This window comes from Agelaius phoeniceus, chromosome 11, assembly GCF_051311805.1.
Source record: "Agelaius phoeniceus isolate bAgePho1 chromosome 11, bAgePho1.hap1, whole genome shotgun sequence".
Taxonomy (NCBI): Eukaryota; Metazoa; Chordata; class Aves; order Passeriformes; family Icteridae; genus Agelaius; species Agelaius phoeniceus.
The window spans coordinates 19,728,385-19,871,537 of record NC_135275.1 but is presented as its reverse complement, the minus strand read 5'-3'; the positions used below and the strand labels follow the sequence as shown (position 1 = coordinate 19,871,537).

The 143,153-nt window shown below is 44.7% G+C and overlaps 3 protein-coding genes across 5 annotated transcripts; 1 reads left to right on the top strand and 2 right to left on the bottom strand.

The window, feature by feature from the left end:
• Positions 1 to 12,644: 12,644 nt before the first annotated feature.
• PPP4R2 (protein phosphatase 4 regulatory subunit 2) lies at positions 12,645 to 39,998 on the bottom strand. 2 transcript variants are annotated; one of them, XM_054640388.2, is made up of 9 exons: positions 39,809 to 39,997; positions 39,028 to 39,109; positions 22,761 to 22,931; positions 18,202 to 18,295; positions 17,352 to 17,389; positions 16,957 to 17,031; positions 16,446 to 16,589; positions 15,922 to 16,190; positions 12,645 to 14,967 (listed from the first exon to the last, which is right to left on the bottom strand). In XM_054640388.2, exons 1-9 carry the CDS (start codon positions 39,840 to 39,842, stop codon positions 14,654 to 14,656), a joined length of 1,221 nt encoding a protein of 406 aa, XP_054496363.2. In that variant the 5' UTR covers positions 39,843 to 39,997; the 3' UTR covers positions 12,645 to 14,653. The 2 variants fall into 2 exon arrangements, with proteins under 2 accessions (XP_054496363.2, XP_054496365.2); XM_054640390.2 differs by lacking the exons at positions 17,352 to 17,389; positions 18,202 to 18,295 and having other exon boundaries at positions 39,809 to 39,998.
• Positions 39,999 to 43,688: 3,690 nt separating this feature from the next.
• Positions 43,689 to 64,923, bottom strand: GXYLT2 (glucoside xylosyltransferase 2). Its single transcript, XM_054640263.2, has 7 exons — positions 64,575 to 64,923; positions 58,455 to 58,644; positions 58,117 to 58,248; positions 52,206 to 52,457; positions 50,718 to 50,841; positions 47,636 to 47,808; positions 43,689 to 47,099 (listed from the first exon to the last, which is right to left on the bottom strand). Exons 1-7 carry the CDS (start codon positions 64,754 to 64,756, stop codon positions 46,917 to 46,919), a joined length of 1,236 nt encoding a protein of 411 aa, XP_054496238.1. The 5' UTR covers positions 64,757 to 64,923; the 3' UTR covers positions 43,689 to 46,916.
• Positions 64,924 to 68,118: 3,195 nt separating this feature from the next.
• SHQ1 (SHQ1, H/ACA ribonucleoprotein assembly factor) lies at positions 68,119 to 106,784 on the top strand. 2 transcript variants are annotated; one of them, XM_077184610.1, is made up of 12 exons: positions 68,119 to 68,187; positions 70,283 to 70,465; positions 70,908 to 70,972; positions 71,429 to 71,551; positions 72,329 to 72,477; positions 73,144 to 73,256; positions 75,129 to 75,256; positions 79,848 to 80,002; positions 81,268 to 81,321; positions 83,148 to 83,271; positions 85,920 to 86,040; positions 105,626 to 106,784. In XM_077184610.1, exons 2-12 carry the CDS (start codon positions 70,323 to 70,325, stop codon positions 106,272 to 106,274), a joined length of 1,824 nt encoding a protein of 607 aa, XP_077040725.1. In that variant the 5' UTR covers positions 68,119 to 68,187; positions 70,283 to 70,322; the 3' UTR covers positions 106,275 to 106,784. The 2 variants fall into 2 exon arrangements, with proteins under 2 accessions (XP_077040725.1, XP_077040726.1); XM_077184611.1 differs by lacking the exon at positions 68,119 to 68,187 and adding an exon at positions 69,305 to 69,323.
• Positions 106,785 to 143,153: the final 36,369 nt, after the last annotated feature.

The following is a 143,153-nucleotide window of genomic DNA, read 5'->3' as shown; positions in this document are numbered from 1 at the left end:
TTCCTATTTGAACACTGCATTTCCCAGTCATCACTTACCAAGAATTTAAAACAAAGGGAACACGCTCCACCAGAAAATTGCTTTAGCTTAATTTTCTGTCATTGCTCCTCTTCTTCCTCACAGTCTCTGCTTCAGATGAAAATTCTTCAGAGGTGGAGGTCATGACAGGGATGATAAAGATGCAGAAGGCAATGCCTTTATAAACATGAAATGACAGAGGCTTGACACAACGTGACACAAAGGCTTAATGCTGTTTTAAATAAAGGTTTCTTGTTTTCTAGGAAAACAGTATCAATCTAAAATCCAGAAGTAGAAAAAACTAGTGTAGCTTAACTCAGAGTCACAACTGGAATACAAAAACCTTTCTTTGAATTGAGAGTCACCACTAGGACTGCACTTCCCACAGAAGTTTCTGGAAGGATTAGGATCACCCTGACAGTTGCATGGGAAGAGGCAAAACGCTTCTGACAAGTTTCTTTGCTGGAACTTGATTCAGCAAAGCCTCTCAGCAGATGCTCCTGAGCTTTGCTGAGGCAGAGCCCAGAAGTGACACCCCAGTGACAGCTTCCCTGTGACTGCCCAGAGCCACCCCTGTGACCACAGTGGTCACCCTCTGTGGGGACCCTGCCAGCCTGGGGAGGGTTAGTAATATTTATATTAGTTAGTAATATATCTATCTATCTATCTATATGTATATATATTACTATATATATATATATTACTATATATATATTACTATATATATAGTAATATATATATACTATGTGTATAATATTAGTAATATATACTATATAATATAATATTACTATATTTTATAGTTTTATATTTTATATATATCTATATATAGTCAGTAATATTTATGTTATTTAGTAATATTTAAAGAAAGAGAAGGATACAGACAGAAGGCTTAACAAGAATGATAATGAAAAACTCATGACTGACTCCTCAGAGTCCAACACAGCTGATGGTGGTTGGTCATTAGGTAAAACCAATTCACATGGACCCAAACATGCACCTCTTGGTAAACACTCTCCAGGCCACATTCCAAAGCAGCCAAACACAGGAGAAGCAATCAGGTAATTTTTATTTACATTTTTCTCTGAGGCTTCTCAACTTCCCAGGAGAAGATCCTGGGCAAGGGGATTTTTCCAGGAAATATCATGGTGCCAATAGATCACTGTCTCATTTCCTCTTTATATCTCTTTATATACCACCCCTCTAGACTGTACTAATATTACTACATCTGCCTGGGGGTGCCCCTGTGGGGCTCTGTCCCTGCACAGGGCACAAGCTGTGCTTGGCACCAACCCTGGATTCAGACACCACGCTCTGAACCCACCCAGTGCTCCTGCTGAGCCAGGGTGATGGAGCTGCTGCTCAAAAAGCACCAAACATCTGCCTAAAGCCAGGCAGATTTCAGTCCTTCCTCGCTGGCATTTCAGTGTCACCATCCCTGAGGTGCTGCCCACTGTGTGGTGACAGAGCTGGGTGCTCTGACAGGCTGAAAGAGCCACTTGAGGGCTGTGCAGTGGCTGCAAGCTCCCTGTAACCCCCTCTGTGTTATCTGCTGCAAGGACAGGCTCAGAGGAGCTCATCTGGGGCAGCAGCAGCTCACAGGAACTCGAGGTGTGCCACACAGCTCAGATGAATCAGCCCCAGGATCTGAATTCTTCATTTCAAAAATCCCCTACTGAGACAAACACTGCCTGGGAACTCTGGGCTGCTCAAGCACGCAGAAAAATTCAAACTTTCCCCATCTCTCATGTTAGTCTAGATAGATTCAGTGTTTGTAGGTCACAGAAACTCTCAGTCTGCTTCCAAAAGAGGAAGAAAACAGGGCTGTTGGAAAGCCTGCTTTACACTCCTCAAAGCAAGACTTAAAAAACCTCTGTCTATGGATCAAAGTAGCTAACCATCAAATAACACATTGTACAGTCTAGAGGGGTGATATATAAAGAGATATAAAGAGGAAATAAGACAGTGATCTATTGGCACCATGATATTTCCTGGAAAAATCCCCTTGCCCAGGATCTTCTCCTGGGAAGTTGAGAAGCCTCAGAGAAAAATGTAAATAAAAATTACCTGATTGCTTCTCCTGTGTTTGGCTGCTTTGGAATGTGGCCTGGAGAGTGTTTACCAAGAGGTGCATGTTTGGTTCCATGTGAATTGGTTTTACCTAATGACCAACCACCATCAGCTGTGTTGGACTCTGAGGAGTCAGTCATGAGTTTTTCATTATCATTCTTGTTAAGCCTTCTGTCTGTATCCTTCTCTTTCTTTATGGTATAAATATTAGTAAATAACATAAATATTACTAACTAGATAGATAGATAGATATATTATATTATATAGTAATATTATATAGTATATATTACTAATATTATATAGATAGTATATATATAGTAATATATATAGATATATATATTACTAACTAATATAAATATTACTAACTATATTTATAACTAACATAAATATTACTAACACCATAAATCCAGAAGTTGAAGTCCAAGGGCCCACCAGGTCCAGCCTAATTCAATGTTTGGCTCTCCAAACACACCTAGACACACTCCCCCAGCAGATAATTAGTATAGATTTAGTATAGCATTCTTTAATATAATATCATAAAATAATAAATCAGCCTTCTGAGAACATGGAGTCAGATTCTCATCTCTCACCTCATCCTGGGGACCCAGCAAACCCAAAGCTGTTGCCAAAGACTGGCAAGGCAGCACCTTTAATTACTATATATATATACTATGTGTATAATTGTTGTTTAAGCCCTGGCTCAGTGGAATCCTGGCCCAGCCCTTACTGAGTGCCTGAAGCCCTGGGCACAGGCTGGAGCCTCATTCCCAACCCCTATCCCTTAATACCTGTCTGGATGCAGCCTCTCTTTGTGCCACCGTTTTAATTGAATACTAAAAAATAATAGTTCACCGAATGCAAGATTTACTGTTAGGCATAAAAATAAAACGACAATAAAGTCACACACATAAATTAAGCAAGAAGCCCTCTAATCTGGTCTCTACCACTGCTATATTTTCTCTCATGCTTCTGTCTCATTCCTCACTTTCTTTGAAGTACAATAAGTTACATTATTGGTAAATATTTATATTCAGTTCTGCAGTGTCAAGATACTGACAGTTAAGATAACTCTTCCAAAAAACGTTCCCATCTTCCTAAGAGAAGACAAATATTTATCATACATGTCTTTTTGAGAGCTTATGCCTTTTTGGGAATGAGTTTCAGGATTCTCTATATTCTTGTCTCAGCAACTTTTAGCTAAGGAAACTAGAACAAATTAGGACTCTGTAGCTACATACACTCTAGTTAAAATCAATAGCTTTAATTTTCACATTTAAACCTACAATTTTCATCTGACAGGCTCAGCAGGTTTTAATGCACACAACAATTTACTTTTACTGTTTTAATTGTTTTTAGTCAATCACTTTTATTGCTTCTCTGCATCTGACTAAACAAATTAATAGAGCTATGTTCATAAATGATTACCTTGTGAAATGGCTTGATAGATACATTTGCCAGGCTCACCTTCTATTACTGCCAACGTTAGTAATATTTATACCAAAATGTACATTTATCCAGGCTCTATAATTAGGAGAGCAACAACAGAAAAAAAGAAATCTATTTCCTGAGCACCACAGTATCAAATTTCATGTTTATAAGTCTTTCCCCAGGCCAAAAGAAAACCACCAAGCCCTGCCTGCATAGCTGGCTGGAAAAGCCCTTTCTGGATCACAAAGACTCCTGTCCTGCCATGGACCTGATTTTCTGGGAGAGGAAAACACAGAGACCATCCAATGTACTGGTCAGCATGGCACTGTTACATGGCATGGATCATTTCTGTGCTTTGTCCCTTAGCCAGGGGCAGTGGGGCTCCAGCCAAGGCTCCGTGCCCCCTCCCTGTCCCCACCCTGGCCAGGCACAGGAATATTAACCCAGACACACAGCCCAGCAGAGCTGTGCAAGCCCAGCCTGGAATATCTGCTGACTCACCAGTCAAAACCAAGATATTGCCCCAATTCTACTTTTGTGGATGCTGTAAAAGTTGTTTTTTACTGACTCTGAGCTACAAGGGCCTTCACCCAGGAGGCTCAAAACCCTGGACTCTGGATCTTTTTTTTTAAATTCCAATTTTATTTTATCTAATGAGGCAAAACACCATAAATCCAGAAGTTAAAGTCCAGGGGCCCATCAGATGCAGCCTAATTCAATGTTTGGCTCTCCAGACACACCTAGACACGCTCCCCCAGCAGATAATTAGTGCTTCACCCACAGCTAGCATATCAATTCTCCTACACCCATTTCATCAGCACTCCTGTGGTATCCTGTGGATTTTTGGAGAGCCTGCCCACCCCTCTCAGTGCTTCAGAAGCACCCTACCCTGTGGGTGAGTAAATTCCCCACCAAAGCTCTCCTTGCACCTCCACAGGGCTGCTCCTCCTTCCCCAGCAGCCAGCAGAGAACCAAACCCGCTGCTGCTTTTGTGCAAGAGCTGAAAACCATCCCATGTTGGGCAAAACTGCTGACATCAAACTAATTCCTCAGCTGATATTCCCACATAACATCCCTCACATTGGATTTAAGCCTCCAGTGAACCCTCAGAAGCTGCCTGGGTCTGAAGCTGTAGGAAGCTGATAAACTGCAGAGTGTGGTAGGAGGGATTTTCACTGTTCCTTTAGAAACCTGCACAATATCTCATTTGAAAGAGCCCTGGTCTCTGGCTGAGGCTGCTAGGTGCTTCATGAATATAAACTGAATATGTGAATTGTATTGCTCCTTAAGCCTACACTCAGCTGTAATAAGAAAAATCATGAAATGCTTGTGTGATAAAAATATATATATAAGCTGCAAAAGAACAAACCTGTTTATTTCCTGAGGTTTGTGGAAAGATATAATTAGGATTTGTTTTAGTAGTTCCATATTTCTTGAGTCAGTTCCCTGGTCTGGATACACATCATTTTTGTTTTAGGTTGCCTGGTATTAAGCAGACCCTTGATCCCCCAGCAGTTTTCACAAGCCCACGCCCTGCTCCCCTCCCTGCACTGAGGGAACACAGCTGCTCCCTAATCCTGTCTTTTTCTCATCAGGCAGGACAGCACTCTCCAAAATGCCAACCTGAGCACAACCACCTTGCTGGGATGACAGATCCCAGAGCATGTCCATTGCTCAGGACTCTTCAATAAAGAGCTATAAAGGCTGAAAAAAGGCTAAATCAACAAATCTTCTGTCCCAGGGTACCCAACTGCTGCTGCTCAGCACAGGGAGAGCAGAGAAAGGCAGAGGTGGAGCAGCCTCTCCACCCCCAGACAAATATTTCCATTTCCATCAAAGCCAGCCCTCTCCCATCACTGTATTCCAGCAGGGAGGATTCACAGAGCCACAGCCACAGCCAAGCCTGGGCACATCTGTATTCCCAGGGAAAACAGGATCTCAGCCCTGTGCCCTGAGTGGCAGCTCAGCTCACATGTCAGCTTGCCTTGAATGGTAACAAGCTCCAAAAAAAACCCCTTTTGTTAGTGCAGACCCACCCTGTGGGATGGGGGCCTCAGAACCCTCTGCAGAGGTGCCCAGGGGTGACCCTGGATTTCTTTGTGCCAGACTCACACACACAGTGCTGCTCTGACTCATGAGAGGGTTTCACAGAGCCCAGATACAGCAGATTTCACACTGCTGTCAGCCAATGACATCATTTCCTAAACCCTGCTAAAGAATCAGTTATGGAGTGTGATTTCAGGGCCAGATTCCAAGTGCAGGCAGGGTACCCTTGCTGCCCCCATGGATTGCAGCAGACACCCTGGTGGAGCTGACCACAGCAGCTGGAAGCTTCCAGGCACCACATTTTGCTATTTCCCTCTGCACACACCAGAGCTTGATGCTCTTTAATAACTCCTGGGCAAAGTCCTTTACAAATAAGTTCTGCTGAAATGCTGTTCAAGCTCACCTGTTCTGCCACAGTACCTGAAAACCCCAAAGAAGCTCAGACCTCATTGCATTAACCAAGTGTGCAGCACAAGCCTGTAGGTGCCACTCAATACAGCCCAAAGAAATACAACAAGCAGCAAGTGGGCAAATAGAAAGTTCATATAAAAATACAAAAGTTAATAAAATAAAAATATAAAAAATAAAAGTATAAAAAATAAAAGTATAAAAAATAAAAGTATAAAAATTTAATTATAAAATAAATAATTTAATTATAAAATTAATTTAATGGTTAATTAATTTAACCAAATAATTAATTAATTTAATTCTAAAAATTGAAAATATTTAAGTTCATATAAAAAAGTTCAATAAAAATTAGTTCACCTTAGGTCACATAAATCTGCCTCAGAATCAAGAAGGACACTGTCTTATTGTCAAGACCATCATTTCTTGCTCTTAAAATTAGGAAGAAAAGCACAAGGCATCAGCCTCCAGCATTATTATCAAGACTAATTAATTGTGTTTTCAGGAGGAGGAGCTGCCCTAAGGAACAGCCTGGCCCATGTGGTCACGTTGGAAATAGAAATCAACACTTAAACTTGCTGAAGTGTGTGAGGAGTTCACTGCCTGGCAGGAGCTTCCCTCCCATCTCATGTGCCCCAAATGCAAAAGGACTCAATGCCAAGTGCCCTGAGCACCCCACACAGCCACTGTGCCCACAGGGATGGGACAGGGTCTATTCCCAGCACATCCATGAATTCTTTGGCAGTGCCCTCTCCCCTGCCCTTCACTGAACTCGTGCACAGCACACAGTTCACTTTACAGCCTCCTTTACAGAGGAGATGGAGGAGTCACGTCCAGGCTGTAAATCATATCAGCCCAGTGCAATTAAACACACTGAAACTCTGAATCCAAAAAAAAGGCAGCCTTGGTGATGATACAATTGCCAGCTACATCTCCCAAACACTCTGTTGCTGCCCTTCAAACGTGCTTCCCATTTACAAGCTCACAGGAGCAGCTTTACTGCCAATTCCTCCACTGATGGCACATTTTATTGACAAAATACAGCTGAGCCACCTAAAGCAATTTCTGCTGCAGAATAACCTTTCACACAAGAAGTTAACCAGCTCCTCCATCCTTTTGCAGTAGATTTAGATTAGCAAAGCCCACACAGACACACTCAGATCCTTTGAACAGCCACCTGATGGCTAAGGACAGGGTAATGTTAAACACTATTTCATGCTTTGAGCTCTGGGAAGAAAAGCCTTCTGTACTCACAAGTAAAAGATCTGGATTCCCACTCTGCCACAGAATGTTCCCTCTCCCTCTACCTTTTCTCACCCACCTCCAGTTTCTCCTTTTCTCTGTTTTACCTTTCTCCTGCATTATAATTTTTTGTTACACTTCTACAAAGATTGTCTTAACTTAAACTTAAACAACGATGATTTAAAGAAAAAAAAAAAAAAAAAAAAAGCTGTCCAGTCTTCCCACAAGCTTAAAACACACCAGATGTGCACAAGCCTGTCCAGAGTGCAACCACTGGCTCTGGGGTGGTGCTTTTAACAAGCAGCCAGTCAAAGGGAGGCTGTGCAGCCACAGCTGACAAGTTCCCCATCACGTAAATACTTTCAAAGCATCAGACTCCAACATAAAATTATGCCTCTCTTTCAAATGCAGTTGTGTAAAACATTCCCTCTCCATGACTTATGGAAGAAATCACAAGCCTTGAAATGTGCCAAGATTTGGAACTCCAGTTAAAGAAACTTGCGAGGAAGAGAAAGTTTCAAAAGCCGCTTTTATAGTCAGGCTTAATTCTGCATTGTCAGGCTGAATTCTGCATTCCTGCCAAGCTTGTCTGCAAGTGGCTTTTCCTGATCAAAGATCCCAGGGCTGACCCCCATGGATACCCCCAGAGTTCCCCCAGCACAGCTGCTCTGAACATCTGCCCTGCCCTCCCCAGCTCAGCCTGGCCCAAAAACCCCGGGGAGTTATTTAGGGAAGGGGAGAGCCCCTGCAGAGGCACCCAGAGCACAGCAGCCTGCTGGAGGGAGGGGACTTTGCTGGCACCTCTGCCCCGTGCAAGATTCTCTCCAGGCAGAGATCCCTGCAGCAGGGGTGCAGCTGAGCTGTGTTTGCAGTTGAGCTGCAGCTCTCCAGGGAAACATCAGACACACACAAGTGAAAATTCCCCCTCCACCATGGCCACAGGCAGGGCCCTGCACTGCCAGATCCATAAAGTTCCTATATTGGAAGTTCCTGTTATTATTTTAAAATGCTGTAAGAATTTAAAACTACATAAAGGTGAAATTCCCACTGTAAACACTTCAAATGATTGGGAAGAAAACGTTTGTGTTTAGAAGCTGGTTATTTAGAGTAAGTCATCTCCAAAGGGTCCCACCTCTCCATAGTCACACACAGACACACAAGGCACCTCTCTGTGCCTCAGGCATGCTCCCTCACTGAGGAAAACCTGGTGAGGGTTGTGCAAGAGACCCCAGAGAGCTCTGCAGGAATGCCCTGATAAAGCCAAACCCCTGTGCTTGGAGAACAACCCCCTTCAGGGTCACACAGTCAAGACCTGTATTTCCTGTGGGGTGTTTTATGAACAGAGGGAGATCTGAGGAGGAGGCCTTGGTGCAGGGCACACAGCTCCTCCACAAGTCAAAGGGAATGCAGAAAGGAATAAATAATCAAAAGACCAGGAGTAGAAAGAAGCTAGTGAGACTCTGAGACACACAGATCTGTTCTGTGAGTCCAACAGCACCGGGAGTACGAGGCACTTCTTTTTCTGTGTAAAATGAATTTTGTTCTAAATTACACAATTACAGAGAGAGAAAGGCCTAATAATAATAGAATTATGTTTTTCCACATAACTTTATTCCTTGTACAAGAGAAGAGCCAAAGTTTGTAGGAATTACATATCTTCTAAACAGAGAGAGACACAGCTCTCCCAGGAAAATCCTGGGAAGCTGTGTAGAAGCTGTGAGAAAATTAGACTGAAGAATTTAAACAATTATTTCTTTTTCTGTAACTGTTGTTTATAGATATAGCTCTCTAGAGGGTGTTATTCATAGTTTACTAATAGTGTGAGATGTTTTTACTTTAATCAAGTATCACCTTAGCTAGTCACATTATAAAAAGACCTGCTACTTTATTAAACACTTTTACCTCCTGATCCACCTGAAGACTGGAGTCTTCTTTCTGTCCCTAACTCAACAGCATCAAAAGTTATCTCTTTGGCCCAGGAAAACAAAGAACAAAGCAAGTTTGGGCATCACCCTCTAGCCCAGTCACCTTGTCAAGGAAAACACGTGCCAACCTCCTGCTCCCCAAATTATTGGGGAATTTACATGAATCACCCCTGGAATAAATTGAGGAGTGCAGGAGTCACCGACCAGGGGCTGATTTATGGGGACTCCCCAGCTGCAGAACATCCAAAGGCAAGATCCTGGCGGTGGAAACTGCCTGAGAGAGGCCCCTGTGGCAGGGACTGTCACTCCTAGCCCAGATTCCCAGGGAGATAAGTGATGCCAAGTGCCGCGGGAGCGTCTGTCTCCCACATGAGAGTCATTCAGGGACGGAGAACAAAGCATCTCCTTAACATCCTTCCAAATCAGGGCAGGAGAAAAGCAAAAAAAAAAAAATATTTCTTGCACCTCCCATGTCTGAGGCTGCTGCTCCTGGAGCATCTCCGTGCCCGTTTTCCCTCGGTGTGATGTTTGTCTGTTCTAAAGCTCCATCTCCTGGAGCCACGGCAGTAACACAGGAGCGGCTCAGCTCCCACCGAAACCAGGGGGGAAGTTTGAGGGGAAAGTTTGCAAAGCTGGGAACTTTAAAGGGGCTAGATTTAAAATTATAAAGGAGGCCCTGGTTTCTGTAATGTGGAAGGTTGCCTGACCTTCCTGGGTTTGTTTTTGGGACAGGGATCTGTGGCAGCCCTGCTGTGGCAGCTCCTGTGATGTCCCAACACATCCCACGTTCCCGAGGCGGCCTCTGCCGGCCGCGCATCCCGTCCTGTCCCTGTCCCTGTCCCTGTCCCTGTCCCTGTCCCTGTCCCTGTCCCTGTCCCGATCCTTTCTCAGTCCCCGTCCCTGTCCCGGCCCTTCCTGCCCTTGGCACACGAAATGTTGAACCCAACAGAGCCCTGAGCTCCGGCAGCAGCGGGACTCGTCCATCACCGGGAAATGCCCCGCTCCATCACCGGGGAATGCCACTCTCCATCACCGGGGAATGCCCCGCTCCATCACCGGGAAATGCCCCGCTCCATCACCCTGGACTGCCACTCTCCATCACCAGGAAATGCCGCTCTCCATCACCAGGGGATGCTGCTCTCTATCACCAGGAAATGCCCCGCTCTATCCCCGGGGGATGCCGCTCTCCATCCCCAGGCAATGCCGCTCTCCATCCCATGGAATGCCACTCTTCATTCCCAGGCAATGCCACTCTCCATCCCCAGGCAATGCCGCTCTCCATCCCCAGGGAATGCCACTCTCCATCCCCAGGGAATGCCCCGCTCTCCATCACTGGGAATGCCGCTCTCCATCCCCAGGCAATGCTGCTCTCCATCACCTCTGTCCCGCAGTGTCTCGAGTTTCCCCTCGTGCTCTGTCCCGAGCCAGAGCAGCTCCCCAGCCCGGGTTTCCTGCCATGGGAACGAGCTTGCACAGGAGTTTTCTCACCTATCCAAGGAACCCTCGTCCTCCCGCTCTCTCATGGACGTGCTGAGCTGTGTGACCTCCCTGCCAGGACAGGCCAGGCCGTGCTGGGCTCGCTGTCCTCTCTGTGCTGTCCCAGCACATCCATCGTGCTGCTGGCCCACACAGCTCTGCTTTCTCTCCAACCCTTTTTACACCCTGTATTTTGCTTCCCACAGGATTACAGAACCACTTCAAGAAGTCCTTGAGGTGAATGAGGATGAAAAGTTGATTAACAAGAGTTTACAAGTTACACAACATGGGCCTCCCATTGCTAATGGAGGGATGCCAGTAATCTGTAACTCTTGTCTCGCTGAGACAGACAGAGATACAAATAACCTTTAAACTCTTCCTAGAAGTGCACTGTATGCATGAAAAATGTCAAAGGAATGCAGAAGGGTGTTCTGTACAGTTGCAGTCAATAAAAGGCATCCATTCTAGCAAAAAAATCTATTTATTTTTAATAAATCACTGTGTTGCCACTTAACTATTGCAACAGAAATCTCACAGAACCAGAAATCTCACAGAACCAAGACTCTATCAGGCTTTTGCCCGGGGTTGGTTATTTCCCCCTCACATACAATTAACAAAGAGGCTAAAAATAAAAGCTTGATTCTTTTGTACCAGACCCGGGATAGTCATGATGCAGCTTCTCAGTGAACTGCTTGACCAAAGGACAGCACACACACAAAACAACTCACAGCCTAAAGCAGATTATTTTAGCCCATTTCCTGCATCCCCCAGGCCAGGCATCAACTGAAACACAATTCCAATTTATTATTCCAGCTATGAGTATTTCCTGCTGAAATGTTTAAAAACAATACTTGGTGCTGCAGAGGTGCCCCAGCCTTGGAAACCTCCAGAACACAATTTTTGTATTAAAAAAAAAAAAAAGTTGACTTTGTGGGAGTCCACAGTAGATCCCAAAGGATTTTCCAAAGAAACCCCAGTCAGTCCTGGAGCTGGTCAGCAATGCAAAGAGCAGCAATAATCCCTTCCCAAAGCTTTGTGCTGGCAAGGAGCTGCAGGCAAGGACAGCCCCAGAGGTCCGTGGGCTGTGCTGTCCCCAGCTCCATTTGGGACACACCAGGATTCCAGGATTGGTTTGTCCTACAGCAAACCTCTCCCACTGGGAGCAATGCCCTTGCATGGTCTCTCAGCAGAAGTTGCTGCCCATAAATCAATCCTGAAATCCAAAAACTTCTGCTCCATTCACTCAACTCAAAGATTTTTTGAACATTTTAAATCTAAATCCAGTCTCTACAACCCCAAATCCATGCTGTATTAGAAAGCTCTCCCTAGGGCAAGCTTTCAAGTATTCCCTGAGGTTTAAAAATCAAGGCTGACAGAGAACCCTGGATACCATAAGGAAATAATTTTTTAACTTTTTTAAGTATCAAGAGCAGAACTAAGTGCTGACTTTGAGCTTGTACTCTGAAGAATAAATTCCACTTCACTTTCTATTCTGGTCCCACATAATTTTTATAGGAAAGCCACCCACAAACACTATCAACAAGCACATGGTGGTTTAACCTCACGTTTCCTTCAAGTGGAACACTCCATTTGGCTGTACACAAACACAGGATCAGAGAGTCACAGAATAATTTGGGTTGGGGAGGATCCTAAAGCCCATCCCACCCCTGCCAGGGCAGGGACACCGCCCACTGTCCCAGGCTGCTCCAGCCCCAGTGTCCAACCTGGCCCTGGACACTTCCAGGGACCCAGGGCAGCCTCAGAACCATCACTCAGGACTTTCTTCCCCCCACTCCCAGTTTGAAGCCATGTGCTCTGGGGTGTGTAATTAGGGAATTTAAATCAGATTTCATTAAATGTAGGGTGCACATTTAGGATTAAGATCTTTGCTGTGAGGTTGAAGCATTATTTCAATTTTTATTAGTCTTTAAAATAAGTTGCAGATACAGAAATGGATCCATACCTCCAAATCCCTCTGCAGGTCTCTGCAGGAGTGGCACTAAAGCTGCTCAAACAAACATCTGGAAAGGTCACAGGTGCTTAAAGAACAAGTTTATTGACAATATCGTCACAAATAAACAATCTAAAGAAAATTTCAGAAATCTCTAAACTTAGAAATTTAAAAATTTTCTCATTGGCAAAATATTAAAAAAAAAAAAAGAAGTGTAAGATGTCACTATATTCTTAAACTTTCCTAATTTCAATATATTGGTTCAGTCCTTTGATAACACACATCCAACCCTTCAGCACAATGAAAATGAGTCAAAGTACAATTTTCCTTCTGCAAGGGGATCTCGATCAAGATTTTTTTTTTTTTTTTGCAAGCGTCTCCCTGAATCCTGTCTGCTCACAACTTGATAGGTAACATCAGCAAGAAATTACTTTATAAATAGTCCAACTGAGCCAAATTAATTCCGGTATTAACCAAAAGCTAAATTTCCCCCAAACAATACAAAGCAGACCATGTAGTACAAGAAACTATCAGCATGCATTTTAGAGGTCATTTTTGTACTTCAGGTACATGAACTTAAAACCAAAGAGGGACAAGTGTGATAAAAATGTACTCAGATATTTCATAACATTAATATTTATTGCTTTATATGAATACTGTATTGAAAGCCCAAGCATTCAGTTTACACACAGAAATTATACAATTATATACCGTTTCACAATGGCAGTGAGCACTCATTACAATCTACAAAAAATCTACTTTACAGAAATTTAAAAATTCTAAATATCAAAAAGGTACAGTTGAAGAAACAGGTATAAATTTGGCAGCCAGTAATTGTGACTGGGAGGTTGCAGCTTGCATGTCTTTAAATATGGGAACTGGAAAATATTGAGTTTAAAGCAGTAGTTTGTGCTTTGAGCTGGTTTGAAAAAAATGTAACACTGGCTGTCAAAGTAGCATGTTCAAAAATATTTCGTTCACTTCCAAAATGTTATACAAATCGTGGTGATTCCTCTGCACCCCTAACCCTTGCAGCTCAGGGACATGACCAGGGTCACATCTCCATCCTTCCCATCCTGTGGTGTGATCAGCCCGATGCCACCTGCAAACCTTGGAGGAACTCTGAGACTTCTCTGCAATATTCACAAGCTCCAAGAAGCACTCAAAAAGGCAAATACCTGCTCATTTCTTCCAAGGTATTTTATTTTCAAACATTTCTTCTACAAAAGTTTAAGCTAATGTTTTGATTACAACGTTCTCAACATAAAGCACATTTTCTCATAAATAAATGAACTCCTTTCACTCAGGCACCTCAGAAGTATACAAAAATGTTGTCATTGGAACAGTTCTCTTGGAATGTGTTTACTCTGGTGTTTTCAACAATGTTAGTATTTTCAGGGTTTCATATGGGCCAGATTTCGTGTGTTTTGTTTTTCCAGAGGCAAAGCAAAGTGCCTTGAGAGGTGAACTCAGTCTTTTCCTATAGAAAAAGTATTTGCTGTATTTATCTTTTATAGAAACAGAAAAATATACCCTTTCCCCCTTAGAACACGAGGGTACACGGAGGTGTGCATGCTGTGTGGAGATGTGTGTGTGAAATGGAACACATTTGAAACACACAACAGAAGGTTCCTTGGTGTGTATTTAAATAAAAATCCGGAAACCAGCCTGAAACCCCGAATTTCACATGTCAAATGTTGAAACTGTAACCAAAATATGAAGTAACTGCTAGAGCTGTCAGAAAAAGACAAGACAAAAAGCTTTCTTGCTTACATACAACTAGGTGTGGTGATCTCCAAAAAAGTTGTCAAAATTATAATTACCTTCCAGTTTAAAAACTTTTATTCTAAATAAAAAAAACTATACACAAACCACTGATTTGACCAAACGAAAGTTCAGCGGTAAGCAGGACCTGAAGGAGCTGGTATTCACAGTTCTTATCATGTACAACTCTTTCAAGGTTCAATCCATGGAGAAGTTTATTTTACAACCTGCTTCTTTTTGTAAAACTAAAGGTCCACTTTATTACATAAAATTATTTATACAGTGTAAAACCGGAGCCTTATGGAAAATACTGCCTCTAAGTTTATTTAAATTAGTCTTGCTCCATAGGTTCATCTGCAGCTTCTGTGGCTTCGTCACTGTTCTCCATCGGGGTCTCTGAGGAGTTTTCTGGAGTTTCACTGGCATAGGAGCCCAGCTCTTCTGTGTCACTGCAGTCAGCTCCACTGGTGGCAGATGCACTGGGGTCACTGTCAGCTGAGTGTAAACCCTTCTCTGCCCGTGGCTGCTCAGACTCCTCCATGGGATTGCTCTCCTCAGAGCTCTCTTCAGCCACACTCGAGGAGTCACTGTCTTTGTCTTGATCTTTTCTGTCTGCACCAACGCTCCTGGGAGACATGAAGGACTCTAGGAACAAAAAGCACAGTGTTACCAAGGGATTTTCCAACATACCCTGATCATGCTGCTTTCCACTCCAAGCTATGCTGAGCAGAACTTCTGCAGCACAGCCAAGGACAGGAAAAACAGACAAACCCCAATTTTATTAGAAGAGATAAAGAGTCAGAGCCACTTTTGTCAGGATATCCAAACTATCCCAACACACAATTAAAAAAAAGTTATTTTACTTAACAGGTAGCTTCACTAAATTAAGTTTCACTGGATAAAGACAAAGTTTAAGAAGTAACTTTTTCTGGCTTCCCCACACCCTCCACTTGCTTTCAGAAGCAGTTTTTTGGAAATTATGAAGCCATGGCTATTTCAGGTGTAAAGCCATCATGATCTACAGGAACATTGTACAAATATATGAGCCACAAAAAATAATTTTGAAGAATATGTAAAAAAATAGATTAGTCTCTTAACTGCAATTATTTACTTTTTTTTAACTTATGTACAGAGCCTGCACTACAATGAGATAATTTTTACTGTTCTAATAGGATGTGGAGATATTGTTGCTCAGTCTCCTCTGAAAGGAGGAGTGAAAGAACATAGATTTGTATCTGTATTTAAATAAATTCCATCATTAATAAAGAGAGTCAAACAGAGCTGCGACCCATGCCTCTTCTGGAGAAAGGATGAGAACACCTGATAATAGCCTCACACAGGGATTCTTGAATTCATGGTGCACCCTGCTCTAATTCATGGCCTCAGAAGATTTTAAGTACCCCTGTATGTGTTTCAAATTGAGCGTAGGACCAAGGAAACAGAAATAACAGAATTGCTGGATTATGTAAAATTGAAGTACAAACAAGCAGCTCTTCTTTAAGCACAACTGGAGACCTTCAGCAATCCCACAACACTGGTCTCCAGCAAAGAAAATCCCAACTCCTTGGAAGAAAAAGAAGACAGTGAAATCTGAAATACCTTCCTCCTCTTCCTCTGTACAGTGCTGTCTGGCACAGGAAGCATCTTTTTCTTTATCCTGAGATGTAGAGGATGCTTCTGTCTCTTCCCCCATGCCTGAAGAGACTTCACTGGAGGCAGTTTGGTTTGGTGCATCTCTGGTTTCCCCTTCCTTGTCAAATTTAAGTCTTTTTACCTCATGTCCTTCTGCTTCTGCAGGATCATCCTCAGAGTGCTTATTTTTCACCGGGCTGCTCTGAGCACCTTCTGATTCAGACGCTGGTGATTCACTACAAGCAACAAAACCAAATGTAGCTTTTATTGAAGACAAACGTTCTGTATCTTGTCACACTTTAAGAAAAAAGTAGCAACTCCTTTGAATTAAGTGGTAACAATAGAATTTGCTCCACTTACTACATAACAAAACCTCAAAGTCATCACTCCTGATTTAAGACTCTATTATGAATCCCTTAGAGGGTCAGTCTTTTAAAACTATTTTTACAACATAAATAAAAAGCCTGAGCTTCAAACACCTCGTGACAAACCTGTGTTTCTTCTCCTCTGTTTGCTGCAAGCTGGGCTCTTTATGCTCTGTGCTGTCTGGCAAACCGTTGGTTGTCATGGGAGCTGACAAGGAAACCTTCGTCCGACTCACGGGTCTGGGGGTCCCAGGGCCATTTACATTCGATCTTTAAAAATAAAAATGAAAAGTTAATCCAGCCTTTCAGCCAAGTCATTGGTTCCTACTTGGCAGAAAGTAGTTATATCCTTCCTTTAAAAGATCAACAGAACTAAACAAATAGATGAAGGGCCTTGCTGGTTTATATTGAATAAAATGTTCCTCACCCGCAATGCGCAGATTTGATAAAAAAATTTAAATAACAAAAAAAATTTCTCAACAATGAGGTTAGAGAGATCAAATACAGACTACATGTGCTCATGCTTCCTCTACCCCCATTCCCCAGTATCCCATGTCACAGCTCATTTTTAAGGGTGCTTATTCCCAGAACTCCACTGCTTTGATGCAGTAGAATGAACCCCTGGAGCCAAACTCACCTGTCAGTGTAGCCTGGTGAATTCCCGGGGAACATAACACCGTTCATCCGATTTAAACTACTGGAATTATTTTTCCTAACAAACAAAACAACAAAAAAATATTATGAATAAAGGAACTTGAATCACTTCAAGCTTGTTTGCACAGAATGCCCCAATCCCAATCTTACAAAGTCCCCACTGTCAGTCCCCAGGGTTTTTTATTTATTCCCAAATTACTACATTTGCAGACATCATCCCTGCTGCTGACTGAACTGCTGATAGCAAAAGCTGAACTCTGCATATCTGGCTTTTAGATACAACTACTGACAGCAACAGAGACACATCAGGCACACACATGCATCCTGCCTGTTACCAACACAAGCTTGAAGTTTCATGGAAAAGAGGATTATACTCACTCTGAAGATGGATATACACAGCTGACAACCATGACATTCTGCAATATACAAACAACACATCAGGAGTTCAGAAATAGAAGCTTCAGCTCTTGACAACATCCCAGAACTTTTAAGAGTTACAGGATTTTGGTCCTATCTGTTAAAATACCTCTGCTCCCTCTTACAAGGTCAGGCCATAATTACACTAAAATTCAGGATTTTATTCAGTTTGTTACTGTCCAGCACACTAACCCTCAGGCCTGAGTGTCTGTAATTTCTAACTGAGGGATCTCTGGAGAACAAAGTATTCAGAAATACTGAAGCATCCTATTGTGGAACCACATTCTCAAAGTCTCTTCCTGGCTTCTGAAGGATCCCACGGTCTGATACAAGCTACAAATGCCAGCTGAGACACCTGTGTGCTCTTCTGAAGGCACACTCTGCTACAGCACAGGATTTAAACACTGAAACCAAAGACACTGGAGGGAAGGGGCCTCCATTCTTCACCTCTGGATCTACTCTGAAAGCAAATATGGGGGGAAATTCCTGATCAAAAGATTCAGGGTTTTTCATTGATTATTTCTAACTAGGAATCCAAACAAAAACTGCCACTCTCCACAAACTACAGGTGGAGTAGTGCATAGTGACTGGGAAACACAGCAGTTGCAGCCCTGAGATTAATTTTTGTCTGCAGTTCTTTTAAAAGTGCTTTTTGCTGCTGAAAGCTATGAAACAAAGTCAGACATTTAAGAGCAGCCATCAGGTGCACTCTGGCTCTGAGCCCCAAGGAAAGCAGCAGACCTTTGGGAGCAATTGGGAAGTTATTAAGTGGTGGCTGTGGAGCTGTGCTCTCTCTCAGAGAAATACATACCTTTTCCACACCTCTTAGAAATTTGTCTGTTCCTGTGTAATTCCTCCTAGGATCTGTCAGCAACTCACAGAGTCGCTGGATAGTGAAGGGGATGCTGCAATGAAATAGATTTGTAACAATTTAATTTAATTTTAGTAAGTACAACTGTTAGGAAGCAACAACATTATCACTTTCTCCCCCTTACTGAGAAGGTGGAACAAAACCAGGACTGAAATTTGTTACCATGAGCAATACTGAGTGGCACCTCAAGGCTTTATTTTCCACTATCTCATACAGAGCTGTTTCCTGTGCTCACCACCACAAAACCCAAGCAGAATCCTAAAAACATCATCCCACAACTCACAGGATTTGTTTAAACAATGAAAAGGAAATCAGATCATCAACAGTAAACTTTCTGACTGTACTATTCCAATAGACAGAACAGAAATTGTAAGGGATTCAAAACAAATTTGAGTCATACACACTAGAGCTAAAAAAGTCTCAACTTGTAGTTTATTGCAGGTTTAACAAAACACAGTTACAGAAAAAAGCAGTAAATGTTGGAATTAGTAGAACCATTATACTTCAGTTGTTACAAATAATCTATTTTGCTACAACTGGACAATGTACTCATCTATCAAGGAACAGATCAGGAAAAGTAAGTAGTAATAATAATAATAATAAATGATGTGCAAGCCCATAGGAACCACATAAAGACATTTTTGGTTTTGACAATTCTGCACTCAGTTTCATCCCTGGTGAAATGAGAAACTGACCTTTCAGATAAGCAACACTTTACAAACAATTCCCAGTTATCTGAGGTGTCACACACTTCCAATCCAAGTTCAGTGTCACATTTTAACAAATTCCAATCAAAAATATTTCAGTAAAATGATGAAGAACCATGTATTTTATAGTTAACTATTGGAAGTCAAAGCCATAAGCATCTTAAAAGTTATCTAAGAAGAGTATTTGGTACAATACAATATTTATGAACCATGTCATGGTTGGGAATACAATTGACACCAAATCCAGAGCAGCATCAATCTGACATGTATTGTGTATGTGTGTGTGTGTGTACATCCCTATATTGCGAATTTTTGTCCAAACTGCACATTTATTATTTTCTGAGGAAGTCAGTACATGGTATTTCCAGCCTGTGTCCTAAGCTAGCACAGCATGGATCTCCAGCTTGCTCATTAGCTAAAAAGCCACATTAGAGATGCCCAGATCTCCACCAGCTCAGTGCAGAGGTCAGCACAGCTCAATTCATCATCCCACATGACACTTCACTTTAACTAAAAGCCTGTAGTACTCAGAGAGTGACTAAGTATCAACAATTTAATTATGTTTTCCAGAACTGCCTGTACATTATGTTACTGAGGAAGTCCTAATCCTCAACAAACCAGAAAAACCACAGGAACAAGTGTTCCTTCTAATTCAGTTTATTACATGAGGACTCTTAAGCTTGGCAATAGTTCTGGCATTATTAATTTCCCTTCCCTTGCTCTTCATTGGTCAACCAGCAATGTTTGACATCCAAATTCTTCATAAAATCATCAAGCTTAGAAGAGACCTTAAAGATCAAGTCCATACTCACAATATTCAGATTCTGCACAGTGCCTTCTTTTAAGTCACAAAGAATTTACTCAATCTGTTCATCTTTCCATATAGATAAAATATTCAATTGATCTTACTATTTCTTGTGATGGCCATTTTGGTTTTGGGTTGGAAACGCGTAATTGAAAAGATTTTGCTATTTTTTAAATAGAATAGACAGTCCATTTAAAAATCCATTTATTCAACAGAAACAAAAACATACAGATTTTTTAATTATTCTCCACCAGCCAGATCTGTAAGACATCCTGGGGAATCAGTACCTGGCTAATTTGGGCTTAGCTGTACTTTTAACTGCTCCCCTGGAATGCTGTGACATGAAATGTTTTGGAACATCAATGCAGTGCTAATTCCCCAAGTACAACAGAAAATTCAAGAAATGTACAGCCTGCAACTAACTCCAGAAGGAAAAGCTGTAAAGCTGTGGTTTTGTTTTGTTTCAGATATAATAAGTTAAAAAGAAAAAGGAAAAGCCAACTCGTTTCCCTCCAAATTCTTCCCAGCAAAGTGAACTTCGCGCATTGAGCAGCAGATGGCAGCCGGTGTCACACAATCACCCCTCTGCACAGAACTCCTTCAACATCTACAAATGCTTTTGTGGACAAAAGCCAAAGTTAACTTCACCTCGGGAACTCTTTCTGGTGAAAAACTACTGTTTTAAAATAGTTCAACAAGGTGATTTTAAAACAGAGGCAATTTAAATTGGTGTAAATCTATAAAGGAACACCAATGTAAAGTTTGTGAGCAGTACAAGAACTGACTGTAAATACTCAGAAATTTAATTAGCTCAGCACATGAGCTGCATGAATAGTCCTGATCTGCCCCCTTAAGGTAACCACTTAAAATTCTATACCAACACACTCAAAACTGCACTTCCAGCACTACAGTCCAGAGTGAATAACAAACCAAAAATTCATTTGGACAGGACTGAAGAGGGATCTGGGAACATGACTTAAAACAGCTATATTAAATTGTAGCAAAAAAAAAAAAAAAAAAAACCAAAAATGAAATTTGGATTATGATTATTTTATTCATGCTCTGAAAGCTTCTCTGTCATCAGAGATCCCCAATAACTGAGAACTTGGAACTTCCTTGTTTCACTAACAAAGGATAAAAAAATGGCAGAAGTTCCTACTCCACAGCAATTGTAAGAGAATTAAAAAGAGAATCTGGCTGGGCAGACCTGTGCAGACACCATGTCAAATGAAATACAGACAGGTGAAAAGAGCCAGTTTGTGCTTTCTTTAAAAGGCACTTCAGCTAGAAAGACCCCAAAACAGGGCTCATTCTTAATGTGTTAAAAGTTTTTACAAATTTGCTACTTTGATGAACTCTTTCCCTCTCTCTTAAACAAACACAAATAAAAATATACCAATAATAAAGTCATATCAAATAGGTTCCTTGTCTGCCCTGGTACCCTGAAATGACACTCACAGCTCTAAAGCAGCCTGGATACACAAATCACACAACCCAAAACCTGCTGCTGCTGCTTTTTGGACAGATCTCCACATGGTTCAGCTTTTACAATCACATCCTCCCTGTGGGGGTTACAGGATTTACTCTGCAATCCCAGACCCTGAAACATCCCCAGGCATTATTTCCTTGAGGGTAACCAATGGATGCATTTGCTTCCTCAAAGCCTGGGAGTTTCAGTGCAAAGTAGGAGGAAGCTGAGCACCCTGAAGTGTTACAGCAAAGGATGAAAATAGCACAGCACAGCCTAAGCTCCAGACTCTCATCCAGAGGTTTGTTCAGTGCACTTGGGAACAACAGCAGATAACAGCAGCCCATTCATTAGCTGTCCCTGGGAGAACATTACCCATTTTGTGGGCAATGAAGCATGAACAAAAAGCTGGGGGAGGCGGGAGAGAGGCAGACTTGAGCATAAAGGATAGGTTTGTTTTTAAATTCCTGCAGTGAAGCAGCCCGGTATAAATATTGGGGAGCTGAGAACGAGCTGAATTTCACATGCTTAGGAGTCTCCTACATGAGAGCAATTGTGGGGGGAACAGGAGATCTGAATTAAGACTCCTAAAGTGCAAATAAATGAAGTAGCATGGAACAATGACAGTGTAAATGATAAATACAGCATCAAATACAATACTAGGGACATGTCAGTGGTACCTCTGAACCTGAAATTTCAGAGTATCAGGAAGGCAAGATTTAGAACATGCCCATTTATCAAGAAGCTGAGAAAAATGCTGAAAGACTCTTAACAAGCACTGAGCACCACAAGCAGGATGACTCAGCTGATGGCAAGTATGTAATCCAGTTTAACAACAAAAATACTAGGTAAGCTAGTAAAAAGGACACACCAAATAAGACAAAAACATCAGGAGCTTTATTTGAAAGGAAACAAAAACTTCCAAAATTAGGAAACCAGCAATGGGCACAGATACATTTCAATCTAGGACACTGTCATCAACAGATCAAACACCCCATGTCCTCCACCAGTATCACTTCAGCTAGAAATGTGAATCTGGCATAATTTAGTAATTCCAACCCAGGTACACCTTTGCCTCCTGGTCACACCCTGTTCCTCACAGCATGGTTTCTTCAAAAGCCAGTGAACTGCCACAAACAGTCAGGAAATGAACAGCAGAAGACCTCTTTCCATTTGGTATTTCAAAATGCACTAAAAGAAGTCTGACTTAACTGTCTATTTAATCTCTTAAATGCACACAGAATATGATACTTCTTTGAACTGCACTGTTTAAAAACTAAACACACACTGAAAAAACAGAGTGAATGTCAGCACAGCATGTCACACGTCACACTTTTCACTCAGTGACACAATAATCAAGTTCAGAAACTACTGTGATGTATTTCCAAGGTGTATATTTGCTTCTGCTCATCTATTCGAGGAAGCCAAGTGAACAGTCACAGAGACAGTACAAACTACTATGTTAAAAACAGGGGAAATATGTTTGCTATCCTGATTAGAGAAAATGAAGAATACATACCCATTAAATCCAGTAACAATTTTCAGGATTCTTTCTTTCATCTCTTCAAAGGGAATATATTCCACGTTTGGATTGGGGGGCCCTCTTGGTTCAGGAGCTGAGGTTCTGAAATCATCCATGACTTTCTCCAGTTTGAAAATAAAATAGCCTTTAAACTGAGACCACTGAACCCTGCATAAAACACAAGCATTGAGACACAGGCAGGTTAGTCCTAAAGCCAAAGAGCACCAGTGTGAGTTGATGTTTGCATAACAAGCTTCACCCTGGCATGCCAGCCCTGAGATAAACGAGGCAGGGAATGCAGCCCCGATTGAAAGCACGGGAACTATTTCAACAATTACACTGCAACAATGGAGCACAAATCAACTGCCACCAACAGCAGGGGAAGCCATTTCCTTAGAGAACCAATATCCCCTGACAAGGCAAACCTAAACCTGAAATATCACGTGTGTATACAATGTAAGGGAGCCTACAGTTTTCACTGAGCTCGTAAGAGGTGGAAGGGGAAACAAACAAGCAAACAAACCCAACCAACAAAAAACCACAAAAACCCACACCAAAAAAACCCACCACACCAAACCATGAAGTTTTTCAAGTTTGGAATCCATAGAGCAACTATACACAGCATTATCTGCTCCCCTCACTAAACCTTACCAAAGGCCTTTTGTAACTCCACACACCTTAAAAACATTTCATGGTACCTCTTTTTGTCAAAAAGGCAAATATTCCTGTATCACAGCTGGCACTTACTGACAAATAACTGAGCAAAACAACCTGGACTCCCAATATTCCCACAGCAGTAAGCCATTAAGATGGTTCCACATGACCTCCTGCCTTACAGCTTCAAGTTCCATCACTGATAAAATTCTAGATTTTGACATTTCCAAGCAAACAGGTCCCTCTCACTGGCTACAACAGACAAGTGCTGAGGCAGCCCCAGGAGCCATTCAGGGCCTCCCTGGGATGTGCCTGCCTGAGCAGCACGGGGAGCCACGTGAGAGCAGCAACTGATTGAGTTCAGGATCGATTTGTTTCTATTCCTGATGCAGGAGCTTGCACAGCTTCAGCACCGAGAAAAAGAAGGACCAGGGAATAACAAACCAACAATAAAGAAAGGGAGAAAATTACCTTTGACATATAAATGTAACACACACACTGTGCTAGGAGCAGGCTCACACCAAACAAGTGTAAAATGTGAGCCCCTGGGCAGCCCTTCAGCTCCTGCTCACAGCAATATTAACTATATAGAAAAGTACTTAGCCAAAGGCTCTATCTCTACAGCCCTGCCTGTTTGTGACCCCACAGAGCTGCTGCCCTCCTGTGGGCTGACCCAGCTCTCTGTGCTGTGAACCACGGTGGTGATGTTTGCATCTCCAGCACCACAACCACCAAATCCCAAGCCATGGGCCAAGGAAGCTCTATCAGCCTGCTTGCACCAGAAAAGCAGGGCCATGTCATCTTTGCCTTTATTTTCTCCTTTGTCTCCAAGAAATAATTATGAGATGAAAAGGGAGGAAATACAGCTCAGGTTTATCTTCAGAGATCCAAACACAAAGCCCCTGTCTTTCACCAGGAATGATAAATTTTGCAAGAATTCCAAAGAGGAAAGCAAACCTCTGTTTTCCTTCACAAGAGACCTTTAGGCACCTCACAGCAGGAGGGATCACAGGACTTAGTGAACAATAATAAAATTTAATAAATAAATAAACAGCAAGGTCCCAAAAGGGAATGGTGTGGATTAAAGAGCACTAATGAGTCTAGCTGGATTGCCTCCAATCAGCATCCTACATCTAAAGCAGAATACTGTCATGTTCCAATGTACACTACTGGGCATTACTACTGCAAATGTTAAATTAAAAACTGTACAATTCTGCAGTGTTAGCACCATGAAACCAAAGTGTTAGTAACAAATCACAGATTTAACACACAAACAAACCACAACCACAGTAAATAACCCCATGACAGTGTGGGATTACTCCCCACAGAGCATCCCAAGAGCTTTACTTGCCTCATGAAAGGGGATTCCACTATTATTCTAAACATTCTTTGACAACTCCATTTGGATATATTTCCACACTGTAAAACTTGATTTGTTCTTTGTTTTCATTGTTACTTATTTCTTGCTAAATAGTAATCCTTATCTTGTCACAGACTATTAACCCATCAGTGTTTGAAATAAATCAACAACATGAAGTTTAAAATTGCAATCTCCTGCCTGAAAGCAGCACCCACCTTAACAATGCTGAAAGTACAGAAAACAAAGATTGCAACAATGTGCCCATATCGAGATGTTGTGAAAACTATCACTGGGATTTTAAACTACAATTGTAATTAGCATTTCTCCCACTATAAAAAGGCTAAGAACTCACACCTGCAACACCCTGAACTAGTGACACAGACAGCATCTCTCAAGCTGCATTCAAAGCCCTTGCTAAAGGGCTGTTGGCCAGGTAACACAGGCCAGGTCACACAGAGGCAGCAGGGTTTGAGGATCACTCACAGGTGACCACAGTAGACCAGAGGGAGCAGCACAGCTCAAACCAACCCAACCATCTGCTGCTGGGAGCTGTGGCAGCCCAGCACAAGGGGCTCAGCACAGCCTTGCTGCCCATTCATGTTTCCCCAGCAGTTTTTCCCAGCACTGTTGGGCTCCCTGCTGCTCAGGCTGCAGTAGCAGCAGCAGGAGAGCTGAGCTGCTCAAAGGCCACTGTTCCACTCAGTGCAATCCCAGACAGAGCAGCCATTCAAACAATAAACACAGCTGTCTCCTGGGCATCTCCTGACAGCAGTGTTGTTAAATAATGAACTCATTTCTGACCAAAAGAACCAAAATGATTTCTGCAGGGACAGTAAGATTTCCTCAGTTCCCATTAGCTCAGTGGAAGTGATCAGAAGTGAGTGTCCAAGAGCCAGGTCACCTTTCCTGTTTTACCAGTCTATGAAAATGACACAATTGGCATCAGCTGAACTTTACAAACTCACGTGTCTCATCCATAGAGAAACCAGTTCCTTCCTAACAATGGCTCCAGCTTGCCAGTACCAAATTAAGATAAGAAGTCACATATCCTGCCAGCTATCAAAGCAATCTTTATCTACAACTCTAGAGTTTTGGTTTTTTTCCCCATTCATGGAAAGACTGGTTGCTTAGAAATACAGACAACACAAGAGACAAACAAGTGCCAAATATCTGTTTTCTAGGAAAAGAAAAATATTCCACATGTATCATAAGCTTCCTGAGAAAGATCCCTATTTTCTCTGCTTTGTTACACAATGTGAGAACCCAAAACCAAGAGAAAAGTTTGGTCAATACTTTCTATAGTTAGATCAAGAGCCAAATAGAAGCAAAAGAAATTTTTTCTACTCTCTTTATGTACAAGCTCTTTAAGTTTTATACACTGGAAAATAACTGATAAACAAGATAAATTCTGTAAGAAAAACAAATTGAAGAAATTCCATGGAAAAAATGCTGTTCATACTTTTTTCCAGAGCAGGCTTGTTTATAAATACTTGCTCTTCCCACTCAGCATTGCACATAATCAGCCTTTTCTTCCAAACCATGCTCTTCCTGTCCACTACACTAGCTTGGGAATTTGTATCAGCAACTTTGAGAGCTTTCAGAGGCACTCAAAGAAAAAAGTTACTGAGAATGCTGCATGATCTGAAACAACACCTTCAAAATAATACTTTAAAAAATTAGCTGATCCCAAAATGTTTTGGTTCAGTGTACTTTCCTTCTAGAGAATGATAGCTTTGTAGTTATATACATTTTCTGTACTTGAAGGCACCTTTCAGTACAATATCTGGGTCACCCTGTGTAGATGTACCTGTACAAAGAGCTCTCCTGGGCTAATGAGCCTGGAGTTCCACACATGCACCAAATAATTTAGGAAAAAATGTCAGCTTATCATGGGAGTCCTCTGCTTCCCTCCCAGCAGATCCTGCACCATCCTCCCCTTTATCAACCTAAATGATTTGCCCTGGCATGCAAAAAACCAAGAGGAAGAAGCTGATTTCAAGTAAAAAGCCCCTAACAAGAAAAGTAAGGCAAAGGCAAAGGAATGGCTGAAGAGGAACAATCAATCACAGCCCTGCAGAACTACAGCTTGTATCCATACAGACAGCACCCATTTCAAATTTTCCCAGGGCAGACACAGATGTTGGTAGTTTAAATCAAAAATTGAATTGTTTTTTAAAAAGCACCTTTAAAAGTCAAGCAACAAATGAGAGCATGGGAGCTCACACAGAGTCCAACAAATCCAGTCTTTCTAAACATTTTATACATGCTAATAATGTGCCTCAAGGTATGAGAAGATGTTTAACACCCTTATATTGCACCCCAGTGCAGCCCCTGGCCTTGCAATTTCACTGAACATTAGAAACACAAGGGAAAAATGGATGAAAGATTTCAGTGTTTGAAGACACTCAGCTGTGTTTTCCAAGCCAATGAGGAAAGCAGGCAGCACCTGACCAAACAGCCAATCCTACAAAGAACATCAGCAAGTTTTGAGGAGATTTACATATAATTAGAGAGACAAGGTGACAAAAGGCTAGGAAAGGGTGAGGGGAAGACATGAGACATGAAATGAGCCAGTAGGGATTAAATTAAATGACAGGCTAACCAAAAAAATTGCTAATAAAATTTTTTTTTTTCAAAAAAAATCCCACACATAACTAACAAAACCCCAGAATGCAATCAAAATTAGTAGATGAAGACAAGAAACAAACTCTGAGAGGAAAGCCACCAAGGAGGGATGGGGAACTCCACAGTCAGAACATGAAACAGTAACACCCTGAGTCACTGAGAGTTGATGAAGCAGCAAAAATATCTCCACTGCACGGGGAAGAATAAGAAAATACAACAAGAAAAAGAAGAGAGATTAATTTAGACCCAATCTAACATTGTCAGAGCAGGGTCATGGAAGAACACAACCCTAAATAGCTCTGTTCTCTAATAAAAGCAATCCATCTATTTCACACCTGTACTTGAATTACATGATTTGCTCTTGGAACTAATCCATTACTACAGATCAACAGAATTTGCCAAGCAACATCAACCAAGTTTAGAAATGCACAATTCTACTTGATGAACAGCATCCTCAGCAGGGAACAGGCCACCTCAGACAGAAAGCAGGGCAAAATCTGCTGCAATGCTTTGATTTCAAAGAATTAGGAGCAGAAAGTTGCTTGCAAGGAATGACTGTGTCTCTGCTAACATGATTTGCATAGGATTCATCCTTCCAAACATGCATATCCAAACAAAATTGCATTTTACATGGAAATAATCTAATCATATCATTCCCAGAGTGTAAAAGACATCCCCCCATTCCCTTATCTCCTGCTTATGCAAAATGCTTGTCCTGGAGAAGCTGTGAAAGCAGCTTTCTCTCTTACCACAATGGTTCCTGGGGAGGAGGAGAGCCAGCTCAGTACCTGCACTGTTGTGTGCCAGAGAATTAACTGGCATTTCCTTCTGACCACTGGACAAGTTTTTATACTTGATTCTTTGGCCACTTGTTACAGTCACTCTGGGAGATAAGGTGTCAATGAGAAGAGCAAAAGGCCTGAAATATTTAACAAAGTTGTCTGGGCAAGACCTGACAAAGATAAAAATACCTACTATTTTTAAGGGAAAACAATCTCTGTTGAACAAATGACATGGTTCCCTCTCACATATTTAGCACTGCAAGGTTTTGCTGTAAAATTGCATCCCTACAGCAGAACACGACTTGGACACGAGGTGGAGGCTGGGCTGCCAAGTCTCCAGGAGTGCAGAAGGCAACTCCACTGATTTACTCATCTCCCTTTAAAAACTGACATAAACCATCAGACATAGCCCTGGGGGATGCATATGGCTCATCCACTTTAGAGAAACTCTGCAGATTTTAAGGTTCAAACTCCAGTAAGACTTATTGAAGCAAAGCAGGACAAAACCTACAATTGACTGAAGAACTGGAGGAAGAATTCAGAATGCCTGAAACAAGGCTAACTCCAGAAATGAAAAGTACTGCAATTGTTCCATAAATCTTTCTGGAATTGCCTTACAGATTAGAGGTTTAATTAAGAAAAACATTATATTGAAGAGATGTTAAGCTTCCAGAGACCCAGCTATGTACTTAAAACATGAAGAGTCCCAGGAGTCCTGGTGGGATGTCTGTCTTCAGATTTCACAGTGTTTAAGTTCATTACAAAATTACTTGATTTAAATTTTAAGAGGATGCCATCTGTTTTGGAGAGATGCTGAATACCACACAGAACATAAAATGAAACCAAAGTGGATCTACTATTGATTCTGTTCATTGAACAGGCCATAAAAGAAATATCAGAACTTAGTAAAAGGAAATAGTTCCCTCTCCACACTTCTCCCACTATTGGCTCTCTGACAAGCAGAAACTTAAAAACAAACAAACAAACAAAAAAAACACCACAAAACAAAAATACCCCCACCAAATTAGTATATTTAGGATGCAAACATTTTATGTCCAGCTAAACTGATTTTAAGGCAATGTCCTCAGAACACACAAGGACAGAAGCAGAGGACAATCTCTGAGGGAGTCACATAACATGGAACAAGAGATGTCAGTCACTGCTATTACCTTTGCCCCCCCAGTTTTTGCTGACTTACATGACACTCCCAAAGAGACCTGAGAGTAGGATACAGGTGTTTGGAAGTGAAGTAACTTGCCAACTTTAGTAACTGTTTCTTTTCTTTTGTGCCTTGTTCTAGAGCTCATAGGAGATGAATACATACCCTAAGACAGTAATTTCCCCAGGCTGTCAAAGGCAAAATTAAAGTTTCATCCAAAACAAGTTAATTCCTTTGCTATTCCGGTCAATCAATGGGATCTCTAGAACTATTTGCAAAGTGAAAAGGCAGAGAAAATGAAGTGCACTCAGCAATCACACACCCAATTCAAACCCCTGGCAAGGCAGCAAACTCTGCAGCACACACGCTCTCGCACAGCCTGGATCCCGGGGCTGCCAGCAGGGAGCACAGAGCCCATGGCAGCACCGGGAGCCCCAGCGCGGCTCCCTTCCCCCGGGCTGTGCACAGAGCAAAGAGCAGCGCCGGGGAGGCAGCGCCGGGAGCCTGCCCGGGACAGCCCGGCCTGTCTGACCCCCTGTCCGTCCTGTCCTGTCCTGTCTGTCCCCCTGTCCATCCTGTCCTGTCCCCCTGTCCTGTCCCCAGCCCTCGGAGCAGCACCCAGGGATCCTCTCCACAGCCCAGGGAGCTACAGCTGCTCAGGGAACCCAGGGACTGCATGGATTCCACGCTCAGCTCCTCCCTCGGGTGTCTCTGTTCTACTCCCTCCACCTTTTCGTGGTTTTGTATCAATCCTGACCTTATCCAGCACACCCAAATTTGAGATCTATTCAGTGGCTGGAAACAAGGATACCTGGACAAACACAATTATACTGAAAGGGTGCACAAGTTAAAAATTTTAAGAACTGCCTGTAAAACACAATTCCCAGCATTTTCAGACCAGCAAATGAAAAAACCCAAACCTGTTGCCATTTCACATGTTAGCTTTCATACAGGAATTACTATTTCATTATTTAGGATATAAACAGATTGCTTTTTAAACAGGTGTGCTTTCAGTTTTTTTCAGAAAATATCACTGAACATTTCTGGGATAAAAAGCTGCAGCACTGAACTCCCAGTGACAGGGAGATAAAAACCCTGAGCCATGCTGAGGTTCCCACAAGGATCCCATTCCAGAGCAGAGCAGGAGGGTGCTGGCCCACCAGACACTCAACCCTGTCCTCTGTCTGCACCAAAAGGGGCAAGCCTGCTCTGCTGCTCCCACACGTTCCTGTGATCCCACACACAGGGAGGTGAGGCAGATCCCTGATCTAACCACAAAATTAATGCTGCAGATAAGGCTGAGGGAGGTGTGTGATGGGACTAGTAGGGAGCTAAGCCATTTCTTTAAGCAGCAGCACTCATTTATAAGGTAAAAGAACATACTTCACCTAATTCCACTCTTGTGTCAAATATTCTTTGTATTTTAAACCTATTTTTCCATTTGTTGTGCTTTAACAGTATTTTGATGCAATTCATTTTAGTGTAATGGTTTTGCACACTGCTGCTATTTTCACCATTCACACAGTGCAGACTAACAGGGGAAATTCCAAACAATGACAACAGATTCACACTGTAAAACCCCCTGTACAGCAATGGAGACTGGCTTCTGGCAGCAGACAAACACCTCAACCCAACACCAAATCAAAGCCTTAAACAAGTGCTAGACCCTCTGTGAGTGTTTCATTTCAAGTTGAGGTGCTGCAGGTAGGGGGATTTCCTGGAGCACTGTGTGTGCTGCAGAGAGCTCCTGCTGGGAAAGCACTGGCAAAGGCTCGTCCTGGGGGAGCGTCCTGTTCCCTTTCACCTGATAACTCATGTAAAATTAAACACTCACATTTTATCTTCAGCAGGCTTTTACCTCATGTTACCTTTCACTTTAATTAAAAATATATTGAAGAGTTCAAAGGAGGAAAAACTGGTATTTCCCACAAGCACAGGAGGTGTTTTTCCATTTTCACTGGCTGATTGTTGTCAGCCTAAATGCAGTCTTTGCTCTCCTTGGGAGCAGAGTGAGCTCATTCCAGAACCAGGGAAACTGTCAGACATTAGAACTACAACTAATTCAGTAGTGAGAGTGTTCACCTCTGCTGCTTGCAAATGACTACTGCTCTTGCCAGGAACAACAAAGATTAAGACTTAGTTATGGAAACAAGCAGCTGAAGAAGACATTAAAGCACTATCTATAATCATCAAGGGACTAATTCTAATCTCTGCTGATAAATATTCAGCTGACTCTAACAGAATATAGCTGTCCCACAGAACAGAAACAAAATTTCAGGCCAAAATTTTCTAAGAAGTACATTTGTGAATACAGTTATCTAAAACCAAACTCAAGTACCTTTCATTTTCTTTTCTTTTAAAGTCAAAAACTGACCACAGAACAAAAAAGTACAAGATTACAACATTCTTCATTCAAAAATGAACTTCCTTGTAGCAGAATAGAAAGCAATACAGGACACCAATGCTGCTTCAGGTATCACCAGTTTGCCCAAATAACCAAATCCCCACAAGAACTGCTGCAGCTCCTCTGGTCAGTGTGGCTGTCCCTGTTAGAGGAGCTGCAGGCCACACTGCCATAATATGATCAGATGTTTATTGTATCAAGCAATAAAACTGGGAGAGCAGATCAGGAAAATGCACCCTGTGCAGCTCCTCCTGATCTCTGCTGCACTGAGTCCCTGTGCTTGCACCTCATGCAGTGTCCCAGGAACCCACAGGCCTCACTCAGGTCTCACAGCAGTTCTGCTGGGATCAAGGAAATTGCACTTGGTGCTGATTCCTTCCAAAACCAGAAACAAAAGGCACCCAAGTGGATTCTCCACAAGGCAGCTCAGCTGACACATGCTAAGCTTGGGATGACAAGGTGTGCCCTACCTCACTGACCTAATCCACAGGCATTAGGTGTTTGTGCATCATCACACTCCCCTGCCACTTCCAAGCCAAGCATCACCAGGTACTGGCATCATGGAAATTTTGTCATTGTCTTCAAGTAGCTTTATTTCTAAAGCTGAGACCTGCCAGACGTGTATCAGCTTTGTGGAAAGGCAGCATCAGTCTGGTTTATCTATAAATTGATAATCCATCTTCCCCAACTGCTTTGTACCCCTCCTTCTGTGTGCACTATTGCCTTGTTCCTTCCCCCCAGGTGCCATCAGGCAAAAACCTTCCAAAAGCTTCAGACAGGAAGAGGGATCAGGGCTCACCAATTACAAAGTCAAAATGGAGAAACATCCCTGCCACTGAGAAGTGGTATATAGTGTGAACAGTATCCAAATGCCTGGGAAAGTCCTTCAGATGAAATACTAACAAGCACAGCCCCTACAGAACAGAGATTTGAGGCCCACTGGAAAATATCAGAGGCCACACTGAGGCAGCCACTACAGCGACATCACTGAAAAGTGAAGGTACAAACCAAGAGACACCCTGAGGGTGACAACAAATCCTATCAAGCAAGGCAGAGAAGTGAGCTTGAGGAGAAGGATGAGCACAGAATCCAAGTAAAAGGGATCATCAGAAACACATGCAACTGCATGAACTACCAGAGAATGCATGGTGGGGAAGTTTTCTGTACAAAGTGACACGGACTGGCTGCCAAAAAGATTATCAGGAAATGTGCTTACAAGAACTGTGTATAGCAACAGGGAAGGAAGCCACCCTAACACTGCAAATCTGAAAGTGCAAACAGCTCCATTTGTGATTAAAACAGTCCAATCACTCCAAAAACCTCAGTGCTGCAATCAGTTTGCTTTTTGCCTTTCCTTCCACGTGTGTTCCATAGAGAGACTAATGTTTATTAGGCTCAGTTCATCACACACCTTTTATAATGGCAGTTGAAGTCTGACCTTTACACTGTAAACTCCACTCCCAATAGATATGAAGTGGCAGCACTTAAAATAAAACACTACAACAGTGTGTGTTTCCCAAAGCAGCAAGTGATTTCATTGATATCACCACTGACTGCTCTCAAGTACTGCAGCCACACAATTCACACATACAGAAATTGCTGTTTATAATAGAGGTAAAAGAGTAAGGAAGCTGAATCAGTGTTGACAAAGGTCCATCAGCAGGCTTTTGACCAAATATTCCTCTCCTTTCGAGACACCAGTGGAATGGGATTAGTAGGGGGTAATTCCAGATGCTGAATGGAATGGAGTTAGTGAGGAATAATAGTGGACAACAATGCAAGGAAGTTTACTTACATCTCCTGCTTTACTGAGAGCATGGAAATGGAACAGGCTTACACTATCAAAGGCACACAGAAACTGCTTTCAGAAAAATATGATCGTGCTTATTACAACAGAAACATGAGAATTGTTTTATTTCATGTCTTAAAAAATCATAAGGAATTACATTCCCCAAATAGGCATTAAGATTTCCAGAAAGTTGTCTCCAAATCAGAAAAAAATGCTAGAACACACATATTGAGCAAGACAAATGCTTGCTGAATAAAAGCAGAGAACATAGTTAAAGGAAAAAAATAGATTTAAATTTAAGCATGTGAAATAAGCCAGAGAACATATGGCTAAAAAAACCTATACATTTGTAACAAGAGAAAGGATATTATACAAGCCTTCACAGTACATAGGTAAAACACTTAAGCTGAGATGCAAACTTCTTCTTGTAGGAATTCATGGCTACTGTATCTTCATTTAGCTCTCCCACAGCAAACAAACTATTTCACTGCTCTAATAAACTAACAGGAAAGTTAAACTGATTTGAAAAAGCTTAAAAGTGTAATAAGAAAAAAGTTCACTGCTACATAAAGTACACGAAACAGCATCAAAAGGTCAAAAGTATTTTTGCCATTATCTTTGGTGGAGCTGCAGTTATGTAACTTACATTTACAGTTATGTAATTTACCAAAGGCAAATCATCCCTGATCCACCTGACGGCTGCCGAGGAGGGAGGACCAGAGAACGCTGCAGTTCAACCTGAGCAGAGAGAGCTGCAGCCCCGGTGCAGGGCCCGCGGTGCCAAAGTCCAGCCACACCCAGTTCCACAGGCTCACAGCAGGGCACCCACCCCACCCCGTGCTGGCCCGGAGAGCCCAGCTCTGCCAGCCCCAGTGGGGAACACGGGCCCTGCTGCTGGGACCCAGCTGCTGAGAGCAGCAGGGAAGGGCTCCCTGCCACTGGGATCCAGCTGCTGAGAGCAGCAGGGAAGGGCTCCCTGCCACTGGGATCCAGCTGCTGAGAGCCACCAGGGAAGGGCTCCCTGCCACCAGGGAGATGGAAGCAGGTTCCTTCCTGAGAGCACTGGGCCCAGGATGCTCCAAGGGAAACACTCATCCCAGTGCACGTGGTTAAGCAGTAAAACGGAGCCAAACTGAGGGTATGGAATTGCCATCACTGGAGAGTTTTAGAAATGCTGCACAAAGCCTAATCAATTTTATTTAACTTTGGAATTAGCTCTCCTTGAGCACAGGATCTGCCTGGATCACGTGCACAAGTCACTTCCAACTAGTCTATGGTGACAGTACTGATGTCCAGATTTGCCCTATCACATGAATGAAACCTGACTCAAGAAACTCTGCAAAACCCACTTATGCTGGCCCTCCAGGAAACAAGCAAAGAAACAATTTCTGTTTTCAGGCCCAGATGAGGTTCAAACAAACATTTCAGAGCTTCCAAAAGAATTTCACTACAGGAAGAAATAAAACCAGCATGTATTTCAATGGCTGTTGAAGCTGCACTGAGGGGAAGAACCAGTGTAACTGCATCACGTCCTGGGCAGTGCTCTCTACTTAGGCCTAGAAGGATTTTACAATTAATCACTCCTGCCTACAAACTGCACTGCTCCAGATTTTGGTACTTCACTACTTTCTGGATTCCTTTACTGGCAGTAAGTTTCTGCATTATACTTTCCACTACAGTAAGCCATTAAAACTGCACTTTATAGGTTCCCTGCCCCAGGGCAAGAGTGGGGAAATGCATAAAAAACCAACATAAAATTTTTGATTGCTTTAGTTTTCAAAGTTTTATTTTCCACTTTAGAAAAATCTAGTTTTCCTTTCCAGTCCAACACATTAGATTTTCTTGGTGAAGCCCCTAAATAAATGGTTTTAAAACATTTTTGCTATTGAAGGGGCAGAGTGACTCTAAACCCAAAAGAATTTCCTAAGAGGTAAGAGAAAACATTTTAAATACAGGACACAAGATCACAATTCATCAATGATCTTCATAACTATCTTTAAGGATTCTTCAGAAACAAGAAAAAAATGTCACTGTTGCATTTTATTTCTAGTACTGCAATGCTCTGATTTCTATCCCATCCTTTAAAGCTCTTTCTACTTCAGAAAAAAATAGATAAGTGGATTTCTTACAAAAAAAAAAAAAGAACACAAAAACTCATCCTGTTTCTAGAGGTCTTTCAGGTACAGCTAAGTACTAGGAGGAACAAATTTCCTCCCTCTTCACTTTCCTCAGTGTTGCAAGTCACACTGATCTGTTACAAACTGGAGACAAGGAGGTTATAACAAACTTCCCTGACTGTACTTGGTCTCACAAAGGAAATTCCACATTAGTATCTCAGTAAAAAGTCAAGTTAATTGAGGAGTATGTTCCTCCTCTGAAAAGAAGAAAAAAATTCCTAAGATTCAAGACAACTTTAAAAAGGTTGAACAACAAACTTTATATTATACTTCACCTAAGGCTAAGTCTTACCATGGCAACTGTCAAGAAACAAAAATATTTCATAGTAGCCAAGCAGACTTTTGCTTCTGTCACCTCTAATAAAGGAAGTTTAGACTGGCTTCTGTAAATGTAGGCCATAATCTCACCAGCAATTATGTGAATGGTTAACTTTGCACAAGAGGAAAACTTCAAAAAGATGAAGTGAATGCCCATCATTGGATGATCAGGACTTTACTGCACAGCACTGATAACACACCTAAGCTTACAGTGATAACAGAACCAAAATTAGCAATGTTTTTGTTCCACACCTCCCTTGTAAGTGAAAAAGCCTCTAATTACAACACAGCACCAAGAGCCTTATCACAGGTGCAGTGGTGGCTCCACCACCTCTCACCCCTTGCTCCTCCCCTTCACCAGCAGCAGCTCCCAGGACAGAGCACGTGGGTCAATGAACTGAGCCCTGTCCTGAAGAGTCAGGGCTGGAGAAGTTCCTGCCCCAGGCTCCAGGGAGCTGCAGAGCAGCTCAACAGCCCCAGTGCAGCAGTGACCCACGGGCTGCACCAGGCAAGGCTGCTGCCATGGCAATCCCAGGGAGGGCTGAGCCTCACTCAACCTGCACCTACCTGTTCCCAGCTCCCTCAGATGAATAAGCACTTTGGAACAAGTGGGGGCAGGGAGGCACCCAGAGACCTGACCTGAGCCTGTGCCTTCCATCTGCTGGGTGAGCTGCCTGTGATCAAGCTTGAGGAAAACCTAAAACATCACTTTAATTTACTTCATTACTACCTTTTCAAAGTAATTTTACTGAGTCACCAAGATCTGCTGCAACCCTGTCTGGAAACATGTGGAGGATGAGAGCATTTCCCCCAGGATACAGACTGCAGTTTATCCTCTAAAAATCAGGATTCATGATGAAGTTAAAGAACTGACAGAACCCCCATGAAGACCATGGAACTCTGCTAGAACTAAAACTGAACACAAAAATATTTCACATTTCACTTGTCCTGATTTGCCTCAGTACTTTTTGTTTGTTACATTAGGAACAGGCTGTGACTGAGTGAGATCCATTGTTGTTCAATAATCAAGTCTGCAAACCACGGGTGTAATTACCCCTGACTAAACCATCCTCACTGCTTGTTTTTTTTAAGCTATCCATTGAACTTTGTAAAAATCCTAAGAAATGTCATGGCAAACTAGTATTTTATCTTCTCACTCCAAAGTATCTGCTGGTTTAGATTCATTCTATTACACAAAGTTATTTTTATAGAAGTGAAAATAAGGACTATCTAGTGCATTTTAAATTTGCATGTATTTGGTAGGTCTGCCTGTTCCAGAAGACTTGTACTTGTCAAGCTGTACCAGCTTAAAAGTACATTAAGTTCTTATAAGGCATGTTAGCAATCTTCATATGAGTGACTCCCAGGAGATTTTAATTTTTTTACTCATTTTTTCCCTGATATTTTCATACATAACACATCAGTGAACAAACAAACATGTCTGATGAACAAATACAGACTTTGCTAGATAATCTGAAGCAAATTTAGTATTATAAAACAATATTTCCATGCCTACCTCCAGATTCTATTAGGCACTTCTGATGTTCACATCCAACACCTTTTAAAAAACTATTTAATGCATCTGAAAGGTTTAAGAAGACTGAAAAGAGCTACAGACTTAAAAAAAAAAAAAAACAAGAAAACCAAAAGAAAACCCTGGAAACATAGAAGGCAGGATCAGTATATCAGAAGACTTAAACCTGAACCCCAGTTCAGGTTTAAGTTTGTACAAATAAAAGAAAAATAATAAAAATAAACCTAGATTTCCTAAATGAAAATAAAATCAGAGAGGAAATAATTTTCCCAAGAATTTGTCCCTATAGAATCACTTTTTAAAAATTAGTTTGGAATATGTGTGATAGTGGCAGAAACAATAAAAACAACCTGAAGAAATATCTCAGAATGGGAAAAAAATTTTAAACATATTTTAGTATGGGCTTACTGTGGTGTGGTTTTTCTGTACAATAAGCACTACACCAAAACAAGAAGCATTACAGCTGTGTATGTCTGCTGAGCATGAGCCTTCTATTCAAAGAGCAAAGTACATTTCAGAACTTGTTTTTCTTTCTAAACCATTAATCCAAGCAGCACTAGCAAGCTACCAAAAAAAAAAAAAGAGAAAAAAGAAAAAAGAAAACCACCAAAAGCTACAAAACCTCTTACAAGTTCGCGGGACTCTAGAAACTCAAACAAAGCCCCTGCGGTCACTGGCTGATCACAAAACACTCGCAAAAGCAAATCTCCCCTGCTGGAGCCGTAGTCTGGCACTAGGCCTCAAAAACAAGGAGACAGCCTGGGCGCCAGAAAGTGAGCCACGCTACGGCAGCGCAGCCGGGAAAGCCTTTCCCCTTCCTGCCAAATAGTGAGCCCAGGAAGTCACCAGAGCGATCCCTGGAAGGAGCGCGGCTCCCTCCGCTCCCGAGCGGGAGAGCGGCACGGGAGGGGCGGCACGAGGGAAACTGCGCCGAGCCCAACAACCACGGCAGCTCCGAGCGCACCCCGGCTGCAAAAGCACCTCCGGAGAGTCCCCCGGCAGCAGCAGCAGCGCCCAGGCACAATCACAGGATGGTTACAGAGCTCAGAAAGAAACAATGTGAGCGACTGATATCTTTATGTAAATAACACGATTAGATACTGCGAACACAGTTATACAACAGTGTAATAGCAGGCGTTGCGACAGCAGCTGAACTTGCCACTTACAAAACCTGAATCTCTGTTAAAAATCCAGGGAAAGCAACAGGTTTTTTATTGTGCTGAGCAGGATCAGTAAGACCTGACAGACACCCCAGAGCAAAGCCTATACGAGAAGCCTCGTTAGATCAAACTACCAGCAGACTAAATTAATCCACACAAAATTAAATGGAACTAAGGAAAGCTTATCCAGCTCACTGAAGCAACCTACAGGCAAAGAAAGAATCCTGGTAAAATCTCATTGACGTAAAATGCAAGAATTGTTTTAAGTCACAACTGAGGATCACCAAAACAGTCACACTTACATCGTCTCTCCAGTCTTAGCAACATGACAAAGAAATTGATCCAGTATTGGACACACTTCCTTCTTTCCTCTCTTCTCAAAATCTGTTGGCATGAGAGGGACACAAAAAGAATGGTAAAAGAAGACGGGACAGAACAAAAATTCACAATAAATAGCGATTTGCTTGAACTATCAGTACAGCTCCCACATAAACACTGTTGTGTTCTCACAATGCTCCGGCTGTTCCCATGAACTCCACCAGCTTCCCAGCCCTGGGAAACACTTATTATTTTTCCTGCGGAGAAACCGCACGCACCAGAGTGGCAAAAGTTGATTTGCAACTTCTTCTGAGCAGCTACGGCACAGAAAGAGACCGATTTCCTCAAGCTGAGCCCAGAACAGAGAAGGCTGGGAAGGGAGAAGGGGACAGGTCCGGGCTGGGCCAGGATGCGGGGGAAGGGGCCGGGATGCGGGGGAAGGGGGAGGAATGAGGGAGAAGGGGCGGCCAGAGCGGGGAGTCCAGGGCGGCAGCCGGGGAGCCCCGAGAGTCACCGATCCCCCTCACGCAGCCCCGAGGGTCGTTGGGTAGGGAGATCAGGGACTCTGCCCTCCGCTTCCCCCCAACGACCCCCGGGCTCTCCCCGCTCTGCGGGACCCCCCCAGCGAGCAGCCCCCTCCCCACAGAGCGGGGCCCCGTCGCCCTCAGCGAGGGGCGCTCCCCCCACAGCGTCTGAGGGACCTCAGTCTTCCCCTCCGCGCGGCGACACCGCTCCCCCAGCCCCCGCCGCCAGCCTCGCCGTCACCTTTCAGCGCCTCCTGCAGCCTCTCGACGTCCATGATCCGCCCGGGCGATTCCCCCGCGGCTCCGCGCGGCTCCCCCGCCCCAGTCCCGCGCAGACCGGGCCGCGCTCACTGCAAGACCCCGCGCTCAGCGACGCTCCAACATGGCGCCCGCGCCGTGCCCGTGCGCGGCCCCGCGGCCCCGCCCGCCGGGGGAGGAGCCACGGGGCGGAGCCAATGGGCGGTCCCGCGGCGGGGGCGGGGTTAACGGGGATCCCGCGGCAGGGGGCGGGGCCAGCGGCCGTGAGGGAGGGGTAGGGAAGGCGGCGGGAAAAGCGGCGGGAAAGGCTCGGCCGCAGCGCCCGCCCGGCCGAGCGAGCGGCGGGCACGGCTCCGAGCTGCGGGCACGGTCCGAGCGCGGCTCTTTCAGGGCTTCTTTTCCGGCCGCGGGTTATCGTCTTCCTCATGCCGGCCCCGCCGTGCGGATCCTCGGGGGAGAGAACGCGGAGCCGTTTCCCCTTCACACGCCGGCCCCTCAGAGTTCTTGCTCTTTCCTCCCCGCTCTCAGGCTGAGGGTGACCGCGCTACCCCCTGTTTGTGCAAGGACGTGCTTGTCTGTTTACTCTCAAGATCATCACAGAAGATCCCCAGTTGGAAGGAGTCCACCATCCAGTCCGTGCACACACACACACATCCCAACAATCCCCCCAGTGCATCCCTGGAGCAGTGTCCAAATGCTCCTGGAGCTCTGGCGGCCTTGGGGCCGGCACCATTCCCTGGGGAGCCTGGGCAGTGCCCCACCACTCTCTGGGGGGACGAATCTTTCCTTAATATCCTGCCCAAAGCTCCCCGACACTTCAGGCCATTCCCTCGAGTGCTGTCACCGGTCACGGGAGTGAAGACACAGATCAGTACCTGTCACCTCCACTTCCCCTCATGAGGATGCTGAAGATCCCAGTGAGGTCCCTCTCCCTCCCCTCAGACTCCTCCCGGTGCTCTCCTGCCCCTCCCAGCCTGGCACATTCCCCGTGCTCCTGGGACGATCCGATCCCCTCGCCCACCCTGTGCCAGCTCTGGGCTCTGAGGATGCGAAGGCCTGGCAGAGCTGTCACTCCTTCCTGGCCAAGCTCCCGACGTGAGGCAAGGAGCAGACAAGAGGCTCTAGCCCAGGCCCCTCCACTAACTGGGAAAGAGCTCAGTTCACCTTTTGCACCAGTTCAAACCACCTTTTCCTCCCATTTTCAAAGCTGAAACATTTAAACGTAATCCTAGGACACAAAAAGCTTGTAGGTAGTTTCATCATCAGTTTGTTGTGTGATCTCAGGCAAAGGGGTGAGGCAATCACACCTGAGCTTCTTCATTAATGAAACATAAATTATAATTACTCCTTGTAAGGTATTTGACACACCTTGTAATAAAAATGTACACAGAGAGGATGATTTCATTTTGTGTCAGTTCCCAGCCTGCTTGTATTCACTGAGACCCAACAGTAAGAAAAATCACCTAGTTGGGGAAGATGTGGTCATTTTAACATCTAAGTAAAGAACAATGAGAAACTGTTTAACAATCCAGTTTTTTTTTTTTCCTTCCACTAAACTTACACAAAGCCTTGTTAAGATTTACGTTTCAGATTTAAAAACGTACTTTTTGAGAGTTATAGGCTGTTCAACCCTTGGGCATGGATCAATAATTAAAATTATTTGTGGTGTAAGACCAGCAGCTACTTCTGCTCTCAGTAATGAAGCTTAGATTAGGTATCTAGAGAGCCCTGACCCAACTTGACTTAAAGCAGTTTCCCTTCACTGAAGCGTGACAGCAATTTGTAAGGTATTTCCACCCAGTTTCAACCAAAATTGATTGTTGTGCTTTGAAACAATCTGTAGCAATTCAATACAGCATTCAAGCAAGGGAGATGCAGCAGAATCCAGGGAGAACAATACGAAAATGACAACAATCTTATATTTCAAGACCCACTTAGGTCTTCAGAAAATATTGTACATCGATACACATCAAAGGATTTAAAAAAGGAGCATAGAGATTTTGTTTGGTTTGTTTAAATTTATAGCTGCAGAACCTGAGTATGGTACAATAACTTGACACTAAAAATCATGGATCTCTGGAAGGAAAGTTGTTTTTTTTTTCTTCAAAGTATATCACAGCCACCTTGAGACAAATTATGATTCTCCTCTGAGAAAATGACTAAAAATCTTTATTGTGCTTTTAAAAAATCTGGAAGACTTGGGAGTATCGAAAGATGAGAACAGCTCACACACAGTGCCCAAAAAAAAGAGGCTGAAAAGAGAAAAATTGTATTTGTGGGAGCTGTTTCTTTTGAAAGATTACCCACAGGAGATACAATAAAACCAAGGAATGTGACAAACATTCCAGGCTTTACCTGGCTCAGCCGCTGGCCCCAGCAAGTCCCCAGGGATTGTCTCCTATTAATCCAAGAGCCTGTGGCAAACTGGCCAGCAGTTTTCTTTCCAAGCTGTATTTCACATCTTCCTCCCAGTGCATCCCTGGGACAGGAGCTTCCTGACATCACTCCACAAACCCTGGGACCAGCCAGACTAAAACCAGCCCTGTTTGTCATCTGGAGCCTCAGGTGTGAGAACCAGGGTGCCCTTGGGAAGCCCTGGGCAGAATGGGAAGGAGATCTTTCCCTGAGGGTGTGAACCCTGAGAGGGCACCTGCTGTGCACAGTTCTAACCCTCACAGGAGGGAATTAACATTTGCAGGAGGCTTCAGGAAAAGATGCTTCTACAAGAACAGGTCTTTATAATAAAGAGCCATGTCATTTCTGTGTCCCAAAGCTATACATCCACACTTTTGGCCTATAGTGGAGTAACAGCAGCAATTAAGGGAGTTTACAGAAATGTGAAAGTCAAACCAAAATATTTTACCTCAAAAGAAAACATTAACAAAGCGCTTTGTTCATCTTCCATGCTGATTCTCAATTTGGTGTTTTGTCTCCATTTTCATTTCAAAGGAAGCGTTGACAGTTTGGTTTTTATTCTGATCCAGAATGAAAGCAAAATTTCCAAACATCACTCTTTCTTCTGAAGCTGAGATAACAATTCCTTATCTCGTGCCAGCAGGAGGTGCAGGCTGATCCCAGCACACACGAGCACTTGGCCCAGGAGCAGTGGGCAATGTGATCCTGGTGACTGCCCCATCCCATCCCATCCCATCCCATCCCATCCCATCCCATCCCATCCCATCCCATCCCATCCCATCCCATCCCACCTCTGGAGGGGTGCTCTCTCTATTTACTACCATCACGTTTTATTGTACCTGATGGAGAGGGGAAAAGGATTCTCTGAGAGTTGATCAAGTGTCAAGATTTATTTCTTTCTTTAGTTGTACTTTATTCCCAGCTAGGGAAATCCCTCCTCTCCCCACAGCAACACTGGCTGGAGGCAGGTCTGCAAGTGAAAGCCCTGGCTCACCGAGCAGTGTGACTGTGAGTGTGTGACACACCCCACACACCAGAGCCTTCCCAGAACCCACACAGGGCTGGGCTTTCACAGCTGGCCCACCCCTGCCCATCCATGTCAATGACAGTGTTATCCTTCATTTCAGAGAGCTGAGGCTGAGCCCAACATGGCACCCAGCTGGGAACAGTGTCAGCACCAGGATGTGGCTGGACAGACAGCCCTGAACAGCAGCTTCTGTCACACAGAGATGTCACAAGCAAGGACAGCACAGCAGTGACCACAAAATAACGTCCAAAAATGCATACAAGGAGGAGGGAGGGGAAATGATGCTAAATGACCTCCAGAGAGTGAAACATTATGGAGAACCAGTAAAGAGTACCAGATAAAACTCCAGTTTCCTTTGAGAGAAGGTTCTGATCTATGCTCACTGTAACACAGCTGGAGCTGCAGCATGACACACGAGCACTTTGGGGGAAGTTAAATGTATTTATCTCTTTATATCCAATATCAGACTCTTTCACTACAGTAAAACTATAAAAGAGGAACATTTATCTGTGTTCCCTGCTGTCAAACCCAGTATACACACACTAAAACATCACACCTACAAAACTCTATCCCAACCAGACCAGCACACAATCTTGCATTTAAAAGAAAACTAGCAAATTATAGAGCTTGCTTAAAATTTCATTTATTTGTATTGTAAGCCAAGGGATCATCCTCAACTCAGAAATGCACTGCTCAGCCTCCTTGGGAGTTGTAACAATCAGTGCACTTGTCAAAGAAAAATCCACAAGCAATTCAGTGACAGAGAAAAGGGACATTTTTTACACACAGGCTCGTGCCGTGCACACACACGCACTGAGCAGTTTCCAGTTTCCCTTGTAAGCAAAATGCTGGTGAGCTCTATCCATTATACCACTGGAAATAACTAAAACACAGGAGAGGAAGGGGAAATGAGGACATAAAGTCTTAGTAAGTATTTACACATCCCATTATTAAGATAAATGAAGGCTAATTAACATGGAATTAGCCACAAGTATGAAATACAAAATGAATTAAAACTGGTTTCTAAGTAAGATGAATATTACAATCAACTACTGTTAAAAATAAAATATAACAAGGTTTTGGAAGCTGTAGTGAAATATAAATTAATAATTCTAACAACAACAAAAACCAAAGTTACATAATTGTTTTAAAACACTTTGGAGAGCTCCAATTATTGCTTTTTTCCTCAGAAAAAGCCCAGCAGGGGGGAACCTCCCCCATTCTTCCTGCCAGCTGATATTACATTAACAAGAGTCTTCATGTTAAAGCAAGTACTTCATATATTTAATAGCTGTTGAGAACACAACTCAGTTCTTCCTAAACAAAATGCAGCACCTCCTGTGAACATAAAAAGCACTGCTTTAATCTCTTATCAGTTCATATGCAATAATGCCTTTGTTTTGTAATGAATTCCACTCCTTCATTTGAATATGCCTGTAGTTGCAGGGTTCTCTGTGCTGAATCACAGCTTACACAACCTCAGCCTCCCAAACTCCAGAGCCTCAGCACTGGGGCTGCAACTGTCTGGGCAGCAACACTGTGCTCTGCAGCTCTCTGTGCCTTGGAGACACCATGGAAATCAGGAACTCAGCCTGCCCAGCACGCAGCTCCACCAGCTCCTTAGACCTGTGTCAGCTTTACCCTGACACTTGAAAATAAAGACCAAAAGCAAGCTAATACTTTATACAAGCTCTCAGAATTGCTGGCCTAAAGGTTTACCTGTCATACATTATTTTAGACTTTTTACATCAGCAGCTTTACCTTCTTTTCTGTGCCTTCTGGTTCTGAAATCTTCAATGCTCATTTGAGTTACATTTCAAACTTCTCTCAGTAGGTCGAAGTGTACTCTTGCTTAAAAATTGGCAACTGAAATAGAAAATCCTAAGGCGAGTTGGAAAGGCATCTCTGCTCAAGTTTAAATGACTTTCTGGGTCCCAGGCTCTCAGTCACACAGTCGAGTTAGCTGCCTCTGTCCTTCACATGTCAATTTACACTCTGGTGGCAAACACTGTGAGATAAGGGCTGGAGTCAGAGCACATTGTTTAACCACACTGTGATTACGATTTTCAGCAGAAGTACAAGCAAGGTTTCTGTTCCTGTCACTCCTGTGAGGTGCTGCAGTTCTGCTGTCCCTTACTCCAAGGCCCTGTCCCAGTGCTCTCCTGCTCAGCTGCCTGCAGCCCTGCTCTCTGCCAGGCTGTGTCACACACACTCTCACACTGCAGGGCTTGGGAAAAGCTTGGGATTCCATCCCGTGCACAGGCTCTTATCTGGCAGCCTGGGGATGGCACCAAGGTCCTGTTTTCCCTCCTCTCAGCAACTGCCACACAAGGAGAGAGAAATGTTGAGACAAAAGGGAGACTCCTGGTGTTTTCATATGAAACCCTGACTGGATAGGGGAGAATGCCCAAAATTGCAATTCCTCAGAAATCCTGTTTTAACTTTGGGACCATATCCTTTCCCTCCCCACAGTCCCCAAGAATTTCTCTATAACAATGTATGATACATGTACAGGATATCCCATCTGTGCCAGTTTTCTTTTCATTAGGGGAAGGCTCCATTATCTCACCCAGCTCCTACTTTGCCTGTTAGATACAAAAATGAGCAGGTCCAAGTAATGGCTGATGTTTTCTGCTCAACAGACTTGAAAAGTAACATCATTTTCTCTGCTGCTTCCTTGAAGCACTCCTACACACACCCATGGGGCTTACACCTAGAAAATACCCTCTGGGAGTCTGCTCTTGGATCACTGCTCTTTAGGAGTGAGTCTGCTCTTGGATAGCTGCTCTGCAGGAGTGTCCTCACTTCCAGTTCCCCAGGGAATGGTCCCAAGCATCTTTCAGCTACTGCAATTTAAATAAGCTCTTTGTGCTTATCACAAGATGATGATCATACCTTGGAAATTTAAGCTAAATGAAGTATTTTAAATAAACATCAAAGCCATTTTGTATCCTCTTCCACTTTGAGGCTATTCATTTTGATCCCAGCATAAAGCTCTCAACTTCCCCATCCCTGGAAGTGTCCAGGCCAGGTTGGACAGGGCTGCAGTAACCTGGTCTAGTGGAAGGTGTCCCTGTCACCATGGCAGGGTGTGGAACAAGATATCCCTGATGGTCCCTTCCAGCCCAAACCACTCTAGAATTCTGTGGTGCTGTGATCCCAGAAATGGAACTTTCAGGCAGAAATACATTTCCATGCAGGAGAGGGGAGTCAGGGGCAGCACTGGCCATCCCCCAAGGCAGAGATGCAAAACTGTGTGGCAATGGAATACTGCCTTCACTGTGCAGGGAATAGCACTTAAAGAGGATGGATCAACAGTACCTGGGTTTGTACTCTTCACTGACAATAGTCTTGGACTGTGCCTCGTGCAATTCACATTGCCAAGCCAGAGAATACATTCTTAAACTGTAAGGGACTGGGGTGGCAGGCCACAACTGTATTCCACAAAGAAAGGATTCTCCTGCTGATCTCAGCAACAATCTCAGTAGGCTTCTAGGATTTCCTGCTTTTTGTAATTTCAAGGGTAATTAGAAAATTGGAAAAAGAAATATTTTAATTCTGAGTTTCAGTAAAAGAATTCATATTCTTCATTTATATCCTTCATGAAATGGAGTACAAGACTTATAACTTCTGTGTAAGAGAGCTACAGTTAGTATTTGTGGTTAGCCCCCAAGTACACAATGACACGATTTTCATACACCTTCTTCATTGTTTTCTCAATTTGCTTCAAAAATACTTGTGGAATTCTCCCACATAAAGTGTGCACTGTATCCAGAAACCTCGACTGCAGAGGGTAGTACAAGGACTGGAAGAGATTGTCTTCAAATGGAAACTAAGGAAAAGAAGCAAAAAAGAATTTTTAGTTTTCACCTGCTGAGTGTCACCAACCCCATCACTTCACATCCTGCCTGCCTGCTTGTGAGTGTGCACTGACAGAAATTTTATTCATGTAAGGATTCTGTAAGGAAACAGGAGTTTTGGGAAGCAGAGCTGTACACACACAACATCCCAGCCGTGCCTATGGACAAGCTTCTGCTCTCTATGTGCCTGGAGGCCTGAGGTGCTCAGGGAGAAAAAGCTTTCCCGGGAATTTATGGACCAGAGCTGCAGCCCCAGCATGAGAAACTCCACTCCAGCTTTTTCTATCTTCAGTACTACAGAAAAGCAACTGATCAGCCTTTCTGATTACTATAATACAACAAAGAAATGTTGAAACCACCTCAAATGCGTGAGAAGCCAAAACAACCACGTTCATTTGTGTCTGGTGGGTTTTACCCAAACACAACTACCCATCCTGATGGCTGGCAGAGCAATGTGAGTGAACCCACCCTGGGGCACAGGGAGTGGCTCTGAGGATGCAGCACTTACATCCCGGATCACCTCGTAGAGGGCCTTGAAGGTGGGCTGCTTGTCGTCGTGGTAGACGCCTCTGTTGCCGTGCAGGATGGAGACGCCCTCCTCCTCCGCCCCCCTGCAGTTGCTGCCGTACATGCAGTGGTCAGGCCGGTAGTTCCACTGGCAGGGGAACACGTACAGACACTCTGCCCACGCCAGCAGGGCACAGGGAAAGAGAGGAGACACGGCAGACGAGGGTTACAGCAAATTAAACCAGCCTGGCACCCATCATCGGGCAATGCTCGGTCACATCTTTTGCAAGTAGCCCCAACAGAGACACCTCCTTCCCTCATGGGGGACTCCACTCCCCAGCTGCTGGTCCTGAACTTGCTGTTTGCTGGGTCCCCAGGACGAGGGAGGAATTGAGAATCTGACTCCACATTCTTAGAAGGCTAATTTATTATTATATTATATTAAATTAATATTATATTATACTATATCATATTTATATTGTACTATATATAATATACTATATGTAATATACTATATATAATATCCTATATATAATATACTATATATAATGTAATGTAATATAATATAATATGTATTGTATATAAAATACATTATATATTATATATTATATTTCTATTATATTATATTTATACTTATATTTATATAATATTTATATTTATATTGGTATTGATATTTATATATATTTACATTATATTACATTATATTATACAAAAACTATCCTAAAGAATAGAGAAAGGATACATACAGAAGGTTACAAAGAATGATAATGAAAACTCATGACTGCTTCCAGAGTCCTGACACAGGTGGATGGTGATTGGTCATTAAGTCAAAACAATTCACATGAACTCAATGAAACAACCACCTGTTGGATAAACAATCTCCAGACCAAAGCAGCCAAACAGGAGAGGAAAATGAGATAATATTGTTTTCATTCTTCTCTGAGGCTTCTCAGCTTCCCAGGAGAAAAATCCTGGGCAAAGGGGATTTTTCAGAAAATATGACAGTGACACTGAACAGACAGGACAACACGAAATCTGGGACTGAACACAACCCAAGGGAGCCCTTCAGAAAGCTGAAGAACCAAACCGGAGAGCACACAGCAGGTGGCAGTGTCCAGCACCCCCTCCATAGCAAGGAGTCTCTGGAGTGACAGGAGCCACTGGGGAAGCACACACAGCAGTGGGGCCATTAAAAATCCAGACTCCTTCTGAAGCCAGCAAGGGAAAACTTAAAAGTATATCCAGGGTTTGCTGCTGAAGCTGTCCCAGAGGCCCTGACAATTTGTTACACAGCAGAGTATAAGGGCTGGTGTATTTTATCCACAGCCCTCCAAAGAATCATCATCCATTAATTTCACAGGTCTAGGTTATTTAGAGATGAGCCTAATTTCTCAAAAGAGCTCATAACTCCCTTTCTCCTGGTGATTTTTTTTAAACTCCACGCACACAGTGCTTGCAATCTGCTTGTCATAAATCACTCCAGTCCCTGCAACCTTTCTGCCTTGGCCCTGGGGAACAATGAATGATGGCTGGTGCCAGCAGGGCATGGCAGAAGCACTGAAGATTGAATTCTTCCCTTGGCCTTTCCCAGCTTCCCTGGAAGCCTGCAGCTGGTCTCGTGTGGTTCTTGAAAAGCAGAAGAAAAACTTTCTGACCTTTTCCTCCCTTAGGGCCTCTCCAGCAGAGTTCTCCAGAAAGGAAGAGCAGTCTTTGGAGATGGGCAAAGGAAGCAGCTCCTCAGGCCCAGGGAACAGAGCTCTCTGTGGTTTTAACTCTCACATCCATAAAAAGGCAACTGCAGCAGTCTTGGCCAATTCCCCTCCCCAGCCAGTCTCAACAACCCAGAGCTGAAAACCCCAGAAAGTCCAGTTTTCAGTGCTAATGGTACACAGTTCCTTCATTTTCTTTTCTTGAGCAGTCTGGTATGACACAATTCATAAAAAAATTCTTTACCAGTTCTGAGGAAAGGACAGACTGTGGTGCAGAAGAGTCTCCACATGTAGCTTTGATAGAGAACACTCAACACAATATTGAAGTTCTTTTTGCAGTCTTTGTTTTTTCCTGCACACTTCAGTGTCTGACTTCACAACTAATCCAGCTCCATACTTTTCGTTCTCCAGGAGACCATGCTCCCATAACATTTGTTTCTTTTTGGAAACTAATTCCCACTCTATTTTTCCCTAGGACTGGGGGTAATCTATGGGACATTGATGTTTGACATCTGTCTGCAGTAAACAGATGTTTGCCTTCTGCTTTGCTTCTCCTCACTCCAGCAGTTTGCCTGGATTTGGGTATATCCAATTACCTACCCTGTGACTCCTCAGAGAAAAAGAAATGGGAGCAGAATAAATAAAGATAATTCCAAACTTGGTTTATTCTTAAGATAAGTTAAGGTGACAAGGTCACATAGGAAACCAGGAGAAGCAGTAGGGATGGATACTCAGCATCCATTCAGAAGCACAGAATGAGGTTCTCAGCTTCTCTGGGAAGTGTGTGCTATGCTCCAGTGTTTAAATCCCTGCATTTCCCACCAGCAGGATATCCATGACATCATCTGGTGCCTGCTGAGGCCAGGTCACTCAGCTCAGAGGCTGGAAGCTGCTTTAGGTGAGATATTCCAATGGCTGTGTCCACCTTCTGTCTATATTAGCTTTGTTACTTATTTGCATAATTATCACAAGTCAGCTGAATTTCAGAAAAAGTGGGTTTAGCTTTGCAGAAAGTTTGGCACTTTCACATTCAGATAAATATCTGAAACAAAAACATTTTTCAAGCTACACCCTGGAGGACACACACAACATGAACTTCACCCCTTCACTTCATCATTAATTTTACACCTCATTATTTTCTCAAATCTCCAGAAAACTGATTTATATATTCAATAGAACCAAGTCCAAGCCCCATTACCTGCAGCAATGTCAGAAATATTTTCATAGGTTATAAATCCTCTGAGGATGCAGTTACACAGTAACTCCATACCAGAGTATTTATGCATATTCTAAATAACGAATAGCAGTTAAAAAAATCAAGCTCAAGATATTTCCCTGACACAGATAATGAAGACTCCAAGAATCATTCCTTACCTGGGTTAAAGTAAAAAATTATATTTAGCAGATCCTGGTCTCCCCATGTGATGTAATTTTTGTACTTTTGGTACAATGGATATAACATTTCCTCCCAAGTCAAGCCACCGGGTATCAAGCTGTTCTGCAGGGCAGGAGAACAGAAGCAAAGGGTTAAAATCATGATCAGTGCTGTGGTATCTGACCCAGAGTGGGCACACACAAATCTCTAAGCTTTGCTAAGTGATGTTGGACATCCAAAACTGAAAAACAGCCAGGAAATGTTGGACCTGGACAGGGCTGTAAGAGCAGAACTCACTGTGTTTATCTCAACAGGAAAACAAAGTCTCCTGGGCCCAGCTCTGATGTCAGCTCCTGCTATTCACAATCTTCCTATTCCAAGTAACAGGAGGGGAAAAAAGTGAAAAAGTGGAAAATGCAGGGACAAGGTGAAAACCAAGGTATAAAAGCAAGGAAAATGACACACTAAAGATCATCCTCCCTGGGAATTATGGTAGTAAGAGCAAAGCTTGGGGTTTTTTCCTCCAGCTGTTCCAGTAACAATGTGGGAAACCCCTGGCATTGTCTGAGGAACCCCTTGGGGTAAGCAAAGTTTTAGTGATTACAGAATATGTGCTCAACAACACAGATCTGTCATGAAAATGCTCCCTTCTCACTTACACCAGTTGACAGAGTCACTTACCTGCAGCAGGATGCAAAAGTCTATTCACAACAGATGCAGAAATCACCAATTTCTCTGGATATTCACATCAAGCTTTTCAATTTTAAAAACAATACAGCTACTGAAGATCTGTGAGTTTATTCTTTCATGTATCTTTTCAGGGAAATGTAAGAAGTTGGGGAAGCCATTTTTAACACTGCTACCAGACTGCTTCAGCTGCAAATTCTCACTGCTCCAGCCTTGAGGAAGTTTCATTTATTTTAATAATCATGTTCACAACAGCTTTTAGTATCCAATTATACATATTCCATATTTCTCTGATTCTTTGTATTACAAACATCATGCAATTTTACACTGAGCTTTCCAAGATGTGAAAACATATTGTATTTGCAGGGAATGCCCTGACCAAGGAGAGGAACGATGAGGAGGACTCCATTGATATCAGAAGGCTAATTAATGACTTTATTATACTATATTATTCTATATTATATTACATTACATCTAAACTGAATCTGCCAAGCACTCAACTCTGTACACCACTGCCCAACAACTTGTGACTGTCACCCGACAGTCCCAACACACACACAGGACAGGCCCAGGAAACAAAACACCATCGCTTTGGGTAACCAATCTCCACACTGCATTCTACTTTGGCACAACACAGCTGCAGCAAACGATGAGAATTGTTTTGACCACTCTCTGAGGTTCAGAGAACATGAATCCCAGAAATCCTCTTGGGCAGACTGCCTTGCTTTTCTCTGTGAGGAGAAAAGCGGTGAGGAAAGCACAGCAATCCCGAGTTTGTGCGAGAGCTGCGTGTCTCTCACCTTGAAGCGCGCGCTGCGGATGCGCGTCAGGTTCATCAGCATCACGCCGGAGTTGAGGCCGGTGCTGCCGTAGTAGGGGTGCCGGGCGAAGCGGCTGTACCAGCCAATCTTGGGCATCTCGTGCTCGGGGGCCATGGCAGCCAGCTGGGTGGAGTTGAACTCCCTCAGCAGGTGCCAGATGTCATCGATGGGCCTCAGGAACAGCACGTCAGTGTCCACGTAAAGCAGCGAATCCACATCCTTTAAAATCACCTTTGGGAAACAAACCACAGAGGCGGCAAACACAAAGGTTATTGGCAAAAGGGACTTTTCCTTTAAACTGATCGTTTGGAAGAGGTCATTGATTTATCAGCTAAATGTAACTACACAGAGGAACAACAGTTATCAGATTATTGGCTTATTGTTTGCTGTGGGTTTTTTTTTAACTGCACAATAAAGCAGCTACCAGAGCACTGAGGTTCTGAAGCAGCAATTCACTGAGCTCCCAAAAATACCTGCAAGGACTACTTAGTACCTGTTCAGAAATTACATGTAAATAAAATGTATTTACAGAGCTATTTTCAAGATCTCCAGTGGCAGAAAAGGTAAGCCAGGTAACCCAGGAGACCAGAATATTTAGATTTACCTTCATATATAATTAATATATACAACTGTTTCACATTAATTAAGACAACCCCATTGATCACCAACATATGTGCATCCCCCTGAAGAACAAAATTTGGTTGTTAAACAGAAATGTCACATTAAAATACACCAGGTCGTATTCTGAGCTCTGTTACCAGATTCTGTATGAGGAATAACCGCAGTAAAGTTGGTCAGGGCAGAAGGGTGTAACTGCAGATTAGAGCCAGGATGTTTCAGCAGTTCCTGCTGACCATGTTCCCCCTTGTGGCTGCCCAAATCCTTACACGCTCCTTCATTAATATCCATGGTGGGACAATGACCTGGGGCTTCAAGTCTTTCTAAAGTAATAAAGATCATTACCTACAGCTGACCACCAGTCCCAACTGCATTCTCATTGCTCTTCTTCATTATTTGCTAAAACCGTTCAAAATTTCCTTAAGTACTGAAATTTTCTTACTTTGGTCTAGCCAAAACCCCTATTTACTTCTCTCTCTTTCTATGAAAAGCAAACCCAAAAGGCTTTGGATTTTCACCATGTGGAACACAACAATCACTCTCTCATCCAACTGCAATGACATTAATGACAAACTCTCTTATTTATGCAGGTGAAAAGAAATTCTATCAAGGAAATTGGATTTTACATAAATTCTAATGTATTGTGACTGAGGATTACCTGTGAAATAAGAGTGAACAACATTAGGATTGATGGGTAAAAAAGTGGGTGAAAAATATCACCTCTAAGCATGCTCAACAGGAATCCACTAAGATGCCAAATGCCTGAGTAAAGACTTAAATGAGATTTTTCACCTGACTCAACACATTGGGATTCAGACTGACATTTAGTCAAGTTTAACAAATCCCTGACCTGTATTTCTGACAGGATAACTACATGTTCTTCCTACAGAACAGGGCAGGCAGGAGAAAGAACTGTCTCTGCATTTTAAACAAAAGTTAGGCTTACAACAAACTCTAAGTAAACACATTCAACACAGTCCAGATCTCTGCTGGATGGAAGATTATAGAAATACAGCATGTTCTCACAAAACCCTCACAAACCATCAAGCAGAGGTATCTGTAAGTAAGTGACAAAAATTGTACAGCAATACACTAAGAGCTCAGAGCAAATATTTGCAGATGTTAAGTATCCTCAAGTCCAGTATTAAAAAACCAAACCAATAAAAAAGACAGGTACTGTAAGAATAAATCAATAGAAGACAGTCTGCAAGGAAGAGAGGTTTTCAGTTTAGGGATATCCTGGGTATTGTGTATTAATTATTCTGCAGCACCTAGGAGCCCTGATTCATAGGGACCTGCTGTATCAAGTCACATCAAATGAAAATGCATTAAAAAAAGAAAAACCATCCCCAAATTTAGTCTGAGACAGGAGGTAACACTGGAAGACAAGCAGAGCAGACTTAGCCTGTGGATCCACAGCACATTGCAGACCATTTAAGATTTCTGTCTAAGGGGGCCTTGGTCAAAAGGCAAATTGAGGCATTTTCCAGCAGGACAAACTGACAACAGTTCAGGGGGAAGTTGAATAGGTACCTACAGACCCTCCTCATCCTTCCCAAGTATAAGTGACAGCCTGGCCATTGCTTCTTCCAGCAGAAAAACATTCTTTCAGCAGCTTTCAAGACACAAATAAATCTAAATCTGTGGAACTCCATGGACTGTTATAATTTTCCCAGAGATTCAAGAAGGTATTGGAGTTCTTTGTGCAGTGCCTACCAGCACCTGACCCCACCTTGCATTCCTCCTCTCAGGGTTCACCTGCTCTCCTTCCTGCTGGTTCAAAGATTCTTCCTCTCCTGTATCCAAGGTGTTGCCCTGCAATGACACCCAAGTGCCTAAAAAAAGAGCTGTGCTACCTCCTTTAAGCCCTTCCCACTTTCACATGTTGAGCGTGCAGACTCCTCTAAAAGCTGCAGATGTCAGTTTGAATTGCTCACATCTCTCCTGGCTGTGCCTTGGGCAGGGGGGATTTAATTTCACCCACTGCAGCTGTAGGAGTTCCCCACTGAGCAGGAACTTCAGTTCAGGTTAAAAGTGACACACAGGGACCTGGAACAGGAGCTTTGCCAGGCTGTGTCTGGAGGAGCTCATGGGGTTCACACAAACCATGCAGACACACCTGACAGCCTGGAATTTTGGAAAGGGATGGCCAGAAACACTGCTTGCTCTGCTTGTCTTCCCCTTGCTCTGCAGGCACTTAACATCTTAAAAGTGTGATTTTTCTTTTTTTTTTTCCAGCTATATAGAGTATTCTTAGTAAATCTGTCAAAAAGTTCTGCATAGAACTGGCTATATTTAGCCTGGCACTTCACTTAAATACTCAATTATCTGTAATTTGATTTCACAACTTCTGTCTCCATAGATTCTCCCTGTGTTAGCAAGGTTGGCAAAGAATAACACACTCCTGAGTAAACACACACTGGTGTACTGTGAAGCTGGGCTACCTAAGGGTTTGTGAGGGCTCATGTGGCAGCTTAGCACAGCTTTATCCAAAAGTAGGGACAAATCACTAAGCTTAATGCTAGAGTAACAGTGCCACAAAGTTGAGTTACTAAACCTCATTGTAGTAAGAGATTAACTCAAGTTACAGCAGAGACTTTTGTTTAGATAAGGCCCTGGCATCTATTCCCCCTGGGCTGGATACTTGAGCATCCCTCAAGAGGAAAGCTGTAACACAGGGATATTGCTAAGCTATCTTAAAAGCTCTTAAGTAGATTAAGTGTTTTGAGAAGGGCTCTAAACGTTCATCCAAAAATCATCCAAAAATCCCTTAGGCATTTCAGGATACTTTAGCTGATTGTTTTGGTAGCTCCAGAAGAGCAGCACAGAGACAGCTGCACCAGCCCTGAGGGACCAACATCCCTGGGAGCAGAGGATGTTCCTCACCTGTTGTCTGAACACCCGTGGCAGGAGTACAAACCAGTTCCCAGGGACTCCTAGTTTAATGCTGAAGTTTCACTCTGTGCTTACAAAAAGATCTACACATCTTCCTCCCTGTGTCCCTACAAATGCCCTGGGTGGTTTTGCTGCAGCAGAGTGCAGCAAGAGATTCTCTTGTGAGATTACACAGAGGCTCCATCAACGGCCCCTGCATCAAAGTGGCAAATGTGATCAGATGTCTCAGAATGCCTCTGACAAATGCAGGATGCTGTACAGTCTTCCTGAATATTTTAGCATCCTGGCTAGAGTCAACAAGCTGGGAATGTGCACTTCAACCTGTGCCCAGGACAGAACAGCTCAGTACTGCAAAGTGCAGGCTCACATCCCACAGCTCTGCTTCCACCGCGGGGTAAAAGCACTGAAAGGTTCTTACCCCATTTTCCCTGAACACATTCCTCAGACCCTCCTGTCCACTTTCACACGCCTGCTGGTGCTGCAGAGGAGATTTCTTTGGCAGGAAAGGCACTTGTGAATCAAAGACTCGCATTCCACTCGGGTTTAGCATTATCAGGAGCAAGACAATTTGCACAACTGAGAGCTAAGCAGCTGATAACTACTGCTCTCCTGGGCTCCTCCCGAAATCCAGGCACATTTCATGCTGCTGCAGGGAAAAGTGCTCAGTACAGAGAAGGATGAAAAAAACCCCCAAACTGATATTCTGCTGGCATTTATTAAAAATAAAAGTCAAACTAGTTCTCTAAACAGTGAACTAGTGAACACTTGGAATGCTCTGCTCCCACTGCGTGCTGACAGTTAAGTGGGATATCAGAACCGAGTTATCCAACATAGAAAACCAAAATAATGGCTGGAATTACCCAGAAACAGCCTAAGGTTGTGCCTGCCCGTGAACTCGAGCACCAAACCTTGAGGGTCCCCCAGGACATTTGCCACCTCAACTCTGATGACAGCTTGTTTATTTTACCCACATCAACTCCGTGTCAGCTGCAACCCCTCTTGCACAGCCCCTCCTACACAAAGCCATAAACCTCAGCCTGACCACACACAGCATTTTGCAACTGCCCCTAGAGAAGCAAACATCTACGGCTGCCCCCTCATTCTGCTAACACAACAAGCAACAGTCTAATATTCTTTAAAAGAAGTTACTGGAGAACTTCAGCAACGTGTGAGTGACAAAAAGGGATCAGTAAAAGCACTGCCCAGTATGAAGGAATCAGCATGAATGCATAACCCCTTTCTGTCATCAGAACAGTGGAGAGAAATGAAAATTAAGTCATTCCTATTATTAGTCCCCCAAAATGACAGAAGAACAGAGATTTCTGTTGATCCAGGACATCCTGACACTGTATGGAACAAGCTAACACTCAGGGACCATCTTCCAGGTGATACAAATATTTACTCAGGGGAGAGAGGATCCCTGCTGCAGTTGGAGTTACTTCCAGCCCATCTGGCCTTTGTGCTGTTGATAGTCCACCCCTAAATGGCAGATCAGCAGAACTGCTGACAGCACATATTTTCTCACATATGTATTCACAGGCTACATATCTGGACATGCAGCTGTCTCTGATTGCTTCCATCTGAGAGGGAAAAGATTTCTTTGTCCCCCCTCCACTTCTCCTGAGACAGCCATGAAGAAATCTGGATCATGTGAACAGCTTGTCACTTCACTGGAGTCACCCCAATCAACAGCAACCCACGAGGTATTTTTGATAGATGTTCTCAGTTCCACAGAAATTGCTTTATGCAAACGTTCTTTCAACTTCTGATATGCAAAACTGGTATCAACACTTCCCCTCTCTCCAAGTTTACAACACTGAGTATAATATAACTTTCCAGTGAACTTGAAGAGTCCAGGATAGACCAAGCTCTCACATGAAATCCAACTTCAAACACACTGGAATTACTACCTGAAGGGCAATTGTGACAGTCTTGGAAAAAAGAAGTAAAACTCAAGGAAAAGGGAATGCTGGGAGCATCAGTTTAAGGGCTAACATATGGAAAGGAAGATGGTGGGTAAAGAGGGCACATTGTAAAGAATGTTATTTACAAAAGCACACAGCATCTACCCCAAAATATCTGCCCTGACAGAGTTCTCACATTTTCTCTGGAGTCTGGAGAGTCTGCAGAGCCCAAGAGGTTCATGGAACCAGAGACAAATCAGAAACACACATCCTTTGTTAGCCAGGAAAAAGCCAGGCTGGATTTCTGTGTTGTTTTTTTTTTCTTTTTTACTGTGTCTTAAAGTTCAGACTAAAATTATCTTTCAGCAGATGTTTCAGCCTGAAAATGGTTTTAATATTATACCAGCAAAGCTTCCTTTCCATGGAATTAACCTTTTCCTGAAGCAACCTACTCAGAAATCCAGGTGCCTTACCGGAAGAAACAGGCGCTGGGCAGCACATGGTTTGAATAACTTCTTCCATTCCTGAGCATTTCCTACTGAGAAGGTTATTGGGTAAATGTTGGACTCAAACTTCTTTGTATATGAGGAAGGCCACTCCTTTAACTGAAAGACATGGTGGGAGGAAATCAGACACTACACCTTATTATAGAGCTTTTGTAAAAAAAACACATGCATAAGGAATTTGTAAGTGTGGACAGTAAGCAACGTGATCAGGTGCTACTTGCTGATGTTCATGTAATTTTCTCAGAGATGTAAAACTTATAGCTAATTATTTATTTATTTATTTACCAAATGACAAAGAAGCTCACCTTTGTCTCAAATTCAGGCTTAAGGGAATCCTCAGCAAAGATGTGGAAGCAGAGCCTCCTGCTGCTGAAGAGAACTGCTGATTTCAGCATGATCAGGGTCTCCTCCAGCCGGTCCCCACATGCCACCACTGCCAGATGCATGCACTGCAAGGATGGCGGCTCCTTTGGATGTTTCTGCTCTCCAGGCTTCCTGAAAATTCAGGGGTAGGCACACAAAAATTACTGAGGTAGACATGAAGAGAAGCCCTCATTAACAGACATCAGGGTTGGTTTTATTCTTCATCATTTTGCAAGGGATCAGGGGTTTTTTTTTGGTTACATATTTACAGAACAAGCAAATAGCATGGTAATTTCTGTCCATGGTACAGATCAACAGTGTTACAATAATAATGTAAAGAAAAAGGCTATTTTCTGTTATTCCTACATTTCTGGGTTTGCAAAAATCACTGCACTACAGACAGAGATGAAGCCAATTTCATAGCACCTTCACCTTGCTCTGTGCAAATGACAGCTCTTTCCCCAGCCCAGAGGCCACAAAGCCAGAACAGAGTTACAGCTACCCAGCCAACTTTCTAACACAATGCAGATCACACAACTGCATCCAGCAACTTCATTTCCAAGCCCATAATGGCTACATTGGAAGAAGACATCCATACTTTAAAAAAAAACCCACTGCATCCATATGTAAATTGTTCTAACAGTTAATTAATTTTCTATTAAAGATGCATGCCTTAATCCTGGCCTGAAGGCACTGGCAGAGTTTCAAAGGACTGCTCTCCATCTCACCCCATGGAATCCATGAGACTTTGCTAAAATAGAGATTTTTGAAAACAAATATAGTCACATATCCCAGATGAATCAGACTATATTCCAAGGGCCAAACTGTGGGATTTTCACTTAGCACCCACCTGTGTGGGCTTTAAATACATTTCATCCAGATATAGGGAACACAGGAAGAGGCACAATGAAGCTTTCTGCTAGCCAGAAAAACGTGAAGACCTTTTGAAAGCAGTCTCGGTTCTGTGATTAGTGTGGAGGTAAGAATTGCATCCTCCAGGAATGCCTGCACCATGGTGTCTCCACATTCCAACACAAATGGCACTCAGCCTCCATCACACAGGATGGAGCTGACCAAGCAACCAAATCCCAGGCACAGGAATCATTCCTGGAGAGTTCAAAAGGCAAATCATAGATCACTGCCTGCTCTGGACATACCTCTGAGCAGAGCACATCAATCCCAGCCCTGCTCAGAACACACAATTACACACACCCAATAATCACTGGAGTTAATGCTACAAACAGAAGTTCTAAATAAGGAGAAAAATGACAGTTTAAAGCTGTTATTATTTTTTCCAGACACTGAAGTGCTGCTCTGTGTAACAGCAGCATTCTACCCTTCAGAGTAACCCACCTCTGTGTAAAAGAACACCAGGCACTGACACTTCACTGACTGTACAAAGCAACACGTTTCATTAAGGGTTTAAAATCTTCTGCTTTAGTCCTAATTAACCCCCAATTTCATCAGTGTATAAATAATGGAATATTACCTCTATGTGAAGTGGTATTTACTTTCCAACCTATTAGTGTAAAAATTGCTGAATTATTGAAGTGAATAATTAGCTGCTCATACAGATCACCTTTTCCCCCTTCTCTCCATCTGTGAAATGTTTCCCCTTAATTGAGTCTCTAAATCAAGCCATGCACAGGCTGGGAGCTGCTTTGATGTAGTTTCTGGCAATGGAATTCACTGGGAGAGGGACTAAACCCTGCACTTTTATTGGAACATTTCAAAACCCCACACCAAAGCACTCGGCTTTCCTGGGCAGTTTTAGCCACAGTGAGCTCTGCAGCTGTTTTGCAGTGAACAATCCAGCATGTGCAGACAACACTTCCAAAGGACAGACTCAGCAGAAGCAATGCCTGGTGAAAGCAGAATGCCTGGAAAGCCCATGGGAGTAGGGATAACAACACATAGACATCCTGGAGGAGAAAGCTGAGCCTTGGAGGTGAGGAATTTCCAACATTGCAGGGGTTCAGGAGCCTGGAGCGGCCTGAACTGGAATAAACATCCCAGAAAAAGGAGCTATTTCAACTACATCAGTCATAGTCTGGGACACTGAGTGAGAAAAGTATCAATGAGGTACAGAAGAACTTTGGGACACAATATTTTGCATCTCCTTTTAAGTACATAAAGAAACTTAGAGAACAGAGGAAACAAAGGTGAGCTGCAATAGGAGACAGCTCCACAGCAGGATGCATTTGACTGCAATTTTAACTTAGGCTTTAAAAAATAACAATTATCCAGAAGCCTGAGAAGGGGTGGGTGTAGAAGAGGCAAAGTCAAACTGCCTGGAGGGCAAACAAGCAGATCATGGCAAAGAAGCTCCCAGCTCCCCTTCCCTGTTCATGCAGGCACCCCATACAGGGCAAGGAGAATGGAAAGGGCAGGAGGAACAGCTGGAGGGAAGGACATCCCTTAAAAATGTGCAGGACACAGCCAAGTTGTCCCACCTGTAAAATGGGAACTGCTGTTACAGCTCTAAAAACTTCCCACCTCAAGAGATTCCCAAGACATCAAAAAGCCCAAAGATCCACAGAGTAATGCAATTATCATTAGCCAATTCTTCCTAACATTTACATTCATTCCTTTATAGATCAACTTGTCTGTTAGGAACAGTCTCTAGATGGATTTTGTAACCTAAATTAAATGTCTAAGCACACTGAAAGCAATGCAGAGACCTGGCCCCTAAAGTTTAACGTGTTTGACAAGAACAAATACACAAACTAAGATTAAGCACTCCAGAAAACACCACAAAATACATCCCCATGCAGTGGCTGAAAATTGAACTCGATAAGGTGGAGCACAATAAAATGTTTACAGCAAAAACCTTCCAACAATACAGAACAACTCCCATCCAGTTGCTCACTCTTATTTACTGAATACAATTTCTGCAGAAAGGCACTGACACAGCAGGAGCAGCCTGGGTGCTCAAGCACAACAGCGTGCATTCCTAGGTCTTAAAGTTTAGATTACATGTAATTTTCTTATTAGTCACAGCCAAAGTGCCTCAAACATAATTAACCCAAAACCTGTCTAAATCAATCCAAATCCATTCAAAATAATGCATTCCCACCTCATTTCAGAGCCTGCTAATCTATTCAAGCCTTCAGATTTATTCCTGAAAGATAATGCATGCAGACACTTCCAAAATGCAATATAGATGTTGATGTTTGAAACCTTCTTCCCATTATGATCTCATTTACTTTTGCAGCACAAACAAGGGTAGATTTAGGCATTGTATCAAAACTGGTGATTCACTGAACAGGCTCCTTCCCTGACAGCCACCTCTGAGTCAACATCCCAACAACAGCTCCATGATGTGAAACACATTTTCTTGCACACTTTGAAATACAAACATTTTTAAATCAACCTTTCTCACTTCACAGCAGTTGCACAAAACCAACTGGAGCTGCTGTCAATCCAAAAGTGGTTAAAGTTTCAACCTTCTCCTACCACTCAGAGAAAGGGAAAAAGCCACTCAAAACCAGAATGGATGCTTCTCTCTCCTTTTATGAAGTGGGTTCTTTATGAAACAAGTATGAAATACTTGGGGTTTCAGCATGTTATTATCAAACTCAAGCCAAACTTGCATTTGTGTGCACACAGGCTGCACAGAAAGCAAAAGTATCTTGACAGGTTGCCATGCAAGGGATGTTTTGCATTGGAAAAGTTACTTTCAGGGAACCAAATGTGCTGGTGAAGGTTCACTTCCCCTGCCTTGCCACGCTGGTTTAAGAGAGAGCATGGTCACATCTGCACTTCAAATGTAAAACGATCCTCCTTCTTTTTAATACTTTGCACACATGGGTTTGGCATGTATTTAAAATTCTTTATATAAAAAAAGTCTTACTGAAAGCACAGAACTTGCTACTTCCAACAGGAACGAGCAGTAAAACCACCACAAAAAAATCAAGTTTTCAAAGCTAATCAGAAACTTACCTAGATTTGTCAAAATTATCTAATGACCAAAGCAGGACACACGAATGTCATTGCTAACATTTGTGAGGCACCAGCCAACTAATGACATGTGCCTACATTAAGCTTTATGTATAGCTTCTTTTGTTAAAAGAATTCTGCACTGCTTAAAACTTAAAACCTGATGTCTTCTGATATTATGGGACTACAGAAAGCAATATTACAAATCCCAGTCAAAATACAATTCATCTTCCCTGCACGGTGCTGATTCTCATGAAGCAAACACAAACCTAAGTTACACCCTTGTTTCTGAGCTGAGCCCAAATCCTGCATCCTCTGACAAACCACTTTGACAAAACTGAATTTAAATGTTTAACATTCAAGCTCTGTCAATCAACTCTGCAGTCTCATACAAGCATGTACACTGTGATCACCTCACAAGATCTTACAGTCCTGATCAGATTTGTTATTACCCTGAATGAATAGTTAGATAAAGTGGGATCTCTTGCATCAAATAAAAAAATAACGTTCCTTTGCTCAAAAGGAGGAATTAAAATTATAATCATGGCCTGTTTCTTACAATCCAAATTCAAACCCCCCACAGTGCTTTCAGTTTAGCTTGGATCAGGCTTTTTAAACCCAGCAGATCCCACCACCTGATGCCTTTCCAATAAGGTAAGCATCACCTCCACTTCAAACCACTTATGTCACACCCTCCCCACAAAAATTCTTTTTTTATGAATATACCTTCACCTGAATAAATTTTAGTAGTAACTAATATAACACAGAATCTTTCAGGAAATGGCTGAAGGGGAGCAACAGAATTGGGCTTCTCAGTTATACAAACTCCTGCTGGGGCCAATGGTGCAGGATGACACAGGAAAAAACAACCACCAAGCCCCACAAACAAAATTCTGAAGAAAATGCACACTTTGAATACTAAATTCCTCTTTTTTTTTTTTTTTTTTGCTGTTGTGTTGCAGACCTTCTAAAAAGGACTTGCAAAGTCAACAAATAATCAAAAAATTAGATAATGTCAAATTGTGAAACATGAAGATGCCACTGAAAAGTGCTTTGAAGTGGAATGGTTGTTTACACTCTCTGGCAGTTCCACACTTTCCCGGCTCCCTCCTTCAGTGTTCTTCTTGATTTCCATGATAATCACAGAGATATGCCTTCAAGAAAAATGACTTCAGGAGGTACAGTTGCTAGTGGAAATAATCCTGCTTTAATACCGGCATTTAAATTCTGTCCGTGGCCCACTCTCAGCCCCAGAAAACATCTCCTGCATTCAGTGGGGTAACAATGCTGGGAGAAACCAACCGCTTTAATAAGTTAAGGAGTAAGAGCTCAAGAAACGGGAATAGTCTTTCATTCAGAACATCTCTGTGAAATCATGAATCAGAGACACAAAGACATACCAAGTTAATTAGATATATGAGGTCACACTGACCATAATATAATTGGAATGCAAAGGGGAAAACAAGTCCTCCACCCACTGAAAGCTGCCCTTTCTCAACTAATTAGTTTTTTAAAAAATACCCTGCCTGTAAGGTGCTGGGACAGGAAACACACCACACCACGATTTAAAGCACCTTTAAAGTTCTGCTGAATTAATTTACATCTAAAAAACATTCAAAACAAAAAGCTCGATAGTTTCAAACCTGCCAGTGCCTCCGCATTCGGAACCCAGCGGCAGCACAGGGCGATGAGGAGCCGCATTCCCTTTTCCCTGGCAAAGCCGGGGAGCGCTCTCCGGAGGTGACAGCAGCCCCTCGGTGCCCACAGCAGCAGCACAGTGCCCACGTCAGCCTCCCAGGCAAGGCCAGGAGCGAGGGAAAAGCCGCTATTTCAGAACCTGCTCCCGGAGAGGAGGGAACCCCCCGCTCGGGCACGGGGAAAACCTTCCGTGGCACCTCTGGCAACTACGCTGCCAGGGGAAACGCGCAGGGAAAGTTTGTACTAGCGAACCTCAGCAGTTCGCAAAGGGTCTTTCAACGCCGATCGCTAGCGGGGGAAGAACATCTGGGAGAGAGAAGTGCCCGACGCACCGGCACCGAAGCGACGCCGCCGAGGAGACCCGCGGGTCCCGCGTGGGGCCGTGCCCGGGCACAGCGGCCGGGGCACGGAGCCGCCCCCATTACCTGGCGCTGGCGCTGCCGCCGCCCGCGGGGCTCCTCCTCGGGGGGCTCCGGCCGAGGCGCGGCGGGCGGCGGGCGGGCGCGGAGGGCGCGGGCGGCGGGGCCGCGCTGCCCGCCAGCAGATAGAGCAGCAGCAGCACGGCCAGGCACAGCAGGGCCGCCGCCACCTTGCAGGGCCGCCGCATGGCCGGGTCAGCACGGCCGCATGGCCGGGTACGCACCGCGCCACGGCCGGGCCAGCAGCACCGCACGGCCGCGTCCCGCCGGCCGCATCGCCACAGCCCGGCCCGAGCGGGGACGTGGCCGCACGGCCCGGCCCGAGCGGCGCGGGGCGGGACGGGGCGGAGCGGGGCGGGCCGCGCCTACCGTACTGCCTGGAGTAGCAGCCCGGCCCCGGAGCGCCCGGGCACGGCCGAACGCCGGGCCGTGCCACCCCTGGGTGGGTGCAACTAACGCGGCACGGACCGCGGGTACTCAGAGGGAGCTTTGCTTTCACGGGTGGGCAGTGCTGCGAGAGCGTGAATGGGATCAGGAGAAAGTGGGGAAGCTCCTCTCGACAGCGCCTTTCCTCCGCCGGTGCTAACGGGGAAACCGAGCCTCCCTCCGCCTTGCTGCCCCGGTTTATCGCTTGCAGGCAGCGCGCACTCCTCATTCCATCTGCACTGAGGACAGGCAAATGAGAAAGTGCAATGAATGCTTGCAGGAGGAACAAGGCGCTCACTCACTTGTCGGTGGCTTTGTCCCCGTGTGACCCATCCGAGCCAGTCTGCCGTGGGACATCAGCAGAAATCACAACACTGAATTTCGCAGAGGTAAATCCTGCTTGGGGTCATAATCTGATTTACGACCTTGAAATGTACAAAATAACAGAAATAGACCTTGAAATGTACAGAGTGACAGAAACATACATTGAAATGTACAGAATGACAGAAATACAAGGACTCTTGCTGCCCCGTGGAGCTGGAGTACAAGCTGTGCAAAGAATGGAGACACCAAAGGGGAGAGAAGGGAAAGTGGAGCCCTGCAAGTTTAGTACTGGAGGAGCTTTGCATCCCTCATGGAGCCACTGAAGGGACTCTGGCATTCACTTGGCAGTGGAACTGGGCAGCCTTTTACGCTGTCCCATTACAATGTAAATTACAGTCCATTTTACACTGCTCACACCACATGCCTTCGCCACTGGTGTCCCAAAATGTACTTTGCCTCAGCATCAGTCCAAAGGCAATGAACAACTACTCTTTCAAGAGTTTCATCCAACTCAGATTGTGGCCAGATATGAAAACGTAAATTACTTCATGCTAAGAGAAAATAGCAATACTAAATGAGAAACTACAGAAAAACCACAATGCATGAGCATATGCTCTTTCCCAAGAATATACAGACTATAATAAAACCCTACCAAACTTTATACTTAATGAAAAAGAGTACCAGTGGTTGAAATCCTTGAGCTGTTCAAATGTCTGATTTTTGTATCATCAATACAATCACTTTCTTCTCCAGATGTATCAATTAGGCCCTTTTAGTAATTTTGTTTCGGATTACCATTTCCAAGGTTGCCAGATTTACTCATTATTATTAGCAATGTAGAGCCAATTGTGCTTATCAATTGCAAAGCTTCATGTTTCTATTTCTCAAGCAAACAGCAAGTTGTCCTAATTACTTGCCCAAAACATTGTAGAAAATGCATTTTAATTCTTCTGTGCTCCATTAAATACATGCCAGCCAAATTCCCCTCATCAGAGATGCACTAATAGATGTATCTTTGTACATTTCCAAATAAAACTTTTTCATTGCAGCTCTAAAAAAAATTCAGTGTGTATTTTACAGAAGAAAGCAATTCTCATTGCTTAGAGATGCTACTTCATCCTTTATTTGGATGGAAGAGCAGAATGGCTGATGCACCACTTTCTTCACTAAAATCAATATATAAATAGTTCTGTTACAAGGAAAGTATTAGCACAAAAAAAAAAAAAAAGAACAGGCTAGGAGTTCTTAGGCTCTAAAAATATAATTCTGAGGCAGTCTTGGAAAGTGTCAGTGAGACAAGAATTAATTGTCAGATGAAACTTCTTTATCTTTCACAGGCTTGTCCTGCAAATTTGAATTTATCTAGAGAAGATGGTGCCTACTGGTTCATAATCCAGCTTCCTGTCCAATATACTTATTGCAGATTACTTTGTAAGGTCTAAAAGTTAATTAGTGCTGAATTTCTCTGGAAATGCATCAAAGTTTCTGAGGACATGACTGAGGCCTTGGTCCAAAACAAATCAGCATCTGAAATTAGATATCATTAACTTCTTAACATGAAAAAAAGCTTTTTATATGCCATACATCTTCAATTTCTGCACGTGAAAAACTGGGATACAAGGAAGTTTAGGCTAAATATTAAAACCATCCATCAATTTTAAACCAGTGGGGAGAACTATCTATTTTGAAGCAAATTACTTAATTTTTGTGCAGTATTTGAACTGCTGGTTCAGTTCAGTACATATTCAGTGGATTTCCAGTGTGCAGGATTGTTTGTCTACTTTTTTTTTTTTTTTTTGAAAGAAAAATTTATTAGGAGAGGTTACATAATTATGCTTTTTCCCTCCAGGAGAAATATTTGAATGCATTTCAGAGGGGGCAGTAAGACAGTCAGTAGCATTTTAAAATATAGAGAATTATCTGGAACCAGAATACCCTTCATGGTCCAAAGGCAGAAAAATTAGATGAATTCTACATTAGGTGGTACATTTAACAAATTACACCTTTAAAAAAAATTAAATAAATAAAATTTTAATAAATGTTACATTTAATTATTTTAAAAGTAATTATTATTACTTTTAATAAATTACTGCTATTGGATCTTCCTGTTCTCCTTCCTGCTGTATTTGTTTTGATCCATCAGGATCTGTCCCCTGTTCACCCTGTCAGTGTTTGCATTAATCCAGTAGCTCAGAGGAGCTTTATGTGTTTGGGAATTCCTCCTCTGACAGTGCTTGTGGGGTCACTCTTCTGTTTACTCATCTTGCACCTTATCTGCAGCAAAGGAGAGGACAGGGGAGTGTAAACATAACAGAAATAGCACAGGAATAGTGCTGGATTAACCAGTGGTGTCACAGAAAAGAAACAACCATCTCCCCAACACACTCGAGTTCCATTTCCACACTCGAGTTCAATTTCCACACTTCTTTAATGAAAAGCAGCTGCTGAAATAAAATATGCTCAGTCTGTGTACGATGTTTTATGCAATCGCAGGAAAGAATTCATTCTTTTCATTCGTCCAGACGACGGATTATGATTTTCACCCTAAACGACCTAGCTTTACACGGCCCACATCCGTACTGCCTGCTAAACACTCCCTTTCCAACAACTCCTGCAAACATCAGGAAACTCCACCAAATTTACGGGCAGCAAGAATTTGCAGCAGATCTTTGACTTTCTACACGTTTCCCTCAAAAGACCAGAGCTATAAACACCGAGGGGCAGAGCCCGCCGGGCGGGGTGGGAGGCGCTGAGGGGCAGCCATGAAGGGAGCGCCTGTAACGGGGCGGGCTCGCCCGTATGCGCATGCGCGGCTCTGCCCCGGTGCGGGCGGGCGCGGGAAGTGGCAGCCGGAGCGGCGTGGGGCTCAGTGAGTGACGCGGGCGGGCACGGCCGGGGCTCTTCCCGGCGCTATTCCCGGGATTTTCCCGCTGCTAGGCGCCTTCCCCGAGGGCTCTGTCCCCTTGCAGGGCCCGCTGCTGGGTGGCTGAGGGAGGGTACGGCCGCAGGTCGGCGCGTGGCCCGGTGTGATGGCACCGGCGGGAGGCTGTGTGCAGTTCTGGGCTCCTGAGTGCAGGAAGGAGAGGGAGCAAAGATGATGGGGGGTCTAGAGTATCTCTGATGGGGAGAGACTGCAGGAGCTGGGCCTGGTTAGGCTGGAGAAGGGAAAAATCAGATTAACGTACATAAATACCGCCAAGAGGTGTCAGAGCATGGGACCAGACTCTGTTCAGGGGTGCCCAGCGGTAGGACGGGGAGCAGCGCCCGTTAAATGAAACACAGAAAGTTTCTCCTCAACGTGAGGAAGGACTTTGGCATGGCGAGTGGCAGAGCGCTGAGCGGCTGCCCGGGAGTGTTGAGTCTCCCTCTCTGAGGCCATTCCAAGCCCACCGGGGTTCCTGTGTTACCGCTTCAGGTGACCCTGCCTTAGAGGGGTCCCCAGGCCCCCCCAAACCGAGCAATTCTGTGTTTTAATGCCGAGCCTCGCATGCTCCATCCCTGACCCTGCCCTGCTCCCTCTGCCTTGCCCTGGTGCACAGGAGAGGCTGGGAGATGTGATTATTTGGGATATCTGGCGTCTGAGTGTTGTGTCCCAGTGGTCCCTCAGCTGTGAGATATCAGAGGTTTGTGTAGGACTCCCCCAGGAGGGGTTTGGGGTGATTAATTTGAGCCAGGGATGCTCCAAGTGCAGCAGGAGCGCAGGGCAGGGAGAGCTGGGCCTGGTTTGGGGGCTGCTGTTTAATTACGGACCTCTGACTGGGGAAAATAAAAATGCACACTGGCAAGTCATCCCTGAGAGTCCAAATGAGCTCTTGGGGTTTTGGTGCCTCTTAGCTGTGCTTGTGGTGTTGAGAGAAGAAGAAAATCCACAGGAAGGTGTATCTGGTGTTCAGGTGTAGGTGTTCTACGAGCCAGGTGTTTCCTGTTTAGATACAATTCCTTAAAACACCTGGCAGCCTCAGCCTGGAATGGGTGGGAATGTTAACCCTGGAATCAGGTGATATGGTAAAATAGGAGCTTTTAATATTTTTATACATGCCAAATAAGGCTAATTACCCATATGAGAAAAAGGATGCTCTGTTAATTTAGCCTTGTTAATGGTTAATGATTTCTGGCTGTTCATAGAATTATCAGAATGGGATATGTTAGGTAAAGGTAACTGAAAGTGAGTGAAAAGTAGTTATTTCCCAAATAATAGTTCTGTTCTGGTTATATTTATTTAAATATTTAAAATAGTTTTGGTTTAAAAAGCTAATTTCCAAAACTGTGTGACCTTTTGTAAACACACCTTCCAAAACAAACAAACAAAAGATCCCTAAACAATCCATAACTGGGTTCTAAATTAAACATCAGATGAAAAGCTATTGAAAGGTCAGACAATTGTATATTAGGTAAATAGCACTATATAAATTCCTTTTCTTGTGCTAAATATGTACACATGCCAGGTGTATACATGCATATGGTTCTGAGGGATGTTACCTAAACTGCCCTTGAATCTGTTGCTCATATTCTGGCTAATATGTGTGGGAATACAAAACACAGCTCTATTTTTTGGAAGTATTACTTGTTTTTAGGATTTTTTTAATAGTGGTTTGTGTTCAGTTCACTAGAGAACTGTAAAGGTCTAAGATCTGCTATGTGTGAAATTATAAATAACAGTTAGGGAAAGCTGGCAAGTTTTAGAACTGAATTTTAATGTGGTTTTCCCGTGGCATGTAACAGGTGTTTTCCTGTACTGCAGCTCTACATTCATTTGTTCCATTAAGGTGCAGAGAGGTGGTTCCTTCATGTTTTTGATAACACTTTTATGCTGTTGTTGTTGTCATCAGTGTTTTCTTCTTGAGCACGTGGAGGATAATTAATGTGGCAATCTGAAAAGTTCTTACAGAATTTTGGAGATACATCACTTGCTCTCACAAATTGAAAGCTACAATAATCCTTTTCTTCTTTTCCTGTTTCTGCAGGGCCACACAAGCAGTGTTTGCTTTTCCTGCTGGATTCATCATGATAACTCCAGCTTTTGAACTGACCCAGGACCCGGATTTCCTTACAGTAAAAATCAGAGTGCCCTATGCCAGAGCTTCAGAGTTTGACATTTACTTTGAAGGGGAAGATTTCAAATTTTATGCTAAGCCATACTTTCTCAGGCAAGTAGTGGAAAAAGTTTTCAAAAATTGATCTTCATAGTAGGAAATGAACTTAATTTTGGTCCCTTCAGAATGTTCTTCATCTGCAGCTTTTGTTCTGTTGACTACAGACAGCTCAGTTCATGCAAAGATGTGGTTTTTTTGGATCTGGCCTCTTTGTTCCTAGGCATTAAATCATGTTAAAGGGAGTTGAAAGAAATTCTTTTCTAAATTTACTGTACAATGGCTTTTTAACTGTAGATGGCCAGACAGCTCTCTGGGTGTAAATTCTGTAGAGAGGAATCCAGGGGGATTGAACTGCATGGATTGCATTACTGTAAGGAGGAGTGTAGCTAAGTCCTTTGTGCTGCTTTTGGAATGTGCCTTACATTTTTATAGGCTGAGACATTAACTTGCAGAATTAGTCAGGCTTTCAGTGAGGCATCTCATTTTTTGCCTGCAGATTGACACTTCCTGGAAGAATTGTAGAGGATGGCAGAGAAAAAGCATCTTACAATACAGATGAAGGTATTGGTATCTATGTCAAAAAATGTTGCTATTTCCAGTAATTTATGCTGTAAAACAAAACAAACAAAAAAAAAGAGGTAAAGCAATAAATTTGTTGCTTGCAGAACCTTTATTACATGGCTTAAGACAATAATCAGGTTGGTGAATGTAGCTTCTGTGGATTGTTTGGTGTAAGGATTAAAAATTAAATAAAGCTTGCTTTCTTCTGTTGGTTTGTGTTTATACAATGTAAGTCAGGAGACTTCAAGTAGTTAAATATTCTCTTTCATGTTTTATCATTAAAATCCTGAATTGTTATGAAAAATAAGGCTAAAAACATGCACAGGGATCATTGAAAAATAAAATGTTACCTGCATGTGTCCTACTTCCTCTGAGCCTTTCTCACAGAGCAATAATGCATGTTTGCCTGTCTCAGCTATTTTAATGCAATAATTGTATTCCCACTTTTTTTTTAAGGTACTTTTACAATTCAGTTGCCCAAGGAGGTTCCTGGCCAATATTTTGAGGGGCTGGACATGCTGACATCGCTTTTAGCACCAAAGAAATCAAGATCAGCAAAACCTTTGGTAGAAGAGATGGGTATGACAAAATCAATCTAGTTTATACAAGATGATACATGTGTGTAATGAAACAGTTATTGATCTATAGAGGGATACATGTAGGAAAGTACAATATTTTCATTATTGACTAGTCCAAGGTATGAGAAAGGTGTGAATAAATAAAAGTATGGATAAGAGTAGAAATAAAAATGTTGCAGATCATACACATGTCAACTTTAGGGGTTTGGTTATGTTTAAATCTTTCCAAAATATGCTTAAAATGTTCTTTAAAAAATGCTGATGCTCTGTAGGGCTTTGTACCCCTCTAGTGGCTGTAGAACACACACACAGTTGAGTCTTCTGCTTTCTACAAACTACAGCTGGACTATTAGGTCAAGTGAGAAGCTAATTAAAACCACAGGTTCTGTTGCATGTCTTGCTTAACAGCAGTATTTAACAGACAAAAATGTTTGGCTGTCTCTGATTTTTCAATTCCTGCCTTAAATTATCGATAACATCACTTAGGTTCTGTCAGGGTTCTCTTAGCATCACATGCTGATCTGGTTGAATTCAGTGGAAGATTCAGTATTTCAGTCTGAGGGAGTGCATTTAAAATTTAGTGTTCCTGATGGTCATTTTTGAAAGTTGGGGAGTTTGAAGCAGGCTTTGTGGGTTACAGATTTGTATCACCCAGTGTTGAGTGAGATTTCTTAAAAGATGCAGTAAATTAAGAAAGGCAAACACCAGCAGCACAATAAACCTTTCAAGGAAATAGTATTTTCTATGTAATAATTTTCTTTTTCTGACCATGCTGTAGATACAGCTGCCTCTGCTGAGCTGTGTGAAGAGAATGAAGAAGAATTTGACTGGGAAATGGAACAGATTCCTTATGAAGAGAGCCCCCCACCCCTGCAGCACCCCTATGGATTTGGGAATTTGCGCTCAGGGGTGTTCCAGAGGCTGCAGGTGGGTGCATTTCATCTTCTCCTGTCCTAGAAGCTCTGGGTAACTGTGTAGGCTTCCTTGCTCACAAGACAACAGCTTCTGAAAAGTGCAACTCAGTTTTGTAACTCTCTGTATGAATTATAGTGTTCACAGGGCTTGGAGCAGGATTGCTGTTTATAAATAAAGTATTTATGTTCTGGTTGGACATGAATGCTGCTTTATTACCATGAAATTTGTGAAGAAATACGTTTTCCATCAGGAAATGGGATGGGAAATAACTACCTAATGATGTTTAAAAGGGCACTGCAATTGCCTATTAATGTACAGCCACTTCAGAGAGTGAGAGTGTTCTCAAAAGTCACAAATGGTGTGTGATTCTTGTCTTTGTTGGGGTTGTGTGCTTTTGTTTAACATTGCAAATTTGTCATAATGCAAAATAACCTCCCTGTCTTATGATAAAATGGCCTAAATAGACTTGATAATATCACGAGTTCTAAGGAGCTTCAAATAATTGCATTTCCTTGGAATTTTGACGTTTTATTTGCATAGTGGAGCCTGAATTTGGAGATTGAAGCTTTTCTAGGGATTTCAGTGCAATTCTGATAGGCATCCTACTCAAATTCCTCCTGAATCAATCTTGTGTGCCATACCAGAGGCTTGATTGTAGAATTTTGTTGCCATGTGCAGGATGAGCTCAGTGATGTTATTGACATTAAGGATCCAGACCAGACGCCTGCAGAGGAGCGGAGGAGGAGACGTTTGGCAGCTGAGGCTGCCAAGTTTGAGCCCGACCATTACCTGTGAGTACTGATTAGTCCTGATTAACTTCCCCTGGCCAGCTACCTCTGAAACACATTCCCTTCTCACAAATGATTGGGCCTAGGATCACTTCTGGAAAGAACAGCTTTCCTTTTGTCTCATCAGAGCAGGCCTTAGTGGGTATTTTGACACTGGCACAGAACATTGCTCATTTGTTTTGGGGTTACTTAATTGTTTAATTACTCTGTGTTTAAGGGGAGCTGCTGTCAGCTATTGCAGAACCTTGTTTCATAAACTTCATCTCTTCAGCAGCTGAGCAGCCACTCCCTGCTGGCATCTTGGGTTGACAAAATCAGAACTTTTTTTCACCTTGTGAAAGGATTAATAAGCCACACTTGTCTAAGAGGGGGAATTTGAGTTTTGAAGCTATAAAATTTTGTCTTTGCTACTTTTGTTTTTTTTCCTTTATTATGTGAAACTTGTTTTACAGCAGAATGAAGAAAATGTCCAAACCAAAACTTTGTTTCTTTTATGCTTCATTCCATGTAGTGAGGTGAAAATGATTTTTGTGCCTTTCAGGTTGAAATATTTCAGGCAACTTAGGTTCAGATACATAAAATAAATGAAAGCCATGAGATTTATTAATGTAATTGATTCCTGCAAGGTGGATCTGGTGGGAGAAGAGGGTAGTCCCCAGTGAGAATTAGTACTGTGGTGTGTTTTGTGGGGACAGGAAGGCTTAACCCATTTTGGATTATTTCAGAAGGTAACTTTGCAAACCTGGAATTTTTCCTCAGTTGGATATTTCAGAGGCATCCTCATGTCTTCCTGTAACTCACAAAAAGCAGAAGAGCTTTGTTGAACTACATTTCACTAGAACTGAAGTAGTTCCTAACCTCTAATGGGATGCTAATTGCAGTAATTTCAAGTTTCAATTTTAGACTCTGTGTTCTGGCCTGGTAGAGCTACACCATTTAGTTTAATGGCTGTGTCTTGGTTGTTTCAGAACAGATGATACCAGCCTTTCTTCAACAAAAGTTGTTTTCCTGAGGAGAACAGAAGCTCTGGTAGAAATGGGGGCAAAACAACTGTTCTGTTGGCCTTGAGGAAAGTGTACCCTGGCTGAAAAGTTGCATTGACATTGAAGGGAGGCAACAAAAAAATCTGTCAGTGTGAGAGGGAAGCAGATTGCATTCTGTGTTTAGGTTTTGTGTGGTGATGAAGAAGGTATTGAGAAATTTCCTGTGAGTTTTTTTTTTTTTTTTAATTCTCAGTATTTATACCATTGCTTGACTTGAAGAAAAAGCTCAGCTGGTAATAGGAGGCTTAGAACTTGAATCCTTTAGGATAAATCCTCCCAGAATTACTAGATTGAGATTTTTAGCACAGTGGCTTTGTGCTGAGATGGAGGTGATCTCTCTTCCAGAATTCATGTACAACTCTTCTTTTTCCACCTTGCTGCTGCATGTCCTTGTTCAAGTCCATCCCCATCCCTGCTTCACCTTTACCCTTCAGCTGCATGACTTCCTCCCAAAAAAATTCCCTGGCTCTTAAGTGGGAGAGCTGCTCAACAAAATGATTGTCTGAGAAGCCTTTGGAGTGTTTTCCTTCAGCTGCATTCAGAACAAATCAGGTTGGTTCAGCTTCATGTGATGCTGCAAGCTCATTAATCCCTGGGCTTCTGGGTGGCTCAGGAAAGGTGGAGGAGGTAAGGAAGGAATAGTGAAACATAGGAGAATATTGTGTTTTTTTAGATAATTATTATTTTCTGCTTTAAAGTCAAAGAACATATTTCTAACATGGAAAATAACCTGGGGCCAAGTGAGATGTATTCTATGGATGTGTTAATATCTACCCACATATAATATGAATTGAAATAAATAGCATATGAAAGTTCTTTTTATTTTCCCTAGAGCTGATTTTTTTGAAGATGAAGCTATTAAGCATCTTTTAAAGTACAAGCCCTGGTGGATTGATGCTCATAAAAAGATGACAGCCTTGCAGGGAGGAAGTCATCAGGAACATGACAGTCCTGCATTTGGTGAGAAAATATATATATATAAAAATATATATATATACACACATCTGTTGCTTGAATGATAATTGCTGTGATGCCATGTTATAGCTTATTGTTCTTAAAGTTAATTTATTGCTCTATTACATTTAATATTTATTACTTTATTGCATTACTTTATGTGTCTCAGAAACTTTTTTAGAAAGAAAACTCACTGTGTCCATTTGGAAACCTAAAGGGATGTTCCAGGGTGAGTAGGTGACCTTGTGGGAGCACTGCTAGCAGATAACTGAGGCTGCCTCCCTGCACACAGTGATTACAGAGAGCACTGCAAGTTATTATTGTGCATTTTCTCCTATTGTTCTTTGTTCATTTCCTATGTTGTATGAAAATCTGATATTCCTAAAGCAGATGATGATAATCCCTTCACCAGGGGTTCTCAGTGCACTGATAATACCTGCACTTCCCCATTTTCTCTGGGAGAAAAATAGAATTTGGATAGATGTTGTGTGTTTTACTGTGAATGTAATCTGATCTTCATTCCTGGTGTCTTTTCAGCCTCTGAAATTGTTAATTATGTCCATCATAAACACTTGATTTAAAAAGCAGTGGACAAAGGTACAAGAGGCTTGAGAATACAATAATGAGGGCTTCCTTTGTTTGTTTTTATCCATTCACTCCTTAGTAAATGAAACACTACTCCTGTTTGCTTGGCTTAAGGAATATAATTAAAATGAAGAACCACTGGATGATTTTATTGATAAGGAATGTTTCTCCTCCAAATTGAGGTACTGAGGAAAAACATATCTGTTGTTGGGTTTTAGGGTCAGAAACAAGGAAAACTCCTCAAAAGTCTGGCAAGCCTGCTAATGGAAATTACACAGAAAAAGGGACTTTTTAGAAAGGATCCAGAGAAGGGACTTTAGAAAGGATCCAGAGAAGGGACTTTAGAAAGGATCCAGAGAAGGGACTTTAGAAAGGATCCAGAGAAGGGACTTCATAAAGGATCATCTTTGCTCCAAACCATTTGTTATAACAGACACCTATTTCCTAAGATTGATCCAAAAAATCTCACCTTCATGGGGTTGAGTGGAGAGGCTCATGCTGTTTTGTGAATCTTGAGGAAATTTAAGTACCAAGAGGGGCAATCTGGAGTTTGGGTGATGTCAATGCCAACAAAGCCACCCTTTTCCTTGGAGAAACCTCAGTTTTGGTAACATTTGTGCTGTTTGGATAAGTGACTGAAATCAGTGGAGGCTCCTAGCCCTGAGTGAGCTGTGCTGAAGGAAACCACCATGAGAGGGAGTGCAGGTTCTACGTGAAGGTCTCCTGTCAGTGGGAATGCAGAAGGGCAGGGGGTGCTCCAGGCTGTTCCAGCTGGGATCTGGGCATCAGCAGGACGTGTCCCCTGGGGGTTTACATTGCTCTACCCAGCCAAGGGAATGGTGCACTTAATCAGCAATTCCTCTCTGTCCTGTGGGAAGGAAGGGTTTGGTTTTGAATGAAGACATGTGGCTCCTCAGGTTAAATGTAAAAGTGAGTTTATGGTGGGAAAGAAACATAAAAATTAGCAGATTCTTTAAAATTTTATTTTCTTTTTCAGAAACACTGAATAAAGAGAATTATTTTTTTTCTTCCTTTTCCTGGTTTACATTGATGTCTTTTCAGTTGTTATCTTTATTGGTTTCTTGGAACCAAAATCTTGATTACTTTTGTCTTTATAATGTCTTTGGCTGCAAGAAGTAATTAGAAGTACAGATGGCCTTTTTTATTTTTTGCATGACATTGCAATTAACTGAAGATTTTCTTTGGTTGATTACTGCTCTTATATTTATCCCTAGTTATTTTCTCTTTGTTTTTACATCATCAAGTTCTTCTAATGTCTCATTACCAAGTTTTTTTTCTCTTTTTGGTTCATCTCTTCTCATTAACATTTAAAGTTTTCATCTCTCTTCTGTCCTTACTTTGAATCTATTTTTATTTGACCTTTTTACTTTTTCTCCAGCTTGTGTGCATGGTTTGTGTATTTTGCCTTTTTAAAATTTTTCCTTATCCCAAGTGTCTTTTCTTTTTGTCCTTTTTGTACATCTTACTGTGCATTCTCTTGTTCACACTTAAAATGTCTCATTCAAGTCAAGTAATACTCCATAAAGCCTTATTAATTACACAGCCTTTCCCATGAGGGGATAACATTTTTGGAAAGCTTCCTTGCTGCTGCTGCTGAAGTTTACATTAGTGTCTTGCTTCTACAGATTCCAGATGAAAGGGTTTGTATTTTCTAACAGTCACATTCAGCTTGGTTAAGAGTTCATTTTTATTCTACTTCCGATTGCACTACTGTAAAAAACTCCTCTTTGGGCAACACAATAATCTTCAAAGGCTCAGGCTGACATATGTATTTAATCTAACATTTATATGCTCCAAGGATATCTTATTTTGTTCAGGGTAACCTCTCATGCTTACAGTGACTGTTCTCTTTTTTTATTTCTTTATAGAAAGAGAAGCAATTTCCTCTCAAAGTTCCACCTTTCAGTAAGGCTTGGCTCAAATATATGCCATTACTGGTGGATTCATAAGTTTAAGATGGATTACTTCTCTTTTTTTATCAAATTTCTGTCTACCTGCTTTGCTCAGTTTTCAGGCCTTTGCATCTTGTGTTCCTTCCTGGCTCTGCTGCAGAGCAGTTTTTGTTATTTGTGAGGAAATTCTGCTTTTTATTCACACAAGACTCCTAATGATTGGGTTCCACTGTAAAGTATCTCAGGTCTTAAAAGGCAAGATAAATATCAATAATTAACTTCATTCTGACTAACCTGCTCTCTTCTGCCTTCTCCTCCATCTGATGTTGCTGATTCCTTAACCTACAGGGGTAGAGGCACACATTTAAAAACCTTAAAATTGGAACATAATATTTCAAGTTTAAAGAAAAAAAAAAAGCTAAGGAAGGTTCAGTTCTGCTCAGTTCTTCCCCTTTGGGAGAGCTGTGGGATTCAAGACTTGGCTTGACAGGATCAGAAAGTGAGGCTGTGCTCTCCCCAGCAGATTATCAGAGGTGCTTGCTGAGCTGTACTTTGCTGACTGCCCACTGAGTCAGCTCTCTGTGTGGGTCCAGCACATTTTATCTAAGTGCCCCTAACACATTTAGAGCTGAAGTGTCATAGGAGTCTGGAGATACAGATCTCCCAGTGATTTAAGTGGTGTTATCACAGTGTAAAATAGCAGTAGGGCTGTAACAAAACACCCTCTGGCTGTCAGACCTCATCCTCCCCTCAGAGATTAAACTCTGCTTCACTGACACTGCTACTGGAGGACAATTTGAAGTATCTTCTTTTTTAACATGAGCAATGGCCAGCTTAAAACAAGTAAAAGAGGTGATTAAAATGTAAAGGTAATGTCTGCAGTCTCATCTGTCAGAAACTTTGGGAGATGAATGTCTGACTCCTTTAGATGTGGGTATATTAACACACATTTATATTCTGGCATGGTTTTGCCACTGGCAAATACACAAAACAATTTTAAATCAAAGTTACAGAAAAACTTGCCAATTTAGCTTACTTGATAAGTAGCAGCAAGTGCTGCTTTGCATCAGATTAATACTGATTGTGGTACAGATTGTTAGCTAAAACTTGGCAGTGTAAGTGTACAAAAGTGTACAGGCTTAGTACAGCAGAAATGTAATTACAATTTTAATTGTTCTGATAATTTCACACCATGTACTTGGAAGTACAGGGAAAACAAAGTAGGTGGTGGTTTGGACATGTTAATAATGAGTTTCAGGCTTGGATAATTAATTTTCAAAAACTTGAGGCAATTGATAGAATTTTTTTTTCCAGCATTGAAGTATTTTCTCAGAGAAAGATATTTTATTTAGAACACCTGGCACTTTGCAGCAACTTAAGGAGCATCTTGTAACATTTACCTTTGGGAATTGTCTAGTCTACATCTTGTAATAGACCTGGAATTTCTGTGTTTATGGTCCAGTTGTAGATGTTAGGATGCTTCAGAGTTTGAATTTTAAAGGAACAAAACTTTACTGCTATATTTCATTGGGGGTTTCTTTGGTATTTAAAAGTGAAGTGTGGTTCATGTTTACACTGAAGAATCAACTTATAAAGAAATTTACTGATAGAACAGAGATACATCATGTATAGTTGTGATTCAAGGGGTGATACTGACCTGCTTAGCATGAACAGAAAAAACAGAGTTAGAACTGCCATACTCTTTCTTAATTGCCACTTGCCTCTGGATTTTTGTCCCATACCATTGTGGGCTTAGGATCCTCATTTTACTTGGATCCTGATTGTGCATTTGTCCCTGTAAGATATCCAGGCATCCACAGAAACCCTTGGCACCTGGGGAGGGTCAAAATCATCAGTGTGTACATGCAGTGCTGTGCTGGAGCTTGACATGGAAATGAATATATCAGAGTTTAATAAAAATGAAAAAGGAAAGTAAGAGTGATTTAGGCTTTTTCTTGAGTGCTTTTTCTTGAGTGCTTGGTGCCTTGTGATTAGTTACACGCTCCTTTTTAAAGACACTATTGAGGTAGTATTCCCACCTCTTAAAGTGAATGTGCCAGCTTTAAATTCATAATCAATTATCCTTTTACTTTTTATAGTTGTCTTCTCTGAGGCAGAGAGAGAGCAGATGAGGAAGTTCACAAACAAATCTTTTCTTCTGGATAAAAGGAGCCGTCGCCACGTCTATCTGGGATTAATTGATATTCTTCTGGCATATTGCTACGAGATCCGTGTCAATGAAGGGGACAAGAATGTGAGTTAATAAAAGTAAAAAATATAACATGTTTTAGGAACTTAGTGCTGGACCCTCTACTGCCATTTAGGGAACTTACCTTTTAACATGAACTTATTCCCAGGCGTTAAACTTAGGTGATGAAGTTAAAATGTGAGATTTTATATCTCTAGATTTGGTGCACATGGGGATTAGTAGGATTTCTAAATACCTGTGTTCTTCTGCAATAGCATTGGAATGGGAGAGATGTGGAATAGCAGGGGATTTCAGACAATTCTGTGCAGTTCTGATTTCTGTATCTTGGTTTAGGCAAATTTAACAAGTAATTGTTCTTTTTTGTTCTGTGTGGATACCTTGCCCTCTTGGGATTGCTTCCCAGATACAACTCTGTGCCTCACATCTCCTGTGCTGATATGAACCAAGGAGATGTGTTTTCAATGCTTTTAACCAAAATATTGGCACATGTAATCAAAGCCATTCTGGCTTAATCAGACTCACACACAGGGCATGGACTGTAGCATGACAAGCAAAGTGTCCAGACCTGCTGATTCACCAGAATAATCTGGGATTGTGGTTGTGTTGCATGTTAGAGCTGCACAGAATTGCAAATCTGCCAGGACCACAGTTGTGCAATTCCTTATTGGTTTTGCAGTAACTGTATGATGTGTGTGGAAAACACACTGGGGTTTTTTCTCCTTTCCCCCCTGCCCTTTTTTTTCATTCCTATTTAATAGGAAAACCAAGACATTCAGGCCACACAAATCTTTACTAGAGCCAGGATTATAGATCAAGGCTTTCTGGCTTTTTGCCCCAGTCATCCCACTGGACCACACTTCCACTCAAATGCTATGAATCTGTCACATATTAAGAATAATGACATTTTACATGTACTGCTGGCTTCAGGACCCTCTCTGCAAGCCAAAAGTCTTGAGCTGTTTTCATGAAACAAGGCATTTGAGCTTGGCTTTTGTTGATTCAAGTCTCTGTTGCTTTGTGCAAAGGGACAGAATTCCACTAAAATACCATTTCTCTGTGTATTGCTGTTGTATTTTAAAGATTTTGTGCATAGGCTGGATCATCCTGCTATGGGAAGCAACTCAGTTATTTAACATCTGCATTGCAATATAATTTTTAATGCTGTCCTGTGGCCATTTCAATGCACATAATGTAATTACTGCTTCTTATTCACAAATGTTCTTAAATTGCTGCCAGAATGTTATCTTAAATAGTTTGCCAGCAGTGTTGCATTAGATAATACTTGTTTTACTGTCTTCTGTTAAAATCAGGTTGAATCATCTTGGAACATCAGGAAACTGAGTGCAGCATTGTGCTGGCTGGAGGTAAGGTAAAAGTAAAGTTTTGTGTTGTGTTTTTGCTGGGTTACTTGGGGTTTTTTTTGGTGTTTTGTGTTGTTTCTGTCCCAAGTTTGCTCCTTTAGGATTGAAGATTGATTAATTGTATATCCTGTTTTTAATGGTGCCAGAAATTGGGTTCTGGGCTCCAGAAGTTATTGGGCATGTATTGCTTTACCTGTCCCCTTCTTTTCAGCCTTCCTCTTGGAATAATAAAGGTTGGAAAAGACCTTATAAATCCCCAGGTCCAACCATTTCCAGCACAATCACCACACTCACCATTAAACCATGTCCAAGTGCCACTTCCCTGTTTGAGCTGTTGCACATCCTTTGGAACCAGCAGAGATGAGAGGAAAGCCTGAATTCCATCTCTCCCCATTCAGGTTATTCACTGAAAGCACCCAGGCCTGTGCAAAGAAATTGTTACAGAGCTGGGGGTGGAAAGGACTGGACCTGGCCTGAAACCCATGAATTCTTAAAATGCAGGAAGGTGGAAAGGCCTGTCCCAGCCCTGAGCTGAGTCTGCTGAGCCCAGTCTCACTTTGCAGGATCAAAACTGAAACTGCACAGGATTTCTGGGTCCAGTCCTTCAATCTCTTCCACTAGTGCTGAATGTTATATTCAGTTATAACTTGTCTTGTGACAGCAGGTTTTCTTTTGAGTTCTGCAGTAGCAGGTTACAAAGAGTGCAGTAAAAATGCCCTGTCTTAATTCACAATATTTTTTTTCCATATCCACATCCTAACATAGTGAAGGAGTTTTCTGCATGTGCTTGCCCTATGATAGAGCAGTTCTTGTGCAGCCAACAGTGTATTTCACACCTAGAAAACTCACAGTCCTGGCACCAAACTCTTAATAACTATCTCTGTTAGACCAACCATTAGGGCTGGGAGTTTTCATCATTCTGTACCAAAAAAAAGCCTCAGCTCTGGTTTGTTTGAGCTGCCTGCCATTTTCCTGGCCATGACATGAACACACCTTAGCCTCTAAATATTCAATCACAAACCATAAATGATTTAAATGCTTGCTGGTGATCCATTAAAATGAACAATGGGTTGAGGTAGTCACAGAATGCAAAGAAATGCTGGCTGTCAGCAAAGTGCTTTTATTAATTTTAATAGATTGAGAGTTCAAGATGAAATAGGTATTTTTTTTTTAATTCATTAATAAATGGAGCATTTTGTCTTGAAAAGTGAAAGCTGGAAGGGAAATCACTTTTAAGAAAGTCTTTAATAACTCCTTAATGCCTCTGGCCTGAGTAAATTAGGTGTTCCTCACTCATGAAGGAGGACAATGAACTGTTCTCCCCAGGCAGGTATATTTATCCCTGTCTTGAATATCTAGAATTTTCATGAAAAGCAGAGTTGTGTATCATTTTTCAAGATCTTACATGTACACATGTATTTGGTTAATATCATATGGATTTAATTTTCCTTTATTCTTAAAAGGCTTTTTATAGCTTCTCCTTAATATATGTAATAATGTGGGACAGATGTAATTTATTGCTTTAATCTAAAGGATGGCAAAGTCTTGACTGAGATGTTTTATTCCCATGTTCTCTGTTTTTTTTTAACCCCCAAACCACTAAAATGTACAGGACTTGTGTTATCTTGCCATGCAAACTCAGTGTGCAGTGTCTTGTTTCTATTTAACATGTACATTTCCATATCTATTCAAATACAGATTTTTAGAGTAGAGGCATAATAAATCAAAATGTGCTTTTTGGTTTTTTTCCTCTTCTGCTATGGCTTTTTTCTTTAAAGGAAAACAAACAAGCACACAGACTAATGGAGATTTTTCCCTGATGCACACAGAGTTTCTCCAGCATCCATGATGTCCTGGTATCTTTTGGAAGGAGAGTGCTGTGCTATCCCCTGTACAGGCATTTTGAGCTGGTGACACGTGCCTTCAGTGACACAGTCATGATTCTGCAGCTGGGTGAGTCTTTAGGGACTGGAAGTTCCACAAATCCATCTTTATACCTTGCCTTGTTCAAGTTACCTGCAGCTTCTCTATTTAGCATGAGTTACTTCTTTGAGAAAAGCATTTGATTTATTTTTTGGACAGAAGGATCACTGGATTATTTTAAATGCTTGTGAGTTGCAGGATTAAAAACCCACACAAATGGCAATATTAATCTTTGCTATTGCCAAAAACTGTTGCTGATTGAAAATCCCATTGACATTATAACAGTCAGGGAGTGAAGTTTTAAGGGGAAGATGGATGCTGTCCCTCCTCACTTATCTGCACTGCCTTATGTTGCTGTTCATAAGTGTGAAAAAGAAAATTCTGTGATGCAGTGCTGGCAGCCTTTTCCTGAGGAGGATGTAGTTTGTGTGAGGTAAGAAATTTGCTTTTATTTTAATGTCACAATGGAAAATGGTGTTGCAGTGAACATTCAGTGATCCAGTGAAATATTGCCTGACTGGGTAAGTTACTACCAGGATATTTTCAATTAAAAAGTTTGTAGATTTCTTTCCTTGTGTCTCAGAATACTGTTCCATTAAAAAGAGAGAAGAACAGCAAAGTTCAGTTTATCTTTAGATGAATGCTCCTCCTTGAAAATGTGGAAAAATACATAGAAGTCTGTGGGGAAAAAGAATGTAAAATAGAGATATATGACTTAAACTTTCCTTCCAAATACACGGGATGAAAGCTGGTAGAATTTCATGATGGTATAAAATCAGATTATCATATCAAATGGTACATACAGAGCTGGGGTCAAATTTTATCCTCATTTTGAAATAGTCTGTGGGAAGAGGCCTGGATTCTGAGTGTGTAAAATTCAGGTTTCAGGCTGTTCAGGCAGCTCTCTCAGCAAGGAGCTCCAGAAGGATCCAGTGATTGGCAGACACCTTCTCTGGCTTTCCTGTTACACACATTGGAAGCTTTTTTATTCTAAACACAACTAGTGGGGTTTTCTGGATAATAAGGAAGTAGCATCTGCACATAAAGAGCAGTTTATTTATTGATCACTATAATGCAGAGCTGTAACTATGCAAAAACTGTTAAATATCATGGGCCCGTGTTCTGAAAGCAGACATTTGATAGTTTGCCTGATGCAGGATTCCCTGTTTCAAGTCTGGCAAGATTTGCAGCCTCTCATTAGAGACCCATCAAGATACTGTAATCCAAAACTTTGAATTTATGAAGAAAGACATTTTTAGTTGGGAATGACTGTAACATTCACTGATGTACATTGTTACTTGGCAGATGAGTAACAGGAGTGGATGTTGGAAATGGTTTGGGCTGACAGCTTGACAGCTGGAACCTGAAAAAATCAGCAAAATTTTAATTCCACACATCATTTCTTTGTGAAAGAGCACACTTCTTTTTAGTCAAAATAGTGATGCTTGACAAGCATTGATGGGGATACAATTTAAAAGTTATTAGTTATATTTGGGGTTGTAGGTTTTCTTTGCTGACTTGGTTTCCAAAACCAGTGGGCTTTTTCTGTTCTGTTTGCCATGGCTTTTTGCTCTCTCCATTCCTCCTCCTTATTGCCATCTTCCTCCCCTTAAGCTTTCATTCTCTGGCTGTATCTTTTTTCAGCATGGAATTACTTACAAATAAGCAAACAAATTTTGTGCTTGAACAGCAGGGGGAGTTCTGATCTTTTTTGTTTCTTTTTTTTTTTTTTTCCCTCTCCTCTAAATCTGTAAAATGAAATTTCATCCCTGTTCAGGTTTCATAGCCTGGGAGGAGCCAGCCTCTTGGGAGAGGGTTATTAGATTCCATTTGCAGTGGTGGCTGTTTTCATTTGAATGTGGGTTTTTTTCCCCACCATTAAACGGTGAAAATAATTTTTTTAAGTGTTCCAGCACTTAACCCTTTAGCAACTGTCATCAGAAAACTAAGGGGGGAGATTCCAGCTAATTGGAATGCTGCATAGGAAGGAAAACTCAAACTGACAATGGGAGGTTTTCTAGTTGTGGACTGAGAATACAGTAAAAGATTAAAAATGTCTTTATTGACTGTGTGTCAAATAGCTCCTTTCCTGAACATGAAGTGAGCTTTTTCTTTCATTTTGCCAAACTATTCTGTGACTAGCAGAAGTAGGAGAAGTTCTCCCTAATTCCAGGCCCTGCTAGGTAATCCTTCCATTGCCTCTCCCAGTTCCACGTGCCTGGCCCTGCTGTGAGCTGTGTGTTCCCAGCACTGGTGTTTGTGCAGGCACAAAGGGAGAAATGCTCGTCTTGAGAGAGATGCTGGGCCATAACTTCTTGTTATTTGTGAGCTCCTTTTCAGCTTAGTTTGTTTCTTTTGAAGTACAGTGCCCTGCCTGTGTGTGCTGCAGTTTGGAGCTGGGGGAAGGGGCTGCTTCAGCTGTGGAGAATTACACGCATGGCTGGGCCTGCAGGCTCTGGTCCTGCAGAGATTCCTGCTGAATCCAGGGCTCCCCATCCCCAGGGATGTGGATGCTGGAGGACACAGTTACAGGGCTGCTGTTCCCAGCCTGGGAATCAAGCCCAGTTTCCAAGGAGGGCGTGGATACTGTGGTTATTAAACCCTCAGGTGGGAGAGGATAAAGATGATCTGTTATTGTGAATTTCTTGTGAATCACAAAACCAAAAATCTGTTTCCAGGGAAAGCTGCAGTGCTGAAGTGTCTGCTGGACATTCACAAGATTTTTATGGAGAGTGACCCTGCTTACATCCTTAATGATCTCTTCATTACAGACTATTGCATCTGGATCCAGAAAGTCAAGTAAGTTCTTTAGTAATTGCTGATGTGGGAAATGTTTTTAGCATACTTCATCTGTGAACAAATATCAGTAAAATAAATTCTGTCTCCTATATGTGGGAATATGATCAGTTTCTTCATTTAGTAGCTGTGTCTGTCCAGCAATTCTTGATACAGAAGCAAAGGCATTCAGTGCATTTTTTTTTTTTAATACAGGGATGCCATTGGAGAAGGGAGGGAGGAATTGGATTTTAAGTAAAAATGTGAATTTTCATTAATATATTAATAGGGGTTTTGGGGGAAAAAAACAGCTTGTGGGGATTTCTCATTCTATTGTGATCTTTCCTATGAAGATAAATGTTTATGTAGCACTTCTGTAACTTCAGGATAAAGGCTGGAAGGAGCTTCCAGTTCACAACTGACAGCACATGCAAAGCATTCCCAGCTGCATGGAGCATTGATTTATGGGCTGTAGCAGTTGCACCAATTGATTATTAACACCAGAAGAAGTGTCACAAATCCCCATGTGCTCTGTGCTCCTGCAGCTCTCCCTGGCACTGTGGGAAGCTTTGGCTTCCACTGCTTGAGAGGAAAGAAGGACTTTGCCACCTCCAGACAAAACCCCTGCACTTCTGTCTCACCTGTGTTCTTTTAATGGACTCAGCATGGCTTATTCCCAGAGTTTTGGCTAGTTTGCAGCCAGACTGGTTGGAATATCAGCATGTTTTAATGGCTTAAAACCAAAAGTACCAGTAGGAAAACAGTGGGAAGTGGATTAAATTATTAAAGCGACCTGCAGGTTCAAATCTTACTAAGCTTTATATTGTTCTTGTCAGATTTACTCTGTTTTTTTTGTATTATTTTTCCTTCCTTCTTATATCTTCACAGCCTTCTCTGAAAGCCACAAAAGGTGTGAGTTGGAATAGGCATGACTAATATACACACAAAAAAAAAAGTCATTGTCTATTTGTTAATACAGCAATGCAGACTCCTGAACCAGTGGCTAAAATAGTCTTTGTATTTACCAGGAGACTCTGGGGGATAAAACATCTGAAGTGCACAAGACAGTGAAGGGGATATAGAGAGAATTTGGTAATAATTGTGATCAGAAGGGGGAATGAGGCAGAATTGAGGCAGCCTGCACAGGCTGGTATGTTGAGGTGTGACCTTAGCAGTACTTCTTGGAGAATTAAAGACCATCAGTTCACAGCTGTTCATGACGGTTTTTAGATGTTGGTTCTTATTCTCTGTGTGCATTCAGTGACTCTGTTCCTATAGGTAACAATATATATAAAATATAAAATGCTTTAAAAAAATTACAGGAGTTTCCAAATATTTTGATTCTGCTGAATTCCTGAAACAGCCACTTCATTTTACACTGTCAAATTTGAAGAGGCCTTTGTCAACCACACCTGAAATGTGTGGGAAATTCACCAGGTACAGGGAAATTCAGGTTGAAGTTGAGTAGAAAAAGTGCAGTAAATAAAGGAGAAAGTTATTTCATGGATCTTTCACAGAGAAATGAGTCATTAGGCAGTAATATCTCTGCTGCCCATATCAATGAATATAATGACTAGCAAGTCAGTCATAAACCCAGTTTTCTTTAAATCCAGCCCAGGAAAATGCACAGTAGCTATAAGTGACTGATAGATTAACACATTTCCTCCCAGACTCTCACATTATGTCCCAGTTAAGCAGAACTGACAGCTGCTGGAAAGAGGGCAATTAAGCTATCTTATTGTCAGAGTGACATGGCACAATGGCTGTCTGTCATTAGGAGAGCAAGAGAGAGAGAGAGAGAGGAGCTGCAGAACCCAGTCCTATTTTTAGGCCTGAATCAGGACAGCATTTAAGCATATGCTGCAGTTATTGCTGTGCAGTTCAGCAGTGTTTGAAGTTCAGCAAGTGCACAGGGAATGGGAACACTTGGTTTTGTTCCTTTATGTTGAAGGGAGCAGCTCAGCTCACTTGTCACTCAGGACATACCTTGACAGGGAGGTGATTTGTCTGTTCAAGGCAAGGGGTCCCAGCTCCCCAAGGTGAGGCACCTGCAGAGCAGAGTGTGGGGCATCTTCCCTTTCAGGGATGAAGGTTGTGACATCCCTCTGGGAATTCCCTCTGAAGCACTGGCACAGGGTGCCCAGAGCAGCTGGGGCTGCCCCTGCATCCCTGGAAGTGCCCAAGGCCAGGTTGGATGGGGCTTGGAGCAGCCTGGGACAGTGGAAGGTGTCCCTGCCATGGCAGGGAGGTGGATTGAGGAGAGCTTTGAGCTTCTTTCCCACCCCAACCATTCTGTGGTTCTGTAATTGCTGTTGTGGTGGAAGAGTTTTGGGGGGGAGAAGGTGTTTATAGATGTTACTGTGGTCTTTCAGTGTTAAAGTTATTTCCACCTCCAGTCAGTCTGGATGCTTCCCCTGTTTTGCTTCTTAACTATTATTTGCTCCATCAGGCTTCATTAACTTCTTTTGTCTCCATTTCCTCCTGTCCTTTTGTGGCTGAGGATAATCTCAAAATCCATGGAGGGTTTTCCTTTTCTTCTCCTCTTCCCCTGTAAGCAACAAACTCCTGGTGGGGGGTCTCTGTTTACACAGCTAAAACAGACTGTAGGTTCATTTAGTGAAGAATCTGGGCACTTTAAAAGCAGCTGGAAACAAGCCCTTCAGCTCACCTGTGCTGGCACAGATCTCTGGGTTTAGGAAGAAAGTTTGGCACAGGCAAAGCCATAATGGATCTATCCAGTGAAAGACAGCACTCAGTCCCATTCCAGATGAAGAGAAACACCCCTGGTAGGTACTAGCTTTTAAATATGCCATGTGGAAACAAAATCCTTATAGCCAGCAGAGTGTCAATAGCTGATTACAAATTTGGTTTGAGATCATAGTTTGGCTGTGGGTAAATTACATGAATAAGTGAATGTGTCACTGGGCTGGCAAAAGGTGATTTATTTTAAACACAGTCTGTCTGGAATTGAAAATTATGAAGGTGCTGAATAAAACACACACAGGTGGCTAATAGTCAATTGGGGATGGGGAGTACAAGCTAGGTCTGGAATTCTAAGGATTTTTTTATGTGTTTTTTTTTTTTTCAGAAAAATTACTTTATTCAGGTGCCTGTTACTAAGAGAAAAGTAGATTCCAAACTGTCTTAGACAATGGAAGATAGCAGCAAGTGTAGCTAAAATGTCCTCTTTCTGCTTGCAGTTTTAAAGACAGTTTCACCTGCTTTCTAGGTTCTCAGTATTTCCCTCCAAGCTGCTTGTGGAGTGACTATTAATAATTCCATCCATTGTGTAAGGTGGCATGTAAATCCTTTTAAGTGTTGTTAGGTTTTGAAGAAAGGCAGCATGTTGCTCAGCCAAACTTATCAGAAAAGAGGGAAAAGTAAATGTTAACCTGGGTAACAAAAGCTTGACAAAGACCTATGAAGGCAGCTTGTGGTAAATCTCAGCAGGTGGTGTCAACATTTCTGTTGAAAAGCCAGATGCAGCCAGATGGAAAATTGCATCTTTAACCCCTGAGGTCATAATGACATGTCATCACTTCATTTGATCCCCCTGCTAAGTGAGCTTATCATCCACCCTGCTGTCACTTCTGTTATTGCTTTCATTTCCATAATAAAATTAAATTTAATTTGCCTGGTTTGCATGCTTTTGTTCTTCAGGTCCGAGCTTTTACAAGCCACTCTGATACATATGGCAGCCTCTCCAAGGTGAAATTAGAACTGAATTTTTGTTCTAAGTCTGAGGTTTTCTCCATCTTTCACACCTTCCTTGAAGCAGAAGGGGATGAAGGAGAGGGAAAAGGGTTTTTGGGGAAACCACTGGTTGGCTGATGGCTGCAATCTGGGCAGCTGGAACCAGGGCAATCCAGGTGTGCATTTAGTGCAGGAGAGCTTTTCCTCCCTCCTGTCAGGAGTCTGTGACCCCAGGAGCTGTGTCCTTTAGAGAAGCCAGAATAGTTTACCCACTGTCTCTTGCTGTGCTGAGGTTCCTTTGTGTGGCCTGATGTCTTTCTCCAGTGTTTTGTGTTCCCCTTTGTGCCAGGCTCTATTCACATGGGGTTTTTTGGCTGCTGTTGTACATATGTGCCTGCTGGCCATGACATGGGTGGGAGGCTGAACAGCTTCCTCCAGTCTTTGGCAGTACAGGCAGTTCTGCACCCCTGCTCAAGGGAACAGCTCCAGCCCATGGCAATTTAAAGGATTTTTACCTAATATTTGCATGCATATTTAGCTTTAAATTGTACCAGTTTAACATTTGTAAACGTGTATTATCTGTAGTCGTGAATTGGAGGTGAAGCTGTGAGTGTTCCTGGCAGTTTCCCAGGGTTTGGTGCTCTCAGTATAGAATCACAGAATGGTTTGGATTGGAAGGGACTGTGAGGATCATCCAGTTCCAACCCTTGGCCATGGGCAGGGAGACTTCCACCAGACCAGCTTACTCATCCAGCCTGCCTGTTGTACAGTGGTTTTTTTCTCATAGTTTTATAGGTATGACATGCACAGGAGAATGTTTGATCCCATGTATGTTTTTCTACTTTTTAACTTGGGATAAGATGATGAAGATCATTGTTTGTGTTGTATTTTGTAGTAGCTTCAACACGTGCAGTGAGGGAGAGCTGTGAGCTGAGGCAGCTGAGCTGTTAAATTGCCTTGCTGTGTTCTCTGGAGCTGTATCTGCAACTTGCTTTGTTTTATCCTTCACAAATACTTGCTCTGCACCCTCAGACAAATGTGATGGTGCTAATTTTGGTGACTGTAGGTGTAACATGCCAGTTTGAGCATGGACTCCTTGATTTAAAGCGAAAACCAGGATTCCTTGTGGCATTTCTACAGTCTCTGTAGAGGCTGCTGTCTTCATTGGTACCAACTAATTTAAAATCAGATATTCCTGAGTGTGTCATATTTGCTTCTCCTGGTTTGCAGGTGAGACAGCCCCTGAAAGGTGGGCTGGCCTCATAGGTCTGTTTTCCTTTTCATCTCCTCCTTACAATGGAAGCCTTGTCCTTGTTACACTGTAATTACCCAGTCTGAAGCCAGCAGGGAGTTGCTGCTTGATGTGTAGGATGTGAATTTCTCCTAAATAAATGTAGGATTAATTACATTCACAGCATGTCACCGAGGTGATGAGATCGACTGTGATTGTTCAGGCCCCCTTTGCTTTTCTTTTCCCCAGGTTTTCTGAATCTCTTGTTTAATCAATACAGTGTAATGCTGCCCTGATGCTGCAAAGGCATGAAGGAGTCCAGGACTTTGAGAGAGGGGAAAAAAAGATTTGTGAGATGCAGGATTTTTACTGCCTGTCTCACATCAGATCCTAAAGTGCACAAGGGAGTAAAGAACTCAACTTTAAGTGTTGTAGTTTCAGTCCATTGCATTGGCTTTACCTCAGGCTTTTGCTAGATTTGGGGAAATATTTTGTAACATATAAACATGTTGAAGCTTCTGCAGTCAAATATGATCTTTCAGTGAATGTAAATAGAATTTTAACATGCATTCCAATGGTGTGTTAAAATAATTTGTGAAATGGATCATTTATCTGCAAACTGAAGAAATTGGATTTGGTTATTATTTGCTAAAAGCTGGAAAACTTTGAAAAACGTTTCAAAGTGTGTAGAAAATATCTTGATTGTGCCACTTTTGCAGCTGTTTCTTCTTGGTATTTTTGTGTTCTTTAGTGTTTTGGGGTTTTGAAAAGCTCAAAACACTTGAAAAGACACTAGCCAGGCTTTTAAAAGTCTTTTCTTATCTGCTTTTTTCTGCTTGTACGGTTGATATTCATGGATTAATAGAATGGTTTGGGATGGAGGGGACCTTAAAGGTCATCCCATTCCACCCCTGCCATGGACAGGGACACCTTCCATTATCCCAGGCTGCTCCAAGCCCCAGTGTCCAACCTGGCCTTGGGCACTGCCAGGGATCCAGGGGCAGCCACAGCTGCTCTGGGCACCTGTGCCAGGGCCTTCCCACCCTCCCAGGGAGGAATTTCTTCCTAATATCCCATCTAAACCTGCCTGTACTCATGAAATTCTATTTCACCTTTATGGCACTTTCACATTCCTAGGAAGGATTTAACCTTTGAAACTCAGGACTACTAAATGAGGAGTGAATGGAGTTTTTCTGGAGGAGTGAAATAGTTTTTCACTCAGCACTTCTACTGTGAAAATACTGAGTTCAGATAGGAGAATTCAGGAACAAAACTGTCCTAAAAGGTTTTCAAATGGTGCACTGCTAATGTTAGTTTATTAAATATTTGATTTGTGCTGGGGGAAAGAGGGAATGTGTTAACACATAATAAGAATGAATTGGTGATTTAAAGCATTCTCAAATGTTAGAGGAATATGCTAATTTTCAGCTGTTAACCTCCTGGATCCAGCAGCCCTGATTCCAAAGAACAAAGGCATAAGCAGTAATATATTCTGGATGAAAATCCTGCCTCTTGGCTCTGTGGGATTAATGTGATTTGTACAGCACATTTAAAGCACTCCATGCAGTTGAGGCGTGAGGGAAAATGCCCCTGGTGGTGTTGAGTTACAGGCCATGGGCAGCTGTTCCTGCTCTGCCTGCCTTTGCCTTTGCCCTCACCTTCATTGCAGGGCAGCCTTGGCTTAGTGGAGGCTGCAGGAGTTTCAGGTTTGTTAAAAACTCCAGTTTGCAGAGTGTGTGGTGCAGAGAAAAGCCAAATGGCTTTCATGGAGCTGCTTTGAAAGCAGCTTTGCCATGAGCATGTGTTTTTAGCTTATGTTCTGCTGTGGCCTGTTGTGTTCACTTATCAGGTAGTGTAACAACCCCATCACAAAACCCCTTAACTTCATCTGGTTTCATCTCTTTTGTAGTGAGTTTTGACTGTAGCTTTTTAATGACAATGTCATTGTGGGATGTACTGAAGCCACATCATTCTCTTCCCCTACTCCCTGCAAACCAAATACCCTCTCCTATTTTGAAGATTTTCACCTTGAAGGCAGTTCTTTCCTTTGCTGTTCTGCTTTGGTAAGAGCCATGCAGGTACAAGGACAAGCCCAAAAGCTTGGTGCTGTTTGTGGTCACACCTGGAACAGGTGAGGCAGCTGGGGCTGCACCCTGCCTGCCCTGAGAGCACTTGCTGCAGGAGCTCAGGACTACAATCCCCAATTACTGGAGCTCAGGACAGCAATCCCCAATTATTGTAATTCCTTCTTAGCAGGTTTTACAAGCTGGCATTGCTGCTGCTGGCAGGCAGCTCAGTGTGCAGCACTGCTTGCAGCACTCGTGCTGTGCTGGGTTTGCTTCCCATTCACTTCCTTGGTGGCCTGGAGTGCTGAATTAACTCTGAGCTGTCCCAGCTGCTCTTACCAATAATGAGTGGCTGCTTCAGATGGTCTTTGAGATTAATTTAATGCATATTTAAAAATCTGTAAGAAAGCACATAATGCATCCTGTTAGAATTTTTTTTGTGGCATTAAATGTTATTTATTTAAAGGTGTAAAATGAATTGCACAGGCTGCCCCAAACAGGCCATAAGTGCTTATTTGAACAATGTGCATTTTAATAGAAGGGAGTCTAAAATGACACACTCAGTAAAAGCTTGCAGAGCACAGTTTTGGATTGGAGAATAAAAGACAGCTGAGGGCAGCAGCTTCAGAAAAATAGGTTGGGTCATGCTTGAGAACAGTTTGAACCTGAGCAGGTGAGAGAGGGTGAGTGCACTTCAGCTGAAGAAGCAGAGTAGTATCACTTAGGAGAAGGAAGTGGCATGACCTTAAAATGCATCATTTGTAAGACTGTGTTAAAACACTGATTCTAGTGCTTGTTCAAGAAGATGTTGAAAAATGGAGAGGATTAGGGGGAAAATACTTCATGAATGTAAATGTCTGAGTGACCTGGGTTACACCAAGACATCAAATAAACTCAGGAGTGCGTTGGTAAGAAAATTAAAGGTTGATTAGGACTTGTCTACAAGTATGCTGGGAGAGAGATTTCAGGTTTTAGCCATTGAGTTGTATTTAAAAAAGAAATTGCACAGTCTATTTGAACAGGAAAAATTCAGACAGCAATAAATTTTCACATTTTCCTAGTGAAAAGTAATTGAGTTGACTCATTCTTCCTGTGTTGTTGGGTAATTCTGTACAGTCTTACTTGTTTCTATCAAAATTGCACGGCTCAGATAAACACCTTTTGCTTCAAACCTGAGTTCTGGGTCTGATTCAGGAAGTATTGGAGATTCTGAGCAGTTTATTATGCTACTAAAACAAGAAATGCTATCATTTTCCTTAAAAGTTAGGTAGGACTTTACCAATTCATCAGAGAGTTGGTAGAACCCCCAAATTTATTTATTTTCATCCCAAGTCATCTGTTCTTACACCTTAGATCACAATTCTTGGATTTAAGAAGAGTAACTAATAATTTGCAGGCACATTCTGTGTGTCTCCTCTTTCAGTGCTTTGATGCATGTTTTTAATACAATTTCTGTTTTGCTGCCAGTGCCTCTCCTTAGGTCCTGCATCTTGTTTAAGGCCTGAGCTGTCACTTCAGGTGTCTGTAAAGCAGGAGGTGCACACAGAGCACTTGTAAATAACAATACTCAACTAACACAGTGCACTGACCTGAGAGCCTTAAGGCAAAACACTGCCCTGAGGGCTCAGAGAGGTGATAGACAGATGTGTATTATACCAGAAATTCCCTCTCATGTATGTTTTAGCAAGCCCTGTAAAACATGGATTTTTAACAAGGGATTTAATCTCTCCTTCCAGCTGCTAGCTGCAGTTTCCTTTGATGTTTTTGCTCTCCTGCCCTCTGTTGTTTTTTCCTATTTATTCCATCACTTTTCTATAGCTCAGCTTCCTTCAGGCTGTGTCTGAATGCACCTTGCTGTGGGCAGAGAAGGCAAAGAAGAAAGCCATTTTTTTCCCCCCTCAGGCTACTGCTTTGATTTTCCAAAGTTGTGGGGAGGCAGTTGCTGTGTGCCTGCAGAAGGGTCAGTGATCTGTGTCTGTTCAGGCAGCACAGCTCAGCTGAGTGCATTTCTGGTTTGGTGAGGGGAGGATGAGCTGGTGCAGTCGTTCCCTTCCTGAGCAGGTGGAATGTGCAGCCCTGCTCCAAGGGGGAAGCTGAGCTCTAGGCTGGGAACATCTTTCTGCTTTGTTTCCAACCTGCTCAGCAGCTAGCCTAATAATAGTCATTATTTCTATGAGGCATGATCATGGAGCAGTTTGGGTTGGGAGGCACCTTTAGAGGCACCCAGCCCAACCCTCCTGCAATGAGCTGGGACATCTTCAACTCTGTCTGGTTGCTCCAAGCCCTGCCCAACCTGACCCTGAATATTTCCAGGGATGGGGCAGCCACAGCTTCTCTGAGCAGCCTTTCCCAGTGTTTTATCACCCTCATTGTTAAAAACTGTTCTTATATCTAACCTGAGTGGACCCTGCTGCAGTTTCAGACCATCCCTTGTTCAGTGGTGCCCCAGAGCAGCTGGCAGCAGGTGCCTGAGCACCCAGGGGATGTGGAGGAGCTGGGAGCAGGCTGGGCACTCCAGCCCCTTGCAGAAATCTGGCTTCCTGCCAGCAGCTTGCAAGATGCTCTGGTTTGGTGTCCTTTCCTGTTCAGACTGGGTTGAGGATGGACTGAGGGGGCTGCAGGTGGAGTTTTCCCTTCAGGTGTTCTGAGTGTCAGTCACAGCGATGGAGCAGTGGAGGAGTTAAACTCTGATCAGCCCCACTGTGTTGTTTGGTGGATAAATTCCATTGTGGAGGGGTAGGATCATGCTGGAGTAATGTTTGTAATTGTGCCTTTAAACCTGTTCCCTGCCATTGTTGTTATTTTTGTAATACGGGACTTTGCTAGCGTTATCCTGAAAGTAAAATTCACATTTTCTGCCCTGCTGTGTGAGTACCTTTCATTCCCATACTGGAACACAAATTGTCTGATTTGCAGCATGAGAAGAGCTTTCTCCTAGGTCACCAGCAGTGATGGTGAAGACCAAATTCTAGGCAATGGCAGCAAAGAAACTTGAGGGAAATGGGGCTAATACAGAACAGTTCAGTGTTCCATTTCTGTAACACAGCCAATATTACTAGCATTTTATAAAATCTCTCTCTGCATCTGTTTTGTGGTGAGTTATCTATTCATCTTTCATTATTTGTGTTTATCATATATGACTATGGAAGCTGTGCCATTATTAGATGTTTGGACTGGCTGCAACTTACTGGAGCTGTTTTGGCAACAGAGCTCTGTTAAATTATTCTTAAAACATATAAATACTCTTCAGTTTCTTTTTATAGTGCAATATTAATTCCAAGTCTGTTTTCTCTTACGAATATTTTCATAATATCATCTACATAAGTAAGCTGTACTTGATTTCTTTTATAATCCATGATCTGTTTGGTTTCAACTTATCAAAAAGAGCAAGTAATGAAAGTAAGATGTTATATTGGAAAGCTTCATCTTTTTTTAAAATATTTATAAATGTGAAGTTCAGCTCATGCAGTATTTAGATTCATTATGAAAGAAGCACTGTGGAATTTCAGAATAAATAAGGGGGGAAAGTCACTTGAAACATTCAGACTTATTAACATAAAAGAAGTCACTTAAATTGAAACGCTGGTGCTGTTTTCTATTTGATTTATGGTTAACAAACTGTAGTACTTTAAGCTATGTAGATAGCAGTTCATGTTTACAAGACTGCCAGTTGGATTGCAGTGTAAGTACATCACTCTCTTGGTTTCAGAATCCATGTAATGCCCTTTGAAAGCCAGAATTCCAAGATTAAAGCATTTTATGTTCCCCTTAAGCCTGCTGGATTCTCCCCATCAGCCGCTGTTTATGGGGCAGGGCTGTGTTTTGTCACCTGCACAGAAGGGTGGTTTCTCATGCCCAGAGTCATCTCCTGGTGCTGCATTTCAGCTTTTCTGCTCCTGGTGCTGCATTTCAGCTTTTCTGCTCCTGGTGCTGCATTTCAGCTTTTCTGCTCCTGCATTTCAGCTTTTCTGCTCCTGGTGCTGCATTTCAGCTTTTCTCCTCCTCTCCAGTTGAAGTGGGGGCATGCTGCTCACAGGGAGATGCATTTTCCACACTTCTGAACCCAGCACTGATTTTTTCAGTGAGGTTTTCCTGTTTGCAGTGAAGATTTGCTGTGCAGGGAACTTTTCCTGTCTCTGCTTTATCAGGGATCTGTGAGGAAAGGAGGAGAAAAGACTTTATAAACTTCCCAACTCAATTCTTCTGCTCTAGTCCCTTTCCCACATCCTTTGACACCTCCACAGCTGGAATTAGCATGGATCAGTGGCTGGTGGGTGCCTGCCCTGGCCTCCTACAGTAGCTGTGTCCTGCCAGCCTTGTCCCAGGAGGCTCATTATTCATCCCTCTCCTTATTTTCATGAAATATGTAGGAATTCAAAGATCTTTAAATTCTAGTTGCTCTTAAATTTGATAAAGTTGCCTGCTGTTTCCAGGAGCTGTTAGAAAGGAAATTATTAACAGTCAGTATGGACATGGACAGTGTAACTGTGCAGAGCTAGGTTATTTAGGCTGAAAATCAGAGTCCATCATCTTGAGAGATAGAAAGCAAAAATTCCTGCCTGCAGTTGCATAAAAGATCTTGCACAGATTGAACACTTATTTTTTTTTGAGTACTGTCTTGAAGTTTAGAAATTAAGTAGTCTTTGATGTGCTGGGGAGGTGGTTTGTTTCTTTTCTATGAAAACAGTGATTAATCCAGGACTAATTCCTGTGAACAAATGTTGTGTTTTTGCTGTTATGTTTACACTCATCTGTCTTTTGTTGCAGATAAGGTAGAAGATTAGTTAAAGTTTAGGTCAATTTTTACCTAAGTTCTGAAGAAAATGATCCTGTTTTTCCTTTACTAACATTCTTCCATTATCTTCTGTACTCATTGATCAGAGCTAATGAGATTTTAATGGAGTTATTTATGGCTTCTCCCTCTTACTATAAAAGTGTATAATAAACTGAGCACATGAAACTGTTGGATGGTTCTGTTTGTTTTTATCTCTGTTAATTCTATGACCTCTTCTGGGATTCTTTCAGATCTCCTAAGGCAGGTAGGCTATGATGAGCTAACCAGCTAATAAAGGCTGGAAAGAAATTTAGATGTTACTTACTCATCTTCCAGATGATTATAAAATATTTTCTGTGTTCTTCTGGGTGAGGGCCTTTTGTTGCCATGTTCAGGTTCAGGTGCTGTGTGTATTTTTCAGTTCATGCCTTAAACTTCATGGTAGTATTGTGCTTTAAGTTTTAGCTTGAAAGGAATAGTTGTGTTCCCAGATCCAGATGAAGTAAAATCTGTGCACAGATTGCCCAGCCTTGTGGGGAATTGGGGTAAAACTCTGTAGTAGGATACTTCAGCAGTAAAAACTGTGTAAAGTTAGTTGTTGTCATGGTCTGTAATTCAGCAGTGTGCATGACAGGCAAAGTGGGTGGCACTATTAATACTTATCCAGATTATTTTCTGCTCTGAATTTCCTTCAGAACTTCCTTTGGAGTATTTTTGTTCCCTGCTCCTGAACTTGCTTTTTCAAAGCTAATTCACTATGATTGGAGGTCACTGACTAGTGTATAATTGAAGCACTCATTATAAATAACCTTGAAAGTGAAATAATAAATGGTGAAATATGTGAGATACTATAAAACACACTCTAAAAGTGTAATTGAGCCTTCGTCTCTTGTCTCTGGGCAGATTCTGAGGCTCAAGTTCTTTTGTAACCCATGACTTTTTAAAGAGTGGTTTGGGCAAATGGATGGTGCCTTTAGTGTGATGAGTTTCTTATTATTGCACCTAAATGTCCATTTATAAGGGTTCTTTTCCTGAACTAGAGGGGTTTTGTGATCTAACCCCATTGTTGGACCATTTATGCAATTTTGTGCCTGTTGACTGGAGCTGTTTCTGCATTAATGAATTCTGCTTTAGTATTCAGTGCCATCATCATTATTGCTCCTGTGTCTTACCAGTCAGGCCTGATCAAACCTAGACTCTTTCATGTCTTGAATATTTTATTAAAATCAAATTGTCTGTCAATTCTGTATCATAAGAATTCAATCTTTTTTTTTTCTTTCAAGCTGCCTGAAAGTGCACATCAGGTGTGGAGGATTGTTTCTCATTGTTATTTGCCTTGCTGAAGGATTTGTGCTACTTTTGGGCTAAACCCCTGAAGTTTGAGTTCTGTTACAGCCATTTTTGAATGTGCCTTCCCTCTGCTTTATCCTCCATCCCTGGCTCTCAGAGTATGCTGATCAGTGACCAGGGTGATCTCAGTTACCAGCTTCAAGCTTTCCCCAAAAATCACCAGTTTGGTTGCTCCAGTAGCTGTTTGAGACTAGATAGAAGCTGTATCTGAATTTTAGAGCAAAGAACAATTTCTTTTCTTCCTGATGGACTAGTTGGGTGCTTTGCCAGCTGTGTCATTCTTGTATGAGTTCACTTTCTTACCTTCTGCTGCTGTGTTTGGCTGTAAGTTGTTGTGCCTTCTGCTTTGAGAGAACTTGAGCTGTAGACTTACTGACATAGGGATATGAATGTACACCAGGATGCTGACAGAATTCCATGGGGAGCTCCTCTGGCATTATCTGGAGACTGGAACAATGTCTCTTCATACCCCTGATGTGTGAGCAGATCAGGCTTGGCTGGAAGACAGTGATGGATGGAATCCAGCAAGAGCCACTGTGAGCAGGGGGAAAATGAGACCATCTGAAGGGTGTGGAGAGCCTGTCCCTTTGCAGGTGCCCTTTTGTTCACTAGGGACAGACCCTGCAGAAACACCAGGCATGTCCTATTGCAGCCTGTCCTCAACCAGTCTTGGTGGCAAGGCAGAAAATTTCATTTTTCCATATAGTTTAACTGACATTTCAATGTCTCGCAGATAGTAAATTTACACACTCTCTGTATCTGAACTGCTCAGGCTCTGGGATAATATCTGGTGATGTCTGAGATAATATTAACTCTAGAATTGTCTTCATACTTGCAGTGCCTCTGGCTAAATGAATAATTGTGGGAAATTGTAAGCAGTGCTGCCAGGTATGTAATTTGGAACACATTTAAAGTGGGGATACTGGTCTGGTTGTATTGCTTGATATCTTATCTGTTTTATCAAAGAAAGAGGCTGTCTGTGAAACTTGCTCTGCTAAGTCTGAGTTTTGCCAGGCCTCGTGGAGAAAGGTGGTGTAAATATAGCCTGATGCTTTCTCTTTAAACTTGGTGACTCCTTGTGTGTTGCAGATATAAAATTAAGGCTCTTGTGATGCAGCAGACAGGAAACCTTTTGCTTAATGCAGCAGCTTTACCATGAGATGGATCCTGTGTGTCCAGAGCTCGTGCTGAGTGGAGAGAAGTTAAATAGCAGCCCTTGGAGTATGTGTCAGCCCTGCAGAGTGGCCCAGCAGGCTGCTGCTGCTGCTGTTTGCATGTTTGCATGTTTGCATGTTTGGATGTTTGGATGTTTGAATGCATCCCCAGGAGCTGCAGGGCCGCGCTCAGCCCCGCTCGCTCCGCAGGCACGTCCGTGCTTGACACGGCTCTGCTGCCTCTGAGACTTGTTTATCTTGCCTGCAAGGTTTAAAGATAATTAATGGAAGGGCTTCACACTCTAAAACAGGGCTTGGCAGCCCTGCCAGCATGGGGCACTGATTGCCACTGAACACTGAGTGGGCCCTGTCCACATGTGAGCAACATCACCTTTAGTTCATTCCAAGATCAGTTGGGTCCCATTCAAGCAGCAGCCTGGCCAGCAGAACTGCTGTCAGTGTTTGTGACACTGAGGCTCCCCTGCTTGGTCCCTTTCCTCCTGTGCCCTGGCAGCTCTGAGCTGCCACTTGGCCAGGATGAGCCAGGGGAGATACCAGGGAGGCTTTGCCGTGTCTTACACCTTGTTTACACTGAGTACTTCAGAACAGGGGATGTTTGTGTGCATCTGTGAATGCAAAGCCAAATTGATGAGCCAGTAGAAATAATCCTTCTATTGTTTACAAAAACAAAAGCAAGCTGGAGCTTGTGCCTGTGCAGGAAAAGTCACTTTCCATTCCACAGATTTTACTGACTGCAGCTTTGGGAGGCTGTGCTGCCAGTGTGTGAATCTTTCACAGAACCATGGAATGGTTTGGGTTGGAAGGGACCTTAAAGATCAGCCAGTTTCAACCAGGGACACCTCCCACTGTCCCAGGGTGCTCCAAGCCCTTTCCAGCCTGACCTTGGACATTTCCAGGGGTCCAGGGGCAGCCACAGCTGCTCTGGGCAGTGACATTCACTCCCATGTTTGCCAATAATCTGCAGAGTGTTTTAGATCTGTAATTCCCCTGCCATGATTGAGTGTGCAGTACCACCATCATTCAGAATGAGGAGCAGATTGCTGACTTTTATATTTTCAATTTCTCTTTGAGTTGTTTGGTCTTTTTTAACATAACTGCTAAAACAAGAGTTCTGCATGTAAGGGGGAAGTACCAGGCAGATGGGAAGGTCTGAGCTATTAACACTCTGTCTTTAAACCTTTTTCCTTACATAGTGCTGGCTGATGGACATAGTATACAGAAGCATAATTTTTTTTTCTTCATCACTGGGGGAAAAATGAGAGGATTTTGTGGCTGGATGTGCCCCACCCTCCAATTCCTGCATTTGTTTTTTACTGTCAGTGACTGGGTTGATTTTTGTCTTCCAGCTTATGTGAAATCTTCCTTGAAAACAATCAAATCCCTGGTGTCTGTCTGCAGTGAGACTTCTTCCTCACAGCTCTATGTTCTGCAGATAACAGCTATCTTGACTCTTCAGATCCTGTGCTCCCTGGAACAGAAAGCAGAACTGGAGCTTGTAGGAGTTTGGCTTTACCTGGAGTTGTGTCCTGCACCCTGCTTGTCCCTCGTGTCCCTGTCCTGCAGTCAGTGCCATCACCAGCTCTTCTCTTCATGCTGCCACAGGTGGCCTTTGCTGTAAACCTCTAATGATCTCCCTTGCCTGTTGCCATAATCCTCTTTTTATTTTTCTCAGAATTCCATCCATCTCCCTTTATTTGCTAAATCTCTTTTGATTCTTTGTTCTTTTCAGCCCAGTTTCACTCCTTTATAATCTAAGATCTGTAGAACAAGATTTTTTTCTTCTTCTAGCACCTGAAGAAACTCTCTTGTGCCTAGACAAGGATTACTGTAGTTCTGCCTTGGAATTTTAATTCCAGACTGCATGGACAAGCCCCGAGATGCTTCTCTTATCTCTTCCTCAAAGCTATGCATTAAACAAAACATGCATCTGATCAGTTTAACCTGTAATTAAACATTTTCCTTAAGCAACTGACATTGTGATAACTAATAATTATCATGTGTAGCACCTTTAAAACCTATTATGCATGTTTATGTAAGAACACTATTACCATAATAATAAGATATCATTACCACAAATGTGCATACTGAATGAGCATGTCTTAAAGTAATCATGGATTCCATTAATCATACTTGAAAAATTAAAGTATTTGCTGTCTAATCTCTCAAACACTACTCAAAAGGTTTTGGAAACAGCAGGGCCTGTTTACTGCAGGTCTCTCATACACAAGATCTCATTTCTGGTGTCTCATTTTTGTTTTCCTGAATTGTTGCTTATCTTTCACCTCGGGAAGCCATCAGCCCAGAGACTCATGGTCTCCCTTTGAAAGCATCTCCATGCTGATTTTTAGTCTGTTTGCCTCGTTTTTTGTCCAGGGAGTACTGTCACCTTTTCTTAAGGCTGATGTGAAATGTACTCCTGAAACTTGGTTCTCCTTCAAATTAGATAATTGCCTTAAAGGAGATGAACTGAGGGCTAATTGTAATTCTCTTAGTCCCTTGCACAGGGGCAGAAAAGAAACAACCTCATTCTTCAAGTGTTCTTTGCTGGTTTTTTTTGTTTTTTAAATACAAGATTGCAGAGTTGGGGAACAGAGTTTTTTTGGGTTTATGTATAAAATTGTTAAGGGGTGACAGTTTTGAGTTTGTCTCATATTTAAAAGTTGAGTTCTGTAGATTCTGATGGAGACTGGGTGAGAAGAGTGAAAGTTGGGAAGAAACATTTGAACTACTGAGCAAACTGAAATGGGACTTTTTGTAGTCAGAATATTTGGGCTTGGAAGGGACATTTAAAGGCCATTTAGTCCAACCCCCAGCAGTGAGCAGGGACAGCAAATACCTGATGTGGCCAAGAGTTAAAAAACCAACTTAATTGCTTTAGGGAGATCATTATTTTATCTGTCAGCAGGACCACTTTGAATTTAGTAGCAGAATGTGTGTAGAGTCAAACAAGTCCATCACTGTGTGTTTTCTTCCTTAACACTTGGCATTAGGTAACCTGGACACAGCAAAGTGTTTGTTAATGCCAAAAAAGCACATTATGTCATACAGCTCCTTAATACTTGGTGCAGTTCTGTGATATATTTCTGTATCTTAATATATAAACTGCATTATAAGAAAATAGTGAAGTAGGGGGAGAGGGTTTTAAGGACTGAGAGTCTGGAGCAAGGGAAATAGGCATGAAAAGTTAGAAAAAACAGGCAAAATAGGAAAAAGCAAAAAAAAAAAAACCCATATAGAATTACAGAATAGAATTATAGAATACACATATAGAAATTGACAGATACAGTGGAAGTGTTGGGAGAACCAGGACTTTGAAAATTGCTGTTCTGTCATAACGGCAGCAGTGAAATGGCCGAGACAGGCAGTGGGAACTGGGGGGAAGTTGCTGTGGCAGAGGGTGTGTGGTGAGTGAGTTGCTGATGGGGTCAGTGGGATGAAGTGGCACAAACCAGGGCTCTGTGGCAGGGCACACCCAGCCTTTGGAGCTCCTGTGCCTGAGGACAGGCAGCAAGAGGGGAGGAGAAGGAACTGAACCTTCATGGTCTGAGCGCTCTCGCAGGGGAAGGGCACGTGCACACACAGTTGGAAGGAAGGAAAGAGGCTGTTGGAAAAGCAAAGCAAAATGCTTTCTGAAAGGGATATAAACTCTTGTGACCTGGGGTGTAAATCAGCTTCTCCCCAGTGTGCTCAGCAGGCAGATTGCCCTGCAGCCACTTGTTCTGTTCCCACCTACCTGCAAGGCTCCATGAACCTCTCAATGCATCACTTGGCTTCTTTTCCTTTCTCTTTTCCGATGGAGCGGGGAGAGTGCTTGCTTTGTTCCCAATTAAGTTGGCAATTTCTCAAATCCCCCATAACTTTTCAAGAAAAATGCAAGTCCTTGACAAAAAAATGGAAATAAGTTGCTAGAAAGAAAAACATTATTCTAATAAGTTTTTAAAATTTGGTGCCCCTTTTTTTTATTAGAGGCTGGTAGGATTATGTTGCATTTAATTCTTAGCTTTAGACTTGAAAATTCTAGAAATAGAAAGTGTTTTCTGTTGCTTTACTTCTGGGAAAATTATTTCACAGTTTCCTGGTCAGTGGGTTGAACTAAGAAAGTCTAGTGTGTTTTATTCCAAGTTTTTAAAGCATTTAAATGTTGCCCTGTCTGTAAAATGTGTAAGAAGCTGCACTGAATTTCCCTTCCCCCACTTAAAAATGCAATTCCTTTAGGAGCAAAAAAAAAAAGTGGAAGCATCTATGTTATACTGAGTAATTATGCCCCCTGGGAAATAGAATATAAAGATCTTTAAAATCATTCAAGTGAGAGAACAAGCACTTTAACTTCTGCCTTGCAGGAGCTGTGTATTACATCCCCAGCTCCTTGCTCCAGTGTCAGTGTGTCGTGCCTTGCAGGTTCACAGCCCTGGCAGAGGAAATGAAACCCAGTCAGTTACTGCAGGATTTATAGCAGACCTGCTGCTGCAGGAAGTGGTGAAAAGCTGATTGATAGTCTGAGGCAAAACTCCACAACAAGAAACAGGATGTATGTTTGGGTTTTTATGCCCGTTTTCCCCTCTGCCCTCACCCCCCTCCATTTCGAGTCTCTGTTTATAAATCCATGGTGCCCTTTCCTGGTAAAGCATGTGCTGGCTTCCAGCACTGGAGGAAATGGATGGGGCTGCACCAGAGATTTGAAGCCAGTGTGGTGTGTCTGCTTTATTAGGGGCATCTATCTAAATGGTCCTGGTACTCCTGCTGAATGATATTTCAGCTGAATTCCAAGGGAAGGGTGAAGTACATCTGCAGCCAGAGTTATTGAACATCTCCTGTGATCGTGGGAGAGCAGGCTGGGTGGGAGAGGAGGAGCCTGGATCACTAATCAGAATGTTCTCCTGGTTCATATGCATTTCCCAGATATGTCTGGGAGGGTAGGAAACCAAAATGATTTTGCTGCACATAAACTTCATCCAGCCAGTCCTGTGCTGCAGAGTGGGCTGCTAAAGACAGCAAACCTGAAGAGGTTTGTTCTGGGATCTCTCCTCCCTCACTGTGCACAGCTGAAACATCCCACAGCAGGATCTTTCAGGAAGGTATCCTCAAAGCATTTCAGTGGGATATTGTCTAACCTTGTGGGAAAAGTTACCCAAATAATTGTAATTAGGAATCCTTCTGATTGTTTTTCCTTCTGTAACATCCACTCTTACAGTCAGGGTTGCAGAAGAAAGTTGTTTGCATACCAAGCAAATGGCAGAAATGTTTGAGATTGGTGTTCTCGTTATCAAATGGGAAAGTTCTGCTTGTCAGGTTCAATAACATATCTTGTTCTTTGTTAAAGGTCAAAAAAGTTGGCTGCACTTTGTGAGTCCTTGCAGAAAACCACGCTCAGCAAGTCCCACATGGGGCTGGAGCTGGAAGAGCTGGAAGCAGCAGCAGTGCTGGTACAGGAGGAAGAGAAGGCGTTAAAAGCTGCTGGCACAGTTTCCAAGCAACAGCTGCTTTGCTCCGAGTCGGAGACAAGTGACTCTGAAGAATCCAGCAGCACTTCATCATCTGAGACAGAAGGCTCTGATTCAGATGAGCAGGAGTCCTCGACCAGTGAAGATGGGGAAATAAATTCTTTGCAAGGCACGCTGCAGGAGGAGAGGACAGCTCCACTTATTGACTGTAATGGATTGAGGCAGGGCACAGACACTTGGGCGATGGAGGTCGGGGATGGGAAATCAAAGGTTTCCCTGCAATCTACCACTCCTTCTGGAAAACTGGTAGAAGAATTAGAAATGCAAATCCAGTCTGCAATGAGACTTTCAGAGCAGCCTGAAGGATTGGCTACTTCAGGCTGCATTTCACAGGAACAAGAAGAAAACCCTGTACCCGAGCCTGACAGATTTTTGGAAGATGCTGCTGGGAAGGGAAATTTCTTGGAGGTGTCTCCCAAGCCCAACCCATTGCTTTTTCTCTGCAGCACAAATGAAGATGAAGACTAAAGGACACTGCAGGAGCACAGTGTGACCCACGAGCTCACAGCTTGTTCTAGAATGAGCTGTCCCAAGGCTGTCCTGTGCTGCACAAAAATGTTTTTCTTTTTCTGTTGGAGGACAAGACTGCTTTGAAAAGACTTGATAGGACTGTGTGATACTCTCGCAGTTAATTTTTATTTTTGTCCAACAGTGTATACTTGATGGGAGAATGTATAATTTCAATAAACTTCTAGAAACTGTTTTCATTAAGCTTATTCAGTGATAGAATGATGTCCTAATCAAATACAACTGAAATGACTAATTTTAATTTTCTCTAGCTGTTGGGATTTACTTGAAAAATATCCTCATTATACTTGGATAAACTTGTTTATGACATTGTACCGTTATTTTGAAATGCTTCATACAAATAATGGTTATAAGTTTAAAAGTTTAAATAGTGATCGCAAATTATTTTGAAATATATAAATTCTGTATTTTTTGTACAAAATAAAGGAAATTTCTATGCCATCAGTACAAGACCCAGTGGTTGTGTCTTTTATGTGTACAAGATAAAGTTTATAGTTCTGCAGTTCTTCCTAAGTTCTTTCAGCAGTTTTGTAATGTGTTCATTTTTTGTGCTGTTTTTGAGCATTTTCTACATGTGGACACTTCTGTTGCTGTTTAAAGAAATCCCAGTTATTTAATGGTTTTCTGCAGATGCTCTCAGTTCCACCACAGCAGGGTTAACCAGAGTGAAGGAGCAACACCCTTTGTGGATCCTGGAGCAGGACTGAGCACACACCTGGCCTGGGTAGTCCTGCCTTTGTTAGTCTGGCCCACGTTTATCCTTTGGCCAGCTCATTTATTCTTTTTTTGCTTTTAAAATGTTCAAATAATCCAGTCAGGCTAATATAGTTTGTTAGCTAATTTATGTTAGTGGAATCAGGTGCCTGCTCCCAATCATCTCCTTTTTTGTCAGCCAATTTCTGCAGGAGATTTGGGAAGATGGAGCATGGACCACCAGGTGTGGCTCAGCAGGAGCACAGACCCAACAGGAGCATCTGATTCACTCCTCTGCGGAAGCAAGTTTTGATTACTTTTCAACCTTTTTTCTATTAAAGTGTACAAAAATCCCAAGCTAAAGGACTTATTCTTCACCAGTGCTGTTCCCTGCTGGAAATCAGCAGGTGAGCTCTGTTCCTGCACCAGCCCCTGCTCAGTGAGAGCTGCAGCCCTCACCTGCCAATATTTTTTATGTTCTTAAATACCTGCTGCTCTCTTAATCAGTCTCTGTGTTCTGTTCCCTGGGGGAGAAACCTTTCCCATCCTGTGTGGCAGGGAGCACTTATTCTTCTAAATGCCAGCAATAAAATCCACACCAGAGCTGCCAAAGTCCGAGAGAAGGAGGGAAATGCACTTCAGGAGAAAAGAGCAATGGTCCTGCTCTCCCCCAACTCCAGGGATTAACTCAGGAGCTTCTGCAGCTGCCCAGGGGCTGGAGAAACCTGTGTAAAACTCTGATTTCTGGTTGTGGAGTTGATAAGGGGTGTTGATTGTTGTGGTTTGACTGATGGCGATTTGATGTGACCTCTGTAGGGGTGGGGTGTGAAGCTTTTGCCTGTGGGGTGATCAGAATTTCACCTGAGGCTGAACTGCCCAGCACATGTGGAGGGTCAGGATGAGCAGTGCCTGTGAAAGGAAAGCTTTGCTTCTCCAGAAAGAATGCACAGAGACACTTCCAAGAGAAAAGTGGAGCTTTAATACTGTTTAGCCAAAATTGAGGCTTACTGAGTCTGTGAGGTATCAACACTTGGGAAAACCAAACCAAACCAAAACAAAAAAAGACAAAAAAAAACCAAACAAACAAAAAAAAAAAACCCAAACAAATCCACATACACACAAAAAGGAACTCCTAAGAAGTCACATTTATGTAGAAAGGAGGCCTTTGCATCCAGGAGTTGGCTGGAAGGGGATGGAGATGTCTGAGGGACAGTACTGTAAGGTGTTAAAAGCAACAAGTGAAATGCTGGAAACCATCAGAAGGAGCTAAACACAAGCGGGTTTTGATTTTTATTCCTTTTTCTCATGGGAACAGTGCCACATTTTCCTCTCTCTCCAAATCAAAAATTAGAGCTGAATTGATTAAATATCGTTTTTTTTTCCCCTGGCTTTCCTTGATTCCAAACAGATTTGTGAAAAGCTTGTAAGGGCTTTGCAGCACGTCAAAACAAGAAAGCATCGATTAGACTTGATTTAGTGCAATAAATGATAAATATGGCCAAGGCATTGATTCAGAGCCCTGAGTGAAGGGGCCGGGTGACTCTCCAGCAGTGCCACAGCTGAGCGTTGTCACAGCCCAGCCCATGGCTCAAGGCTGCAGAAAACAAACAGGGAAACACATGTCAGGCAGATAAATGGCTCTGCTGCTTACAGCTCTCCGTGGAGGCCATTTGTCTCCAAGATAAGGAAGAATGCACTCCAAAGCTGGGGGGAGATAAGCTGGGAGAAGAAAATGGATGTGGAGCCGCTGTGGTGGCACAGGGAGCACAGAGGGTCCCCAAGCCCTGCAGGGAGCTGGGTGAGCACCAGGGAAGCGTCCCATGGGAACCTGCAGACCCTTCCTAAGCATTTAGCAGTGGATGACATTTTTACCTTCACAGCAAACAAACAAATGTGTCTGTGGCAGTTGTGTGAGTCACCCAAGTGTTCCCTGAGCCTCTCGTGGATCTGTTCCTCCCCCTTTTCCTGGTACGTGGGCACATGTGAGGCATGATTTTGCATTGGCACAACAGCTCTGGGTTTGTAGTATTGTGGTGCCCATAAATCAGGCTATTTTTATATCCTCAGGTTGTGGAGAAGTAACAGTCCTGCTTTGACAAATGCTGAATTTGGTGACCTGACTGAGATCAGATCCAAAATGCACTTGGTAATGTTGGTTTGCATTTCTTTAAATGTTTTCTCATATCATAAGGCACCACACAGCAGCAACTGAGCGCAGTTGGTGGCACTGTGAGGATGCTTGGAGACAAAAACAAAATCTGTGTCCCTTAGGTGAGGACTAAGGCGTTGGCAGAGCTCCATGAAGGACAGCTCTGACCCAAGAGCAGCTCATTTCTGTGGGAGAAGTGACAAGCAGGGAAAAGGACAAAAAGTTTCAGGTCTAGAAAGCAGCAAGGTCTGATAATGTAACTCCCCAGTGATCCCAGGAGCTCTGTGCTCACTCCCTCTCTTTAATGCTGAGTGACTTAAATGGAATTCTTTTCCCCAGTCACAGAGGTACCAGGCCTAACTCAGGAAGGTCCAAACTCTGCAAGGGGAGCACAGAAATAGAGTAAAAAGGAATAAAACTCAAATCTGACAGTGGAGATTTCACGGTCTGCTACTGACTTGTGCAGAGCAAGGGTGAGAAGCTAAAATCTGCAATTTCTGATGTATTCTTAAAAACCTTTCTGTGTATCAGCATCCAAGTGACTCGAGGCCATTGGTGCTGTGGGAGCTGTGGTGCTCACCCACACCAGCTGCAGTCACTGCTCCTCCAAATCCCTGGAAATTTGACAAAGCAGACCAAAATCAGATCCTAGAAACCTCCTAAAATGTAATGTGTCTGAAGGCTTGGGCTGTGTTCCACTGTGTGTCAGCAGCTCCATAAAACACCTCTGAGCCCTCTGTCCAGGGCATCTGTGAGGCCTCAGCTCCACCTGAACAAGGCTTTGGTGGCTCTCTGGGACAGGTCCTTTTCTCAGGCAGGGGCACAGCTGATTTTATCCATAACCCAGGATAAAACCTGGCTGTGTGGAAGACCTGGAAACAGATTTCCTCCTGGCAGGAGGGTCACCTTCCTAGCAGAGCCCAGAAATGTAAAAGCCTCTCTCACTCATCACTGATTTGGCCTTGTACTCCTCTTCTCCATGTAGAGCCCCCTTCCTGAGTGTCACCCTGCTCTGCTGAGAGGCCCCATCTCTGCTCACAGGGTGCTCATCTGCAGCACACCCACTCTTTAACTCCACGTATTTTATTTAATATTATTTATTTTCTCATTCTGCCCCTGGGATGTGGTGGGAGCTCACCATGTCCTGCTTCCCACGGGGTGGGAGCTGCAAGAAGCAGAGCAGAGAAGCTGCTGAGCAGGGAGCCAGCACTGAGCTTAAACAAAGCTGGGGAGCCACAGGAGGAGAATTTCAGCAGCCCCTTCTCCAGTCAGGAGCCAGCTGTGTGTGCTCAGCTTCCCAGGGAGGGCAGGCACTGCTGCTGCTTGTTTGCATTTTGCATTTTGCAACCTCCAGTTTTGCTTTTGGTCTGGAGTCAGCGGTGGGGTGGATGGCTGCAAACATCCCTCTCTCTAATTACGGATGTGTGAGAGATTCGGGAGCGTAACTCATCAAATGGTAATGAGATGTTTAAAGCATAAATCAACAGAATATCAAGATGAGAGCGGGTTCCCCTCAGCTGTGCCCCAGACAAGGCAGGTAAGTGACCTGCTGGCTGCACCCTACCTGCCAGGGCTGTGATTACATTCCATCTCCTGCCCGCAATTTTTGGCAATTAGGCAGAAATGTCCCATTTCCTGCGGTAAATAAATAGGGATGCGTGTTTTGCCTTGATGTAACTCCACCTCCCCTAATATGCTGCATTGTCCATTGATTTGCCTAATTATGTGTATTACAGCGGCACGAGGCGCTGGGTAGCAGCAGGGGTCCGTGCTGGAGAGGAGGAGGAGGAGGAGGAGGAGGAGGGTGATTGCTCCATCTGTTCTGCGAGCTGAGCTGCCGGGAGAGGCTCGGGACTGGAGCGGGAAATGGAGGGAAGGAATTACCATTTAGTGCAGGTGCCTCTGGAAGGGGAATCCCACCGCCAGGTGCTGGCAGGCGGCTCTCCTGAGCTCCCCACGTGCTTAATTACCCTACAGCGAGTCTTCCCAGCTCGAATTAGAGCAGGCAACTGCTGCTGAAGCCTTGGAACAAAACGGGGAGTGCAGCAGGGCTTCATCCATCTCACTGCAGAGACCTGCGTTTCCCATCCAGCAGGATTCATGCCCCATTCGGCCGAATTTAAAAGCACTTACCTGGAGTGAGATGATTAATTTAAAAATCTGAATGCAGGAGTGCAGCAGACAAGGTCAAAGCATCCGAGCTGTGGATCTGGGCTCCAGCGGTGACATTACAAACCACAAGTGTGCTTCTCTGTGCCGTGGCTTTGGGAAGAAGTTGCTCAGGACTGTGGGAGCCAGTGCAGGGAGAACCAGGGGATGAGCTGTCAGTATTTGCTGTCCTGAGCAAGGAGCTTTTTTCCTCCGCAGCTGATTCTCCCTGCCACGCTCCTGGATGGCTGATGGATCAGGGGTGGCAGCAGGGGAATGTGCTGCTCGTTCTCCTGCTGCTGCTGCCAGCAGGTAACTCAGCAAATCAGCCTGTTAGTCCGACTGGAAAATATCTGAGGGGTAAAAACTGCCCAGAACCTGTCGTGTGCCATGTAACGAGCAGCACACGGGGGCTGTGACATCCTGGGAATAACACACCTGGAGGGGGAACGCTGTCAAAGTTAAAGTCGTGCTGTGTATCCTGCGGGGGTTTCAATTGCCTCAGCGCTTTTTTGTGGTTCCTGCACAGCGGGGCAGGGCTGTGAGGAGCTGCACAGAGCCTGTGCAGGCTTGGCTGTGTCCAGGTGATCCTGCAGCACCCCCAGTGTGGGAGGGTCCCAGCTGCATCCGCTCAGGCTGCATCAAAGGGTGTCACGGTCGGGAGCTGTGAAACTGAGCCGAGGTGCCTGGCAGTGCTCCAGTCCTTTATCCACGGTGTGAAGGATTAGACAAGGATTTGGCATGGGGCACCATGGAAAGCTGCCTTTTACCTTCAGATGTCCGACAGCAAACCCCGCTGGTCTTGGTGTGGAGGGAGGGGAGGCTCTCAGAGAGTAGGGGGAAGAGCTCTGCCTAAAAATTGGGCTAAATCTCTATTCCAAGTAGATCCTGGTGCTAATGTGATTATGCTCTGAAATCCTGAAGGTTTGAGCTATGAATAATTGCAGTGATACACCTTTCCTGAATATATTTATTACACAGCAGGTTTGGACAATGCTCTCAGGCGCAGGGTGGGACTCTTGAGGTGTCCAGTGCAGGGACAGGAGCTGAATTTGGATAATCTGTATGGGTCCCTTCCAACTCAGCACATTCCAGGATTCTGATGGCTGAAACAGCTCGTGGAGCCTTAATACCCTGCTCTTAATGACCTTAATGGAAAGTCCTAAATCACACTTTGAGATTATAACCTGCAGAGCTGTTGGGTGTCAGTGCAAAGCCAGCACAGGCAGGGAAGGGCGTATGTGTGTGTGTGTTAATCAATTTGCTTTTCAAAGTGGCTAAAAACAGAAGCCTGAGGAGTTCCCCCTGCGAGGTGCTTTCCCTGGATGCTGCTCCTTGTGCTAATGGTATCCTCTCACCAGAGAAAACATCCCACTCCAGAGCTGAAGTGGTTGGCAGGAGCTGTAATTAAGGTGTGAAGAGACTTTCCACACAAGAACCTGCCTTCCTGTGCTGAGCTCCTCCTTGAGAACAGAGACTCTTTGGCAATTGGCTTGGAAGCCTGTTTGTATTCCTGCTATTCCGTTTGGATTGCTAATCCTCCAATTTGCACCTTAACTCCCTTAAAATAAAACAAGGGCAGAAATGTTATCGCGCTGATTTGTAGTAATAAGCGTAAAAGAACAAAATATTTATAATATAAATATTTATAATACAAGTGTTTCTGGACCAAAATTTATCAAAACCTCATTCTCAAACTGCTATTAATATATTTTTTTAAATACTGCTAGTTGCTAGAACAGTATTTCTGAGGCTTAGAAATATGGTTTAGATATTTTCTCTTAAAGAAATTGCTGGCTTTATTAATTAAATAGAGCTTTATATGGAGAAAAGAGAAACTAAAGAAAATAATGATTATTAGCTCAGTAGGAGAAGTGATTCAATGTGAGGAAAGTCACAGACCAGTCCATTAAGAGAATCTGTTGGATTTTGGTGAGTCATGGGAAGATATTTTCATTGATAATGTGAAGTAGACCTTGGTGCACGTGTCTGTGGGAATGCATGAGGCTGTGTGCTGGGAATGCCCAGTCCTGAGCACGTGTCTGCTCAGGGATCCACATCCTCCTTCCCCATGGGCTCTGACCCAACCAGGCCCTGCAGAAAGGGCTGGAGCTGCAGTATCAGCTTTTCCTGGCTGCTAATGTTGCTTTCAAACGGTCCTGAGTTCCTTGAAACTGGCTGGGTATTTCCACTGGATCCCACCCCAGGCACAGTAGGGCTGAGGATGGGTAATTTTGACTCATTACTCTGTTTCTTGAGTGGCCATGGGTACCTCCCTTACACTCCTGGCACCCCACATCCCTTAAGATTCCAGCAGTAAATCTCCCTTGCCAGGCAGTGGTGCTGCCCAGCCACAAGCAGGAAAGAGCTGAAATCTGTGCTCATATTCCCTTTTACTCTCCCATTTACATTTTGCTGGCAGGTTACAGAGATTACAGGTTAATCAGTGCTGCAGAGAAACTGGGTGATCTGGTGTGCCTGGGCCTGAAGGCTGGAGCAGAGCAGTGCCAGCTCCAAGCTGGGATATCAGCATGATATGGGTGTTTTATAGATCAGGGCAGTGCCAGCTCCCAGCTGGGATATCAGCATGATATGGATGTTGGATAGATCAGGGCAGGGCCAGCTCCAAGCTGGGGTATCAGCACGGGATGGGTGTTTTATAGATCAGGGCAGTGCCAGCTCCAAGCTGGGATATCAGCATGGGATGGATGTTGGATAGATCAGGGCAGTGCCAGCTCCAAACTGGGATATCAGCACGAGATGGGTGTTGGATAGATCAGGGCAGGGCCAGCTCCAAGCTGGGATATCAGCACGGGATGGATGTTGGATAGATCAGGGCAGTGCCAGCTCCAAGCTGGGATATCAGCATGGGATGGATGTTGGATAGATCAGGGCAGTGCCAGCTCCAAGCTGGGGTATCAGCACAGTATGGGTGTTTTATAGGTCAGGGCAGGGCCAGCTCCAAGCTGGGATATCAGCACAGTATGGGTGTTTTATAGATCAGGGCAGGGCCAGCTCCAAGCTGGGATATCAGCACGGGATGGGTGTTTTATAGATCAGGGCAGGGCCAGCTCCAAGCTGGGATATCAGCACAGTATGGGTGTTTTATAGATCAGGGCAGTGCCAGCTCCAAGCTGGGATATCAGCACGGGATGGATGTTGGATAGATCAGGAGATCGGGCCGGAGGAGCGGCAGCGGTGGGGAAAGCGCAAACACCCGGAGACATCCCGGGCTGGGAATGTGGTTTGAGTGCTGAACTGCCCCTCGCATTACACACACAATTACAAGCTGTGTGGTGAGCAGATGGGAGCTCCAGGGAGGCTTTAAGCTGGCGGAACGCGTGTGAGGGAAGGCAGGAGGAGATATCCAAACCTCCCCTGGAGAGCGGGAGCCGCGGGCCCGGCTGGATCCGCTCCACGGGCCTGCTGGGCTGACTCCACTCTGGGGAGCTGCTGCTGCTGCTCTGCTGAGTTGAATCCATGCTAAAGATGCCACAAGAAGTGCCTGTGGAGGCTGGCTCTGTGCTCTGTGCTCAGCCACAGAGGGCCCACATGGGCCCACAGGCTGTGCTGGCCTTTCCTCAGCATTCCCTGAACTCCACGACTTCCAGGCTTTGATGAGACCTCGGGAAAGCCCCCTGCAAGGACAAGGACATCCTTTGCTTTTCAAACTCAGTTGTGGCTGCTGCTGCTCTGCCCCAAGCCTGACTTTGTGTCCTTCCAGCAGCCTGGCACAGCAGAGTCCATGGAGAAAGAGGCTGGGAGCGCGGCCAGAGGTGAGACCGCGGCTTTCCTGGCCTCTTCCCTCCCTGCTAAGTTTGCATCTTACTTTGGGGAATATAGACAGGAAAAAATGGACGTATCTGGCTTAAAAAATAAGCTGCTGAATTGCAATTTCCATCAGCTCCAAGAGGTGCCCAGCAGTGGCCTCTGCCCGCTGCGGGTGGGGTGGGAAATCAAAGCCTGGAGATTTCACAGGCGACAGAAGAGCTCCATGCAAAACTCACTGCACAACTCGAGGAAAAACGTCTGCAAGTCGCCAGCCTGAATTTTCACTCCACCCTAGTCCAAAACCAGCCCCAGGCAATTCTTTGCCGGCTGAGATTAATCCGTGGGCGTCTTTAATCTGAAATGCTAAATCGGAGCACAGTTTCAGTCTGTGCAAGCCCGCCCGCCTGCGCCGGGACTTCTGATTCTCTTTTTCCGTTACTTTTTCCCTATTGCTACAACAATTAATTAAGAATGGTTCTGCTGAACCCTGTTGATTCATTTGGCACTTGGAAGCTTAATGAGGTGTGAACCTGCAGACTGCGGCATCGGTGTAGCTGACACGGTAATTTATATCAATTGCTGTGATTAGTCCAGCTCCTCAATCACCGCGTTGTTTCTCCGAGCAATCTGTCACAGCCTGGACGGGGAGACCTCAGCGCTGGGTTTCTCTTACACTGCCAGCAATGTTCTTGAGGTGCTGCTAACAAGGAAAATACAACTCATGGGATGCTTTGAGAATAGCAAGACACGGGTTGCTTTGGTTGTGATGTGCTTTTCTCTCCTGAGGTGGCTGAGATGCAGCCCTGGTTTGCAGCTGTGGGGTTGGGGTGCAGGTACCTGCCCCAGCAGCGTTTTGGGAGGGTGTTCTTTCCAGGTCAAAAGGTCTTGTTGCTTCAGCCTGTCAGGAGCTGGCTGTGAAAATCACTCTGTGGGTTGTGGTGTTCGCTGTGCTGTGACGAGATTATTCATCAGTAACTTCAACTTCTGCAAACTCAGCCCAGGGCCGTTGGAGCCACCCCGGATCCCCTTGCCCATGACGTGGGGTTGAGTAGAGCCCAGCAAGGGCTGTGTGACCTCTCTGCAATCACACCCCAGTTATGTCCTTGGTGATGGCGCTGCGTCCCATTGACTTCCATATTCCAGCAAAAATCATGGAATGGGTTGGAAGGGATCCTGAAGACCATCCTGTTCTATCTCTGCTGCCATGGGCAGGGACACTTTCCATGTCCCAGGCTGCTCCAAACCCCATCCAACCTGACCCTGGACACTTCCAGGGGCTTCAGGGGCAGCCACAGCTTCTCTGGGCACCCTGAGCCTCCCCACCCTCACAGGGAAAAATTCCTTCTTAGTGTAAAATCTAAACCTTCCCTCCTTCAGGTTGTCACTACAATCCTTGTGAAAAGTCCCTCTCCAGCCTTTTGAGGCCCTACAATCACACAAATGCAACTGTTTTGAGTTTTGGGAACAGCTCAGTGTTGAGGCATAACAAGAAAGAGAAGGACGAGCTCCCTTTTGGCAGCCTGGGTTCAACAGAGCCACCACAACCTAAACCATCATCTCTGCTCTCCAAAAATACCTGCCCTGTGGGCTGAAGGTCCATTGCCTGCTGCTGCATCATCTCCAGGTGCTCTGTACACACTGCCTTGTTTGTTGGGTGAGGATGGTGCTTTGTGGGCCACCAGGGACCCCAGTGGCACATCCTGGCTGAGTGTTGGGTTTGTTGTGGCTGGAATGCTCCCAAGGTATTCAAAAGTCTTTTTCCCCAGCCCCGTGATCGAGAAAGAAGTCAAGATTCCTCAGCTCTGGTTTTCAAGGTTGTTTATTTTCCCTTATCTGTTCCATTCTTTCTCTGACCTGCTGAGATCTGTCCAGCAGGTCGGGTTGTGGCTCAGTCCCTGCCCTTGGGGTGCTGTTATCTTTTATACTAAGAACTATGTGTACTTTATTTACAATAATTTTCCAATACCCATCACCTGTGTTAGACAGTCTGTCTCTACTCTAAACCAGTCCAAAAGTGCCACCATCCCTGCAGAAGATGGAGGACAAGAAGAAGAAGGAGAAAAACAGGACATGCTCAGATTCCTCCATCTTGCCTCCTGAACCCCCATTCTAAATCCCCAAAATTTCTCCTTTTTCACCCTGTGACAAATTCACTACCATTTTACTCAAACTCTTGTGGCTTGTAACTCCTCACACAAAGTTGGTAATTGTCTCCATGGGCTAAAATGGAAGGCGCAGGTGTTACTGACTCTGTGCAAGGTCTCTGAGCCCCCTGCCAGGGTACCAAGTCCTGCAGGGCAGCCAGAGGAATGTCCTGGGCTCTGACAGTGGGGACAGGGCTGGGATGGCAGCAGTGCCTTGGTGGCAGCTCTGGAGGCAGAGGAGCGCGGAGCTCAGCGGGGCCCGAGCGGCACCGGGCAGGGGCTGTAAATCAGCCCTGCTGATGGGGAGGGCTTTAAATCAGCCTAATTGAGCTGCTGGGGTTGCACTGGAGCTGGTGCTACTTTTGTTTATTTTACGCCTCATTAATGGGAAAATAAACAACCACCCCCACCCCCCAACTGAAACCAGAAATGGGAGAAACGGAGCTACACCAAAATAAACCCGCTTTGAATTATTCCCTTCAGCTGGATGTCTAAACAGGAGAAATGGATACGTGAATAAATCTAAAAAGCTGAACAATAAAGGTAAAGATCTTTTTAATGTTCACAGAACCAGCAGGAAATCGTTAAGTTGATGTTTCTGGAAAAGAAAATTCAGCATATGCAATGTTAACGCTTTTAAACTGATCAGTGAGGCACAGGCACATCATTTCTGTACCACTGCAGATGTGTAAACTAATTTTAACACCCTTGCTATTTTCAGCACAGAGTCCTTAGAGTAAGTGAGCATTTGACCTGTAACCACTGAGAGTACTGTTCACTTTGGGGCCTGTGTGTAGAGAAATATAATTTATTTTAATGATATTTAAGCTAATGAGCTTGGCTAATAGATATTTTTTAAGCCCTTTATAGGGGTTCAGTCATGGGACAACACACCACTGGGCACAAATGCTCATTTACTCTGCAAAATGTCAGAGAATGGCCCAGCTATTAGTAAAGTGCATTCTGTTTGATTTTTAAGAATATATTTCCATAAATTACTGGCCCTAGAAATGAAATAAATCAGCCAGCTATTCAGTGAAATCTTAAATGTTAATTGAGAGTCGTGGGAGTGGCTGGAGCCAAAGGAGAGAAGGACGTGGGGGATCTCCCTGGGTGCTGGCTCAGAGGCTGCCTCACCCCCTGGCTTGACCAAAATCCCATGGATGTGCTTACCCCAGGTGTGGATTCATTTCTGCTGCTGCTGGAGATTCTGGCAAGAGACCTTCCCACGGCAGGGCCGTTGTCCTGCCACCTCTGCGCAGGTTGGGGCAGGCTGGGGCTGCTCTCCTGAGCAACCGGGACAGCCTGGAAGTGAAAAGTGAGTCCTGAGGGAGGAGGAGGATTGAGGAACTGTCTGGGGACCAGAAGGGTGATGGTCAAATGAGTCACCTGGTCCGGGTGCAGGCACTTGAGTTGCATCATGTGTCGGCTGCTGTGGGCTCAGCTTCTCCCCAACAGACCTGGTTGAATCTGGGGTGTCAGGATGGTTCCTTGCATGTTCCATTTTTATTTATTTTGCTCAGTGCCAGCTAACCAGTGTATCCCATTTAGGGAAGATGTTTCTTCCACTGGCACCAGCTGGAGCTGGTCACATTCTCAGCAACCCTAGAACCGGGCAGGGAAAATATATCTGTGATGTCATAGCATCAGGGAACACCAGAAGGCAACAGAACTTGCAAGGTCTCTTTTCCTGTTCTCAGGCAGGTTGATCTGTGTCAAAATCAATCCCTGAAGCTGCTTGTTTATTTAACCCCTTCCTGAACTTTGCCAGTACTGGAGGTCCCACAGTGTGTCCCTGCCAGCCCTGTCAGAGTTTTGGTTACAGCCTGTGGCGTGGATGTGTTCTTACACAAGTGCTTCATAACAAGGACAGCAGGTTTCTCTTCTCTCCTTATTAGCAGCAGTGATGTGAAGCTCCTTCATACCCCAGAACAGCAGCAGCAGAGGGAGGGGGCAATGGCAGCAATTAAATCTGTGTCAGTGCTTCCTGTGGGCAACCCTGAGGCTGCTCAGGACTCTGGATCTGAACCCCCCCCCATCTCCTTTCCTCTTCCTTCTGTCAGGTGAAGTGGTCTGGGGGTCTGTGCTGTGCATCCTCTCCCAGTCTTGCTCCAGGTTCCTCTCCTCTGGACAGGCTGATCCACAGGTAAAGCTGTGGCACCTCCACATGCCAGCAGCCCAGACCTGCGCTGAGCAGATGAAAGATTATAGTGATCAATTTGGTGAGAAGGGAGATTTTTCTCCATCTGTCCACCCTCAAGGCTCTATTTCCTCATAAACCATTCCCCGAGACATCAGGAAAATGGAAGCTGTTCAGAAATGGAGGAGATAGTTAACCCAAAATGAATGAATATCCCACAGGCTGGCTGCTCTCTGGAGCAGGAGGGGAGCAGCCAGCCCGGCTCTCCTGCACCATGCTGGCTTTTGTAAAGAGCAAAGTGCCTCAGATGCTGATGTTTTCACCCAGCATCTCTCCTCCCTGAGCTGCTCTGCTCAGCCAAGCACATCCAGACCCTCCTCCCTCTGCTCAAAGATGCCTCTGCCCCAAAGCAGGCAGGAGGAGGGCTGGATGAACCCCCAAACTGAGCTGCTATTGTACCCCAGCTGTGTGGGAAGAGCTCATCAGCAGAGCCCAGGGCTGACAGGCTGCTCCTGGCCAGCCTCAGTGATTTCCTCCTTGGAATACAAGCCTGTGGTTTGATTGGTTTGTATTTAAAGGGAACAGCAGAAGATGAAGACACTTCACAGGATCTGTGTTTGTGCAGCTTTCATGTCCCGTGATTCCAATGCTCCTGGCTTCCTTTGCACTCAGTGTGAAACCTTTTGGAAGCAGCAAGGTCAGCTCTGGAGGATGGGGCAGGTTTCCTGGTGGCACTTCAGGACACAGCAGGGCACCTGCCTCAGTTTCCCCCTTAGGGCAGGATGAACCAAAGGGATAAAATCCTTCTTGTTATCCAGGTGTGCCTCCCTCCCCACCCTGGTTCTTGCAATGAATTTAACTCTCTTCCTGCTCCATCACTTATTTTTTTTTCTTTTCCTTTCTGCTGCAATGGAGAACATTTGCAGTTACATCCCCACCAAGACTTCTTGTCAGCCAAAGATCTTCAGGGTATCCCCCAGCCAGAGCAGAAGAAAAGGGGTGAGCCACTGGGTTTGGAAACATCCTGCACAGAAAATGCTGTGGATGGATTTGCAGCTGAGCCTGCTGGAGGAGAAATCCAAGGGCTTTCTGTAGGTGCATGGGGTGGTTTTCCAGAGGGCCAGGCATGACCAGGGATCAGGAGTGGGAAGTGCTCCTTGGAGAAGGTGGGAGCTGCAGGGCAGACCTCAGCCTTGCTCTTAACCCTGTTCAGATTACAGATGCTCCAAAGCCCTGAGGAAATGATGGCACTACATTTTATTTCTGCCTAAAGCCAAGTTCCTGCCAGGAAAACTTCTCCCACGGATCCTGAACTGAGCCTGTGTGGGCAGCCCCCAGCAGCTGCTGCTGTCTCCCACCAAAGCCCAGTGGCAGCAAGTGCCAGAGCTGCATCCCAAAATAATTGGGGTCCTCTCGAGATGGAGAGCAGCGAGCTCAGCCTGGAGGAATGAAAACCACTGATCCCAAAAGGTACCCCTGGAGCTGTGGGTGATGCTGGGGGATGATGGCCCAAGGGAGGACCTCGTGGCAGCAACTCAGCCCACTGATGCTGCAGGAGAGAGCTCAGCTCTTCCCACAGCCACCATCCTCCTGCCATCCCTGTCCCCATGTCATCCCTGTGTCCCTGCCATCCCTGTCCCCATGTCATCCCTGTGTCCCTGCCATCCCTGTTTCCCTGCCATCCCTGTGTCCCTGCCATCCCTGTCCCCATGTCCCTGCCATCCCTCTGTCCCTGCCATCCCCGTGACCCTGCCATCCCTGTCCCCATGTCCCTGCCATCCCTGTGTCCCTGCCATCCCTGTCCCCATGTCCCTGCCACCCCTGTGTCCCTGCCAGCCCCGACCCTCAGCTCCCTCTGGGCTTTCAGATGCTTCCACAATGCCAGCCATGGTTGGGAGCAGCATGCTATTGTAAGCATGAATGCAGAATCAGTCCCTTTCCTACCAGCTGTCAAAAAGTATTATTTAATCTCAAATAGCTCTCAGTAGCTTTTTTTTGTTGTTGTTTCCTCTAGTTTGTTTTAAGAAGGTTGTTGAGTGTGAGAAAGCAGGAAGCAGTGTCAATAACACAGTGGGTTTTTTTTCTTTTCAGAGACACCCTTTGAACTCCCTTTACTCTGCCTCCCCTCCAGTTACATTTACACACCCTATAAATAACCTTCCAGGGCTTTGAAATGCTTTTATTAAAGCTGAGAGTGGAGATTTTTTTTCCAAATCCAGTGTTATTTGCTGCATTATCTGTAGACAACCTTCAGCATAATTACTATAAATGGCTTTAGGTTTTAACCCATCCCTGTGTGTGCTGAATGAGAAGGAAAACTGGGCAGAAAAGTGGCAGAAGCTTGGGAAGGAGATGATGGATGTGCAGGGACCCCATGGCCCCAGCTCTGTGGGGTCTGTGGGGTGAGCTGAGTCCAAGCCTGACCCAATTCACTGCCCATGGTCATCCTTGGGGACAGCTTGGACACTTGCAGGGTCCTACAGGAGCACTGGATGCCTGCTGGGGGGCACTGGGACCATGGTTGGGGATGAAGCTGTGGGTGCATGGGCAAGGTCTCCCCAAGTGCAGCCTGCCCTGCCCAAAACCCCTGCACATGTTCAGGTGTCACCTCTGCACCCAGGGAGGAACCTGGGCCACCACCCTCATGGTTGGGGTCAGTTCAGCACAGTCTGGTTCTCTGGGATGGATATTTCTGTTGCTTTAGCCTTTACCTGGGTAACTCCCAATTTTCACCGATTTAAGCCAGAAAATGATGTTTTTTCATAATAATTCTCTGCTGCCCTGCAGCTCTCTGTTCCTTGGCTCCCTATGCCAGCAGCATTGCAGATCTGGCAGTAAGGTTTTGGGATTTCTCTGCTGCTCTGGGTTTCCTTCCTTCCTTCCCACTGTCCTTTGTGGTGCAGCAAATTGAGGGGAACCACCTGTACAGCTTTTACTGACCCACATTTTGCTCTTCTCCCTTTCATTTTTTTTCTATTATCATCACAAGGCTGTGGCTTAGCGAGTGCTCAGATGAAGTTTTGCTGTCTCCTGGAGCCAGCCCCTGGAAAGCCACCAGGTCCCCTTGTGCAGCCCTCAGTGACAGCAGATGGAGCTTGCTGGAAACTTAACCAGGTGGAAGGGCGCTGCCCCCAGCCTTGCAGCCCCCAGGAGTGTTTATCTCTGCCTCTTACCTCACCAAATGATGAAAATCTCCTTCACCATCATCAATCTTCAATTTTCTGTGCCACCAGGCTGATGCAGGGAACTCCTGCAGCTCACCTGGGCTGGGGGTGGCTCTGCTCTGATAATGTCCCTTGCAGCCACCTGCCACAAGAGCTGGATCTAGATGGCCTTTAAGGCACTCACCAACCCAAACTATTCTCTAATTCTATGATTCTGTGCATTTGAAAGTCAGGAAATGACAAAACCAACCCACGATATTTTGAATTAATTGAAATATTTCTGTTTGTGAACACGTTTTTCTTGTTTTGTTAATAACTGCAGAGATACAGTTAAAAAAATAGCTCCTTAATGATATTAACTAGGAAGTTAAGCCTTTATCATAATATTATATAGAATAAAGTTTTGTGACTGGATTAAACAGTGTTTAATGCATTTATTCCTTCACAATGGATTTCACTGTTTGGAGGTGCACACTTTTGGTAAGGGGAATGAGAACCAAAAAAAAAAAAAAAGGGATTTTAGGAAAATAGTTATAACAGCCTTAAAACAAACCCACTAGTCCTGAAATATTTATAAATACATTGTTAGTATTATTGGGATGATCCATTTTGGAGGAACTGAAGGAAGGAGGAATTTTCCTGACCAGTGTGCTGGGAGCCTGGCAGGTGATTTTCTATTCTGGGTGCAGCTTTTGCAGGCGAGTGCGAGCGATGAAGGGCATTAGCTAAATAAGAGATGATTTAGTGGTGATGGCACTGCTGGTCCACAGATCCCACAGCTGCTAAATTTCAATATAAACTCCCTAACTCTGGAGGCAGAAAGAACTGAACACGCACAAGAGACTGTTTCTGAATATATTTTTCCCCCTCTCTCCAATAAAAGGCACAAATAATAGCGTATTTTTCAAAGTGCAAAGCACTTTACATTGCAAATACTTACATTGAATTTACATTTCATGGGTGAGTGGCCGTAGCTGCTGCTTGCCACATCCTTGCTGGTGACATGCAGCAGTTGTAGATGATCTAGTGCCCACTGGCTGAGTGTGCCTGGGTTGTCCAGGAGCAGAGGGGCTGAGGGCAGAGCACTCTGGAGCTCCAGAGCACCTCCTCAACCTTGTCTCCAAAGCCAGGAGGGAGAGAGTGGGAGCTCAGGGCAGCAGGTGCTGGGAGAAGGCTTGTGCAGCAAGGCACTGAATTCTGGGCAAAGCCAAGGGGAAATCCATTCTTCCAGTCCTGGGGGACATGATTCCTGTGCCCTTGAGGCCGGGGGGAGTGAGACCAATCCTTTGGGCAGGGCGGCAGCCAAGCCGTGCGCTCCCGCTCGGGAGGGCTGGCCGCGGATGCGCGGAGCTTCCCTGGAAAGGTCAGCACGCTCACCGTCCCTGTTTCCTGCAGAGGTGATGGATGAGCTGCAAACACTGTGCTGACAGTTTCTGTGGCCATGGAAAGCTCATTCTCTGCTGCTCCTCACTGGGAGGTGCAGGATGGCCGTGGGTCCCTCGATAGCGGCCATGCCCCTCCTGCCATGCGCCACCTTTCTGGTTTGTGTTGGCAGAGACAATTTTCATGGAATCACAGAATCGTTTAGGTTGGAAAAGACCTCCAAGACCATCAAGTCCAACTGTTAACCCAGCACTGCCAGTGCCACATCCATGTCTTTTAAATCCCTCCAGGGATGATGACTCCAGCACTGCCCTGAGCAGCCTGTTCCAGGGCTTGACAACCCTTCAAGTGAAGAACATTTTCCAAATAGCCAATCTCAGATAATTTCCTGTATAATATCCAATCTAAGATTGATTTTCACGCCCCCCTTTGAGGAGCTCCCTGTCGGAGCCACCCTGGCAGTTACAGGCTCCCTGATTATCCTGCCTGATCAGAAAAGGTTGCCCTCCCCTCCCTGGCCCTGCAGACAATTGCTGCTGTGCTTGAGGCCACTGACCAAAACCTGGGTGCTCCCTGGGGCTGGCTGGGTGGTAGGGATGGGTGTGCAAGCCCCTGGCTGTGGTCATGTCCCTTTGCAAAGTCCCTCTGCCACCAGCACCAGGTGTCAGGAGCCCAGCGCTCCTTCACTGCCGTAAGAAAATGTGAGGATTTTTTTTTCTCCTTTCTTTGTTTATCTACAATATCCTTGATGACTTCTCTGGTCAGTCCATACTGTGACCTTGTCACACAGTGCATTGTTTCATTTCTAGTCTCAAGGTTTAGTGTTTGTCATTCATCTGTGTTGGCTTTGGCACCTGTGAGCCTGGGGTCTGCCCCTGAGTCACTCCTCACCTGCAGGGATGATTCCTCATTAGTTTCTCTGCTGGCATTTACCATCCTGGCAGCCTCTAGAGCCTGCCTGGTGTGTGAGCCCAGGCTGAGTCACAGCTGGGTTTGCATCCATGGAAAATTAGTGGAGACCTGAGAAGGCACAGCGGGGTCTGATCCCATCTGCAGAGAGCACAGCAGGGCAGGGGTGCTGGCACAGGGAGCCCTGGTGGGAACCTGTCCATTCCAGGCCTGGAACAAGCATTTATTTCCTGTGGGATTTATCCTACTGTGGGTTTTGCCCACACTCACAGATTAAAACCCATGTGGGTTTGCCAGCCTGTGCTGCAGCCACGACTTTGCTGATGTGTAACTGTAGCTGCCTGTTGGGATTTGCTCCTCTGGATTTGTTTGCAGGCTCCTGGGAGAGATCTCCCGTTTGATGAATCTTTTTGTGCACACTGTGCTCCTGTTCCCTGGGAGCAGCAGCCCAGCAGCACTGTGTCACTGAGCCTCACACAGTGTCACAGCCTGTGCCACATCGTGGGGCCAGCTCCTGCTCACAGCATCATCATTTCCAGAACGGTGCCTCTGTAAAAAAATCCCAAGCAGTTCCTTAATAAACTAGTTCAGGGTATAAAGTATTTAACTGTTGTGTAATTTCCTGGCAAGCCAGCGGGTCCCCTCATAAATGCAGGAGCGTCGTGCTGGCTCCTGGCCAGGCTCAGGCATCCCTGGCCACCTGCCCTGTGCCAGCTCATAAAATCCTCCCATGCTGGCTCCCGTTCTTGTCCCATTCCCCACACCAGGTCCCTGTGGTGGCACTGCCAGCTAGGGGGGTTTCTGTGAGCCCCCCAAGTTGTACTTAAGGCTCATTGCCCTGTTCTCTGCAGGGAGGAGGCTGGACAGTGCCACCCAGCACCTGTGTGACAGAACCAGTTTTTCTCCTCCCGTTTGCATGCTTTCCCCAGGGGTCAGATGGTTTCTGGCGCCTGCAGCAAAGCCACAGGAAATATCACCGACTTCAGGAGTTTCTCTGGGTTTTAGCAGTTTCTCACCTTTCCAGGCAGGAGGAAAAGCGTGGAGAAGTGATTCATCCCACCCCTGAAAGCCAAGCCAAAACCCACCAGGGAGGCAGCCAAGCCTCGGGCAGCCAGTCAAACCTCCCCGTGCTCTGACCCAAGGTCGCGGCTGTGGGGCTTGACTCACATTCCTCACCCTTCAGGGTCTGATCCCAGGGGCCTTGTGCCTCACCACAGTGGCCCATCCCTTCTTTCTGTTTATTAATTCCCTGCAATAACCCCCAGCTCTGCCTTCCCCACAACCTTCTCCCTCCAGGCACAGCTCCTGGCTCGTGCTGCCGAGCGCCTGCCGCTCTGTTGGGGTGCTGTGCATCTCCTGGGGTGTTGGTGGCTCTGCTGAAGTGCTGGGGGGTTTTTTGGGGTGCTGGAGGGTCTGCTGTGGTGCTGGTGGTCTGCCAGGGTGCTGCAGCTGCCCATGCATGTGCTGTCCTGATGTGCTGGCCAGCTGAGGGAGGCGTGCAGGCTGCGTTTGAACCAGGAGGGAGGTGGGACCGGGATGCAGCTTCAAAGGCTCTGAACTGGTTGCCAAGAAGTTCAAAGTGGCAGATTTGGGGTCTGTTTCAAGTCCTGATACCTTATTTTCTGAGCTGCTGGGATGCTGTGCTGGGGTTTGGGAGGCTCTGGTGGCCTGGCTGGGTGTGTGGCTGGGAAACAGGTCCTGTGTGTGCTCAGACCCCTCCAGGCAGGGGATGATGCCTGACCTGGTGCTGCAGCCCCCAGCAAGCCTGGAGGAGAGAGGAGGAGAGACCAGATGCCTTTATGTGTGTACTGAATCCATCTGGCCACAGACAGACAGACAGACAGACATTCCACGTTGGGCTGTGTGGGCCTGGGTGGGTGGCAGGGGCTCTCCAAGGAGAGGGATGGGGAGAGGGGGACATGGAGCTGGGCTGCCTGGAAACACCTGGGCTGTAATGAGAGAAGATAATGATTCACCTGGCTGTGAGACTGGGCACACTGGGCACACTGGGCACACTGGGTTTCCTGTGACACCAGCACAGAGGACAATACCTGACCTGGGCTTCCTGCATGGCAGGCTTTGCTGAAATCTGCCTGGAATCAGTTAGGATTGTCCCAGATGATCTCTAGGGTCCCTTCTAACCCTTCTAATGATTCTTTGATTTTACATTTTGCATTTTTTATGCAAAAAATAAGATCCTTCTTTTATCCTTCAGATCCTGCACATCACTACAGAACCATCCCTTTGGGTGTGAGCAAAGGTTAAGTTCCCACAGCCGTGCGTGGGCCTCCCATGTTCAACCCCATGGAAACAAAGAGCGAAGGAGATCTGCTGGCACCCAGCCCTGTGCAAAGCTCACTGAGGCTGATGAGTTTTCCTGATAACTTTGAGGACTTTGGACTCTGCCCTTTGGCACTTGTGGCTGAGTGCCCTCAGAAGGGATTGATGCCCTATGGGTAAGAGAGGCAGCTCCTGGGAAGCCCCTTCCATTTTTCATCCACAGAGATTTTTTTGTATTAACAGATATGCTTTGGGTAGGGCAGATAAAACTCATGCAACATCATCATCCATATTTCTGAAGGAGAATCACTTACAGACTCTCTCTCTCACAGCATTTGGAGGGATGTGCTGGCCTGAATCTGCTTGAGGATGCAGTTGTGCTGGGGATGGTTTGGATCTGTTTGGGTCATTTGTGCCAAGCCAAAGAAGCAGCAAAATCATCATGCTCTAAATGCTCATTGGAAGGATTTTGTTCTCATGAGATTTCTGTTAATTGTCTTTGTAAGGGGTGGCATGTTTGAATTTGGCAATTCCTACACTAAATGCACAAGAGGGCAAAATTTACTGGCAGGTTTTCCTCTAGAAATGCTCCCAAACACCCACCTTGACCTATTCCTCATCAGTCCAGGTGTTCATGGTCACAGTTTACTCCTGTATGTGTAAGTTAGTGGGACTTACATTACAGTTTCCTCACAGGAAGACCTGAGCACCTTCTCAGTACTCTGCAGAACCACAGCTTCAGAGCACAGCTTACAGCCATGATACAAATTAGGATTTTATTCACTATTTTATACCAGCACTATCTGTACCTTGCTGCCTAATGTGGGGTTTTTCTCTCTTTCCAGGCCAATTTCAGACCAGTTGCTTTGTTTGCTTGTCCTGCATCTATTTCCTCCAGCTTCTGCCATGGAAGGTTTTGTTTGGAAGCACCATCCCACGAGGAAATCAATTGTGTTTTTGTTTGAAATTGCACACTTCTCCATATTTCCTTATCTTTAGCTAAGTGGCCATCACCTCCTAATTATAGTTTCCTCTTTTTTTAACTACTGTGCTCAATTTACAGCCTAATTACTCTTACCTTGTTTGTTTAATGAAGCTTATATAATGATTCCTGTGATCTTCATGAAACGTTACGCTGGGATTTTACTTTTCTCTTTATAAACTGCGATTTTATATTAATGTTTTTAACCTCAGGTTTCTAATCATAAAGTCATAAGGAGTTTAATTGATTTGAAACTAGCCATGCCCTGAAGTGTGTACATGTCAGATTGATTCAAATTGATCCAACGTGTTTAAATAAAACTTGTGCCAAAAGCCCGTTGCACCTTATGCTACCAGATATTTGCCCAAAGCCCTCTGGTTACTTAATTATGCTGCCATCCCAGTGTAATAAATTATTGATTAGGATGTGTTTTTATGTGTGTTTGTTGCAGTTTGGGGAGCCAGAGAAGTGCCTCAGTCCCACAAGTCAGCACGGGCACATCGTGTTGGAGGGAATGGTGCAAATCCACGTGGTGCTGGTACTGGAGGCTCTGACTGCTGCTCACTGCAGCAATTTGCAGGTGTCTGATCACAGCCTTGTGTCTTCTCACAGTTTGGGTCAGTCTGGAGGCTCTGGGAAGCTATTCCTGCAGTTTAAAGGAAGGAACAGAAGGCCAGAGGGAGAACACAAGGTGTGGACCCACGCTGACACAGCAGCAACATCTGATTTCAAACCCAGGGGTCTGCCTGGAAATCCTCAGTGTCTGATCTGCTGGGTCTGCTTTGCACATGGACCTGCACAATTTGTGGAGGTCTGACAGCCCCAAATGTTGCCAGCTCGCAAACACTCAGCTCTCTCGTGACAGACACAGAGGCTGCAGCCCCCAAGGCAGCCCTGCAAACTGTGGCCAGCTGCCTCCCACAGGATGCTAAATTTGGGACCTCTGGCTGAGGGATGCAGCAGCCATTCCTGCCTTTGAAAATACCCAATAAATACCAAACGTCACTGTTTCATGGTGAACACCTTGAAGTCACAAAAATGCCTTTTGGGAAGTAAGATTCCATTCAAGCAACCCAAGATGTAATCAGCAAAATCAAATGCTGCATTTTTACCTGAACCTGCCCAAGCAGTGCTCAGGTCATGTCACCATCACCAGGGTGACTTTCCAGGGCCCCCATCCCTCCCCTGGAATTGTCTACATGGCTAGAAAATCTGATGACTGATTGACAGGAGTACAAATTTGTGAAGTAAAATGAAGACAGTTCAATCTAGGAAGATGGCAACAGATTTTTGTCTTTAATTAGACCTCAGTATTACTATTGGATTTTTTATTTATTCTGAGGTTGGATTAGATTTTAATAAAATAACTATGTGTGTCAGTACAGATGAGCAGAGACAAAACTGCTGAGTGGCCTAAAACATGGCAAAATTGATTACAGTGACTGGTATACAGTCAGAAGTAATGAAGTCAGTTTTGGTTTTAACCATCTTGGATTATTTTATTAAAATTTATGCCAAGAAGCATTGGCTGAGCTATGATATATATTAATGCAGAGGGGCATAAATAAATAATTAAATAATTAAATAAATAAATAAAACCCCAAGAGGGGGATGTTGAGCCCCAGTAAATATTTCCTGGCACTCTGTCTCAGCCATGTCTCCTTCCCAGTCCCAGAGGTGAGAGATTGTGCCTGGGGTGAAGAGTTTGAGCTGGGTGAGGAGAATCCCACAGGAAAACTTCCTTGGAGTCCTGGCCTTTGCTGAGCTGCCACGGGCAGCAGAGCAGGGACAGACAGCAGGGGTGCAGTAAAATACAAAAATGCTGTTATATCAGTCAAGCACCTGATCTCCAGGTTTCGGGGTAGTTTTCCTGTGAGTTTCAAGTTTGTGCTCCAGACTCTGAGCTTCAGAGTGCTCTTTTCTATGTAGATGACACTAATTAACTAAATGAGCTCTGTTCCTCACAGACAGGGCTTGTGGATTCAAATAAACCAGAAACTCAGAGCTCAGAAAAATCATGTTTGCTTGCTTTTATTTAACTGTCCCTGCCCTTGAGACCACGGGTAAGGAAAGGCATTGTGCACACAGAACGTGCACTGGAGGTGGGACTGCATTGCTTGTGTGCTCCATGTGCCACAACAGACACCCACAAAAATCCTGGCTTAGGTTGTCATCTCTCCACAGGCCAAATAGGCACTGTGCCTTGATTCCAGGGGAGAATTCCCCATGGAGCCCTTGTGCTTGTGTTGCCCATGCTGGGGTAGCCCTCTGCACACAGTGTGTAAATCACACATCTCTACGCTGCCTCTCTGGTAAAATACTGGAGCTCTAGAAATAATGTGCATTGCTCTCATGAGAATATTTTTTATCAATTGGCCCATAAAATCCACCAAGGAATTATGTGAGTACCAATATATCTCTACCATCCTCCCACTGATGAGAGCGTTTATTTGGTATAGATGAAATTGAATTTTAATTTGTTCTCCTTCACGCGGGCAGTTTTCTTCCCTGGGTGTAAATACGGTGCTTAAACAAACCAATGAGTCTTCTGGGACATGGCTCATGTGCATCACTGCTCCTCCTGCCCTGGTGGCCCTGGCTGATGGCAAACCAGCTCTGTGTGAGCCTCCTGAGCAGCACAGTCCTCGTGGTGACCACTGCTGGACACAGTGGAAGGGACAGATTTCCCTGTGTGGCTGTGGCAGCCCTGAGTGCCCTCAGCACTGTCTGTGCCCAGAGTTACACACGCTGCAGGCAGTGCCTGTCTGTCCCTGTATGCACATCCTGGGATTTGCAGCAGGTTCTGGCACCTGGGGACATCTCTGTGCTGCCTTCATGGCTCTGACAGTCCCCAGGTGCTGGCAGTGACATCGCCCACGTGGGGCCTGGGCTGCTCTGACAGCCTGGATGGTCACCACTGTCCCCCAGATGGTCACCACTGTCCCCCAGATGGTCACCACTCTCCCCCAGCCCAGACGGTCACTGCTGTCCCCCCTCCACACCACCCACAGTGCCAGCCCTGCCAGCAGTTCTCAGGGCTGGAGCAAACCCTCTTTTCCACAGCAGCAGGGGAGGATCGTGGAATCACAGAATTGTTTAGGTTGGAGAAGCCCTCTGAGATTACCAAGTCCAGCTGTCACCTCAGCCCCACCATGTTCACCAATGTCCTCAAGTGCCATGTGCACACATCAATCTTTTGAACACTTCCAGAGGTGGTGAATCCACCCTTCTTCCCTGGGCAGCCTGTTCTAGTGCCTGACCATGCTGAAGAAATCATTTGGCCCATGTGGTTTTCTACATCTCATGGAGGGTCTGGGGCTGCCAGAGGTCTCGGGGGGAAACGTGTGTGGTGGAGCCAGATGTTTCCATGGTGTCCAGTGGTACAGCAGGTGCTGGGGGGCTGGTGGACATGGGATCCATGGGACCTGATGGGCAGCCAGGTTGAAGGCAAAAAGGGACAGTGGCACCCATGGAGGTGATGATGGTGGTCTGCAGAAAAACGGGTATTGCCCAGTCAGCAGGTCACCAGCTGCCTCTCAGACTCCAGCCTGGGGATCCAGCCTGAAAACCAGCTGATCCAAACACTGGGTTATCCTGGTGCACATATTTAAGCTGAACAGGGCATTCACAGCTGCCCTGTGAATTGAGCATTCCCTGCTTTCCCTGGCTGCAGGGAGAGCCCCCGGGTGATGGAGGCAGCCCCAGCCACGCTGCTCCGTGGCCCTGGCTGTGGCAGCTCCGTGGTGTGAGGGCTGGAAGGGGCCAGGCAGGGGTTAGGCCTGATGCAGGGCGAGGACAGGATGATTTATCCCGGGCCCTGCTGGCCAGGGGATGTCTTTATCTCTGCCGAGAGCCCCACAGCTGGCTGATAGAGCACAGCTCGCTCTCCTTGATAAGCATGTGGGCAGCATATATAATTCTTGCAGAGCTTTCCTGCTAACCTAAACAGAGATTCTGCAAACTTTATGTGCTCGGAAGATAAAAGGTAATGAGACTCCATACATTTCCTGGCTGAGCCCCTTTACCAACCTTTCAATTGCTTCCAAAATGCCCCGTCGTAACCTCTCCATTAGAAATAGATTGGCGGTCTTAATTCTCCTCTTATCACCGACAGCGCCCAGGGGAAAGAGTCATGTCCTTCCCCTGCTGCTCTCCGCGAGAGATTTGCCTCCCGATGCAGCTGCAGCCCCGAGCAGGTCCTGCGCTGGGGCTGTGCCACACAGATGGGGAGGCGGCAGGGAATTGTGGCACTCCATCTATCTGCACTGATGGAGAAGAATTAAAGGAGCAGGGGAGCATTGAAAACAGGCAATTGCATTCCTGAGGTCGGGCTATTACGTTTTATTTATCATTTAAAAGCACCGTGTCTGCTGCCCTTTGAAACCTGCTGAAATCCAGCCCTGCTGGTGCTGTCCTGGATTTGCAGAAAAGAGCAATTTCTGTTCCTCATTAAACAAAGATGCCATCCACTCCATCAGCTTTTGGGTTTGGTTCCAAGCAGCTCAAAGCTATTTTATGCTTCCTGATTTTTTTAAACCGTGGCTGATGCCCACTTTCCTTTGCTCCTGGCTCCCTGGCCAAGCCAGCAAGCAGAATCACATTGCTTTAGCCTGGTCCCATGCTGGCTCAGGAACCCAGGGGCACTTCCCAGCCCTGAAGCACTGACCCTGCTTCTAGCACTGAATTCTGTAATTCCTGTTCTGTTTCTGGAGGTAAACAAGCCAAGGTGAGGTAAAGAAGCTGGCACCTGTGCTTTGTGCCCTGTAATCTTTCTGGCTCAGCCCGTGGCTGATCCATGAGCTGGTCCTGGGATGCTCCCTGCCTGCTCTGTGCCACAGAGGCTCCAGCCCAAACTCCACACTGGGGCCACCTGTTGCTGTTCTAGGCTGGGATGTATTCCACATAAATCTGACATTGAAACCCCTCAGGACTCAAGAGAGGCTGATGCAAGGTGTGCTCCCTGTTTTCCAGGACTTTCAGGATGGGATGTGCTCTGCTGGGATGGGGAGGATGCAGAGAGCCCAGGGGATGTTTCCAGGCTGCTCTCTGCCATCTGATGGGCTGGGGCAGCCCCTTGGACAGGCACAAAATGAGGCTCCTGCAGGTTGGGATGGATTTACCAGGCTCTGCTGCTCAGTGGCCCCAGAGTATCTGCCCAAGGCCTGTCTGACTCTTGCTGGTTTCTGCCTGCTCAGGAGGCTGGCAATGGGAGCTGCTCCTCCCAAGGCATTGCAATGCAGCCAGCCAAGTGCCAGAGCATCACCAAATGACTATTGATTTTCTAGCAGGGTGTCTGAGCTGTAAGCAACAGAACTGCTCTTTAGCCTGGCTGCGTGTGGTGAAGAAGAGAAAATCAGCAAAGTGTCACTCACAGATCCAGTGTGCCTTGCTGACCCCACAAACCCCGGGTGCCAAAGAGGGTGTTACTCCCAGGGCAGCAGCAGGCTTTGGAGATGTTCTCTATCATGTGGATTGAACACTCTGAGGCTGTGCAGGCAAAGGAGGCACATGGTGTTTGCTTTTTTGGGGGGTTGTGCCCACGGGTGACAGTGTGGAAGTGGCTGGGGAACTCCAAAGGCTCCTGAGGCAGGAAGGATGCCACAGAATCACAGAATGGTTTGGGCTGGGAGGGAACACCTCATTCCAACCCCCTGCCACAAGTAGAGACACCTTTCACTGGACCAGGCTGCTCCCAGCCCTGTGCAGCCTGGCCTCAGCCACTCCCAGGGATGCCCAAGCCCTTGTCCCTGGGGTTTTGGTGGCTGTTGCTGCTCTGAGGTTTGTGCAGGGATGCCCAAGCCCTTGTCCCCGGGGTTTTGGTGGCTGTTGCTGCTCTGAGGTTTGTGCAGGGATGCCCAAGCCCTTGTCCCTGGGGTTTTGGTGGCTGTTGCTGCTCTGAGGTTTGTGCAGTGAGTTGCACTCTCTGAGGAGCAGCTGGGATTGTGTAAGTGCTGCCATCAGGACGGTGCCTGTTGCTATAACTACAGAGCTCAGGATCCTGCCTGGCCAGCAGCACTCCCAGTGTGGAGGGAGCAGGAGGGCTGGTTTGTGGTTTGATTCCACATTTATGGTATCAGTTATGGTGGAGCTGCGTCCTGAAATCAAATTCTAACAGATTTGCATCTGTGCTTCAGAGAGCCCAGGGGGAGATTGGATGCCCAGTGTCTGGGTGCTGGCTGGCACAGCTGGGGCTGTCCCACAGCCACTGTGTGACAGTGTTGGCAGCCCTGGCCCTGGCACAGTGCCTCCCTGAGCTGCAGGGCTGGCCAGCAGCAGGCAGGTTCATCCACCAGGAGAGTTGCCTGTCTTGGTCAGGGCACTGGAGTAATGCTCCTCCAGCACCTTGGAGCTGTTTGTGTTGCAGAGTGCTGCCTCAGTTTCCCTCCATCTCTCCAGTAATCTCACACCTACCCATGGTACAAACACAGCTCCTCTCCCCTTCTGTTAGGAAAATGTGGTTGGGCCACTCTGACCTGTGGGGACAGTCCTGTCCATGCTCCTCCATACCCACTGCCCCCAGCCATCCTGGAGAGCCCTGCCTGTCTCTGCCCTGGCTGCTCCTGCTCAGGAATGTCTGCAGTGGGTCAGAGTTCCATTCCCCTTGGGCTGGAGGGGTTTCCCTGAAAGCCACACTCCCACAATGGTCTGGTCACGGTGCTCTGGCCCAAACTGGTACCTTTAGTGTATCCTGCTCTGATCCCTCAATCCCAGGCAGCATCCAAGGGATGTTTTCCAGCAGAAGAAGCCTTGTGGCAGAAGGAAAAAGTCAGTTCTGCCTTGGCAAGTGCCCTATCAGGAGGGATGGCCAAAATCCACCACCATTTCTCCCACTCTTTCTTGAAGCTGCAGCATCTGGGACATGATGGAGGCAGCAGGCAGAGCCCCCCAGGGCTGCTGCACCCCAAAGTGCATCCCCTGCTTTATTCCCACCTGCCCCAGAGCAGTCAGTTGGCTGTGGGGGACGTCAGAGGGCATTAAGCCCTCTGCAGAACGTGGCCAGGCCGGGTCAGGGTGGTTTGGAGCAGGGTTTCTCTGCTCCCATCAGCTCCTCCTGTGCTGCAGCAGGTGAGGTGGTGGCTCTGCAGGGCCAGTGGTTTGCAGTGTGCTTCATTTGGGGCTCTGGGGTTTCTGGGATGAATAAAGCCTCCTAGCAGACCATCTCAAAGAGATGTGTGTGCATCCTCTGCTGCCTTGCAGTGAGGATCTCAGGCGGGTAATGACTTTGCTTGGCTAATTTAGCCCCTGCCCAGCTCTGACTAATTACAAGCCCTTTTAGCTTTATTCTTGTGTAACCCTTTAAGTGTTTCCTTTGGAAAAGGCGTTGCTTGTGCTAAATGCAGAGCCTGTGAGCTTCTCAGAGCCTTTTTTCCAGGATAGCATCAAATGCAGGCTGCCAAGAAACCAGGCTGCAACACGTGTGGAAGTGCTGCTGAGCCAGCTCGGGAGTGCCCGGGGCAGGGATGGGGCCAACAGCAGCCAGCAACTTAATTTTCCTCCTCTCCTTTATACAGAGGGAGGGAGAGAGGGAGGAGGAGGAAATATGTTGGACATCTTCTGACTGCACTTTGAACTGAGCAATAAAACTGTGCAGAGGGATTGATTTTTGGTGCCTCGAGGCACCTCTTGCAGGAGAGGTGTGGGATGTAAATTTTTCTGTTGGGTCAGGCTTTGCAGCCAGGCAAGGAGGGAGTGTGGGGCTGCTGCCCTGCTCCCACATCTGCAGGGTGATCCTGTGCCCAGGGCAGTTCTTTGTCAGGGGCTGGGTGGGGGAGCCAGCAGCAGCCTGAGAGGAGTCTTCTTCCCCCAGCTGTGCTCATGCAGGGCTGCTCCATGCGCAGAGGTGGGTGCTGCAGATGTGCACCCTGCCCTTGGCACTGTTTGAGGAGCTGGAGGTCATTTAGAGTCATTTTATAAATGAGATGGAGCAGGAAAGGGTCTCCCTGGAGGGAGCAGATCTGGGCTGTGGCTCCCTAAAAGCAGCAGAGCCTGGTGCTGCCCCTTGCCCAGCACCCTGGCACGGGCTGGGGCAGCTCATGCCCACATCTGTCCTGATTTGGCAGCCTGGGGAGGCAAAGGCTGGGCAGGGAGGGGAGCTGACAGTGCCCTCCTGCTGGGCACCTGCAGGCTGGGATCCAGGCATGGTACATGGGCAGTGATGGTGTTAAAATAGAAACAAATTGTGTGGCACAGGCAAAGGTGATTTATGGCAATAAGCAGCTAGCAGAGTTATGAGATGGCTCTGACAATGGCTCGGTGTAATAAGCTGTGAGGGGAACACGCTGGGGGGAACACGTGGCAGAGTTATGCAGGGATCAGCAACCCCTTCAAAATTCATTAACAGCAAAGATTCTGTCTTGATGTTTTAATTATCTGCTAGACACAATGCCCTGGACAACCAGTGGCTTATTGTCTCTCCTGGGCTCTAAAACAGGAATGATTCTCTCTCTCTCCCAGCTTAAGAAGGGATGGAGCAGTGCTGGAAAAAGGCAGCACGCAGGCTGGGGAGGTGGGGAAGGACCTGGGTGTGTTCCCAGCATCGCAGTGTAACTTCTCCTGCAGCCCCATGGAATATCTGGCACCCACCACACTTCCAGGACAGGGAGGTGTGTGTGGCGTGGCTGTGACACAGAGATGTGTTTGTGAATGTAAAAGAGTTATTTAGCAAACTGCCAGAGCTGGAGGCTAAGTGATGGTAAATGGAGCAGCTGTTGGCTTCTATTTTCCTCCAGCAGCTTATCAGAGATCATCTCTTCAATCAAAGGCACTTAAAAAATCTTTGACAATCAATTCATATTCTCCTCTGTGCCGGGGAGAGAAGAAATACTAATAAAAGACCTCCCATGATTGCCTCTGTAATTTCCTTTGTACAAGATAAGTTTAGGTCCCAGTTCATAAAGTACAACACGTAGGACATTAAGTTGTTGTTTTATTCAGAAAAATGCTGCCAGCCCCTAAAGAATTCAATTTTGTGATTCATAAAACCTTTATTCCACATCTCTATGTCACGCTCTTTGAATACATAATCCCAGACAGACTTGATTGGTAAAAAGATAGTCCTATTTTTAGCTTGGAAAAACATCTATACAACAGCAAGGAAAACTTTCCTAGCAGAGCAAGGAAAAATATAAAATCCTGAAACATTAGGTAACAGCAAAACACTCATTAAAACGGATGGCTTTATGGAAGCTACCTGGAGCCAGGGAAAAGCCCGTTCATAAATACCTGAATGGCTCTTTGTTGTGTCCTTATCCCTTGTTATCCATGTCCTTGAAGTGTCTCCTGCAGGAAACACGGTGCATGTTGGGATCCCGTGGAGATGTGCGAGGCTGGGGCTCCAGTGCCAGGGGAGGATCTGTCTGGGGCACAGGAGGGGAAGGGAGGAGCTGCTCTGCTGCTCTCCCGGGACAGCCGGGCAGCTTCTGCCCCAGGAGTACCAGGGCACCACCCGAGGGGCTTCAAGGTTAAGTTGTGACTCTGCTGCTTCGTTTGAACCTTGGCACCCCTGTGAAACAGGTTTGCAGACTCTGTGCTGCTCGGGGATCTCAGCTTTCCTCCCGAAGAATGAGCTGGGGTCTGTAGTTTTATTGCCTTTTCCTCTTGGTTAAGGTCTGCACAAGAGGCTGCCTGCCCCAGAGCGCTGGAATTGGGATGCTTGGGATGCTTCAGAAAGCAGCTCCACTCCACTGGAGAAACAAGCCTAATAGGAAAATGCAAATTCGCCAGAGAGCAGGTATCAAGTGGAGATATTCTCCCTGTCCAGGTGTTTGTGCTTAGAATACAGGCATTTGGATGTGCCAGCTTGGATTTTGCTCTTTCTCCTAATTGTAAGTAATGGGAAAGCAGATGTTTAGGGCAATACTCAACAAGGCACTGAGGTATCTAATGGCCACTGAAGGGTTTGTGAGCCCCAAGCACACATATTCAACTCCCTTCCTCCAAAACCTCAAATCCCAAAATGTTGGGGTTTTTTTTCACATGATGCTCTTTCATCAATTTGAGATCAAACTAATGAGCAGATGGCAAAACTGCACCTGCAACACCTCTGCCAAAGCCTCCCCTGGACCCAGCTCCTGAACCTCCCCAGCTCCTCCTGACAGATTTGGGGCTTTACTTTGTGATTTGAATTTTTTGACGGGACAGCTTTGGGCAGACAGGTACAAAGGCGCCCAGCACTCCCACCCCGACCAGAACCCCCCGTAAATCCCCAGGATCCCCCTTGTGCCCCTCTTTCTGCCAGCCCTGCTGGGAACAGAGCTGTTTGTGTCTCCTGATTGATGGCAGGCATAAAACGCTGCCGCTGAGAGGAGCGTGGTTTATTGCTCTGTAATTCATCCCCGGGGGGAGGCGGCTGCCCTGCGCCCCGGCCGTGCTACCCGGCTGTGCTGATGGATGGCTCCAAGGCCACCGCGGTCCCAGCTGTGCCCCGCGGTGGGACAGGGCTGGCAGAGGGGGGGACAAACCCCTGGCACTGCAGGGAGGGTTTGGTTCAGCTGCTGGAGCTCACTGCCAGGGGGTGTATATACGCATTTTTATAGATTTACGTATACACATGCATCTGAAGACCCTCTCCTCAGGTTGGGGGGGGTCAAAAATCTCCCAATTAGGTGGAAATTAGCCCCGGGCCATGCAGGGAGGAGCAGCCTGTGGGCACCCGCAGCTGTCTCAGGGCAACAGGTAGCAGAGGCAGCGTGGTGGAGGAGCATCCCATCGGCTCACGGCTGACCTTTATCTGCCCGAGGAAGGAGAGTGATAACTCACCGGCAGCGCTGCCACCTCCGGCTTAATTGGTCTCATCTCCCGAGTGAAGATAAAGGTCGCCTCAGAGCTGAGTTCAGCCAATATGTTCTCCATATGGACAAGAAATGTTGCTTTTGTGTTAGCCATGTGCTGAAGTAAGGCTTATTATTTTTTTTTTTTTCCACGGGGTTTAAAACTTCGATGTAGCTAAGCACCAGTCATTAAAAGTAGCTCCAGCTATGACAAGAACTTATGGTATTTATAGGCAGTTAGGAGAAATCGCTGCTTCCCATTTAATGCTGCAGTTCAGTAAATCACTTAAGTGCACGTTCAAATTGCAGCGTGTGGTGAATCCTCCCCACGCCGGGCATGGTTGCACCTTCCCGTGCTCTCCGAGGGACTTAAGTGTGCTCTTAAGGAGGGAAAAGCGATATTTATGGGCTTTACTCAGAGCTGGGCTGAATCGAGGCCGTTTGATTAGGAGAAAATGCAGCGATATTACATCAAAGCTGATGTTATTTACAAAGAGAGACAGTCCTGATGAGGAGACAATTGTGGGGAGTGATCAAAGAAGGTTTGAAAGCCACGGCGAAGGCATTGTTTGTGGCACATGGGAGAGGACTCCTCACCTCCTGCTTATCTGCTGCCGCTGCTCCCAAGCCAATATTGACACGGGCTCCCGGCTGAAGGGCACCGCGTGTTTAAGTAGGGCTATTTAACATAACAAACACGCTAATCATTGTATCAACACTCCTGCCTGGGAGATCTTGCATATCTGAGGAGGGCTGCAGCCCCCTGGGGCTGGCTGTGTCGCAGTGAAGGGGGTGGCAGGGGCAGCATCCTCTCCTGACCCGGCTCTCCATCCTCTGCCCCGCTTCTCCAGCGAGCCCTGGCTGAGCAGGGCAGGGGCATCGAGGGCAACAATGCAGGGTTTTGGATTCCTGATGCTGTCCCTGCCCGCCGAGGGGCATCGCTGCTCAGAGCTGGTGCCAGCAGAAGGGAAAGGAGGGTCCTGGGATGCTCAGAGCTGGTGCCAGCAGGAGGGACTTACAGAATCACAATCACAGAATTTCTAGGTTGGAAGAGACCTTTGAGATCATCGAGTCCACCCCATGTTCTAACACCTCAGCCAGATCATGGCACCAAGTGCCACATCCAGTCTCTTTTTAAACACATCGAGGGATGGTGACTCCACCACCTCCCTGGGTAGATGATTCCAGTATTTGACCACTCTTTCTGTGAAAAACTTCCTCCTTAATTCTAGCCTGTATCTCCCTTGGCACAGCTTGAGACTGTGTCCTCTTGTTCTGTCTGTTGTTGCCTGGAGAATTGGAGGGTCCTGGGATGCTCAGAGCTGGTGCCAGCAGGAGGGAAAGGAGGGTCCTGGGATGCTCAGAGCTGGTGCCAGCAGGGGGAAAGGAGGGTCCTGGGATGCTCCTGCCCCGTGCAAGCAGCTGTGGGACATCTCCCATACCCTGCTGCCGCTGGGCACAGCTGAAACCTGGGCTAAAAAGGTGAGGTCCGAATTCTACAGCCAGTTCTGGAGCCAGGAGGCAGGGACAGGGTGAGGCATGAGTTGACATGGAAACGGGGGTCCCTGGAGCCCAGCCTGGCAGGCACATTGCCCGGGGAGCCCCAGCTGCACGGGCCTGCAGGGACAGCAGGTGGGCAGGGCTGGGAGAAGGCAGGGAGGGTGGGAGAACCCAGACACCCTGTGCTGAGGAGTTCCCCTTCCATGTCCCAGGGTGTAGGTCTAGGGATGGCAAAGCATTTCTGAAGGCTGTGTTGAGAGCCTGCCTGCTCTGACTTTCTCAATCCTTTGCAGCAGGGTTCACCAAAAAAAAAGGAATATTTCCTTTTTTGGATTCCCCCCTGCCTTTTAAAGGATTTTCTCCTTTTTCTTGGAGTGCTGGCTTTCTTCGGAATATAAATGCCTGAATAATCTCAGCTGATCTTTCTTCACTCTCCTCTTGGGACTGAGGGGTGGAAGATAAAATTCCTCCTCCTCCTTCCTGAAGCCACAGTTTATCCAAAGAAATCCTGTTGCTCTCTGAAGAAATGCTGTCCAGGGGAGCTCAGCAGTGGTGCCCAGAGCAGTGCCAGCCTGGGGAGGTGGGAGCAGGGCAGCATCCTGCAGGGATGGCCCCAGCCCAGCCTGGGCTTGGCAGGGGTTGAGGTGAAATTCGATTGCTTCCTTTGCAGATGGCAGAAAGGCTCTGACCCAAGGGCTCGGGAACATCTCCGGTTCCTGAATTTGCTTCCCTTCGGATTCTCAATGCCAAAAAAAAAAAAAAAAAGGAAAAGAAAAAGAAAAAAAAAAGAAAGAAGGAGCAAGATCCCAAGATGTTTTGGTCTGACAGTGCTGTGAGCTCAGAACCATTTGTGTGGGAGATGGTGAGGGCAGCACCACAGGGGTGGTGGGGCAGACCTGCCTGGGAGGAGAAGCCTGCATCCAGGACCACTCCTCCCTCAGATATCTGTGAAGGCTTTGAGCCCTTGAAATCCATTATTAAAAACTGGCTTTGACTTCAGCAGGAGCCGGATTTCATCTTTAGTCCGAGTTTTGAGCAGAGAAGGGATTTCAGCTTGGGGAAGCTGGGCTGGATTAATCTTTTGTGTATGGGCTTCAAACATCTTTCACATTCACTTTAGCTTTACCTGTGTTGAACCAGGAAATAAATAATGGATATGGGAAGTAGGGTAATGCATTGTGGCACTGAAACCCTGGAGATGGCTGAATAATAAATTAAAGCCTTTTATCAGTGGCTTATGTCCTCGCTGGCTGAGTATCAAGCTGGGCAGTGAGAAGAGCAGTGCAAGGGTGAAGGGAGAGGAGAGGAAAAGGCAGCCAGAGCACAGCAGCCCTGGGGGAAGCCCCTGGGACAAACCAAGAGCAGCAGCAAGCTGCCAGTGCACTGGTGAGGATGGGGTTCTGTGCCACAAAGCCCCTCACAGGGGGCTGTGACTGCTGACAGGCAGGATTTGGGGGGTTTTGCTCATTGTCTGGCTGGGAGGTCCCACTGAGCTCTGCCAGGGGAACATCAGCCCCTCCAAAATTTAGAGGGGAATCCAGTTCAGAGGGACTCGTTTAGAGGAGAGTGTTAAACTCCTGACCTCCATCAAGGCTGGAGTCATGAATTGCAGGAAAGGCTGGGAGGGACCGTGGGCAAGGGGAGGGCTGAGGGGGGAGCCTGAGGCTGAGCTGCACCCCAGGAGGAGAACGTGGTGTAAGGACCCCAAACCAGGACCCTTTCCAGAACCCAGCCATGCTGCTGGGAGCTGTGTGTGTATCCCAAGAGCCACCAGCTGCTTCACACAGAGATGCCTTGGAGCTGAAAGGAGGCGTTGGCAGCTCCAGGCTTGGATTGCTTCTCTCCCTGCACATCTGTCTCCAAGCCCTGTAACTGCATTGTTGCTATTTGCAGCAAAACCCCCCCTATTTTCTATTTAACGTTTGTCTCTGAGGAGTGATCCCGGGGGGCTGGCAGGTTTCTGGGGTCTCTTTGCCCTGTGTGTGCTCCTGGAGAGTTTGGGACATCTGAGAGAGGGAGCAGATGGGGGAGGAGGCACAGGGGGATGAAACCACTTCCCTAGAGAGAGAAACACGTGGAGCAGTTGTCTCTGTGAGACCTGCTGAATCCCAGCTGATTCCTGCAAGTCTCCGTGGCCGCTGGAGTTAATCGATGCCATTTGTTTGCCTTTGGGGCAGAGGGTATCGATCCCTTTGTCTCCCTCCCTCCTCGCGTGATGCCAGGTGTCTGAAACACGTCCAAGTTGTGCCTGTGCCAGGCCGAGTGGCAGCTGAATTATCACCTGGGTCACTCGGTTGCTGTTGGAAATGCACAATAAGCTCCCAGCCATGAAAGAGAAAGAAGAAAAAGCCAAACAAAACCCCCAGCAGCTGCAAGCCCTGTGTGCTGGCTGAAGAAAAGCGTGGCCAGAACAATGCCCTGACCCATGTGCTGGGCCTGCTGGAGAGGGTGTCCCCATCCCTTTGGGGCAGGGACCCCCTCCACGAGGGCTCTTGGCAGGGGCTGGCTCCATGTGGGTGCTGCAGGCCTGGCTGGTGCCTGTGGCTGCCCAGCTGCCCCTTGGCACGGCTCTCCCTGCTCGGCAAGCGGCGGTGGCTGCGGCACAGCTCTCCCCCTCCTCCCCCTCCTCCTCCTCCTCCTCCTCCTCCTCCCTGCAGCTCTGCTCTCATCCATAAACAGCCTAATGCAATTCCCTCCAGCCTGGCTCTGCAACAGGTACCAGCTCTAATGAGGAGAGCTGGAGGGGCTGCCTGCTGGCTCGTGAGCCGACTGAGCCTCCCCATTGCT

Coding starts and splice junctions, on each gene's coding strand:
- GXYLT2 (XM_054640263.2), bottom strand. CDS start 64,756: ATGCGGCGGCCCTGCAAGGTGGCGGCGGCCCTGCTGTGCCTGGCCGTG. Junction 52,458..58,116: donor CCCAGCGCCTGTTTCTTCCG/GTAAGGCACCTG, acceptor TGTTTCCCAAAG/GTGATTTTAAAGGATGTGGA. Junction 47,809..50,717: donor AATTTTTTACTTTAACCCAG/GTAAGGAATGAT, acceptor TGGCGTGGGCAG/AGTGTCTGTACGTGTTCCCC.
- SHQ1 (XM_077184610.1), top strand. CDS start 70,323: ATGATAACTCCAGCTTTTGAACTGACCCAGGACCCGGATTTCCTTACA. Junction 73,257..75,128: donor TTTGAGCCCGACCATTACCT/GTGAGTACTGAT, acceptor TATTTTCCCTAG/AGCTGATTTTTTTGAAGATG. Junction 86,041..105,625: donor ATCTGGATCCAGAAAGTCAA/GTAAGTTCTTTA, acceptor TCTTTGTTAAAG/GTCAAAAAAGTTGGCTGCAC.
- PPP4R2 (XM_054640388.2), bottom strand. CDS start 39,842: ATGGACGTCGAGAGGCTGCAGGAGGCGCTGAAAG. Junction 22,932..39,027: donor GCTAAGACTGGAGAGACGAT/GTAAGTGTGACT, acceptor TGTTTTATGCAG/GGTTCAGTGGTCTCAGTTTA. Junction 17,390..18,201: donor TTCTAAGAGGTGTGGAAAAG/GTATGTATTTCT, acceptor TGTATATTGCAG/AATGTCATGGTTGTCAGCTG.